The following is a 113,454-nucleotide window of genomic DNA, read 5'->3' on the forward strand; positions in this document are numbered from 1 at the left end:
GCATTCGTTCAAAACTTACCTTTCTTTGTGCAACTTCAGGTGTCGAACAAAGTTGGACGTTGTGGCAGCTCCGTCTGTAATCTTCGATCCGCATGTTTTGCAGATTGCAACTCGTTTTTTGTCGACTACCTCGTAATTTTTATAGCCAAACCAAACTATCTTCGGTATCATTTTGACAACTGGCGCGTTGTTGCTTGATGTGCTTCATTGGTTGTCTTGCAATGTGCCTGCTTAGATGCTGTCGAATCAAAACAACGTGGGACTACAGTGATTGGATAACGTGCAGGCAGCGCGCGCTCTCTGTATGCATACAGGTGGATGGTGCAAATTTTTTTCACAGATGCAGATAAACGGAGAGTGGCGCGGCCGTGTGAAAAATTTTTTCCCCAGTTTTCATGGGAAGTAGCAAGTCTTCTCGAGTCATAAGGCGCAAGTCCAAGTGAAGTCACGAGTCATTGATGTTAAAGTCCAAGTCGAGTTGCAAGTCTTTGTACATTTTGTCGAGTCGAGTCTGAAGTCATCAAATTCATGACTCGAGTCTGACTCGAGTCCAAGTCACATGACTCGAGTCCACACCTCTGACATTTGGTGTCTCATTTTACTGCAAGAAATGCTTATTCTGCAGTATTAATGTTAAGGCTATGTGAGAGGTTATAGACCTACAGTCAGTGTCCATATTTTAGTTTCCACTAACCCATCTGAACAGTAGGCTACAGTTCCATTGAATTTCAATATTTGAAGTCCCATCTTTTGACTGTCAAATTGTTATAGTGCCTCACAGTCACAATCATCACACATAGGCTTAACATAGCTGGCACTGCTATCATCCTCTTTTACCACTTCACCAAATCTTTCCCAAACATTACTTTTCTGGCCCTCCCTTCTCTTTATTTTCAACTCTCCATTTCATAGCTTTTCTCTTACTGAATTAAACCCTGATATTATCCTTTATGCCACTATGGATTTACTTAACTTTTTCTGCCCGTTCTGAAAAGCATTTGGCGATTTGAATGTAGGCTATTTGGCGCGCCTACAGTTTGGCCCTATAGCTTAGGCTTATGCACTAATGCCAGATAGCCTAAAATAATGAAAGAAAAACCTCAATGTAGCCTATAGATAGAAATTGCACAAGAATGATACATTCATGGATTTTTGAAGGTATTGTTTCTCTTTACTCAACCCGCCCGCCACCCACCAGCCCTTCATCCACACAATATTTAATGACCCTAAACCTGTCCGCTGTGCTATGCAGGGTATGAGTCAACCAGCGCATCACTAAAGTCTAGCACAAAGTTGGCCATTTTGAAAGATACATAAATCCCCTTTGACTACTTTTTGTAAATACCTGATTATGGCACTCTCCCAGATAAGTTGTTTGTAACAATAATTTTTTTTTTTTTTTTTTACTTCCATTGTCCTACCAAGGGTTGCAATGTCTTTCATCTTCAGTTTGCTCCATTGTTCTTGCATCTGCAAGCAAGGTAGCAACAGCACTTTCTAATCAACCATAATGCTAGCCCACTGGGCACACCACGTCATTTCAGCGTGGACATTTGGGTAACATTTAGTTGAGGCATTGATCAATGAGATTTCAACCTTTATTCACCAACTCAAAAAGACACCCAGAAGTTTGTTGAGTTCCCAATGTGTTATCATTATGCTTTCAACCATCTAAAAGCACAACCAAATTCCAATGGAAAACCAATGTCAGATTTTTGGTTTAGTTGTCATCTAAATGTGTAATTACAGCACTTCAACCATTTAAAAGAACAACAAAGTTCAAATGGAAATACAACGTCAGATATTTTGTATTTATACAACAATTTAATGTGTTATCACTGTGCTTCATCTAATAGCACAACCAAATCACTTGGATTGCCGTTGAGATTACATTAAAAGTACGTACTGCAAGTGATCAATGCTGTTCAAGATTCTGTGCAGATCTTTTAAGCAATTGCGAAGATTTCCACAGACCTGTGACCTTTGCATGCTATCTTGAACATGTTTGCTTTCTATGATTACATAAGAAGACATTTATAATTACAGTAGGCTAATCTCAAAATGTGGCCATGGATGTGTTACTAATTTAAAGGTTGAATAAATACTGTTACATTAGTTTGTAAGCCTTAACCTTATATCCACTTTTAAAGGATATCTAATGCTTGGATAGTTTCATTTTAGCCACTGGCTTAATCATATTCTTTAATTTTTTGGTTTAGTTGGAGATGTGAATCCAACATATAATTTGTTAACTTGTTAATTTGTTACTGTACTGCATAAGTGATATTGAATTGTGTTTGGTTGTCAACAAATTCCAGTTTGTTTACAAATGTATGATTTATATATTGGATTCACGTCTCCATCTCAACCAATAATCAAAGTTAAAGAATAAAACTAAATCAAATCAAACTTTATTTGAAGTGCATTTAAAGTTTGATGTGATTTGATTTAGTCCTATTCTTTAACTTTGATTTTTGGTTGTGATGGAGAAGTGAATCCAACATATAAATTATTAATTTGTACAAACTGGAATTAAAGCCAGACTAAGTTAGTGGCACAGATGGAACTATCCAAGCAGAAGACACGTCTCCTTCAAATGTTGATATTTGGTTGTGTTAACAACCAAACACAATTCAATATCCAGTTTGTCTGCAAATTAATAATTGATATGTTGGATTCACGTCTCCATCTCAAACCAAAAATCTAAGTTAAAGAATAGGACTAAATCTAATCAAAGTTTGATTTTATTTAGTGCTATCTTTTATTTTTTTGGGTTAAGATGGAGATGTGAATCCTGGGTTAAATAGTGTAATTTATGATATATGACTTATAAAGTATGGTTACATTTCATTTGCTCATTTGCCCTTTGGAATGACTTCAATAGCAACAGTCAATATACTTAGTTATTAAGAGGTCTCTCAATAATCACTCTCACGATAGCACATTGGTAGTAGTCAGTGACAAACATAAAAGCTGGGCTTGGTTAAAACCCTGGATGAGAGGCCAAATGAATAGCTGTAGATAGATCAACTCTCCAGTAGGTAGTGCTGCCCAGGCTATTATTTTTATTGTATTTTATAGTGTATATAACGTTAAAGATCTGATGTTTTTTCAAAGGTACAAATTCAGCAAACTTTCAACTGAACTTTATATGAATCAACAATATTGGAACAATATGCCTCAGCTTAAAGAGGGAGACATCCAAAACGAATGCATCTATAATTAACTTTAAAACACCTATTTAGCCATTTCAAAACACCTATTAAACAAAAAACAAATACTCTTGACTTTCTTGCACTTACACTCACACAAAAATGTACTGACTATGACTGTGATATGTGGTTGTCCCACCTAGCTATCTTAAGATGAATGCACTAACTGTAAGTCGCTCTGGATTAGAGCATCAGCTAAATGACTAAAATGTAAATATAATGTAAAATGTTTTATTGGGCCCAAATTCAGTCAGATAATTGTAGTTTTTATTCCACAGTGCTGAACTGACAGTGCTCAACTGGGCTTAACTCTAAGGACTTTTCAATGCTCAATTGAAAAGCCAATAGTGGCCAGCCACACTGTGTTATTAAGTATCCTTATTTTCACAAAATCTGCTAGATATGATCCAATACCTGACTTAGTCTATGAAAAATATGGTTAGCACTGGTGTAGAGAGCAGCAATGTTGGGAATGTCAGGATTAGATTTCAGGAGATCAACTGTGCATGGAGGACAAGCTGACAGCTCCATCTGCTTCCTTATCACACACACACACATAGTTGTAGGATGTCAGAGGAGTCTCTAGTAAAGTGCATCCATGTTGGGTGTATAGCCCGTGTGTGTGTAGGTACACAGACAGATTTGACAGGAGGTCAACTTGGAGGTTAACAAGATGCAAAATTATGATCAAACCTGATGTGCTTAGATGCCTGGATGCATTCTTCCAGGGCACATTCTGTGCCACTTCTTTAGCTTCAGTATTTAACTCACCTGCTGTACCTTTGGGAAATGAACCTTGAAAGATTACTTCCACTGATGTGTTTAGATGATGGCATAATCTGTAGTGCAAATGGTATGTCTTATCTGTAGTATAATCAAGGTGAAAGGTTACACCAAGTCAAGGGATAACGACCGTTATAATAACTCCTGGAACCATGATGGGTTCTAGTCAGCAACCACAGTCCATTGATGTTGTAGCATAATACCAAAGAGTCTGAGAGCAGTATACGCTGGGAAGGTGACGTCTATTTCCACCTCCACTTCCCTCTCCACTTTTTCGGTTTTTGACTGAACTTAAAGTTAGCACTGTCATGTCACTGTCCACAACCCTTTACAACTCTCCACACAGCCTCACAACCAGGATTAAGAAATAATAGGCCCCAAAAAATCTGATTTTAAAAACGCATTTCATGCAGTCTGACACTGACCAACTGAGATCAATCTGGTCTTGAATTCAAACAATCAATAGCCCAGGCCAATGAAGCAAACACAGATTGTACAACTGCTGATTTTGTACGTTTGCCCACTGACAAAGAAATTATCAGTCTATAATTTTAATGGTAGGTTTATTTGAACAGTGAGAGACAGAATAACAACAACAAAATCCAGAAAAACGCATGTCAAAAATGTTATAAATTGATTTGCATTTTAATGAGGGAAATAAGTATTTGACCCCCTCTCAATCAGAAAGATTTCTGGCTCCCAGGTGTCTTTTATACAGGTAACGAGCTGAGATTAGGAGCACACTCTTAAAGGGAGTGCTCCTAATCTCAGCTTGTTACCTGTATAAAAGACACCTGTCCACAGAAGCAATCAATCAATCAGATTCCAAACTCTCCACCATGGCCAAGACCAAAGAGCTCTCCAAGGATGTCAGGGACAAGATTGTAGACCTACACAAGACCATCGCCAAGTAGCTTGGTGAGAAGGTGACAACAGTTGGTGCGATTATTCGCAAATGGAAGAAACACAAAATAACTGTCAATCTCCCTCGGCCTGGGGCTCCATGCAAGATTTCACTTCGTGGAGTTGCAATGATCATGAGAACGGTGAGGAATCAGCCCAGAACTACATGGGAGGATCTTGTCAATGATCTCAAGGCAGCTGGGACCATAGTCACCAAGAAAACAATTGGTAACACACTACGCCGTGAAGGACTGAAATCCTGCAGCGCCCGCAAGGTCACCCTGCTCAAGAAAGCACATATACAGGACCGTCTGAAGTTTGCCAATGAACATCTGAATGATTCAGAGGAGAACTAGGTGAAAGTGTTGTGGTCAGATGAGACCAAAATCGAGCTCTTTGGCATCAACTCAACTCGTTGTGTTTGGAGGAGGAGGAATGCTGCCTAAGACCCCAAGAACACCATCCCCACCGTCAAACATGGAGGTGGAAACATTATGCTTTGGGGGTGTTTTTCTGCTAAGGGGACTTCACCGCATCAAAGGGACGATGGACGGGGCCATGTACCATCAAATCTTGGGTGAGAACCTCCTTCCCTCAGCCAGGGCATTGAAAATGGGTCGTGGATGGGTATTCCAGCATGACAATGACCCAAAACACACGGCCAAGGCAACAAAGGAGTGGCTCAAGAAGAAGCACATTAAGGTCCTGGAGTGGCCTAGCCAGTCTCCAGACCTTAATCCCATAGAAAATATGTGGAGGGAGCTGAAGGTTTGAGTTGCCAAACGTCAGCCTCGAAACCTTAATGACTTGGAGAAGATCTGCAAAGAGGAGTGGAACAAAATCCCTCCTGAGATGTGTGCAAACCTGGTGGCCAACTACAAGAAACGTCTGACCTCTGTGATTGCCAACAAGGGTTTTGCCACCAAGTACTAAGTAATGTTTTGCAGAGGGGTCAAATATTTATTTCCCTCATTAAAATGCAAATCAATTTATAACATTTTTGACATGCGTTTTTCTGGATTTTGTTGTTGTAATTCTGTCTCTCACTGTTCAAATAAACCTACCATTAAAATTATAGACTGATCATGTCTTTGTCAGTGGTCAAACATACAAAATCAGCAGGGGATCAAATACTTTTTTCCCTCACTGTTTATATAATAGGCTACAGTAGGCTACTAAATAACATGTCCAGTGGCACACTTGTCACGCTCTGGTTCCGGGACGTTGTGAATGAACCAGGGTGTGTTTGTTTTGTTGGGTATTTGTTGTGGGGTTGGTTGTAAGGGTGTATTCGGTTGGTTGTGTTTTGGGTGTGTTAATTGTGGTGTCGTGTGACTCCCAATCGGAGGTAACGAGTGTCAGCTGTCGGCTCGTTATCTCTGATTGGGAGCCATATTTATTCTGTCTGTGTTCTCATGTGGGTTGTGGGTTTTTGTTCCAAGTTTAGTCTTTGTTACTGTTGGACTTCACTTTCGTCTTTTGTTTTGTATTGACGTGCTTGTCTAATTAAAAGTCATCATGTTCACTCGCAACGCTGCGCCTTGGTCTCCTGTTATAGACGATCGTGACAGAAAAACCCACCACAAGAGGACCAAGCAGCGTAACAAGCTGACAACAGGACCTACCTACACAGGATTTATGGACGCCTCCAAAGGATTCATGGACATGGGAGGAGATACGGGCTGGAAAGGGTCCTTGGGCACAACCGGAGGAATATCACCGCCCTCGTGAAGAGCTGGAGGCAGCTAAAGCAGAGAGGAGGTGGTATGAGGAGGCAGCACGGAGGCGAGGCTGGAAGCCCGAGAGTACTACCCAAAAATGTCTTGGGGGGGGGCTAAAAGGGAGTGTGGCGAAGTCAGGTAGGAGACCTGCGCCTACTCCCTGGACTGACCGTGGAGAGCGGAGTACGGGCAGACACCGTGTTACGCAGTAGAGCGCATGGTGTCTCCTGTACGCAGGCATAGCCCGGTAAGGTACATTCCAGCTCCACGTATCGGCCGGGCTAGATTGAGCATTGAGCCGGAGGTCATGAAGCCGGTCCTACGCATCAAGCCACCAGTGCGTCTCCTCGGGCCGGCTTACATGGCACCTGCCTTACGCATGGTGTCCCCGGTTCGCCCACATAGCCCGGTGCGGGTTATTCCTCCTTCCCGTACTGGTCGGGCGACGGGGAGTATACAACCAGGTAAGGTTGGGCAGGCTCAGTGCTCAAGGGAGCCAGTACGCCTGCACGGTCCGGTATTTCCGGCGCCACCTCCCCGCTCCAGCCCAGTACCACCAGTGCCTACACCACGCACCAAGCCTCCTGTGTGTCCCCAGAGTCCTGTGCGTCCTGTTGCTGCTTCCCGCACTAGCCCTGTGATGCGTGTCCTCAGCCCGGTACCTCCAGTTCCGGCACCACGCATCAGGCCTACGGTGCGTCCCCCAGGGCCAAGCATGCCCTGTTGCTGCTTCCCGCACTAGCCCTGAGATGCGTGTCCTCAGCCCGGTACCTCCAGTTCCGGCACCACGCATCAGGCCTACGGTGCGTCCCCAGGGCCAAGCATGCCCTGTTGCTGTTTTCCGCACTAGCCCTGAGATGCGTGTCCTCAGGCCGGTACCTCCAGTTCCGGCACCACGCATCAGGCCTACGGTGCGTCCCCAGGGTCCAGCATGCCCTGTTGCTTCTCCCCGCACTAGCCCTGAGATGCGTGTCCTCAGCCCGGTACCTCCTGTTCCGGCACCACGCACCAGGCCTACGATGCGCCTCAGACGGCCAGAGTCTGCCGTCTGCCCAACGGGGCCTGAACTGTCCGTCTGCCCAACGCCGTCTGAACTGTCCGTCTGCCCAACGCCGTCTGAACTGCCCGTCTGCCCAACGGCGCCTGAACTGCCCGTCTGCCCAACGCCGTCTGAACTGTCCGTCTGCCAAGCGCCGCAGGAACTGCCCGTCTGTACTGAGCCTGCAAAGCCGCCCGTCTGCCATGAGCCTTCAGAGCCGTCCGCCAGACCGGAGCCGCTAGAGCTCTCCGCCAGACAGGAGCAGCCAGAGCCTTCCGCCAGACAGGATCAGCCAGAGCCTTCCGCCAGACAGGATCAGCCAGAGCCTTCCGCCAGACAGGATCAGCCAGAGCCTTCCGCCAGACAGGATCAGCCAGAGCCTTCTGCCAGACAGGATCAGCCAGAGCCTTCCGCCAGCCAGGATCCGCCAGAGCCGTCCAGCCAGGATCCGCCTGAGCCAGCCAGCCAGGATCTGCCCCTCAGTCCGGTGCTGCCCCTTAGTCAGGTACTGTCCCTTAGCCCGGTGCTGCCCCTTAGTCCGGTGCTGCCCCTTAGTCAGGTGCTGCCCCTTAGCCCGGTGCTGCCCCTTAGTCCGGTGCTGCCACTTAGTCCGGTGCTGCCCCTTAGTCAGGTGCTGTCCCTTAGTCCGGTTCTGCCTATTAAGCAGTTTGTGACTGTGGTGGGGTGGGGATCACGACCGGGGCCAGAGCCGCCACCGTGGACAGACGCCCACCCAGACCCTCCCCTAGTCTTTATGTTGGTGCGTCCGGGGTTCGCACCTTTAGGGGGGTACTGTCACGCTCTGGTTCCGGGACGTTGTGAATGAACCAGGGTGTGTTTGTTTTGTTGGGTATTTGTTGTGGGGTTGGTTGTAAGGGTGTATTCGGTTGGTTGTGTTTTGGGTGTGTTAATTGTGGTGTCGTGTGACTCCCAATCGGAGGTAACGAGTGTCAGCTGTCGGCTCGTTATCTCTGATTGGGAGCCATATTTATTCTGTCTGTGTTCTCATGTGGGTTGTGGGTTTTTGTTCCAAGTTTAGTCTTTGTTACTGTTGGACTTCACTTTCGTCTTTTGTTTTGTATTGACGTGCTTGTCTAATTAAAAGTCATCATGTTCACTCGCAACGCTGCGCCTTGGTCTCCTGTTATAGACGATCGTGACAACACTGACCAGTGGCGTGTATTTGACCAATAAAAAAATATATAATAATTCAACAAATCTCTTTCGTCTCTCTCTGTGTTTTCATAATTTTCCATCAATTCGTAAGTGGCTGAATCTCACCTGAGAAATAATCCAAGCGAGGGAAACAGCATGTGTCTCAGTATGTGTAGCCCATGTACCTGATGCTGTCTGGACCAAAAGAGTATGTTGTCCCGTAGCATTTTATTGATTCATGCCAGCAAGAGTTTGGCCTCCTTTAATAAAACAAATTACATAAGAATTAGCCAATCAGCCTTGAGCTGAGCTCAACTGTGGGTTGTACTGGTGCAGCAAAACGTCCCCTAAGTGAGGCCAGTTTGGATTTGGCTTCACACCAATCAAATCACATCCTAAACAAAACCTCATTTTCATTTCTGGGCTGCTTGTGTTGATGTCCTGCAGTAGCTAGCTTGCTAAATCGTCCCTTTCCTAAGCCATGGATGGAGATGGGGATTTGGACTTGTGGTTTTGACTTAATTCTCTGTACAGGCTAATGATTATGTTGGTGATTCTGATCTAACCATACATTAATATGTTGTGCCACTGTCCTGAGATGATTGAAGTTCAATATGTAGCCTAGATGTAGACTAGTAGGCTCACATTAACTAGCTAGCTAACTTAGCGGGTTCATTGTTGCCCATGCGAGGAAGTTAGGCTAGCAAGCATTTTAGCAACAAAAACTAAAAGCTTACTGTTTGACAGAGCCATAGACCGTTTTGCCAACATGAAAGAGAGGAGGATGGCATTGGCCTTCAACTAGTCTACAAAAGGGTGAGTCAGACGTTTTTTCTTTACTTGCGCATACACGCACGCATACACACACACACAAACACACACACACACAGATGCAGAAATCAGTACCATGGACAGCCACAACATATTAAGCAACATTGATTGGGCTAAATTGTTTTTGGTATCTTTAAGTTTGTTTTCAGTGTATTAAACTGAGCCTTGTTGATTTGATGACTTTAAATGTTTATGATGAAATGGTGCTGAAATAGTGGCGGCAGTGTTCCTGTTGTCATGGAGCTGACTTGCGGTAAATCTGTGGTTCTAAATCAGTAGTTTAGTAAACTGTCGAAAACATTAACTTTCTTGACCATGTTGCAGGTCATGTAACTGTTTGTTACATGAAATATTTGCTTTGTAGATTTCACCCGACAGATGTTGCTCTCCGGTTTTGGGATATAAACAAATGTATGTGTAGTTGAATTTATTCCGCCACTATGTGACTGTTGTCTTTTTGTTGTCATGGCCTTATTGTATACACTGGCATATGAACGAATGGGTTAATGAGCAAACAACGCAATTATCACAACATAGGTTGTATAATGGATGTTTTACTGGCTTGGCTTGTCTTCCTCAGTGATTTTACCTTTGCACCGATACTGACACTGACCTAATGATGAAGATGAAGCCATAGGCTACTACTCACAGTGATGGCTGATGCGCACGTCTTGGCAATAACCTATCTCAAGATGAGCTACTTTGAAAAACAGTGCAGCTGTTCGCAAAAAAAGTTACATCTATTGTTTCTACAGACATATTAGTATTTTCTATTCAGCAGTAGGCATTTGCTTTCCAAACTGTACGTTTCCCCAGCGATTGTATTTTGAACTTTCCAAAAGGCAAACGGACAGCCGCAACCAACCATAGAAATATAATCCATAGATGGCAGTTCACATTCAAGTCAGGACTGGCAGCCATGGCTAGTGTACCCATGAGTTTAATAGTCAGATTGCCAGGGTAATAGGTTCCAAAACCCTTTTATGGATTATACTCTTAGAAAAAAGGGTTCCAAAAGTGTTCTTCGGTTTTCCCCATAGGAGCACCCCTTTTGGTTCCAGGTAGAACCCTTTTTGGTTATAGGTAGAACCATTTTGGGTTCCATGAAGAACATTCTGTGGAAAGGGTTCTTCTTGGAACCCAAAAAGGTTCTACCTGGAACCAAAAAGGGTTCTTCAAAGGGTTCTAATATGGGGACAGCCGAAGAACCCTTTTAGGTTATAGATAGCACCCTTTTTTCTATGAGTGTGTGTCTATGGCCACAACGCAACAAGCTGTATATTTGGCGCGCATGCTGGCCAAATTGCGGCCTTCCGGACTGTAGACAACCGGTAAGTGCCAAAATAAAGGAAACACTTGAGTAAATGAGGGATACAAATTATATGTTATGATGTGGGGTGCATTTTCCTGGCATGGTTTAGCTCCACTTGTAGAATCTATGCCAAGGTTCATTGAAGCTGTTCTGGCAGCTCATGGTGGCCAAACACCTTTTTAAGACACTATTTTGGTGTTTCCTTAATTTTGGCAGTTACCTGTATGTGCTTGTGATAAGATTTTATCCACTGTTATTTTTTTGAAACTACTGATCCACTGTGGCTAAATTATGCTCTCTGGTCTATTTTGAACATTGAGAGCATGGTTGGATAAATAAAAATAACTCACAATTGACCAGTCACATTTATTTATTATGCAGTTGTTTTATTTATTAATCAGTTACCCAATCAAGGCAGGGCCCCCAGTTCCCTATGTGTGTCCCCTACCTCCTCTCTTCCCCCCATCTGACGATTAGCAGAGCGGCAGCAGGCAGGACCAGGCTGTCTACACTCATTAAGAGTGGGCTCCTGAATCCTCCTCTTGGGCCCCTACGGGCCTGGGCACAACTCATTAGATTACATTTAATAATCAGACTCTTACTGTGTGATTGACACTTGAGAGATTTGTTTGTTTTGGAGTCATACTATATAGGAATGGTGTACAGTTACTTCACCAGTCAGCAAACACCTGGAATCTAACATGGTAAATCTAAAACCCTCTATGGGAATGTAGGCCTAGGCCTCATTGTACTCTGATGAAGACAGCTTGGCTGTCAAAACATTGGAAATAAATTATTGCATCTGAGCTCCTACAGTGTGCGGCTTTCCTTTTATTTTTAAACTCTAGGCCTAGTAGTCAAATTATTAAGGGTGATTTTTTTTAAACTTTGAGTACCAAAACAAGCTCTGAAAACCTGTCATGAACTGACAAGCCCCCAATACAGAGACAAATGAAAGCAGTATCAGAGAAGATAGGTCTGACAATCCAGGGAATCTGTCTGAGCTCTCATTTCTGCCTCTCAATGCGTCAATAATACAGAAAAGGCCTCAACAAACATGGTACAGTGGTGAACACTTTCAAATCAAATCGAATCAAATGTTATTTGCCACATGCGCCGAATACAACAGGGAAATGCTTACTTACAGCCCTTAACCAACAATGCATTTATTTTTTAATAGAAAATTAAAATAAAACAACAACAACAAAAAAGTGTTGAGAAAAAAGCTGAAGTAAAATAAAATAACAGTAGGGAGGCTATATACAGGGGGGTACCGGTGCAGAGTCAATGTGCGGGGGCACCGGCTAGTTGAGGTAGTTGAGGTAATATGTACATGTGGGTAGAGTTAAAGTGACTATGTATAAATAATTAACAGAGAAGCAGCAGCATAAAAAGCTGGGGTGGGGGTGGGGGGGGGGCAGTGCAAATGGTCTAGGTAGCCATGATTATCTATTCAGGAGTCTTATGGCTTGGGGGTAGAAGCTGTTGAGAAGCCTTTGGACCTAGACTTAGTGCTCCGGTACCGTTTGCCGTGCGGTAGCAGAGAGAACAGTCTATGACTAGGGTGGCTGGAGTCTTTGACAAGTTTGAGAGCCTTCCTCTGACACCGCCTTGTATAGAGGTCCTGGATGGCAGGAAGCTTGGCCCCAGTGATGTACTAGGCCGTACGCACTACCCTCTGTAGTGCCTTGCGGTTGGAGGCCGAGCAGTTGCCATACCAGGCGGTGATGCAACCAGTCAGGATGCTCTCGATGGTGCAGCTGTAGAACTTTTTCAGAAAGTCTTCAGACCCCTTGACTTTTTCCACATTTTGTTATGTTACAGCCTTATTCTAAAATTGATTTACACAAAGCGAAACAGTTTTTTTTAAATGTTAGCAAATTTATAAAAAATACAAAACAGAAATACCTTATTTACATAAGTATTCAGACCCTTTGCTATGAGACTTGAAATTGAGCTCAGGTACATCCTGTTCCCATTGATCATCCTTGAGATGTTTCTACAACTTGATTGGAGTCCACCTGTGGTAAATTAAATTGATTGAACATGATTTGGAAAGGCACACACCTGTCTATATAAGGTCCCACAGTTGACAGTGCATGTCAGAGCAAAAACCAAGCCATGAGGTCGAAGGAATTGTCCTTAAAGCTCAGAGACAGGATTGTGTTGAGGCAGAGATCTGGGGAAGGGTACCACACCATTTCTGCATCATTGAAGGTCCCCAAGAACAGTGGCCTCCATCATTCTTAAATGGAAGAAGTTTGGAACCATCAGGACTTTCCTAGAGCTGGCCACCTGGCCAAACTGAGCAATCGGGGGAGAAGGGCCTTGGTCTGGGAGGTGACCAAGAACCCGATGGTCACTCTGACAGAGCTCCATAGTTCCTCTGTGGAGATGGGAGAACCTTCCAGAAGGACAACCATCTCTGCAGCACTCCACCAATCAGGCCTTTAAAGTAGAGTGGCCAAACGGAAGCTTCTCCTCAGTAAAAGGCACATGACAGCCCGCTTGGAGTTTGCCAAAAGGCACCTAAAGACTATCAGACCATGAGAAACAAGATTCTCTGGTCTGATGAAACAAGATTGAACTCTTTGGCCTGAATGCCAAGCGTCATGTCTGGAGGGAACCTGGCACCATCCCTACGGTGAAGAATGGTTGTGGTGCAATCATGCTGTGGGGATGTTTTTCAGTGGCAGGGACTGGGAGACTAGTCAGGATCGAGGGAAAGAAGAACGGAGCAAAGTACAGAGAGATCCTTGATGAAAACCTGCTCCAGAGTGCTCAGGACCTTAGAATGGGGTGAAGGTTCACCTTCCAACAGCACAACGACCCTAAGCACACAGCCAAGACAACTCAGGAGTGGCTTCGGGACAAGTCTCTGAATGTTCTTGAGTGTTCCAGCCAGAGCCCAGACTTGAACCTGATCGAACATCTCTGGAGAGACCTGAAAATAGCTGTACAGCGACGCTCCCCATCCAACCTGACAAAGCTTGAGAGGATCTGCAGAGAAGAATGGAGAAACTACCCAAATACAGGTGTGCCAAGCTTGTAGCGTCATACCCAGAAAGACTCAAGGCTATAATCGCTGCCAAAGGTGCTTCAGCAAAAGTACTGAGTAAAGGGTCTGAATACTTATGTAAATGTGATATTTCCGTTTTTTTATTTTTAATACATTTGCAAAAATTAATAGAAACCTGTTTTTGTTTTGTCATTATGGGTACTGTGTGTAGATTGATGAGGGAAAAAACTATTTAATCAATTTTAGAATAGGTCTGTAATGTAACAAAATGTGAAAAAGTAAAGGGGTCTGAATATTTTCCGAATGCACTGTAAATACTGAGCATAGTAAGAACAGTCTATTTCAAAATGTTTCAATAATACATAACTCGTTATGATCCTGTACAGCATGTGAGTCGTAGAATATTGGTAACATGTCTTCACCCAGGAAGAGTAGTGTATGTACATGGAGTAACAGACTAAAATACAATAAAATCCCAATGCTTGCCTGGCAATCATATCTAAAGCAATCCTAAACATCTGTTAACCACAATTCCTAGATTACCTTTTGTCCCTACAAAAATTACAAAAACAGAATAAAGAAGGACAAAGAACAGAACACTGCCTTGTAATTCACATCTGATAGTTCTGACAGAGCCAGCCAGATGTAAAGTCGATTCCATTCATTGCCAGGGTATGGTAGGATAGCAGCCAGAGGCATCATGCCCATAGGTGGCACAGGGGCACGTGCCCCCTCAGATTTGTCCTGTTAAATACTACTATCCACCTAGCAATTTTATGAAGTTGGCTTTCGCGAACCGACACAGGTTCACAATCTCCCAACCTCACAACTAGCTACCAAGAAGCCATTCAGGCTATAATTCAAGTTAGATTAGCTAGCTTCTTTAACTATCTTAGCTGGCATGCCTGCTGGCAAGGTTGGTAGACTTCAGAAAAGCAAGCAATAACTAAATCCCACTGGGCACAGACATCAGTTCAACGTCTAGTTTTGATTCACAGACTTCACCCTCCCTACACCTTTTTGATGACTTTCTGCAAATCCAATCAGTTTTTGACGTTGATTCAACGTCATCACATTGATTTTTTTGGTTGAAATGACAGGGAAACAACATTGATTCAACCAGTTTTTGCCTAGTGGGATGTACTGAATAAGACTCACATTCCTTTCAATCTTTTAAACAGATTTTTGCAGAGATGTAGATAAATAAAATAATAAATAAAAATGCTTAAGAACCACAAGTCAGAAGGATACAGACAGCTCAAGAGCTACACTCTAAAAAGAAAAGGTTCCTGGAGTATCCTTTAGGGGTTCTTCAAATTGAAACTGTGGGGGAACCCCTAAAAGTTATTGGAAGAACCCTTTAAAAGGGTTCTTCAAATAACCCCTTTTAATGGATCCTCAAAGAACCTTTTGAATAACCTTTTGGGGTACATTTTTTAACTAACCCCCTTATTATTATTATTATTATTAAAAATAAAAATATGCATAACAATAACAACAATAACACAATATTTTAGTTGTTAGTGTTTATTATGATTTTAGTGGCAAAGCAGAATAAAAAAATCAAAATATGCGGTAAACTCCCAGCAGAGCCCCAAGTCCAATGAGTATATCCTCTGGCGTGTTGATGTTCTCCGTATCCATAGCCAGAATGATTTTGCAGTGCATGGTGATCGAACAGGTTTACTGTTATATTCATCAGAGGTGTAGGGAGGGTGAAGTCTGTGAATCCAAAAACGAATAGTTATGCAGATGATTAACAAAACATGCACATGACAGTATTCATACCTGGGTTTTTGTGGTAAATCTGAATGAAAAAAACTGTTTTAATAATGGTTTACCTTGTCCATAATATAGAGGCCTATGGGATTTTCATTGACGAGTTAAGGCAGGAGGATAGTAAATGTGATCTGTATAACATACCAATACTAATTGACATACCTTTGTATGCCTCCTCGTCTGTATACCTGCAGACACAGACACAAAAGTGAGCAGTTCAGTCATCTGCACCCAATACAGCTAGCCTTCAACATATTCGTATAGCCTACAGTATATATTCTTACCTCTTTGTTGATTGATATCCATTGAATTGTGTCCATTTTCTGTTTTAGAAAGATTTGCACAGGCGGAGCTAGCATGTTGGAGTGAACGGCTGTGTGTGAGAGGCTCCCGCAACTTTTTTGCGAAATAATCTAACCTAACTTACTTTATTGCACTTGTTACAACAAACTTTTCTTTCTAATACAATATTGTAACTTTCTATGTGAAAATGCCTAGTAATAAGCGACCAAAAGACAATAAATCCACATCAGAGGCCTACTCCCCACCAAACAACGAGACAAACATGGCGGAAGGCACAGGTAACAACGTGACACTTACAGAACTTACCCGGGCTTTGGGAGAACTACGTGTTGCTATAGCGGAGGATCTTAAGGCTACTATTGCTGAACTTTACACTAAAATCGAGAGCACCATTCGAACGGTCGCTTCGCAGGGCCAGAGTATTGTGGACCTTGAGAAAGCTTCTGAATTCAACGATGGTAGGATCGACGAGTTAGAGAAGCTATGCACATCATTGCAGGATAATGTGCAGAGGCTTTCTGTGAAAGTGGTCGACCTGGAGGGCAAATCCAGGCGTCATAACCTTCGCGTTGTGGGTCTGGCAGAAGGGGTGGAGGCGGGCTCTCGCCCCACCGACTTCTTCGCCAAGCTACTGAAGGATGCAATGGGACCGGATGTTTTGGCGTCGGATCCCCTACTGGACCGGGCCAGCGTCCTCGCCCAGTAATCTGTAGTCTGTTGTCACAGTTTCAAGACCAAGGATCTTATCCTGCGCGAGGCTCGAATGAGGGGCAACCTGTTACATAAAGGGCACCCCTTTCGTGTCTATGAGGACTATGCGCCCGATGTGGCAAAGCACCGCGCTGGCTACAGAGATGTCATGACCAAACTCTACAAACTCCATCTTCGCCCAGCCTTGCTCTTCCCTGCAAGACTAAGAATTACCCCACCTTCCGGGGAGAAGATTTGGCTCTCCTCGGTTTTGGACGCAGAGAAGTTTATCCGGGAATATACACCAATCCCCCGTACAGGTTAGAGTGCCTTGTCATTGTGTGTTAGGGTCTGCTCATGGACTCGAATCCATACCATACCATAACGGGTGAAACCGTATTAAACGGTCTCAGCAAGGGCTACCGAACATGTAATACGATGAGCTGACCAATGGAGGGCGGTCAGAGCTCTCACTTAACGTTTAATTTCACTTTCATTCTGACTAGGTTTAGAGCGATGCCTGTTTGGGAGGCCTTCCAGGTCGGATCATTGACATCGGATGGATATACTTATATTCCCCCATTTTTGTTTTGTTTCGTTATTTATTTTTCAATTCTTACATTATTCCTATTACCATGTATTTATTGCTTGCAGGGGTCTGGGGGTGATGGTTGGGAAGGGGCAGACGCAGACACCTGGATAGCAAGTTGATGCTTTGTGCTGTTCTGCCTTTGTCATAGCCTGGCCCGCTCTCACGATTTGATTCCCACCAGCCCTCCGTGGTGCTTGTGTCTGTGTAGGTGTGCGTACATATAATTATTATTATTTGTACTTTATTATTATTTTCTCTTAGCATTTTAGTATTATGTATGTGTATATTTTAAATTAGTATAGATTATTATTCTGGGGTATGAATGTTTGTGTATGTAGATGTGTGTGTATGGATGTATGTGTGTATGCGTGTGTATGTATCTGTATATATTTAAGAATATTTATTTTATATGTATTTATTTTTGGGGGGTTTGTGTGTGTGTATGTATGTGTGTGTGTGTGTATACGTGTGTATGTGTGTGTGTGTGCGTATATATATACGCACGTGTATGTGTGTGTGTGTATGTATGTAGGTATGCACATGTATGTATGTGTGTGTGTGGATGTGTATATGTGTATGTGTGCACATATGTATATATAAATCACTATTTTTTTAAATGTTTAAAAAAAAAAAATTATTATTTTTTTTGATTGGGGGGTACGTTCAATTTATCAAAATCCTTGTCACCATCTCCTAACCCACAATATGTAACTGTACTGCTGTCTATGTCGGTTACTGATGGTTTATGTTTAGACCGGTATTGCTTAGCAATAGAATATTGTGATGATACATCTTGCTTATCTCAGGGATTGACCCAAGATGAACCTTAAGTGTGCAATATGTTTAAGTTGCAACTTATTCTGTTTAGGTTTATTATATGCTAATTGAACACTTTAAGTGCGGGAGCCTCCTCAGTTCATATGTTAGTAGAAGTTCTAGGATAGTGAGAGGTGAGCGTATAGTTGGGATTTTATTTTTGTTTTACCTCTTGTTCGAGGTCGCGCCGTGCTTTTTTGGCATCGGCCAGACAATGTGTTTGTTATTTTTATTTTCATATTTTTTTCTGTCCTATGTGTGTATGCCTGTTAAATGTGGGTTGATGGGGAGGGGTAAAGGTTGGGGAAAGTAGGGGAACAGGGTGGAGAGTAAAGGTGCTTGCGGGGGGGGAGGGGCAGGTTGGATACTGCTCGGTTGTAGGTGCTACATATGCTGATCGTGATGGTTTGGTGCGCTTTCTTACCTTTTTAGTGAGTTACATGTTATGCAGGCCACCATAGGAACTACAAATGAGAGGAGGGCGGGACTTACATTCACTTCCTGGAATGTCAAGGGTTTAAACGAACCAATTAAGAGAGGCAGGGTCCTAGCCCACTTGAAAGCACTTTCGTCTGATATTATATTTTTGCAAGAAACCCATCTGAAAAACAAATCTCATAACAGACTTAAATGTAAGTGGGTGGGGCAAGTGTATCACTCTAACTTCTCTGCCAAAATGAGAGGCACAGCGATTCTGGTACGAAAAGGAATTCCCTTTCTACATAAAACCACTATTGTGGATAAAGAGGGTCGTTATGTGATCGTAATAGGAGCGATCCATTCTACTTCTGTAACTCTACTAAATATCTATGGGCCAAACATTGATAACCCCTCTTTTTTCAAAAGAGTCCTTGCCCTGATTCCAGATATCTCCCATACTAATCTGGTCATTGGAGGGGACCTTAACTGTGTACTAGACCAATATTTGGATAGATCCTCTACCCGGCGAACCCCTACCTCCTATTCAAGCGAATTCTTGAATACCTACATAAAAAAATTCTAACTTATTTGATATATGGAGGATCTCTAATCCTACGGGTAGGGAATACTCCTTTTACTCTCATGTTCACAATGTATATACTCGAATTGACTACTTTTTGGTTGATGCTAAACTACTCCCCTATACCTGTAATGTGAGATATCATGATATTATAATCTCTGACCACAGTCCACTCACCTTCTCCCTGAGATTGGGTGACATCGTACCAAACGAGAGGGTCTGGAGGTTGAATCCTCAGCTCCTCACAGAACCAACATTCTGTGAACATCTTAAAGACCAAATTACATTTTTCTTTGATACCAACGACAACACAGAGACTTCCCCAGCATTATTGTGGGAAACGCTGAAGGCTTATTTGAGAGGCTGTATCATCTCCTTTCAGACTGCCAGGAGTAGGCAAAACAGAAAAAAATTGGTAGAACTGGAGGGACAAATTCACTTACTGGATAGGGAGAATGCTAGACATCCATCTATGGAGAAACATAAAAAAAATATGTCTTTAAAATGTAAATACAATCAGATCCTCTCGGCTAAAATTGCTAAATCTTTTCTCTATGCCAAGCAAAAATATTTTGAGTTTGGTGACAAACCACACAAATTACTCGCCAGACAACTTCGAAAAAATTTGAGTGACCGAATGATTCACAAAGTTAAATCTGCATCTGGGGAATTACTCTCCTTCCCCAAAGACATCAATGACAGATTCCGTCAGTTTTATGAGACTCTATATACATCTAAAGCGGATCCTAACCCCTTAATTATGCAAAACTTTTTGGAGGACTGTAGTCTTCCTGCCCTGAACCAGGAAGACTCTAACTTCCTGAATAAGGAAATATCTCTTGAAGAAATTAGAGAAACAATTAAATCTCTAAAGAGTGGCAAGACCCCGGGCCCAGATGGATACCCTGGTGAATTCTATAAAACATTAAGCAACATGCTCTCTCCCTACCTGCACAAAATGTTGGTTCGGGCCAATGAGGATGGAGCTCTCCCATCTACTTTGGATGAGGCGTTTATTACAGTTATACATAAGAAGGGTAAAGATCCGGAAGAGGTAGGGTCATACAGACCAATATCCCTCCTTAATACAGACCAAAAGATTTTAGCAAAAACTCTGGCTAACAGGCTTAGCACTTTAATTGGCAAATTGGTCCATTCGGACCAGACCGGCTTTATCCCTAATAGAAACTCATTCTTCAATCTCAGGCGCCTCTTCAACATGATGTATTCTCAGAGGTTACCTAACGTGGACCTTGCCGTTATATCTCTTAACGCCGAAAAGGCCTTTGACCAAGTTGAGTGGCCCTATCTATTCAAGGTCCTACAGAAATTTAATATTGGAGATGGGTTCATAAATTGGATCCAGCTTTTATATAGGAACCCCTGTGCGAGAATACTCACTAACCAATCAATGTCGCCCCGATTTAACCTTCACAGAGGGACAAGGCAGGGTTGTGCGCTGTCGCCTATGCTCTTCGCCCTAATTATTGAACCTCTCGCTCAAGCGATCAGATCTCATTCAGCAATACACGGCTATAATACTAAAGATACTCTAAATAAGATTTCCCTATACGCAGATGATATTCTCCTCTATGTAACAGAACCCCAAGCTAGTATTCCAGCTATTCTTGAGGTGATTAATTTGTTTGGTACCTTCTCGGGATACAGAATAAATTGGAACAAGAGTGAATTAATGCCCATACGGTTGCAAAACACCTCCTGGCTAGAACATCTTCCACTTAAGTTATCTTCAGAAAAATGTATCTATCTTGGAATTGTAGTTACCAAACAATACTCCTTACTATTTAAAGATAATTTCCCTTCTCTGATGCAAAATCTCAAGGCAAACATACAATTTTGGGGGAACTCTCCCAATTTCTCTGCTCTGAAGAATTAATGCCATTAAAATGGTCTTCCTCCCACAACTGCTCTACCTATACCAGAACATCCCAGTATTCATACCTAAATCCTTTCATAAACAACTGGACTCTATTATCAATCCTTTCATCTGGGATTATAAAACACACAGGATAGGTAAAAAACACCTATGTAAATCCAAGATGGAAGGAGGATTGTCTCTCCCAAATTTTATATTTTACTATTGGGCCGCTAACCTCCGCGCTGTTACGTTTTTGCTGGATGACGCACCCCCGCCATCCAGCTGGCTTAGCATGGAGCGGGAGGAGTGTCACCCCTTCTCTATTGGTGCTGTGATTTTGTCACCTGTCAATCTGGAGATGTCACTTTACCGTAACAATCCTATTATACATAGCACAGTCCGAATCTGGAAGCAAATTAAAGTACACTTTGAGCTTAGATCAATATCATTCATGCTCCCTGTTGCCAGGAATCCCTCCTTTGCCCCCTCTAACCTTGATAACACCTTTGAGCGATGGGGAGAGTTGGGAATAAGTACCATAGGGGATTTATATATAGGAGGGACCTTTGCTTCCTTTGAATCGCTGAGGGAAACTTATAACCTTCCCAGAAGTAACTTTTTCAGATTCCTACAAATTAGAGACTATGTTAGAAAACACCTCCCAACATTTGAGAATGCTAAACCTTCCATGTTTGACGGATGCAAACATATATGACGCTTTTCAATCTGTTAGCGCACCCTCTACTGATGCCATTAAGGCAAAATGGGAGGAAGAACTAGGGACTGATATTTCGGTGGCAGACTGGGAGGATAGCTTGGAGTATATCCACACCTGCTCCATTAACTCCAGACATCGTCTCATACAATTTAAGGTATTAAACAGATTACCTTATTCCAAAACTAAACTGCATAGGATATTTCCTGATACATCCCCTATGTGTGATAAATGTCAGGCTGAGCAGGGTACACTACTCCACTGCTTTGCCCTATGCTCTAGTCTGTATGGTTATTGGTGTGGAATATTTGGGGTCCTCTCTGAAGTTCTGGAGACTTCAATAGACCCAGACCCGCTTCTGATAATCCTGGGAGTGTCCGATTCCCTAAACGGATTAACCAACTCCCAAAAACAACTAATCTCTTACAGTCTCATTTCGGCAAAAAAATTAATCTTGTTGTTTTGGAAAAGGAGGGAAGCGCCCTCTACCAAATTATGTCTCAGCGAATTGGCAAACACTGTACACTTAGAAAGAATTAGATATATTCTGAACAATAAATTATCAACATTTGATCAAATCTGGCAGCCTTTCCTCTCTTACCTGGACCAGTCGGCGCTGTGAATTTGTACTTTTTAACGCACTCTCAATTGTCATATTGTAATCTACCTTTGGGCAGCGTGTGCTGGCCCCGACATTCGAGCAGTCGGGAGGGGAATAGGGTGGAATAAGGGGGGGGATAAAGGGGGGTATAAGTGGGGGGGTTACATCTACCCTTTTTCTTTCTACCTGTCCCTGTTCTGTATGTCGTGTTTTGTAATATTTGTTTTGTGTCCAGAACTCTGGGTCTTGTTGTTCATGTCTGTTCTCTTATGTCTAGATAAGAACTGTACACATGTCTTTCATACCTATACACCATTCTTGTGTGTGTTCAATAAAAAATATTTGAACAAGAAAGATTTGCACAAATATGTCATCAGAAAACAGTATCAATTTAGATCATACAAGGGACAAACCTTACCTTAAATTGAGGAGATCTTAACATTTTTCAGTTAAGTGCCTGCACCTGCTGTCCTTTCAAATCAATATCAAAATGTTTCAGTTGGGCAGTTAGGTTCCTGCAAGAACCCCCACCAACTAAGGAGGTTCCTCGATGAACCCCACCTCCTATGAGGTTCTTGGAAGAACCTTTTGGGTGCAATTTTCTGTGCCAAGAACCCCAAGGTTCTTCAAAGAACTTTGAGGATCTTAGAAGAACCCTTGTTGAACCCCTAATTCTTAGAGTGTATGATATGCAGAAAAGTATACATATTTTTTTAAACATATAATTAAGCATAATGACTATGGCTCTAGATTGCAGGAAAAAGTTGTTTCAGGTGGGGAATGGACACTACAAGGTGTGGAAAGCATTCAACAGGGATGCTGGGACATGTTGACTCCAATGCTTCCCACATTTGTGTGAAGTTGGCTGGAGTTCCTTTGGGTGATAGACCATTCTTGATACACACAGGAAGCTGTTGACCATGAAAAAGTAGGTGTCCTTAATGTTTTGTATACTCAGTATAGATTGTGTCTACAATTAATATTGAGCACACATTTTACTCTTAATTATGTGATCTATGATATAAAGGATTGATCCCCAGATTTATTCATTGGGCCTCAGAAGGGAAACGCTGCTTTAAATAATGCTAGATAATAATGCTAGCATTTATATAATCCTTAGAAAAAAAGGGTTCCAAAAGGGTTCTGAGGATGTCCCCATAGGACAACCCTTTTTTGGAATCAGGTAGAACTCTTTTGGGTTCCATGTAGAACCCTCTGTAGAAAGGGTTCTACATGTAACCCAAAAGGGTTTTACCTGGAACCAAAAGGGTTCTACCTCCCACTGGGCACATACTGGTTGGGACACTTTCCTCTCCGTGATACACCTAATTATAATCCATCATGTGTTGCTGCCATGTTGTGTTGTTGTCTTAGGTCTCTCTTTAAGTATTTCTTAATTGTTGTGGTCTCTCTCTTATCGTGATGTGTGTTTTGTCCTACATTTATTTTTAATCCCAGCCCCCATCCACGTAAAAGGAGCCCTTTTGCCTCTTGGTAGGCCTTAAAAAAAAGGTTAAATATAAAACATTTTTAATCAACGTTGTTTCCAAGTCATTTTAATAAAATGACGTTGAACCAATGTGGAATATATGTTGAATTGACGTCTGTGCCCAGTGGGCTGGAACCAAAAACGGGGTTCTTCTCCTATGGGGACAGCCGAATAACCCTTTTAGGTTCTAGATAGCACCTTTTTTTCTAAGAGTGTATGGCTTCACACATATGAGATGCCTTCATTGATTGAAAGAGTCACGAACGTTGAGAGACGGGTCAGACCAAGGTGCAGCGTGAAAAGCGTACATATTTATTCAACTCAAACATAAACAAAACAAGAAACAACGTAACGAAGATGGCGTATTGAATAGAAAGCAGTACAAAACACCTCAAGATAAAAACATAATATTCAAAATCAGTAAGTTAGACTAAATATTAGCATTTCATATATTCGCAGTTAATATAATTCAATCTGGATAATAACACAAAACAGATCATAAGGCTAGAGAAATATATAGACAAATATTACAACAACACGCAACACCCAAACATGACTGAAGATAAGCGTGGAGAGCCGATCCCCAAAAGGAAACGCGACTCATCGACTGATACAAATGATATATGCTTTTCACCACTGGGTATGGTAAGTGTGGAAAGCGACCTGTTGAAGTCGATAAATGACAAATTGGGCATACTAGAATTGGTCAGTAAAGATGTAAAAGAGTTGAAAGCGAGTCTTCAAATGAGTGACGAAAAAGCTTTGGTAATGGAGAAAGAAACCAAAAAATTAAAAGTGACAGTCTCTAAAATGGAAACGGACGTTAGGGAACTAAAAAAGGAGAACAACCTTCTGAGAGAAGCCTTACTAGACATCCAAATTAGATCGATGAGAGAAAATCTAGTACTTACGGGTATTCAGGAAAAGGAGGGAGAAATAACAGAGAATATTATGAAGGACTTCCTGCATACAGAGCTTCCCACTCGAGGCTGTCGATAAAATCCAACTCGAACGTGTACACCGTTTCGGAAAAAGAGGACAGAAATATGAGCACCCAATCGTTGCCAAATTTGCTTTTTTTAAAGATAAAGCTATGGTGAAAAGCCTAGGAAAAAGACTTGCTGGCACGAAAATAGGCATGAATGATCAGTTCCCGAGGGAGATTGTAGAAAGGCGCAAAGTTCTGTATCCAATCTTCAAGGAAAACAGATTAAAAGGGAAAAACGTGTTGCACTCGTGGTGGATAAACTATATATTGACAACCAAATGTTCAGAGACACAAAGACTACTCCATGGCTATTCTAAAAGTTGTAATAGAGGAGTCGAATATTGGAGCACCCGATACTAGCAATGATGGGGATTGTGATAATAAATAACATTTATAGTAAGTATAGTATTTTATAAAAGGATAAAACGACATAACAAGCAGAATAATACATCTTTAAATACAAATAATTAGAACATGGCTTTTTTGGCGGGAGGTTGTTGTTTTGGCGGATGGTTGTTGTGGTTGGTCCTGTGTTCTCTCTGGCGTCCTTTCCCCCTTGCGGCAGATGTGGATGCGGGTGCGTTTGCACGCTCGGCCCATTTCTTCCGCAGTCAACCATGTGGTGTGCATTTTTGTGTTTGAAAAGGTGCGGCGTTAAGTGAGTGAGAGGGGAAATGGTTGCATATTCCAGAGCCGACCGGGGGTCTATGAGCAGGGGTAGTGAGAGAGAGCTTTCAATTTTGTGTAGATGAGGGATATACATTTTTCAATATAGTATACATCTAATCTAATTTTTCATTGTCCTATCATGATGGAAAGATCCCTAACCCTATAACCTGGACACCCACCTGAGCGACCCATACACCAAAGAGAAGTTCCCATCTCTTTTATGGACCTGCTGTGAGTATGCAGCCTAAACAGAGAAATAAATGCGGTCAGAGACCTACTTGAGCAGCACCGCCCCCTCAAGATTCTGAGCCTGCCTGGCAGGGTTGGTCCTACAAAGCCAGAGCCCCCTGATGGGAGAGCATAATATACAAGGAAATTCTCAAAGCTGCTAATGAGAACCTTGACGACCTTTTACCTAGCCGGTGGGGATTCCGGTGGGGTACGCCCACCCAGGTAGTGGCAGTGCCAGCAACACTGGCTGCAGTAACCCATGGGGAGGGGGTCACACTCGGACAATCAGAGAGGGGGTTTATCATTGTGGCCCAGGTGGCACAAAATAATCAAAGGTCTGACCGCACGGAGATGCTTGGGAAAATGGTTACAACAGGGGATCAGAGTGTTTGTGTCTCAGGTGAAGAGGGTGGATCTGATCTCCATCACCTAGGACTTGACATAGATTAAGTAGATTAATCAAATCTCACATTGTTATCAATTTCTGCTCAATCTGCATGCTTTCTCAATCAGCTTTAACTGAATGTGCACTCGTAAATCAGGTTATTTCTCGAGTTGGGCTCTGGGATATAACAGCCGTTGAGTATCTGATTTTATGGTGGATTGTGGAGGAGGGGTGTTGAGTGTGTTGGAGTATGTGAGTATGTGCTTGTCTGGCATCTGTTGTGGGGGGGTGGGGATGTTGGGGGGGAGGGGGGGGGTATGTGATGGACCACGGGAATTATTTGCTAGGATAATAATTGCTTGTCAATTAATTAAATGTAATACAATGGCAATCCGGGTTATATGTTAGAATCCTACACGTGAACTGCCGACATTATTACGCATATTAATTAATAATGATGGAAAATAGGATATGCATATATTTTTTTTAATAGTTATATAGATATATATATAGAGGTGAAAGCATTGGAAATGCTTTTGGCAGTTAATCTGCTTCTGTTTTGTGGGTGGCACTGTGTGCTGTTTTCGATGGATGGGTCCTGGCCTCTCGGGGCCTTAGGGATCCGGAGGGACGTGGGTGGGATGCTGATCACTGGGATGACGGCTCAACTTGGGATGGGGAGGGGCTTTATCGGGGGAATTAGTGGAGAACAATTGAAGGGTTACTCCGTAGCAATGCAAATATCACGGTACAGCTATATGGACACTCAATCATTACGGTATTTTTTATTGGTAAATTTACAAACATATATAATGATAAATAGACTTGAAACTTGTATCACATTATGGTGTATGGTGAAATAAGTATAGCCAGTTATAATTGTAATGGCTTAGCTGATAATAACAAAAGAAGAACAATATTTACATGGCTCAAAGAGAAGGAATATAATATCTATTGTATACAGGAAACTCATTCAACAATTCGAGATGAAGTAGGGTGGAAAAACGAATGGGGGGGGGGAAATATACTTCTCCCATGGGCAAAGAAATTCAAAAGGGGTGATGATATTAATTAATAGTAATTTCGATCCGAATGTGCAAATTGTCCAAATAGATATGCAAGGTAGATAGATTATTTTAAATATGTTATTGGACCATAAACAGATGTGGCTCATTAACCTTTAAGGACCAAATAATGATGATCCACAATTCTTTGACAATATATATAATAAATTATCAACCCTGCAAGCAATTCAAGACAATATTATTATGGTGGGGGATTATAATACTGTTTTAAATAGCTCAATGGACCGTAAAGGAAATCACACCACAAACAATCACCCACATGCTCTTAAGGAAATTGTGAATGTCATGGATACATTAGAACTAGTAGATATATGGAGGCTTAAATATACTGATCTAGTGAGATATACATGGCGGAGACTGAATCAAGCTAGTCGTCTTGACTTCTTTCTTATCTCATTCTCGTTGGCACCAAAAGTAAAAAAAAGTGTTGATAGGGGACAGAATGCGGTCGGACCATCATATAATAGGCATATACATTACTCTTACTGAATTTCCACGTGGGCGAGGATATTGGAAATTTAATCAAAGCCTATTGGATGATAATTTATTTATAATTAGAACAAAGGAATTTATAACTGACTTTTTCCAACATAACATAGGTACAGCGAATCCCCTTATTGTATGGGACACATTTAAATGTGCCTTTAGAGGCCATGCAATTCAGTACTCATCTCGAAAACAAAAGCAATTTAGGTCAAAAGAGTTTATACTAAGAAAGGAAATAGAAAGTCTAACAGAACAGATAGATGGCAATAAAAACTGTAACATAGAGGCTCAGAATAAATTAGAAGAAATGGAGAAACTTATTCAAGAAAGATCAAGTGTAATATATTATAAAAATAAAGCAAACTGGATGGAATATGGGGAAAAATGCACAAAATTTTTTTTAATCTTCAACATAGGAATGTTACTAAAAATAACTTAATGAAACTGGTTACAATTGACGGAGTCACCCATAATTCACCAAATGATATTTTGAAGGAAGAAACAAAGTACTTTAAGCATATGTTTTCTTTTCAGTCGCCTCCATCTCCTCTAACTGAAGCTAATTGTAGATAATTTTTTTCTATTGATAATGTCAAATTAACAGCCACACAGAAAGACTCATGTGAAGGTTAAATTACAGAGGAGGAACTTCGGGATGCAATTAAAGACTTTAAGTCTGGGAAAACTCCAGGGTTGGATGGCATACCAGTCGAGGTATACCAAACCTTTTTTGGTTGCAATTTCAATTTAATCCTCCAGAAACGACAGAACAAATAATGCAACAAATATTGTGGTTAAATTCAAATATACTAATTGACAAAAAAAAAAACATGCTAATAACGGTCCTCTTAGTATATCAAAAAATACAATTTTTACATTACCATGTAGTTTACCAATAAAATGGTCTGATGGTGATGTGGATATACTCGGAATACATATCCCAAAGGAAATAAATGATCTCACTTCAATACATTTTAATAGAAAGTTAGCAAAAATAGATAAGATCTTACTACCATGGAAAGGAAAATACCTGTCAATTTGTGGAAAAATCACCCTGATTAACTCTTTAGTATTATCCCAGTTTACCTATTTGCTTATGGTCTTGCCTACGCCTAGCGAACAGTTTTTTAAATTATATGAGAAAAAAATATTCAATTTTATTTGGAACGGCAAGCCAGACAAAATTAAAAGGGCATATTTATATAATGAATATTTGAGGACAGAAATTGAGGACAGAAATTATTAAATATTAAAGCATTAGACCTATCACTAAAAGCTTCAGTCATACAAAAGTTATACTTAAATCCGAACTGGTTCTCAAGCAAATTAGTAAGATTGTCTCATCCAATGTTCAAGAAAGGCCTTTTTCCCTTTATTCAGATTACAACAACTCATTTACAGTTATTTGAAAAGGAAATAATCTCCCAAATATCACTATTTCTAAAACAAGCCATAGAAAGTTGGTTGCAATTTCAATTTAATCCTCCAGAAACGACAGAACAAATAATGCAACAAATATTGTGGTTAAATTCAAATATACTAATTGACAAAAAAACTTTATTTTTTGACAGAATGTTTAAAAAAGGTATAATCTTCGTAAATGATATCATCGGTAGGACTGGTGGAGTTATGTCGCACATGCAGCTAACAAAAACATATGGAAATGTCTGCTCTACCCAAAATTACAACCAAATAATTGCAGCCTTACCGCAAAAGTGGAAGAGGAAAGTGGAAGGGGGAGAAAGTAAGGAACTTGTCTGTCTGCCTTGCATTAAAGAACATAATTGGTTAAGGAAAACTGTGATAAATAAAAAAGTATATCAGTTTCACTTAAGGACCAAAGGATTGACAGCCGTCCCATATACAGTGGGGAAAAAAAGTATTTAGTCAGCCACCAATTGTGCAAGTTCTCCCACTTAAAAAGATGAGAGAGCCCTGTAATTTTCATCATAGGTACACGTCAACTATGACAGACAAAATGAGAAAAAAAATTCCAGAAAATCATATTGTAGGATTTTTAATGAATTTATTTGCAAATTATGGTGGAAAATAAGTATTTGGTCAATAACAAAAGTTTCTCAATACTTTGTTATATACCCTTTGTTGGCAATGACACAGGTCAAACGTTTTCTGTAAGTCTTTACAAGGTTTTCACACACTGTTGCTGGTATTTTGGCCCATTCCTCCATGCAGATCTCCTCTAGAGCAGTGATGTTTTGGGGCTGTCGCTGGGCAACACGGACTTTCAACTCCCTCCAAAGATTTTCTATGGGGTTGAGATCTGGAGACTGGCTAGGCCACTCCAGGACCTTGAAATGCTTCTTACGAAGCCACTCCTTCGTTGCCCGGGCGGTGTGTTTGGGATCATTGTCATGCTGAAAGACCCAGCCACGTTTCATCTTCAATGCCCTTGCTGATGGAAGGAGGTTTTCACTCAAAATCTCACGATACATGGCCCCATTCATTCTTTCCTTTACACGGATCAGTCGTCCTGGTCCCTTTGCAGAAAAACAGCCCCAAAGCATGTTTCCACCCCCATGCTTCACAGTAGGTATGGTGTTCTTTGGATGCAACTCAGCATTCTTTGTCCTCCAAACACGACAAGTTGAGTTTTTACCAAAAAGTTATATTTTGGTTTCATCTGACCATATGACATTCTCCCAATCCTCTTCTGGATCATCCAAATGCACTCTAGCAAACTTCAGACGGGCCTGGACATGTACTGGCTTAAGCAGGGAGACACGTCTGGCACTGCAGGATTTGAGTCCCTGGCAGCGTAGTGTGTTACTGATGGTAGGCTTTGTTACTTTGGTCCCAGCTCTCTGCAGGTCATTCACTAGGTCCCCCCGTGTGGTTCTGGGATTTTTGCTCACCGTTCTTGTGATCATTTTGACCCCACAGGGTGAGATCTTGCATGGAGCCCCAGATCGAGGGAGATTATCAGTGGTCTTGTATGTCTTCCATTTCCTAATAATTGCTCCCACAGTTGATTTCTTCAAACCAAGCTGCTTACCTATTGCAGATTCAGTCTTCCCAGCCTGGTGCAGGTCTACAATTTTGTTTCTGGTGTCCTTTGACAGCTCTTTGGTCTTGGCCATAGTGGAGTTTGGAGTGTGACTGTTTGAGGTTGTGGACAGGTGTCTTTTATACTGATAACAAGTTCAAACAGGTGCCATTAATACAGGTAACGAGTGGAGGACAGAGGAGCCTCTTAAAGAAGAAGTTACAGGTCTGTGAGAGCCAGAAATCTTGCTTGTTTGTAGGTGACCAAATACTTATTTTCCACCATAATTTGCAAATAAATTCATTTAAAATCCTACAATGTGATTTTCTGGATTTCTTTTTCTCAATTTGTCTGTCATAGTTGACGTGTACCTATGATGAAAATTACAGGCCTCTCTCATCTTTTTAAGTGGGAGAACTTGCACAATTGGTGGCTGACTAAATACTTTTTTTCCCCACTGTAGATTGCAAAATAGTTGGGAAGAGATTTTTGACGTACCGATCCCATGGCATAGTGTTTATGAACTGACACGCAAAACGACACCGGATTCAAAAATTAGAATCTTTCAATTTAAATTATTATATACAATTCTTGCTACCAATAGAGTGTTATTTATATGGGGGATACAATCTTCCCAGCTCTGCAGATTTTGCTGTGAAGAGACAGAATCATTTGATCATTTGTTTTGGTTTTGTCCATTTGTAGTTTGTTTTTGGACACAGGTCCAGGAATGGCTAAAGGATTGCAATATTTACCTGGAGCTAACCTTGCAGATAGCATTACTGGGTGATCTGAAAAGTCATAGTCAATCGATCAATAATATAATAATACTTTTAGCAAAAATGTTTATTTGTAATTCACAAGCTGTAGAAGCAATGAGAATAGAAAGGTTCAGAACTTTTGTATAACATCACAGTACGGTTGAAATATATATGGCAAATAGAAATCCTATATGGATGGTGTTAAGAGATAGATGGGAGGTATTGAATAGAGTTGAAGGATGGGACTAATAACAAATAACAACAAATAATAACAAAGATAGCTAATAATGTAAGCATACTGTGTCCATAATAAGTATATAGGTTGTATGTTGGGAGCTTTTGGGAAAGAGCACAGTTAGAAAGATATGGCATATAGAAGCAAACCAGATGGACATCATGAAAATGATCGGAGAGGTTGAGAGTAGAAGAAGTTCAGGAGCAAAAAAAAATATATATATATATATATATATATAATAGAATTATTGTAAAATTAACTGTGTCCATAAGGTGTAGATAGTAAGTATAGACCGGAAGTAGAGGCCTGGGCATTGTTGTTCACTAATTTACTCCAAGTAGGGAAAGGATGGCGGGGTTGAAAAGTAATAAAGGGGAGTATATATATAAAAAACATGGGGGATTGGAAGTGAAGCAGACAATTACATTGATAGAAGATACAATCTATCTGCAATATTAAGCTGATCCATCCCCCCCAAATTTTTTTTTTTTTAAAACAACGTAACGTGAAGTCCTCAGGCTATACACATACAAGCCTAGACACGGAACAAGATCCCACAACTAAGGTAGGCAAACAGGCTACTTAAGTATGATCCCCAATCAGAGACAACGAGCGACAGCTGTCTATGATTGGGTATTACACCCAGCCAAACATAGAAATACAATACCTAGAACATAAACATAGATCCGGCTCCGGGCGTGACGACCTCTCCCTCTCTGCCTCCCCGTTGCGCCCCTGGTCTGGTCTGGACCTCGGCGCGATGCTTCCCCTCTCCTTCCTCCCACGATGCACCAAGCCCTGTCTGGACCCTGGTATGGGAGACCCCGAACCTGGAGAGGGGCTGACGGCTGGGCCTGGAGTGGCGCCGCTGACTGGAGCTGAACTGGACCCCGGTGAAGCGGAGTGGATCCGCTGACCGGAGCTGGACTGGGCACCGGTGGAGCGGACTGCTCTGGCTCCGGAGTTGAGCCGCTGACCGGAGCTGGACTGGGCACCGGTGGAGCGGACTGCTCTGGCTCCGGAGTGGAGCAGCTGACCGGTCCTGGACCAGGCACCGGTGGAACGGGCACGGGCCGTGCCGGACTGGGAAACGCACCACTGGCTTGGTGCGAGGAGCAGGCACGGGCCGGGCCGGACTGGGAACACGCACCACAGGTCTGGTGCGAGGAGCAGGAACGGGCCGGGCCGGACTGGGGACACGCACCACTGGCCTGGTGCGGGGAGCAGGTACGGGGCGTACCGGGCTGGTGACACGCACCACTGGTTTGGTGCGAGGAGCAGGGACGGGCCATACTGGACTGGGAACACGCACCACTGGCTTGGTGTGGGGAGCAGGTACGGGGCGTACTAGGCTGGCGACACGCACCACTGTACACTTCTCTCAAAATACCCCTGAGAGGTAATTTCACTACTATTCTCTTATCTACACCATGTACATTAGTTAATTAATGTCCATCAAACAAAATGTCTTAATATCGCCATAGATGATTCGCCATTTATTTATATTCCTTCTGAGACTTGACTTGGGCTCACTAGTTTCCTAGCAACCACTGTAAGACAATATTTTAATACTTGCGTTACCATGACCCAGTTTTCTGGAATAATTCAAGGTGGTTAAATATCATTTGCAGGATCAATTTAAGTGTAGATGGAATATCAACTGAATTCCAAAAACTCATACAAATCTTCTGTTTGAAAGGTACCGGGAGTTGGATCAATTCTTATCCTTTACACAATCTTAAGAGTAATAAAACATACACTGAGTGTACAAAACATTATGAACACCTGCACTTTCCATGACATAGACTGACCAGGTGAAAGCTATGATCCCTTATTGATGTCACTTGTTAAATCCACTACAATCAGTGTAGATGAAGGGGAGGAGACAGGTTAATGAAGGATTTTTAAGCATTGAGACAATTGAGAGATGGATTGTGTATGTGTGCCATTCAGAGGGTGAATGGGCAAGACAAAAGATTTAAGTGCCTTTGAACAGGGTATGGTAGTAGGTGCCAGGCGCACTGGTTTGTGTCAAGAACTGCAATGCTGCTGTGTTTTTCACACTCAACAGTTTCCCATGTGTATCAAGAATGTTCCACTACCCAAAGGACATCCAGCCAACTTGTTACAATTGTGGGAAGCATTGGAGTCAACATGTGCCAGCATCCCTGTGGAACGCTTTCAACACCTTGTAGAGTCCATCCCCTGATGAATTGAGCCTGCTCTGAGGGCAAACTAAATATTAAGAAGGTGTTCTTAATGTATTGTACACTCAGTGTATATCCTCAATTAATGTGCCAGCAAAATGCTCAGGAAGTTGTTGTTAGATCACCACCTTGTGGCCAAGACTGATGTTGAGGTAAGGTTTTTATTGAACCGATCACCAATGGTAGGTAGGGTCTAATAAAACGAGGTCAGTGAATGTTCTGTATGATGTTTTAATACTCATGAAAGGAATTGATCCTATAAAAGACAAAGAGAATAAATGGCATACAAATGTCACAATGAAAATCAATTAGGGTAGGTGGAGTAATGTTTTCAATTCTTTGGACCACTCCCACTGTCGTATGCATAATTAAAGTTGATCCTGTCCTGAAACATGGGGATGGTGTCGTGTCCTGTGATTTTGCTCTTCTCAATGGACGTGTTGAAACCGTTATCTCTGAACATCCCACTTTTCAGCATGTGTTCTGAAAACTTCCGATAACTGCCATTAAAAGTTGTCTGATGGGATAGGAAAAATTAAACAAAATCAGGTTCAGACAGATCAGTGCAAATAATCATGTTGTTTTTTACATTGTAAGTTTTTTTTAAAGATTTTCATGCTGTTTATGGCATCTTTCTTACAGGCATTTCATGAACGGTTGGCCTCTTGCTTCCATATATTTGGCTTGATGTCTGGTAGAATGGGTGGTTTTTCTTCGTACTGAAATAGACATACAGTGAGCTCCATAATTCATTGGACAGTGACCATTGTTTTGTTATTTTGGTTCTGTACTCTAGCACTTTGAGTTTGAATGGATACAATGACAATGAGCGTGAAGTGCAGACTGTAAGCTTTAATTTGAGGGTATTTTCATACATATCGGATGAACCGTTTACGAATTATAGAAGCTTTTGTACATGGTCCCCCCCATTTTCGGGCATCAAAAATCATTGGACAGTTTAACATAATGTAGAATAAAGTAATCATTGTTAATATTTGGTCGCATATCCTTTGCATGCAATGACTGCTTGAAGTCTGCGATGCATCGCCATCACCAGACGCTGGGTATCTTCCCTGGTGATGCTCTGCCAGGCCTGTACTGCAGCCATCTTCAGTTCCTGCTTGTTTCGGGGACTTATTGCCTTAAGTCTCCTCTTCAGCATGTAAAATGCATGTTCAATTGGATTCAGATCTGGTGATTGACTCGGCCAGTCAAGGTTTTTCCACTTTTTGGCCATCAAAAACCCCTTTGTTGCTCTAGCAGTATGTTTAGGGTCATTGTCTTGTTGCGTGATTAAGTGCCGTCCAATGAGTTTGAGGCATTTGGTTTTATCTGAGCAGATAAAATATTTCTGTAGACTTCAGAATTCATTGTTCTACTTCTGTCTGCAGTCACATCATCGATGAAGACAAGTGAGCCTGTTCCACTGGCAGCCATACAGGCCCAAGCCATAACACCCCCTCCACCATGTTTCATGGATGAGGTGGTATGCTTTGGATCATGGGCATTTCTTTTTTTTCTCCACACTTTTGTCTTTCCATCACTCTGGTACATGTTAATCTTTGTCTCATCTGTCCACAATATTTTTTTCCAGAACTCTTGGGGTTCTTTTAGGTGCTTTTTAGCAAACTGTAATCTTGCCTTTCTGTTCTTCAGGCTTATCAGTGGTTTGCATCTTGTAGTGTACCCTCTGTAGTCCTGCTGGTGTAGTCTTCTGCGTATGGTAGACTTTGACACATCTACACCTGCATCCAGGAGAGTGTTTTTGATCTGTTGGGCTGTTATCAGGGTTTTTTCTTCACCATAGAGAGTATTCTCCGGTCATCCACTACAGTGGTCTTCCTCTGTCTACCGGGTCTTTTGACATAATTGAGTTCACCGGTTGTTTTTTTTCTTGTTAATGATGAACAAAACTGTTGACTTGGGCATGGCCAAGGGTTTTTGCAATGTTCCTGAATGATTGATTTTCATTTCTGAGCCTTTTGACGGCCAACTTCATTTGCATCGACACTGCTGTCTTCCTCATGTTGTCACACCCCAATAACAACCTCCAAAGGCAATAGCAACGTCTAGAATCATTACTATTCATCAACAGCTCTCCTGCATTCACTAACAACACAAATGAATACACCTGCCTAACGACACACATCTGTGAAGCCAATTTAACAAATACTTGTAGTACCTTAAAATGGGGGGACCATGTACAAAAGGCGCTGTCATTTCTAAACGGTTCATCCGATATGTATGAAAATACCCTCAAATTAAAGCTGCACTTCACGCTCATTGTCATTGTATCCTTTCAAACTCAAAGTGCTAGAGTACAGAACCAAAATAACAAAACAATGGTCACTGTCCAATGAATTATGGAGCTCACTGTATATTGGCTCAGTGCATTGATCATCAAAAGCAAACAACCTTTTTGGTGCATAACATTTATTAGCAAAATGGTTAAAGGACCAATGCAGCTGTTTATATCTCAATATCAAATCATTTCTGGGTAACAATTAAGTACCTGTTTTCAATTAAAACGGTAAAAAATAAAGAAAAATTGCTTCTTAGCAAAGAGCATTTTCTCAATAAATTATTTTGCTAGGACTGTCTGGGAGTGGTCTGAGTGAGGGGCCTAATTGGACGAGCCTAATGGGCACTGGTGGACTTAGCATTAGGCAGAAGAGGCAATTGCCTCAGGTTTCACATAATCAAGGGGCCTCATGAGCTGGGCATAGTAATACAACATTTCCAAATGTTTTTAAAAACTAAATAACAATGCTCTGGTCGAGGCATAATAAATAAATAAATCCCCATCAAAATCTGTCTGTTTAATTTTTAAGATAGGGATATCAGCATGGGCTGCATCTGGCCCAGGTATCCTGGATGGATATCGATCTCATTCCGTCAGTAGAGGATTCCTGGTTGTTCTTTAAAAGTGCTTTCCTCTCAATTTTAAATAAGCATGCTCATTTGCACCCCAGTATCTCTATTTGCACATCATCTCTTGCACATCTATCATTCCAGTGTTAATAGTAATTGTAATTATTTTGCACTATGGCCTATTTATTGCCTTACCTCCATAACTTGCTACATTTGCACACACTGTATATATCTTTTCTGTTGATTTTTTGTCTTTATGTTTTGTTTTACCCCATATGTAACTCTGTGTTGTTGTTTTTATTGCACTGCTTTGCTTTATCTTGGCCAGGTCGCAGTTGTAAATGAGAACTTCTTCTCAACTGGCTTACCTGGTTAAATAAAGGTGAAATAAAATAAAAAAATTAATCTCAATCTACCGCATCCGCCAATGTCGACCTTCTGCATCTGCAGTGGAAGGTGGCAGAGCTACAGTGCATTTTGAAAATATTCTGACCCCTTGACTTTTTCCACATTTTGTTACGTTACAGCCTTATTCTAAAATGGATAAAATAAAAATAAATCCTCATCAATCTGAAAATAGTTGTGCAGCAATGCTCCGGAGGGAACGGCTGACGTTTTACGGGCTCCTAACCAACTGTGCTATTTTGTTAGTTATTTCGCGTTGTTTGTAGCTTATTTTTTGTGTACATAATGTTGCTGCTACCATCTCTTATGACCAAAAATAACTTCTGGACATCAGAACAGCGATTACTCACCTCGAATTGGACGAAGATTTTTTCTTTAACGAGTCCGACGCGAAGGATATACTGCTTTCTCTGGAACGGGCCCAAATACCCGTCATTTGCGTGAAGAAAAGACGGAGAAAAAGGGGGCGGAGGTCGGGCTGCCTTCTGAGAATTCGTAGGCGAGTGAGTAAACCTCCACTACCATCCGTTCTATTGGCCAATGTGCAATCATTGGAAAATAAACTGGATGATCTACGATTAAGACTATCCTACCAATGGGACATTAAAAACTGTAATATCTTATGTTTTACCAGGATTTTCCATGCATCGGCAGGACAGAGAAGCTACGTCTGGTAAGACGAGGGGTGGGGTGTGTGTCTATTTGTCAATAACAGCTGGTGTGCGATGTCTAATATTAAAGAAGTCTCGAGGTATTGCTCGCCTGAGGTAGAGTACCTTATGATAAGCTGTAGTCCACACTATCTCCCAAGAGAGTTCTCATCTATATTATTCGTAGCCATCTATTTACAACCACAAACCGATGCTGGCACTAAGACCGCACTCAACGAGTTGTATAAGGCCATAAGCAAACAAGAAAATACTCATCCAGAAGTGGCGCTCCTAGTGGCCGGGGATTTTAATGCAGTCAAACTTAAATCCGTTTTACCTCATTTCTACCACCATGTCACATGTGCAACCAGAGGAAAAAAAACTCTAGACCACCTTTACTCCACACACAGAGACGCATACAAAGCTCTCCCTCACCCTCCATTTGGCAAATCTGACCATAATTCTATTCTCCTGATTCCTGCTTACAAGCAAAAACGAAAGCAGGAAGTACCAATGACTTGCTCAATACGGAAGTGGTCAGATGACGCGGATGCTACGCTACAGGACTGTTTTGCTAGCACAGACTGGAATATGTTCCGGGATTCATCCAATGGCATTGAGGAGTATACCACCTCAATCATCGGCTTCATCAATAAGTGCATTGACGACGTCGTCCCCACAGTGACCGTACATAAATATCCCAACCAGAAGCCATGGATTACAGGCAACATCCGCATCGAGCTAAAGGCTAGAGCTGCTGCTTTCAAGGAGTGGGACACTAATCCGGACGCTTATAAGAAATCCCGCTAAACCCTCAGACGAACCATCAAACAGGCAAAGTGTCAATACAGGATTAAGATTGAATCCTACTACACAGGCTCTGACGCTCGTCGGATGGGGCAGGGCTTGAAAACTATTACGGACTACAAAGGGAAACCCATCCGCGAGCTGCCCAGTGACGCGAGCCTACCAGACGAGCTAAATGCCTTTTATGCTCGCTTAGAGGCAAGCAACACTGAAGCATGCATGAGAGCACCAGCTGTTCTGGACGACCGTGTGATAACGCTCTTGGTAGCCGATGTGAGCAAGACCTTTAAACAGGTCAACATTCACAAAACCGCGAGGCCAGACGGATTACCAGGACGTGTACTCAAAGCATGCGGGGACCAACTGGCAAGTGTCTTCACTGACATTTTCAACCTCTCCCTGACCGAGTCTGTAATACCTACATGTTTCAAGCAGACCACCATAGTCCCTGTGCCCAAGGAAGCGAAGGTAACCTGCCTAAATGATTACGCCCCGTAGCACTCACGTTGGTAGCCATGAACTGCTTTGAAAGGCTGGTCATGGCTCACAACCACAGCATCATCCCGGATACCCTAGACCCACTCCAATTCACATACCGCCCCAACAGATCTACAGATGATGCAATCTCAATCGCACTTCACACTGCCCTTTCCCACCTGGACAAAAGGAACACCTACACTACCGGTCCAAAGTTTTAGAACTCCTCCTCGTTCAAGGTTTTTCTTTATTTTTACTATTTTCTACATTGTAGAATATAGTGAAGGCATCAACACTATGAAATAACACAAATGGAATCATGTAGTAACCAAAAAAGTGTTAAACAAATCAAAATATATGTTATATTTGAGATTCTTCAAATAGCCACCCTTTGCCTTGATGACAGCTTTGCACACTCTTGGCATTCTCTCAACCAGCTTCACCTGGAATGCTTTTCCAACAGTCTTGAAGGAGTTCCCACATATGCTGAGCACTTGTTGGCTGCTTTTCCTTCACTGTGCAGTCCAACTCATCCCAAACCATCTCAATTTGGTTGAGGTCGGGGGCTTGTGGAGGCCAGGTCATCTGATGCAGCACTCCATCACTCTCCTTCTTGGTAAAATAGCCCATACACAGCCTGGAGGTGTGTTGGGTCATTGTCCTGTTGAAAAACAAATGATAGTCCCACTAAGCCCAAACCAGATGCAGAACGCTGTGGTAGCCATGCTGGTTAAGTGTGCCTAGAATTCTAAATAAATCACAGACAGTGTCACCAGCAAAGCACCCCTACACCATAACACCTCCTCCTCCATGCTTTATGGTGGGAAATACAAATGCGGAGATCATCCGTTCACCCACACCGCATCTCACAAAGACACAGAGGTTGGAATCAAAAATCAACAATTTGGACTCCAGACCAAAGGACAGATTTCCACCAGTCTAATGTCCATTGCTCGTGTTTCTTGGCCCAAGCAAGTCTCTTCCTCTTATTGGTGTCCTTTAGTAGTGGTTTCTTTGTAGAAATTCGACCATGAAGGCCTGATTCACACAGTCTCCTCTGAACAGTTGATGTTGAGATGTGTCTGTTACTTGAACTCTGTGAAGCATTTATTTGGGCTGCAATTTCTGAGGCTGGTAACTCTAATGCAGCAGAGGTAACTCTGGGTCTTCCATTCCTGTGGACGTCGTCATGAGAGCCAGTTTCATCACAGCGCTTGATGCCATAATATGGACTTGGTCTTTTACCAAATAGGGCTATCTTCTGTATACCACCTTGTCACAATACAACTTTGGCTCAAATGCATTAAGAAGGAAAGAAATTCCACAAATTAACTTTTAAGAAGGCACACCTGTTAATTGAAATGCATTCCAGGTGATTACCTCATGAAGCTGGTTGAGAGAATGCCAAGAGTGTGCAAAGCTGTCATCAAGGCAAAGGGTGACTATTTGAAGAATCTCAAAAATAAAATCTATTTTGATTTGTTTAACACTTTTTTGGTTACTACAAGATGTGTTATTTCATAGTTTTGATGTCTTCACTATTATTCTACAATGTAGAAAATAGTTTAAAAAATAAAGAAAAACCCTTGAATGAGTAGGTGTTCTAAAACTTCTGACCGGTAGTGTATGTGAGAATGCTGTTCATTGACTACAGCTCAGCGTTCAACACCATAGTGCCCACAAAGCTCATCACTAAGCTAAGGACCCTGGGACTAAACACCTCCCTATGCAACTGGATCCTGGACTTCCTGACGGGCCGTCCCCAGTTGGTAAGGGTAGGCAACAACACATCTGCCACGCTGATCCTCAACACGGGGGCCCCTCTGGGGTGCGTGCTCAGTCCCCTCCTGTACTCCCTGTTCACCTACGACTGTGTGGCCAAACACGACTCCAACACCATCATTAAGTTTGCTGACGACACAACAGTGGTAGGCCTGATCACCGACAACGACGAGACAGCCTATAGGGAGGAGGTCAGGACCTGGTAGTGTGGTGCCAGGACAACAACCTCTCCCTCAACGTGATCAAGACAAAGGAGCTGACTGGGGTACATCACTGGGGCCAAGCTTCCTGCCATCCAGGACCTATATACTAGGCGGTGTCAGAGGAAAGCCAAATAAAATTGTCAAAGACTCTAGTCACCCAAGTCATAGACTGTTCTCTCTGCTACCGCACGGCAAGCGGTACCGGAGCGCCAATTCTAGGACCAAAAGGCTCCTTTAGGTTGTTGGGCTCCCGAGTGGCGCAGCGGTCTAAGGCACTGCATCTCAGTGCTTGAGGCGTCACTACAGACCCCGTGGTTCGATTCCAGGCTGTATCACAACCGCCATGATTGGGAGTCCCATAGGGCGGTGCACAATTGGCCCAGCGTCGTCCGGGTTTGGCCGGTGTAGGCCGTCATTGTAAATAAGAATTTGTTCTTAACTGACTTGCCTAGTTAAATAAAGGTTAAATAAATTTAAAAAATACCCCCAAGCTATAAGGCTGCTGAACAATTAATCAAATGGCCACCCGGACTATTTACATTGACCCCCCCTCCATTTGTTTTTACACTGCTGCTATCCGCTGTCTATTATCTATGTATAGTCACTTTACCCCTACCTACAATGTACAGATTACCTCGACTAACCTGTACCCCCGCACATTGACCCCAATACCGGTACCCCCTGTATATAGCCTCGTTATTGTTATTTTATTGTTACTTTTTATTTTACTTTAGTTTATTTGGTAAATATTTTCTTAACTCTTTCTTGAACTGCATTGTTGGTTAAGGGCTTGTAAATAAGTATTTCACGGGAAGGTCTACACCTGTTGTATTCTGCGCATGTGACAAATAAAGTTTGATTTGATTTGAACCTGACAGACGATCTGCAGAGAAGAAAGGGAGAAACTATCCAAATACAGGTGTTGTGACGAGGTGTGAATTAAGGAGTCAGGTGCAGGAGGTAAAACACTGAAGTCCAGAGTTTATTCCGTTTAAATAAATCCTCCGCTCGCTGAAACCAGTCATCCACCGCAGGAGCATCGGTCTGGCTCTGGTGCCATGGTGTCAGGACCGGTTGGTAACCCAAAACACATTGGAAGGGTGTAAGGTTTGTGGAGGAGTGGCGGAGAGAGTTCTGAGCGTATTCTGCCCATGTTCCTGACAGTAGGTCCGCAGGAACCTACCCACATCTTCATTCACACTTTCCCCCTGACCATTACTCTCTGGGTGAAATCCAGAGGTCAGGCTGACCGAGACCCCCAGACGTTCCATGAATGCCTTCCAGACTCTAGACGTGAACTGGGGACCTCAGTCGGACACTATATCCTCTGGTACCCCGTAGTGCCGGAAGACGTGAGTAAACAGAGCCTCTGCAGTTTGTAGGGCCATGGGGAGACCGGGCAGAGGAAGGAGGCAGCAGGACTTTGAAAAGCGATCCACAACGACCAGGATAGTGGTGTTACCTTGGGAGAGGGGAAGATCAGTAAGAAAATCAATACTAAGGTGAGACCATGGTCGTTGTGGAACTGGTAAAGGTTGTAGCTTACCCTCTGGGAGGTGCCTAGGTGCCTTACTCTGGGTGCACACTGAGCAGGAGGAAACATACACCCTCACGTCCTTAGCCAAGGTAGGCCACCAGTACTTCTCGGTCAGGCAGTGCATTGTACGACCGATACCTGGATGACCAGAGGAGGGTGACGTGTGTGCCCAGTAGATCAGACGATCACGGATAAGCGCAGGCACGTACTGCAGCCCAGCTGGACACTGCGGTAGAGATGGATCTGTGCGTAATGCCTGCTCTATATCCTCGTCCATCGCCCATACTACCGGCACCACAATGCATGAGGCTGGGAGTATGGGGCTGTCGTCTCTGGGCCTCTCCTCTGTGTCATACAGCCGAGACAGTGCGTCTGCCTTCACGTTCTTCGTACCCGGAATGTATGAGAGTGTGAAATCAAACCGGGTGAAGAATAGGGCCCACCTGGCCTGGCGAGGATTCAGCCTCCTCGCTGCCCGGATGTACTCCAGGTTATGGTGGTCTGTCCAGACGCGGAAAGGGTGTATCGCCCCTTCGAGCCAATGCCTCCACACCGTCAAAGCTCGGACAACAGCCAGCAGCTCCCGATCACCAACGCCGTAGTTCTGCTCCGCTGAGCTTCTTCGAAAATAAGGCACAGGGGCGGAGCTTGGGTGGCGTGCCCGAGCGTTGGGATAAGACAGCGCCTATCCCTACCTCGGACGCATCCACCTCCACTACGAACGGTAGTGATGGATCGGGGTGAGCCAGTACCGGGGCGGAGGTGAACAGATCCCGCAATCTACTGAAGGCCAAATCAGCCTCAGCAGACCAGTGGAGCCGGGACTGCCCACCCTTCAACAAGGAGGTAATGGGAGCTGCGACCTTGCCAAAGCCCCAAATAAACCTCTGATAGTAGTTGGCAAAGCCAAGGAAGCGTTGCACCTCCTTCACTGTGGTTGGAGTCGGCCAATTACGCACGGCTGAAATGCAATCTCCCTCCATCTCCACACCTGTGGTAGTAATGCGGTATCCGAGGAAGGAGATTGACTGCTGGGAAAACTCACACTTCTCTGCCTTGGCATAAAGATCATTTTCCAGCAGTCGGACCAGTACCTTACGAACCAGGGACACATGCTCGGCGCGCGTAGAGGAATACACCAGGATGTCATCAATGTAGACAACCACACCGTGACCAAGCATGTCCCGAAACACCTCGTTCACAAAGGAGTGGAAAACGGTTGGAGCATTCATCAAACCGTAGGGCATCACCAGGTATTCATAATGCCCCGAGGTTGTGCTGAATGCTGTTTTCCACTCATCCCCTTCCCGAATGTACACCAGGTTGTAGGCACTCCTGAGGTCTAATTTAGTGAAAAAACGGGCCCCATGCATTGACTCAATCACTGAAGGAATGAGGGGAAGAGGATAACTAAATCGTACCGTCACCTTATTCAGTGGTCGATAATCAATGCACGGGCATAAACCGCCATCTTTCTTCTTCACAAAGAAGAAACTCGAGGAAGCAGGTGAAGTGGAGGGATGTATATACCCCTGGCGCAGGGACTCGGTGACGTATGTTTCCATAGCCTCTGTTTCAGCCTGCGACAGGGGATACACATGACTCCTTGGAGGTACAGCGTCTACCCGAAGGTTTATCGCGCAATCCCCCTCCCTATGAGGTGGTAATTTAGTTGCTTGCGTCTTGGAAAACGCGAGCGCCAGATCATGGGGGGGGAATGCGCACGGTGGGAGTACCGTCTGGACTTCCACCGTGGTCGCACCAACGGAAACACCTAGACACCTACCCGGGCACTCACGCGACCACCCCGAAAGAACCTTCTGCGGCCATAAAAAATCGGGGGTTGTGAAGGGCTAACCACGGAATACCTAAGACTACAGGGTAAGCAGGAGACTCAATAATCAAAAAGCTGATCTGCTCAACATGCGTCTCCTATGTAATCTTGGTGACTGGTACAGTAACCTCCTTAACCAACCCGGACCCTAATGGTCGACTATCAAGTGCTCTGATGGGGAGTGGAATGGATAGGGGAACCAATGTAATGCCTTGACGGCGTGCAAATGCCCTGTCCATAAAGTTCCCAGCTGCGCCTCAATCGACGAGCGCCTTACACTGGGAAACTACCAGGTGATCGGGAAAGGAGATAGATAGGGTACAGTGCGCCACAAAGGGCTCTGAACAAGTTTGGGTGTTCGTTACCTGGGGTGATGCGTGATTACCCTGCCTACCGCCTCCAGACCCAAAAGAACATTGACTGCGACGTGAGGTGGATTGTCCCTTCGTGCCACCAGAGTGGCACGAAGGGACAAGAGTGTCACTGTCCTCCTGCGCTCTCTCGACCGGCGGCTCCCCCCAGCTCCATCTGCTCGGGGTCAGAGTCATCAGGAGTGGGAACGGGCAGACCCCTACCAGGACGTCCTCTGGCTGCTAGCAGATTGTCCAGCTGGATGGCCATGTCCACCAGTTGGGAGAACGATAGCATAGCATCACGGCAGGCTAGCTCCCGTCGGACGTCCTCCCTTAGGTGGCACCGGAAATGGTCGATCAGGGCCCGCTCGTTCCACCCGGACCCTGCTGCCAGCATCCGGAACTCCAGCGCGTAGTCCTGTGCGGTCCTCCTTCCCTGCCTCAGATGGACCAGTCGTTCGCCCACCTCTCGACCCTCAGGCAGGTGATCGAAAACGGCCGGAAAGAGGCGAGCAAACTCCCCGTAGTCCTCCAACGCGGCACCTCTCTCATTCCACACCGCGTAGGCCCACTCCAGGGCTCTCCCACAAAGGCAGGAAACGAGGACGGATACCTTCTCCCGCTCCAGTGGCGCCGGCCTGATGCTGGAGAAATACAGCTCGAGTTGGAGCATAAATCCCTTACATCGCGCTGCCGTCCCATCAAACGCCGGTGGCCGGGATATCTGGATCCCTCCAGGGGCTGGTGTGTAGGTCGCTGGATCCGGTTGACCAGCTGGTCTCGATAGATCAGGTCCTCTCCTCATTAGGCATTCTACTACCTGAAGAACCCGATCCATCGCTTCCCCCAAGCTGGCCAGCATCGAGGAATGCTCCTGGATCCTTGCCACAACACCAAAAGGCTCCTTAACAGCTTCTAGGTTGTTGGGCTCCCGAGTGGCGCAGCGGTCTAAGTCACTGCATCTCAGTATCACTACAGACCCCGTGGTTCGATTCCAGGCTGTATCACAACCGGCCGTGATTGGGAGTCCCATAGGGCGGCGCACAATTGGCCCAGCGTCGTCTGGGTTTGGCCGGTGTAGGCCGTCATTGTAAATAAGAATTTGTTCTTAACTGAACAAGTTAAATAAAGGTTAAATAAATAAATAAATACCCCCAAGCCATAAGACTGCTGAACAATTAATCAAATGGCCACCCGGACTATTTACATTGACCCCCCCTCCATTTGTTTTTACACTGCTGCTACCCGCTGTCTATTATCTATGTATAGTCACTTTACCCCTACCTACAATGTACAGATTACCTCGATTAACCTGTACCCCCGCACATTGACCCCGGTACCGGTACCCCCTGTATATAGCCTCGTTATTGTTATTTTATTGTGTTACTTTTTATTTTACTTTATTTTATTTGGTAAATATTTTCTTCACTCTTTCTTGAACTGCATTGTTGGTTAAGGGCTTGTAAATAAGCATTTCACGGTAAGGTCTACACCTGTTGTATTCTGCGCATGTGACAAATAAAGTATGATTTGATTTGAACCTGACAGAGGATCTGCAGAGAAGAATGGGAGAAACTCTCCAAATACAGGTGTTGTGACGAGGTGTGAATGAAGGAGTCAGGCACAGGAGGTAAAACACTGAAGTCCAGAGTTTATTCCGTTTACATAAATCAAACACTCCCAGCGTGAAAACGAAACTAATACAAGGGAAAATAATCCACCTTGGCAAGTACAAATAGAAGAGTAGCTCAACCAAGCTACTCGCTCTCACAATAAACAATCACTCACAAAGACAAGGGGAACAGAGGGAACACTTATACACATACTAATTAGGGGAATGAGCACCAGGTGTGTGTGATTGACAAGACAAGACATGACAAGTGGAGTGATGAGAATGGGATCGGCAGTAGCTAGTAAGCCGGTCGACGACGAACGCCGAAACCTGCCTGAACAAGGAGGGGAGGAAGCCTCGGCGGAAGTCGTGACAGGTGTGCCAAGCTTGTAGCGTTATACCCAAGAAGACACAAGGCTGTAATTGCTGCCAAAGGTGCTTCAACAAAGTACTGAGAAAAGGGTCTGAATACTTATGTAAATGTGATACTTTATTTATTTATTTTTTTGCAAAGAAATTCTAAAAACCTGTTTTTTCTTTGTCATTATGGGGTATTGTGTGTAGATTGATAAACATAAAAAATATATATATTTCATCCATTTTAGAACAAGGCTGTAACATAACAAAATGTGGAAAAAGTCAAGGGGTCTGAATACTTTCCGAATGCACTGTACATCGGCAAAGATCTTTATAACTAACCCAAGATAGACCACAGCCTGTCGTTTCCAATGGGAGCAAATGAATCATAGTGGGCAGAACAAGAAAGGAGGTGGGCACAGCTAGCGAAATCCTGTTGGAGCGTTCTAGCATGTGTTCACATATTTCCGTTAGGAAACGCCTACTCTGTGAAGTGCGCGTGTGCAATAATTCAATTCGCCCTTGCACTCCTTCTAAACAGCACACTTGTTCGAAACTTTGGCAAAGGGTAAAGTCCACAAAACTTAGTACACTCTGTTCGTACCATATTGTAGTTTTGGGAACAGAAAACTGTACTGAGATCAAATGTTTAATCGATGAGAAAATGTGCAGAATGTCGACCAAAATTCATCTCGCGCCATCTTCTCCCACTGCCGGCCACATGGGTTTCCTCTCAACATATTTGGTGGTGAGTGGAAATGCCAACCGGATGCTTCAGATTTATACATCCGGTGAAACATCTGGCTCATTGTTCTATCTGTGATAGCGGTGTTTGGTTTGTCAGACCAGGAGACATCCCGAAAATCGGTCTTCTCACTAAAATGTCTGTAGTGTCCGAACAGTTTGGGCTACAACAGGGTTTCTCAAACTCGGATTATCCTTAGTATGACGTCTCAAAACAATTCCATATGTTAGCTTAGTAGAAACTCAGCCCTTAGACTTTCTTTAGTAAAAATACATGTGCTGCTGATAATACTGCCATCGTCGTCAAGGAAGAGGCAGAGGACATGTATGTGTAGCCCATGTATCTGATGCAGTCTGGCCAAAAATAGTATGGCATGTCATATAAGACAGAGGGGCGCTGTTTTGCTCACTCGGATGCTTTCTCTGATGAGATAGTTTCAGCCACTTGCGAATTGAAGGAAAGTTGGCGGGTGCACAGTGCACTGTTCAGATGCTGGAATTATTTTGGATGAATGTGTGAAGGTAACCTACTTTTTGAAGTGATTTGTTTGACATCAGATGAAAACATCATGACTGGTTGTGTTCATGGCACATGACTGGCCTCTGCCTTGGGCCTCCAAATCACTAAGTCCGCCCCTGCTAATGGGAGGGATATGTAACCTGAAAACTAGCTGTTATTGGCAGAGATGTTTGAAACTCTCTTTGTTATTGGTCTATTAAAGATTGTCCTGTACTTTTCTATACTTTTTCACCAGCAGTTCTGAAAGTAGCACTCACGAGCCAAAAGTGGTCCCCGAAAATGGCATACTACATCACATATGTGCAGATATGTGCACCACTTCATTGCTCTCTCTCTCTCTCTCTCTCTCTCTCTCTCTCTCTCTCTCTCTCTCTCTCTCTCTCTCTCTCTCTCTCTCTCTCTCTCTCTCCTGCAACCTCATTGGATAATATTGGGCAGGCCTCTTGCTAGCTGTCACTCAAATGCGAGGTGCTGAAGCTCATTGGCTAGAACTCTAATTGCTAGGGGGCTGGCCCCAGTGGTGTAAAGTACTTAAGTAAAAATACTTTAAAGTACTACTTAAGTAGTTTTTGGGGGTATCTGTACTTTACTTTACTATTTATATTCTTGACAACTTTTACTTTTACTTCTCTGCATTCTTAAAGAAAAGATTGTACTTTTTACTCCATATATTTTCCCTGACAACCCAAAGTACTCGTTACATTTTTAATGCTTAGCAGGACAGGAAAATTGTGAAATTCACGCACTTATGAAGATAACACATGGTCATCCCTACTGCCTATGGTCTGGCGGACTCACTAAACACAAATGCATCTTTTGTAAATAATGTCTGAGTGTTGGAGTGTGCCCCTGGCTATCCGTAAATGTTTAAAACAATAAAATGGTGCCGTCTGCTTTGCTTAATATAAGGAATTTGAAATGATTTATACTTTTACTTCTACATTTGATACTTAAGTATATTTTAGCAATTACATGTACTTTTGATACTTAAGTATATTTAAAACCAAATACTTTTAGACTTTTACTCAAGTACTATTTTACTGGGTGACTTTCACTTTTACTTGAGTAACTTTCTATTAAGGTATCTATACTTTTACTCAAGTATGACAATTGGGTACTTTTTCCACCACTGGCTGGCCCACAAGAAAAAAATAACAGTTGCTTTCAAACTAGGGATTCCGTGGCTAATTGAGGTAAGACAGTAATTCTGCTCATAGATTATGCATGTATGAACTACACATTGACACATCCAGCCCAAAGCGGGAGGTTTAAAAAATACTTGATTTGTCGCCAAAACATATTGAAATGTCAGGCAGTCTTTTCCAAACAGCTACTACACTAAAAGGGCATTATCACCATTTTCACAATTCCACAGTATTATTCCAACCTCATAGTGTGGAAATATATGTATATAAAACATAGGAAAATCACGTTTTTGACAGCACTGGGCCTTTAAAATAAAGGGTATAGGCGACATTGGTTGGATACACTAACCTATCAGGCTATCTTATTGAAATATTAGGTTAGTCTTGTTATTGTGAATGTCTAGTTTCAGGCTACTGAATTGCTGTGAAATTACAAATGCTGCAATTCAATCGAACCTACCATGGCAATGTTGCACACACACAACACACACACACACACAGGAGGCTACCCTGTGAGTGGTGATAATGCAATGGGAGAAATAAACACAGCGTGCATAACCGCATTGCGGGTTCGATTTAAATGAGCACCTTAACATGTTGTAAGGAGGACTTACCTGTAGCCTTGAAAGCAATCGGGGTTATTAAAACGCTTAGGAAGATTTCTGTCCACTTTGTAAACGTCACTGGTTTTCATAGATTCATTGTCATCTGATGGATGAGTTTCCACATAGTTTTCAGAATCCATGATTATGAGACGAGGTATTCCGGTCCCGATGCACACGACAACAAGGAGTAGGCTACTGTTTAAGTTAGTTGCTACCAACACAACTGTAACTAAGTGACGTCGGAGGGTCGGAACCATAGAGATCCTATTAAATTACGGACCATACAATTAGGAATTACAATACTAGAATGGTTATGAACCTTCTTATGATGGTATAAAAGGTCAGCCATTTTGGTCAGGGAGTTTGCCAACCATGGTTTGCCAGTGCTGTGATAAGATATTGTGTAAAACAATGAATTTGAAGAATTTATCAGCACTGTATGTTTGTTAGCTAGCTAGCCAGTTTTAGAGGAATGATTCTGTAAATGTTTCCAATTAACTGCCAATATGCCAACATTCCATTTAAAAAATGCAGCCAATCCACAGCCATACACTGGCTTAATCGTTTGATGATCAGATTTAGACAAGTTGTAAATGCAAGAAGTACTGATATTGTATCATATAATAGCACTCACAGCTTTCCACAAAAATAAAAAATGGAGACATTTAAGGTCTGTTTACATATACTGTATTTTAGAGGCTATTTACACAGAACATTTGTATAAAACCCATATAAACTGTATTATATAACAATATTTTAGGTTGACAATACTTATATTGCACAATTTCTGATATATCCCATGCCTTACTTTTATTTTCCTCCATAAGTAAAATCAGGTAATGCATCTCCTATGCCTCTACTGCCATTCATTCCAATTGGTTTCGATTTCTCCCTGACCACAATGGCTGCCATTTTCACCCCATTCTGGAACATTGAGGGTTTATGACATAGCCCCTCTATTAATTTTATAGGATCTCTATGGTCAGAACAGACTGATTTTTAAAAAACTGGTCAATGGGTGCATCAGGGTCCCTTTGCTCAGAGACCAATTGTGTATTCAATTTCGCCTATTAGTGTAGAATTGAGTTGTCAATTGTCATGATAATTTATAAAACATAGACAATTACATGGTGCAGTGCCTATTTCAAATCATGTCCAACTAGGAGAGGTGGCTATAATGTTTCTGAACATTATTCAATTATAGGCTAATTTTACTTCTTGATATTTGAGAATACATTTTTTTGCCTACAAAAAATGAAGGCCTAATAATAGGCTATAGCCTAATATCACTGTTTTATTGTACTGAAACAAGACATATGCAGTCAACATAAATATAACAGCCACAGGGAAATGATTCTGCAGCTATAAATAACAGATGTAACATTTAGAGTTAACATTTTCAAATGTCACAAATAGGCTATTCTTGAAGTGTTATCACCATTACAAGGTAGGCCTACAGTACATTCAACAACGTATTTAAAATAAACAATTCAACAATAATATTTAAGTAAACTGGCTAGTCAATTTCTTCACTGGATATGAAAGTAGCCTAAATGATTATATTCAAATGCTGTCATCCTGACACAGGGGCTGAGTTTTCACCACATTTCCTGCTTCACAACTGGCTATACAACGATGAGATGCATAGGATTACAGAGAACTGTGGTGTTGTCCGTCTCTCGTTGGCAGTGACAGCCACAGTGCATTATTACTCACGGTACGAGTTTGAGACTGGCCGAGCGCGTACCAAAAGTAATAATGGACCGTGAAGCAGGCAAAAACTCTTATCTTCGGTTTATCTGTGGGGAAAAAATCCCAGGTTTGATCTGGCTATGAGAAGCCAACAATCATCTATATCCCATTTTACAATATTGTAAAATTCCATTGGGCCTTGAGGTTAGAGGTTGGGGTGTGAGATTGTAGCTTCCATCTATCTGAAACAAGAGAAAAAGAAAAAAGATTAGCCTGCACAACCCACTGGGCACACACTGGTTGAATCAACGTTGTTTCTACGTCATTTCAATGAAATGACATTGAACCAACGTGGAATTGGCGTTGAATTGACATCTGTGCCCAGTGGAAATTTGATGTCAAAGGTACATGAGCTTTACCAATATCTAGCCTATATTATAGGGCTGCATTTTGAATAGCAGAACAATTATCAGGCCTAGAGGGCAACATGCATAGCCTAATACAGTGGTTCCCAACCTTTTCCCGTTACTGCACTGCCAACTTAATTTTGCTCTGCCCAGAGTACCTCTGAAGTACCCCCTCATGTGCATTTTACCAGTAGGCCTATGGTCTCTTCTCAAGTACCCCCTGTGGATAGGCCAAGAACCCCCAGGGGTCCTAGTACCCCTGGTTGGAACCACTGGTCTAATAAACCAAGGAACTTGTTAGACCATTGATCAGCAGAAGATATTGAACATTTAAAGCTTAAAAGCATAAACAAATTCAGGTCATAAGCTATTCTTAGACATTACAATGATCATACATTGGCCTGTTTTGAATTGAAGAATTTAAGCCAGTGATGTAAATTACACAATTTGGACCCGACTTCTCATGCTGGGTGCATCAACCCCCACCTTGACGCAAAAAATGTTGTGATTTTACAGTGGCCTACCCTCAAATACAAATGCCCCACTACACCTGATGTCCCACTAATGACTTCACCCTATTGCAATAATTCCTTGAATTTTTAACCTAATCCCAATGACTTGGTGATTTTTTTTGTTGATTTCACGTTGAATTCACGTTAGTTGAAAACTCATCCAAATGTAACTCAAAACTAGACGAACATGGACAGTGGGTAGGCTTCATGTAGAAACATTTCATTGTTTCAAGTAATCAAGGACAAATAACAAATAGCATTTTCTGAATTAAAAACGACAGAGTACTAGTTTGAATATGTGTAACCCTATGTTACTTTTGCATATCACAACTGCATCATGATAATACTGTATCTTATGTTTTCTCTGGGAAAAATAAAGTATATTCTATAATCGTGAAATGCCTTCCTTACTTACCATAGAATGGAGAACACAATGCCAAGCCTCTTGAGACTACCTGGTTGCAGCTGCCACATCACCTCTATTCACTTGACTGACTTGTAGGGCTACTTTGCCATCGCGACCATCTCCCAATATTGGTTTCATCACAGTATAGGCTACAAATGTGTATTTCCCTTGTGTTCCGTCGCTGCGGAATGGAGAAGAATGGTATAGCCTGCGCGTTTTGGAAGTGCTTTTTATGCATACCTTCCTGTTGCGGCCGGGAACTGGACGGTCATTCCCAAGCCGGAATTCCTGTGTGTGTTTCCAACTGATAAAATAAATTGTAAAACGAAAACACCCTCCATCCTGCTGAAAATGCTTCATGAATGACAACTTCAAAGAACTACGTGCTTTCTAGCGTCCATGTGTAAAGCAGCTTGAGTTATACAATCAATTGTTTGTGTTTGTAAAAATATATTAATTAGACCAGAATTACTGTAGTTAGGAGGGCCTAATTCATCCCATTGCAAATGGCCATTAATTAGGCCTAAAGAAGTTCAGAATGAGGCAGATTATGAAGCCATATAAAGGCAATTTACTGTGTCAACTGAAATGGATTCCTCTACATTAAAATACATGTATTGTCATAGACTACTGTAGCATTTATCTAAACCAAATTAATGACCCTAATAAGGCACAACCGTTATTGTTATCACTAACATGTGGACTATTTTGCTTTTTGTCCACTAGCACATTAGGATAATAGTGTAGTAAGTAGTCTACTTGTGTTGCATAGAACATTAAGTAGTTTTGAGTTTGCAAGAAAGGCATTTCACTGTACTTGTGCATGTGACATTAAAACTTGAAACTAGTACACTATAAAGGCCTAGTAAACATATATTTAGCTGCTAACAGTAATTTGTTCTAAAGGACGTTTTTACTACAAGTCTGGGGTATAAATCTGAGTGTGTGGATGAAAACAGTGATTTATCCTGCTTCCTTAGGGTCTGTGCCGTTGGTCTTTATAAAACTCTGTCAGGCCCCCTCTTTGACGCAGATCCGTTTCCTGTGTGAGGGAGACATTGTATTGTTCTGAGGGCCCAGAGTGCAGTATCACCATCCTCCAGTCACTTCCCGCTTCCTCTCAACCAGGAAATGCTGCATTGCTATTTTCCACCAATAATCCAGATTTCAATTCAATCCTGCAAGTTGTAAAATTTTGAGAAGAGAATTTGTGAACCTATTGACCGTTAAATGGTGAAGGAGTCTCCCATTGGAAGCATTGATGTGTTAATACACCTAGGCCTGGGCCAGATTTACTAAGTGTTCAGCAAGGAATTAACACCAAAATGAAGGCTAAAACATGACACTGTTCATGTACACTCTAGCTTGACAAATATGTATATTTTTTAACCTTTACTTTACAATTTTGTCGTGTTCACATTGTTCCTATATAAAAGACAGATGCGAACTAGTCTGCGCAATGAAATCACAGCTGAGCCTTGGTATTGTTCCATACGTTGTTATTGCAAGGTATATTCAGCCTGTAATCTTAGACAACTAGTCTCTGGGAGTGGTCTTGGTCTAAATGGAAGGCTCTTGGTCATTTTAACTAACAGCACACAAGGAATGTAAAGATATTCCTTGACTGCACAGACACATCTCCAATGCATAAATCCATATGAGTCTAAATAAGTGTTCAGCGTTAAGGCTATAACTAAAGTCCATCAATTACCAAAGTCCAGCATAAATGGTTCCCACATTTTAATGATCAACAAGAACTACAGAATGTTTGAATACATTGTCTTGCATGCCTTTAATTTTGAGCAAAGATCAGCACAGTTGAAGATGTTTTTAGACACAAAGATGTGTATGAGGAGGGTGTAAATCACCCCTTTCAAATAAAGGGGGGTGGGGTCTCAATCCAGAGCTGTGACATGATTTCCAGTGCTGGGAGCCAAACAGGAATTCCTGGCTCCCCATACCAAGTCTCCGCTTCCTCTTCAGAGAACACAGAGCGACCTTGTAGGGGGGTGGCTGCAAATTCCCCAGCTCATCCAAAGCAGCAGTAACAGCACCATTGTGTAATTTGGGACTCATAATTAGGAACATAATGAGCCTAATCTGTCCATCATTTTGATCCCCAAATGACCATCAACACACACACACACACACACACACACACACACACACACACACACACACACACACACACACACACACACACAGTTCAGTCTTCAGAAGGGGGATTCTTGCCCCAGGGCTGCATCTGCTTGAGTATTTAAACTAGACAAGCTCAAATAGCACAGCTTGTGTTACGATGGCTCATTCATGCTCCGAGATCGTACATTAGTAGAACAGGCAGCCATTCTAGAAGGGTCTGCTGTCTAGTGTATGAACGATACATGTAGCCAAGGACCGAAAAAGACAGTTCATAATGGACAAGAGGGAAGGTCAAGAGCAGCACAGGATGTATGAGGGGTGTGGTGCAAAACAACCTAAATCTCACACAAACAGAACGTCAGGGCTGCTGGCTAAAGCATGAGAGAGTTACTAAACTCGTTTTGAATTCCTTTGCTCCCGGTACTTAGGCCCATTGCATTCCAAACTTGAAAATCAAATCGAGAACAAATGAAGGAAGTGATGTAAGAAGTTCCTAACTTTATCGTGGCCTAGCAGTCTTCAGCTGCTAAACTAATTACCCCCTCAGCGTTGAGGGCCCCAGGGCCTACCGCATCTCTAACACCCTTTTCATAGTACTGAGCCCAGCCAAACCAAGCCATACTGCACAGGCCTGGTTACGCATCGCCCATAGTTGTTGGAACCATGCTGGAAAGGAAATATCCAAGCCAGTACAGAGTGGTTCTTCTGGCACAATAGTGTGAAAAGGGTATCCAACAAGATAATTGACACATCATGAGGACTAATCAGTGTATCAGTCATCATAAGATACTATCCTATCTACAGTGAGCTCCAAAAGTATTGTGACAGTGACACATTTTATTTTGTTGGCAGTGTACTCCAGCACTTTGGATTTGAAATGACTAGGATGTTAAAGTGCAGACTGTCAGCTTTAATTTGAGGGTATTTGCATCCGTATCGCATGAACCATTTAGAAATTGCATCTCTTTTAGTACATAGCTCTCCCATTTTAGGGGACCAAAAGTATTGGGACAAATTCACTTAAATGTGTATTGAAGTAGTCAAAAGATTAGTATTTGGTCCATTATTCCTAGCACGCAATGATTACATGTGGTCCTCTGTAGCTCAATTGGTAGAGCATGGCGCTTGTAACGCCAGGGTAGTGGGTTCGATCCCCGGGACCACCCATACGTAAAAATGTATGCACACATGACTGTAAGTCGCTTTGGATAAAAGCGTCTGCTAAATGGCTTATTATTATTATACATAAAGCTTATGACTCTACAAACTTGTTGGATGCATTTGCTTTTGTTTTGGTTGTGTTTCAGATTATTTTGTGCCCAATAGAAATGAATGGTGAATAATGTATTGTGTCATTTTGGAGTCACTTTTATTGTAAATAAGAATATAATGGTTCTAAACACTTCTACATTAATGTGGATGCTACCATAATTATGGATAATCCTGAATGAATCGTGAATAATGATGAGTGAGAAAGTTAGAGGCCTAAATATCATACCTCCCCAAAAATGATAATCTCCCGTTATTGTGATGGTGTCTTGGGGGCATGATATTTGTGCGTCTAACTTTCTCACTCATCATTCATGATGCAAAGCAGACTGTCTGCACTTTAACCTCATAGTCATAGTATAATTTCAAATCGAAAGTGCTGGAGTACAGAATACTAAAATTGTCACTGTCACAAAACTTTTGGAGCTCACTGTATATGTGATGTGCATGTTGAGCAAATTAGATTTTTGTGGTGAAATAATCCGTCTAATTATGAAAGTAAGTATGCAAACTAGCACATGCACACACATACTCCCATAGTCCCATAGGGTGGCGCACAATTGGCCCTGCGTCGTCCGGGTTTGGCAGTCATTGTAAATAAGAATTTGTTCTTAACTGACTTGCCTAGTTAAACAAAGGTTAAATACAAAATAAAAATAAAATACAAAAATACTCACTCTGGCTCTCTCTCTGGGAAAGAACCAGCAACTCATACGGATTTGCTATGACACATATGCCATCTAGTGGGCTGAATAAGTGTTAGGACAAGTTGTCATTACAGATATATAAACGGTATGTATTCATAATTTGGCTTTTCTACAGAATATAATACATCCCTTATTTCCATTTCATAGTGTTATTTATTTCCAAACTCCAACATAGTATATTAGACTTCAGAAAACATTTCCAGGAGAAACAAATCCCAAAGTGGAACAAAGAGGTATTCTTCTTCTCAAAATAAATAAAACAGGCATGAATTTACTATAAAATAAATAACTTAAAATAAAGACATGATTCCAAGCTTTAGCATATAGTTATCACATATCACACACCAGAGTATATAATTACATCATTACTATCAACAGTCAAGAAATAAACCTTGCTTTCACACCAGTTCTGTACAGTATAAGGGACAGTACACAGTGAATTCAAAGCACAAAATACTTCCAGAATACACTGAAACTTCAGTTCGGTAATATGCATCTCTTTATCAATAGACATACAAAAACTTCCGTTTGTCAGTTTGAGTTGGTAATCAGCTAATGCAAAGAGCTGCAGCTCCCAGATTAACTTCAGTGAAAATAAGCTTTTAAAACAGAAGAGCAATATGAAACTGTCAGTGTCTCTCTGGAAGATGGCAAAACTGCATGGACATATCAATAATTCATCGAAAAAGCAAAAGTGGTCATGCTTGCATTGACAAAAAAGAAATGTCGAACTCACAAAAATGTTTTGTTAAAATTACAAAACCACAGGCACAAACACAGGGTAAGAAAGGAACAAGGTGGGATGAGTTAACGTAATAGATAGTCAGACCCTCTGTAGGACTGGCACAGGCAAGACAGGGCAAGCATGCATGCGTAGACAAACATAGCGCCAACCAAAGAGTAGCTACCGCCACCACAAGTAGTCAGAAAGAGAGAGAAAAGGGAAAACAAAGTGTGAGAGACGGAGAAAGAGAGTTGTGAGACAATCACCATAGCTACTGCCTGTGTGGCGGTGTAGCCAGAGAGAGCAGCTGTCACTCATATTGAAAGCCAATAGGGGAGAGCAAAACGAGAGAAGAGAGATCCGTCATCTCCGTTCAGATTGTATGCTTACCAGTAAACCTGCACTGAGTGCTTGAGTCAGACGATCACACAATGCAGTAATTTGTCACAGTTTCCAACTAAAACTCGAAAGTGAAATTGGTGCCAAAACAAATTTGTGCAGATATGTTGCAAGCCAACAATCAGTGTAATTTAAGTATGATCGGTATATAATCTATATACCCCAAAATAGATACATGGATGTGTACAGTAATCCTGAGGCATTACTGTGTTGAATAAGAGCTGGAATTGAATTCCCCTGGAAAATCAGCAACATTGTTCCAGTGCTAAGAAAACGTAGATTTATTCTGTTTTGTCTAATTGACATTACTGTAAACATGTTTTTTTGTGGCACAAACACAATTGCTTTTTTTCTTCGACATTGGGATTAAGCAATTGAATTCCAGCCCAAGTGTTCCATGGGTATTTTCCTACGGTGTAGTGTTTGTCGTGATGATAGCTTGAATGCAGGTTTGGAATAGTTGGAATATTCAATATGTAACAAGGCCGTCTCAGACTCCCCCCCTCCCTTTAAACAGGTACCGCCCCTGGGGACAAGGTACAGTATAATAGCAAGCAGCCACAACATGAACATACCCATCTGCAGTTAGAAAAACAACAACCAAGCTTGCAGAAACAATCAATAGGAAAATGACTAGAAATGGTGGTTGCCCCGCAATGTGTGTTGTTTTTGCTCCATTCAACAGAAGCCCACAATGGATTTCTGTACTGGGTCGCAAATTGGACTGCCTTGCAACTTGTCCCTTTAGTCTGTCGTCTCTCTGACTACAGTTTTAAGAGGAGGGCGCTTTTTGCAAGGACCTGTGCCCTGCCATCCCTGTGCGAGCCAAAGACTTTTAGGAATCTGCAATAAGAAAAAATGCAAACAAAAAAAGCAAACAAACAAAAATCACACAAGACATGTTAGAGGTGATGCATCAAGACACGAGGAAAGTCATTCCACGACATTCCTTCACATTCTGACAATTATTGTGGTAGATTACGTTTCCCTAGAGTAGAGTCTATGCTGCACCAGAGCATGTTTATGTACAGAAAACTCGAGGCTACATGTGTTAATCATTTTCAAAACAGAGGTATATCACCTGGTTCCAATACTATGTTCATTCATCTGATTTGACTTACTTTGACTTATCAATTGGTTCAAGCATGCAGAACAACTCAGTATCAAATAAAAAAGCAAAGCAGGGATACATTATTCATTATACAAAATAAATGAATCGCATGCCAATGATAGAATGGTGGTGGTTGCGTTACCATGTTTTTCAGAATGAAATGAACGTTTATCGGTCGAGAACACCACTGTAAACCTAGCAGGACATTCAGTAATTTAGGCGCTTCAATGAAGCCCCTTTGTCAGATTTTGGAGGAGTCAACAACAGTTTGTGGAAGAGAATACATTACTAGTCTGTTGTACCATCCTAATCAAGATAACATGCAAGCCGCGTTCTTTTCTAAATATCACATAGCTTTTTTTCCTTTACTGTGTAAACAGGCATGTCCTCTTTGAAACACGCCACATGCAACAACTGATTTAGTTCGCCTCTCTGCTTCGCAATCTTAAAGTAATCCCCTGCTGATGGTTGCTGCTCAAGAGCAGATATACGATGTACTGTGAATGCAATGCAGTGGAGGCTGGCAGAGCATAACGAGTCTCCCTTTAGGCATGCAATAATAGCTATTCCAAATAGGAATTGATATGTTTAGATGCAATGCTCTCTAATATGAGAAACCGTATTTTGTTGGTCAAATAAATCAAGAAATTGGTTATTATTATTAGTGCTAGAAGCAAGGCATAGCTGATATGCAGTGGAGGCGTGCAGAGCATAACGAGTCTCCCTTTAGGCATGCAATAATAGCTATTCCAAATAGGAATTGATCTGTTTAGATGCAATGCTCTCTAATATGAGAATCGGTATTTTGTTGGTCAAATAAATCAAGAAATTGACATTGGTTATTATTATTAGTGCTATAAGCAAGGTGTAGCTGATATCGACAGTGGGGTCGAACAACTTAACTTGGTTCTGACAATTTAACACATCCACACGTCTTCATACACACAAACAAAGCCTTCTCCTAAATTAGTTTGAACGGGTGCAAAATGGTAGAAGGTAAAAAGCCCAAGTACAAATGTAAATACAGTCCGTTGTTCTGAGAGTTCTGTCTCAATGATTCTGTGATATTTCTGAAACACCAGAGTTCAGGGGGGTTGAAATGTCAGGAGATATTTAATTTTTTGTCCACCCATTTCCCCTCTCTCTAACAATGACAATTATATGTATGTCATAGCACCTTTGGCATTTGTGTCGAAAAATTCCTTGATGTAAGATGTGGGCACGTATCCCTCTTCGTCCTCGTTCCTACGCACCCGCGTCCACCCGTCACCCTTATCCTCCTCTATGACATAAAGCAGCTCCCCCTCGGTCATGGAAATGGTGCCTTCGTTCTGACCTGAGAAGGAGACAGGAAAGAGAAAACGGCAAGTCATTGTTATTTTACAGCTGAGTGTGTTAAAATGTTACTTACTTCCAAAATGCCTATGCTGCACCAACGGTAGATCGTTAATGTGAAAAACTATCTCGCAGGGTGATGCGAAGCACCACGATCATTTGCAATCATCTAACAATAACCTATGTAATGACATACAGAGTTTACATTTCTGAATATGCCCCGATGAGTTATATCTTCTTTGCAGCACTTTTCTTTAACATGGCAGAAGAAGCCGATTCCATGTTATTTGACCCAGGCGAGACATCTGTTCTGAAAAATACAACAAACCCCAATCTACAACACATATTTCCAGAAGGGGCCTTGGCATACCTTCGAATAGGTAGAGTGATTTGCAGGTTCCGATAGTGGGGAGTGGGTCCTCGTAATCAAAGTCATCATCAAAGTCGGTGCTCCGAGATTTGAGGTGATGCTCTGTGCTAGGATCCTCTGTGTAGCTGCCGTCCGGGCTAACCACATAAAGAAGAGCAACAGTAAAGACCAACAACATGGATACTGTATGTGCAATTTTTCAAGTCACCAGCCTATCATATCATCCAAAATTGCACATATGGCACGGGTGAGACTTGTCAAATCCATAAACCCATACATTTAAAGCCGTGGTAATAAGCATACATTGAGTCAATAGACAGTCCTTGTCAGTTATAATTAGAGCATAATAAATAATGTGCAACAAGCCCCCAAACAAGTTTTAGTCAAAACATATGGTAATCTCTTGTGACAGACATTGTTAGCTAGCTAGAGCAAGGTTTTTATTTTTATTTTTAATTCTGTCTGCTAGTCCACTGTTTCTGAGATATAGTAAGGGGCACATTTGTTCTACCTCTCTCGGTTGACATGTGCACAGTTGTTGTTGACTGGTGTAGTAGTCTGGGAGTCGTACAATCCACTTTGTCGTTTGTGTGGGTCACTCTTCTCCGCTAACCTGGTCTCCACCTCTACCAGCCAGGCCTGCAGACAGACATCAAAAGGTTTAGACTCAACAATACTTGATTTGTACTTGATGATACATTTCAAGGTTTATTAGTCGTATGTACGGGATACACATGGTATACACCGTCCAACAAAATGCTTACTTGCAGGTTCCTTCTCGACAATGCAACATCAATAAGAAATAATAAAAGATAAGAATACGAACATAACAATACGAACATACATTAACTAGTGTGTGGAATCCCACTCCCTTTATTCGTCTTTATTTTGGATCGATATGGGAAAGATGAGGGGAAAGACGGGGGTGAAAATGGCAGACAAAGATTCCAACCCAGATCTTAGTGTGTGGTCTGGAGTCGTCAGCACCACCACTAGAACATACTCTGGCAAACATGAAATATCTAACATGCATCGACATGGATCCTTTGTAACATTTCAACTTACTTCATATTTCCTTGCATCCAGTTGTAACTTGTCAATATTTTGGCAGATCTCCTCTAATCGTGGGTCCACACTGTTGGGGTCCCCCATGTGTGGATTCTTTATGTACACGTCCTTCATTTTAGACAGAGCATCCCTACAACGCATTCATACATTCATATTGAAGAATTGTTCTGTTAGTTTAAAACTACTCATCTAGATTCACAAATTGGACAATCACACATGTACTCTACCTCTGATCCATCTCTTTTTGTATTTCCTTGTTAATGTCACTGATTTTGGCCTGGAGTTTCTTCCTCCTCTGTTCAGGAGGCAGGTGACTACAATCTTCAGGGCCAGAACCCTATGAAAAAACAAACCACCAAATAAACACCCAGACCTACACTACCAGTCAAAAGTTTGGACACATCTACTCATTCATGGGTTTTTCTTTATTTTTACTATTTTGTACATTGTAGAATAATAGTGAAGACATCAAAACTATGAAACAACAAATATGGAATCATGTAGTAACCAAAAACGTGTTAAACAAATCTAAATATATTTTATATTTGAGATTCTTCAAATAGCCACCCTTTGCCTTGATGACAGCTTTGCACTCTTGGAATTCTCTCAACCAGCTTCATGAGGTAGTCACCTGGAATGCATTTCAATTAACAGGTGTGCCTTCTTAAAAGTTAATTTGTGGAATTGTCAGTCAATACAGAACATTTCAAGAACTTTGAACGTTTCTTCAAGTGCAGTCGCAAAAACCATCAAGCGCTATGATGAAACTGGCTCTCATGAGGACTGCCACAGGAATGGAAGACCCAGAGTTACCTCTGCTGCAGAGGATACTTTCACAGAGTTTAAGTCACAGACACATCTCAACATCAACTGTTCAGAGGGGACTGTGTGAATCAGGCCTTCATGGTTAAATTGCTGCAAATAAACCACTACTAAAGGACACCAATAAGAAGAAGAGACCTGCTTGGGCCAGGAAACACAAGCAATGAACATTAGAACGGTGGAAATGTGTCCTTTGGTCTGGAGTCCAAATTGGAGGAGGAGGTGTTTTGGTGTGAGGGTGCTTTGCTGGTGACACTGTGTGATTTATTTAGAATTCAAGGTACACTTAACCAGCATGGCTACTACAGAATTCTGCAGCGATACACCATCCCATCTGGTTTGGGCTTAGTAGGACTATCATTTGTTTTTCAACAGGACAATGACCCAACACACCTCCAGGCTGTGTAAGGGCTATTTTACCAAGAAGGAGAGTGATGGAGTGCTGCATCAGATGACCTGGCCTCCACAATCCTCCGACCTCAACCCAATTGAGATGGTTTGGGATGAGTCGGACGGCAGAGTGAAGGAAAAGCAGCCAACAAGTGCTCAGCATATGTGGGAACTCCTTCAAGACTGTTGGAAAAGCATTCCAGGTGAAGCTGGTTGAGAGAATGCCAAGAGTGTGCAAAGCTGTCATCAAGGCAAAGGGTGGCTATTTGAAGTATATTTTGATTTGTTTAACACTTTTTTGGTTACGACATGATTCCATATGTGTTATTTCATACTTTTGCATATTTGTTATACTGAATGTTATCAGATCTTCAACCAAAACCTAATATTAGATAAAGGGAACCTGAGTGAACAAATAACACAACAATTACATACTTATTGAAACGAGCAGTTCATGCTTGAAAACCCACAAATGCCGCTGAGTTAAAGCAGTTCTGCATGCAAGAGTGGGCCAGAATTCCTCCACAGTGATGTGAGAGACTGATCAACAACTACAGGAAGCATTTGGTTGCAGTCATTGCAGCTAAAGGTGGCACAACCGGTTACTGAGTGTAAGGGGGCAATTATTTTTCCACACAGGGGAATTGGGTGTTGCATAACTTTGTTAATTAAATAAATAAAATAGTATACTTTTTTGTTGTTATTTGTAAACTCAGGTCCCCTTTATTTATTATTAGGTTTTGGTTGAAGATCTGATAAAATTCAGTGTCAAAAATATGCAAAAATAGAGAAAATCAGAAAGGGGCAAATACTTTTTCACAGCACTGCACTTTATATTGTTGTCAGCAACAATGAGATCTGAGATGAGCATATTCAGTTGAAAGTACACACTTTAGATTCCTCTATAGTGATGTAGATTGCACCTGTAATGTGTGCATTACAAAACCATATAGTCATCAACCATCTGAAGAGTTATGAAAACAGTCGTGCTTACCAGCTTGAGAGAAAGCTTTCCAAGTGAGGGGAGACAATGGGACGAAAAATACACAATGTCAACATACGTTTGAAACTTTGAGACAGAAGTATGAAACTGTACAAGCAACAATGAAGGGTTGTGGATATTAAGATATATGGCATGTCAGTCTGAACAGTTCATTCGCCATTGGCAGCATTTTGTCCACCTACAGTATAAACAAATCTTAAAACAATTAACATGAAACACACACACCAACCATAAATTGGAAATTTGGACACAGTGCCAGAATAAACACAACTTCCATACGATTGTCTACAGGTAGTAGGACAGGTGGTAGGCCAGGTGGTAGGCCAGGTGGTAGGCCCGGTCGGATGCCATTCAAAGGGATCGAGCAACTGTAGTAGGAACCACTATCAGTAGCCCATAGGCACTAGGTCAATGTCATAAAGCACAGAGTCAATCTTCCCGTACAAAATCAACTTACCCCACGCTTCAGACTCCTTAAGCATTGCATTTTATGTTTGGAGGTCATGAACTCGTTGAGGCGGTGGGAGAGGGGCTCACTGGGTTGCTGGGGAGACTGGGGGCCGTTTGGCACGGCACCAGGTGATGGGGAGGTAGGGGGTGGAGGGGGTGGTTGGCGTGGGGAAGCTAACAAAGACATAAGCTATGGGTAAGGGTCATGGAGTGGTATGGAACAAAACAATAACAGAAAGAAATCAGGAAAAGTAACACCACAAATAATTAAATTATGGAAGGACAACAGAAAGAATCTGGTTAACAACACTTAAGACGGCAGCGGTTAAGTAACTGTTATTGTATGACGAGTGAACACTGTGTCCAGCACAAGTTGAACATTTAGATATAGTGTTTCCAACAAGCATTTATTTCATATTTTTAAAAAATATATCCCTCTCCAGTTCAGTTGGACACCTGGTCCACGTTCAGTCGGACACCTGGTCCACGTTCAGTCAGACACCTGGGCCACCTTCAGTCAGACACCTGGGCCACCTTCAGTCAGACACCTGGGCCACCTTCAGTCAGACACCTGGGCCACCTTCAGTCAGACACCTGGGTCACCTTCAGTCAGACACCTGGGCCACCTTCAGTCAGACACCTGGGCCACCTTCAGTCAGACACCTGGGCCACCTTCAGTCAGACACCTGGGCCACCTTCAGTCAGACACCTGGGCCACCTTCAGTCAGACACCTGGGCCACGTTCAGTCAGACACCTGGGCCACGTTCAGTCAGACACCTGGGCCACGTTCAGTCAGACACCTGGGCCACCTTCAGTCAGACACCTGGGCCACCTTCAGTCAGACACCTGGGCCACCTTCAGTCAGACACCTGGGCCACGTTCAGTCAGACACCTGGGCCACGTTCAGTCAGACACCTGGGCCACGTTCAGTCAGACACCTGGGCCACGTTCAGTCAGACACCTGGGCCACGTTCAGTCAGACACCTGGGCCACCTTCAGTCAGACACCTGGGCCACGTTCAGTCAGACACCTGGGCCACGTTCAGTCAGACACCTGGGCCACGTTCAGTCAGACACCTGGGCCACGTTCAGTCAGACACCTGGGCCACGTTCAGTCAGACACCTGGGCCACATTCAGTCAGACACCTGGGCCACGTTCAGTCAGACACCTGGGCCACATTCAGTCAGACACCTGGGCCACATTCAGTTGTGGAAACGTGGAACATTTCAGATGGAAATACAATGACGAGAGTGGACAGGATTCCTTATTCTTAATGTCAGAGACGTGCGTGTGTTCGTCAACATATATTTCTGCCTGAACATTCCACAGCGTGGGGCCCTGCCGAACGCGGCCCTGGCTAGTACAGTACAGTAGGTAGAGGGCAGTCTTGTGGACTGACGGTGTTGGCCTTACCTTGTTTCTCTTGATGAAAGGCCACAGTTTTCCCCTGCTGTTGCTGCGGCTGGGCTTGCTCTCCCCTCGCGAGTTTAGATAGCTGGACTCTGACACAGTCCGCCTCATAGACAGACTATAGTCCTCAACCTCTACGTCGCCAGGTGGCTCGAAGCCAGACTTGTAGGATTCCACCACCTGCTTGGTGTCCTGTTGGGGATAGTGAGTTCATTAATGTATAACAGACAGAATATTATGAATATTCACCAAATGTATTTCAGCTTGAGGGCACCAAAATGAACCAAATTGCAGAAACTCATTTGCACTTTAAAGTGTAAGTATTCCTCTCGGAAGCCAACTTCAAAACTACAGCATTTTCAAACTCTTATCTGGCGCAGGGAGACACAATTACAGCAAAGGCATGGCTTTTCGAACACACCACAGAAAGCGTTTTAGAGTAAAAGTGCTGATCTAGGATACATTTTTATCTTCGCTATAATAAATGGATGGGGGTTGGGGGGCTGATCATAGACCAACACTGATCTCAGATACATAGTAAAACTGAGTTCACGCTACTGTATTTCTTTTTTTACCATATGTAAATGTATATGTTAACAAATGCCCCAAAACTGGATTCCTTTGAGATATAGAATAAAACTGTCACTATCGTTGATGAAACCCGTGTGCGACTTTGCCTAGCAACAATCACATCTCATTAATGTGAAAGTGGGACAGCCATTAACGAAGCGCCAAAGTCAGCGTTTTGATGGTGTAAATAATGGATCTTCTCCTCCTATATTTAGTGGGCTGCTAACCCTTCACAGCTTCAGCGAATAGAACAACGAACAACTGCAATAATATTCTCTCCGCTCTTTTATATAGAAATCCAGTCAAATGATGTCACTAAAATGTATAACAGATTTTCCTATGCACTTTCCTCACAGTTTGTCACAATGGAAAATGACTGTACATAACAAGAAACATGTTGTAAACATGCAGCAGGCCTACTAACCATTTTTGGCTGGATGGATTCTGCTGCATTGGTCATGCCATCTAAACATTTGCCAACAATAGGTAACACTTTCCGATCGACCTCTGCGTAAGTCTTCATAGACTCTCCCACTCTCTCGATCCGTTTCTCCTCCATCTCCTGTAGTTTCTGCAGCAAAGAAGACATTGTTTGATTACTATCACTTAAAATAGGATTGTGAGTTGCCAATCACATACACATCAGTTATATTGTGAATAGGGTGGATGTGAGTACTGGCAGTACTTGACTTGGACTGAAATAGGTGTCAGTACTCATTTTGGGTGCCGGTACTGTTTATATTTAGGTGCAGGAGCTAATATTCTATGAGGTGCAGGTGCTCAAGCAGTAGAAAATATGAGGAGCTCCGGTGAGCTCCTGCCCAAGTCAAGCACTGCGTACTAGTGAATGCAGTGAGTTTCTCCCTGATGCACTTCCAATCATTCGGTACTGTGAGTGAGGTGAACTACCTGAAAGATGTGAGGTATGAGGGTATAATAATGTGCATTCTGCTCCTTGTTGAACTTCTGCAGGTAGGTGAGGTATTCATTCTTGCTGTCCTCTGCCACTTGGTGTTTCATCTGGGCCTGCTGTCTGGCCTGTACACCGCGAGGGAGTTCAGAGAGCGTTTAAAGATTTGCATGCACACCAACAAGTGGGACTGTAAACCTTGCGTTGTTCCACAGAACACTGACACAGTACATTGTGTGTTAACACGCATAACATTGATCAAAGCAAAGTCAATCTTAAAAAAAGAAAAACTGAATGTGAATAATATTGAACTGAAACCCCCATACAGACAGTATAGTACGCTTGATTTAAAGCACAAAAACAACACAAATCTCAATACCACACATTATATAAGCACCACTGTCGTTATGGTCCACAGCGTGTTGTAAAAACAACGACCCAATCGCGGCCTAGCCCAGTAATACATTTTCATCAAATGATCACGAGAGAGTTGAACCAACCCACCCTCATCCTCTTATAGGGTTACATTTATGCATCTGACATACCAGGATCTTAACAGTGTCAATTACTATTTCATTGGGCTTTAAACCTCTGCCACGTCGAACAAGACAAGGAAACACGGCTAAGGGAAGTGCCTATGCCATAGATACATTAGTGGCAGGAAACTAGAATTCGGTGGCTTTCCTTTCCTCTTGGAGGGAGAGAGGAGTGTTATATATTATTGTTATATATAGTTGATATAGTAAAGCATAGTAGAGTTATACAAATGATGACCTGAGGGTTAGTATGTGTGTCAAAGCTGAGCTATGCTGTGTTACTTTGCTGGGAGTGGGTCTCCCCAATAGTGTCAAGAATGTGTATTACACCATGCCAGGACGTCAAGACTATTGGTTGGTGTATTGTGATGCAGCTCCTCAATTCACATTTAATGTTTACAATGACCAGATGACGGAAACATTGACCATAAACAAACAACAATAACAAAAGAAAACAGCAAACTTTGTTAATTTTGCATGCACTTAATCCACCTACATAGAAGATGAACACAGACAAACTGTACACTGACAGAACAAGATCTGGATGTTGTTTAGGCAGACAGTTGAGGACTGTATCCATAGCATAACAGGACTCACAGTAAACCATCAAAACATTTTGTATGCATGACATTATACTTTGCAATCTAAACGATGATGCATTTAATTTGTGCCTATATTTGTTATGTGTTTATATATGAATATGTTTATAAATGTGTCTATTCACTGTAGTGTTATTCAATTACCATTTAGGAATGCTGTTCCACTAACTGACCCCAGCAGCTTCTTACATTAAATACCCATTCCAATCCATAACTGTGTCCCTTCCAAGTCTTTGGAGATCTTATTTTGAAATGACATTCCGAGTGAAACTGGCAATAGTACACTACATATACAAAAGTATGTGGACACCCCTTCAAATTAGTGGATTCGGCTATTTCAGCCACATCCATTGCTGACAGGTGTATCAAATCGAGCACACACCCATGCAATCTCCATAGACAAACACTGGCAGTAGAATGGCCTTGCCAAAGAGCTCAGTGTCTTTCAACATGGCACCGTCATAGGATGCCAACTTTCCAAAAAGTCAGTCAGTCAAATGTGCTGCCCCGGTCAACTGTAAGTGCTGTTATTCTGAAGTGGAAACGTCTAGGCGCAACAATGGCTCAGCTGCGAAGTGGCAGACCACACAAGCTCACAGAACAGGACCGCCAAGTGCTGAAGTGCATAGCGCGTAAAAATCATCTGTCCTCGGTTGCAACACTCACTACCGACTTCCAAACTGCCTCTGGAAGCAATAACTGTTAGTTGGGAGATTCACGAAATGGGTTTCCACGGCTGAGCAGCCGCACACATGCCTAAGATCACCATCCGCAATGCCAAGCGACGGCTAGAGTGGTGTAAAGCTCGCTGCTATTGGACTCTGGAGAAGTGGAAACACGTTCTCTGGCGTGATGAATCACGCTTCACCATCTGACAGTCCGACAGATTAATCTGGGTTTGGCGGATGCCAGGAGAACGCTACCTGCCCGAATGCATAGTGCCAACTGTAAAGTTTGGTGGAGGAGGAATAATGGTCTGGGGCTGTTTTTCATGGTTCAGGCTAGGCGCCTTAGTTCCAGTGAAGGGAAATCTTAATGCTACAGCATACAATGACATTCTAGACGATTCTGTGCTTCCAACTTTGTGGCAACAGTTTGGCCCTTTCCTGTTTCAGCATGAGAATGCCCCGTGCACAAAGCAAGGTCCATACAGAAATGGTTTGTTGAGAACAGTGTGGAAGAACTTGACTGGCCTGCACAGAGCCCTGACCTCAACCCCATCGAACACCTTTGGGATGAATTGGAACGCCAACTGCGAGCCAGACCTAATCGACCAACATCAGTGCCCGACCTCACTAATGCTCTTGTGCCTGAATGGAAGCAAGTCCCTGCAGAACTGTTCCAACATCTAGTGGAAAGCTTTCCCAGAAGAGTGGAGGCTGTTATAGCAGCAAAGGGGGGACCAACTCCATATTAATGCCCATGATTTTGGAATGAGATGTTCGACAAGCATGTGTCCACATACTTTTGGCCATGTAGTGTATGTCTACGGGTGTACATTGAACCTTACAGACATACAGACACCTAGTAAACCTACCTTGAGATAGCACCGCTATAAGACATGATGGAAAACAAAAACAGAGTTAGTTTCAGAGTACTACAGACAGGTTTTAGACGTCCTAATTATGTGAAAGTTTTATTCATTTATTAGTAATGTACTGAATGAACTACAGTACTATTAATTTTTTTTTCCACCTTTATTTAACCAGGTAAGCCAGTTGAGAACAAGTTCTCATTTACAACTGCGACCTGGCCAAGATAAAGCAAAGCAGTGCGATAAAAACAACAACACAGAGTTACATATGGGGTAAAACAAAACATAAAGTCAAAAATACAACAGAAAATATATATACAGTGTGTGCAAATGTAGCAAGTTATGGAGGTAAGGCAATAAATAGGCTATAGTGCAAAATAATTACAATTAGTATTAACACTGGAATGATAGATGTGCAAGAGATGTTGTGCAAATAGAGATACTGGGGTGCAAATGAGCAAAATAAATAACAATATGGGGATGAGGTAGTTGGGTGGGCTAATTTCAGAAGGGCTGTGTACAGGTGCAGTGATCGGTAAGGTGCTCTGACAACTGATGCTTAAAGTTAGTGAGGGAGATAAGAGTCTCCAGCTTCAGAGATTTTTGCAAATTGTTCCAGTCATTGGCAGCAGAGAACTGGAAGGAATGGCGGCCAAAGGAGGTGTTGGCTTTGGGGATGACCAGTGAGATATACCTGCTGGAGCGCATACTACGGGTGTTAACGTTAGGTAGCAAGTGGCTACTGTGCTTGTAATTTAGCTAGCTTGTTGCTACCTGGATAGCTACTAGTAAACAATAGTTGGAACGACCGAGCGAACAGACGCGAACTGGCTGAGTCAATTCAGTGGCTAGCTTTGCACTTGGCTAGCTAACAGTAGCTGCTAGGGGTAAGTCATAACATACACTTGTGTTTTGTTTTTTACATATTGATAGCCCGAGTCGCTCAAGGAATTCGGGACATGGGTGACTAGTTAACGTTAGTTTGGCTCTCTCTGTGTGTTCGTGCCGTGAAAGGAGGGGTTCTTCTTTGTCTGAAAGCAATGGCTAGCTAGTTTGCTAACTATTCTAGCTAACTAACTGGCTGAATAAGTTGACGACGGACTCGCTCAAGCTGTCGGGACTAACCCACAACGTTAGACACGGACACGAACGATCTGCTTGCGTGTTGATACACTGGTGGTTGTTGTGGCTGAGTATTGGCGCTAAACTGTGTTGTTGGAGACCGGCATGCTAGCTGGCTGTGGCGTCTTATGACGAGGTGCCCGGACGTTTTTCACGGAATAATACTGCACCTAGTTAGCTAGTTGAATAAACTAAGTTAGTCTATTCCTAGAAAACATTGAACCGCTGTAGTTTACAACAATTATAGTTTCTGAGGTGGAAGTTGGGAGAGTTATATTTGGGAGTTGTGGTGAGGGAGGCCCCGCTCTCTCCTTTCCCAGATGTTTAGTTCATTTTTTTCCGATCTCCTCTGCATTATTGTAGCCATCTGCTGCAGCCTGTCAACTATGCATCTGCCTATCCCTGTTCTCTCCTCTCCGCACAGGCTACACAAACGCCTCACACCGCGTGGCTGCTGCCTCTCTAACCTGGTGGTCCCTGCACGCACGACCCACGTGGAGTTCCAGATCTCAGGCAGCCTCTGGAACTGCCGCTCTGCTGCCAACAAGGCAGAGTTCATCTCAGCCTATGCTACCCTCCAGTCCCTCGACTTCTTGGCGCTGACGGAAACATGGATTACCACTGAAAACACTGCTACTCCTGCTGCTCTCTCCTCGTCTGACCATGTGTACTCACATACCCCGAGAGCATCTGGTCAGCGGGGTGGTGGCACAGGAATCCTCATCTCTCCCAAGTGGACATTCTCAATTTTTCCCCTGACCCATCTGTCTATCTCCTCATTTGAATTCCATTCTGTCACAGTCACTATCCCATTTAAGCTTAATATCCTTGTCATCTATCGCCCTCCAGGTTCCCTTGGAGAGTTCATCAATGAGCTTGACGCCTTGATAAGTTCCTTTCCTGAGGATGGCTCACCCCTCACAGTTCTGGGGGATTTCAACCTCCCTATGTCTACATTTGACTCATTTCTCTTTGCCTCCTTCTTTCCACTCCTCTCCTCTTTTGACCTCATCCTCTCACCGTCCCCCCCTACTCACAAGGCAGGCAATACGCTTGACCTCATCTTTACTAGATGCTGTTCTTCTACTAATCTCACTGCAACTCCCCTCCAAGTCTCCGACCACTACTTTGTATCCTTTTCTCTCTCCCTCTCCTCCAACACTACTCACTCTGCCCCTACACAGATGGTAATGCGCCGTCGCAACATTCGCTCTCTCTCTCCCGCTACTCTTTCCTCTTCCATCCTATCATCTCTTCCCTCTGCTCAATCCTTCTCCCTCCAATCTCCTGATTCTGCCTCCTCAACCCTCCTCTCCTCCCTTTCTGCATCCTTTGACTCTCTATGTCCCCTATCCTCCCGGCCGGCTCGGTCCTCCCCTCCAGCTCCGTGGCTTGATGACTCATTGCGAGCTCACAGAACAGAGCTCCGGGCAGCTGAGCGGAAAGGGAAGAAAACTAGACTCCCTGCGGACCTGGCATCTTTTCACTCCCTCCTCTCTACATTTTCTTCATCTGTTTCTGCTGCTAAGGCCACTTTCTACCACTCTGAATTCCAAGCATCCGCCTCTAACCCTAGGAAGCTCTTTGCCACATTCTCCTCCCTGCTGAATCCCCCCCTCCCTCTCTGTGGATGACTTCGTCAACCATTTTGAAAAGAAGGTTGACGACATCCGATCCTCTTTTGTTAAGTCAAATGACACTGCTGGTCCTGCTCACACTGCCCTACCCTATGCTTTGACTTCTTTCTCCCCTCTCTCTCCAGATAAAATCTTGCGACTTGTGACGGCAGGCCGCCCAACAACCTGCCCGCTTGACCCTATCCCCTCCTCTCTTCTCCAGACCATCTCCGGTGACCTTCTCCCTTACCTCACCTCGCTGATCAACTCATCCTTGACCGCTGGCTATGTCCCTTCCGTCTTCAAGAGAGCGAGAGTTGCACCCCTTCTCAAAAAACCAACACTCGACCCCTCTGATGTCAACAACTACAGACCAGTATCCCTTCTTTCTTTTCTCTCCAAAACTATTGAGCGTGCCGTCTTTAGCCAACTCTCTTGCTATCTCTCTCAGAATGACCTTCTTGATCCAAACCAGTCAGGTTTCAAGACTGGTCATTCAACTGAGACTGCTCTTCTCTGTGTCACGGAGGCTCTCCGCACTGTTAAAGCTAACTCTCTCTCCTCTGCTCTTGTCCTTCTAGACCTGTCTGCTGCCTTTGATACTGTGAACCATCGGATCCTCCTCTCCACCCTCTCCGAGCTGGGCATCTCCGGCGCGGCTCACTCTTGGATTGCGTCCTACCTGACCGGTCGCTCCTACCAAGTGGCGTGGCGAGAAGCTGTCTCCGCACCACGTGCTCTCACCACTGGTGTCCCCCAGGGCTCAGTTCTAGGCCCTCTCCTATTCTTGCTATACACCAAGTCACTTGGCTCTGTCATATCCTCACATGGCCTCTCCTATCATTGCTACGCTGATGACACACAACTAATCTTCTCCTTTCCCCCTTCTGATAACCAGGTGGCGAATCGCATCTCTGCATGTCTGGCAGACATATCAGTATGGATGACGGATCACCACCTCAAGCTGAACCTCGGCAAGACGGAGCTGCTCTTCCTCCCGGGGAAGGACTGCCCGTTCCATGATCTCGCCATCACGGTTGACAACTCCGTTGTGTCCTCCTCCCAGAGTGCGAAGAGCCTTGGCGTGACCCTGGACAACACCCTGTCGTTCTCCGCTAACATCAAGGCGGTGACCCGATCCTGTAGGTTCATGCTCTACAACATTCGGAGAGTACGACCCTGCCTTACACAGGAAGCAGCACAGGTCCTAATCCAGGCACTTGTCATCTCCCGTCTGGATTACTGCAACTCGCTGTTGGCTGGGCTCCCTGCCTGTGCCATTAAACCCCTACAACTCATCCAGAATGCCGCAGCCCGTCTGGTGTTCAACCTTCCCAAGTTCTCTCACGTCACCCCGCTCCTCCGCACACTCCACTGGCTTCCAGTTGAAGCTCGCATCTGTTACAAGACCATGGTGCTTGCCTATGGAGCTGTGAGGGGAACGGCACCTCCGTACCTTCAGGCTCTGATCAGTCCCTACACCCAAACGAGGGCACTGCGTTCATCCACCTCTGGCCTGCTGGCTCCCCTACCTCTGCGGAAGCATAGTTCCCGCTCAGCCCAGTCAAAACTGTTCGCTGCTCTGGCACCCCAATGGTGGAACAAGCTCCCTCACGACGCCAGGACAGCGGAGTCACTCACCACCTTCCGGAGACATTTGAAACCCCACCTCTTTAAGCAATACCTGGGATAGGATAAAGTAATCCTTCTACCCCCCCCCAAAAATTTTTTTTTTAAAAACTTTAAAAAATATATATATATTAAATAAATAAAAATAAAACACATTGTAAAGTGGTTATCCCACTGGCTATAAGGTGAATGCACCTATTTGTAAGTCGCTCTGGATAAGAGCGTCTGCTAAATGACGTAAATGTAAATGTAAATGTACGGGTGGGTGTTGCTATGGTGACCAATGAGCTAAGATAAGGCGGGGATTTGCCTAGCAGTGATTTATAGATGACCTGGAGCCAGTGGGTTTGGCGACAAATATGTAGTGAACTATGGCATTGCTTACTAGACTGCAAAAAGGCTTGAACTATGTGGAATATACTTTTTAATACTTTGACTATGGCATTGCTTGTATGGTTTTCACCAAATTTCATAGAAAAGGTGACTTTGTACAACAGTAACTGACACGCAAAATGTATATTAACGTTTAATGATAATTTATTCTGTTTAGGTTAGTCCATGTTAGCTTTCTGAGATTCTTGACTTGTACATTAGGTGGTACATTTCACTGCGTGATGTCAATAGTGCCTGAGAAGGTTTGCAAACTGTTTGCATCTTTGTACAATTGCAGGCAACTGTGCAATGTCAAAATGTCATGGCTAAATCAACTGAAATCAACCCTTTGCCCCCATCTTTTGGTTAGTGATGGCTTATGTTAGCTGGAATTAGCAGTGGCTGTTTAAACTCTAAACCTTGGATTACAGTCTCTCCTGGCCCATAGACTCCTGTCAGGGTAAGGAATCATATAACTCTAAGGTCTAAAATAACAACATTCTAGGCATGTTCTTTCACGACTGTTGATACATTGAGCTAGCTTTAAATTGGACAGATCAGATACCTGATAAACATGGTAAACTGTTTTCTACTCAATACTGAAATAATAGCACTGTATTTTGGAATCGGCATTACACTGGTACAGTAACATGGCTTGGTTAGCATCTGAGGCATTGAGTTTAGAGGGAACAATGAGAAAAGCCCATAGCTGGAGCGCCATGAAGCACTGTACCCTTGTCTACCAGCAGTGATTCATATTTGGCTCCAACCCCACTTCCAAGAGGGCCACAGCATTCTCTTGTCAGTGAAGCTGTTGCCACGCAAACCATGTTCACAGCTTCATGAGTGGGAGTGGAGTGGCGTGGCGACTAAGAGTAGCTGCACATTCACACACACACACACACACACCCACCTACAGGCGCCAAACGCACACACGCATGCGCGTGGGCCCACACACGCACGCACACACACGTGATGAGGTCAAGTCAATTGTGGGTAGGAGTGAACATTTCTACGTCAGTCTATAACTTACTTTTTCAACGTCCGCTTTAGTCACGTTGATGTCAGCATCAATCTTGTCAAAGTACTGCTGGGCTCTGTCCGCCTCCTTGCAGTCTCTCTCAAATCTCCGTTTACTCTGAGGAGAGGCAATTCACATGTAAAGTTGGAATGGTTCAGTGGTGTATCTCTTCAATTACTCCTACCTCAGGAGGACACTTACGGATTCGAGTTGTTTCCAAGAATTCTCAATGTGTTGCTGAGCTCTGCGGCCATCATGGAAATGCTGTAAAAATAAAAATAAATGTTAATCTGTTAAAGGACGCATAAACAGCAGTAGAATCATTTGTGGTTTGAACGCTGAACAGTTTAGTATCTAGAACTAGACAGTCAAGAGACTTCTACATCTCTTATGAAATATATTATGACACTCATTATGATGAATGAAAGAGCTACACACTGTAGACTACAACATACCCAACAAAAAGACACATCTACTCCTTAGCCATTCCATAGAATCAAAACTACTGAGCCAAAACTACACTGACTAAAGTGATTTGCTGATGTGCTTATTCTTGACTAATGTAATGCTCCTCACAGCATATACAACCACCTCCAAGGGCACTTACAGAGTCTCACTGAAGACTCAAAAGGCACTTCTGTTTTTGTTGTGAGTTGAATTTAAATGATAGGAGACGTAAACCATTGGTGTGGCTTTCAAAGCTAATGTTCAATTCCTGGTATCAGGACCTCATTTAACTACACCATGTTCTGGTTGGGAATTTGATGAATGAAAAAACATACATCGGAGTGAGCTATCGATCAAAGCTACCTTTACTACAGGTTAGAAAATCTAAATAATGCAACAGGAATGGTAGGACTGAAATAAGCTGGTTTCAAAAAACAAAAAAGGACTAACTCTCTTGCTCTGAGCTGAGCCATGGTCAAAGACATGCTGTCAGACGAGGCCAAAACCTTACAAAAGTGTGTCTGTGTGTGTGTGGGGTGGGGGGCTGTTACACATTGCTCTCGTCATACACACCCCCACGTCATATTAGTTCCAGCCACCCAGCTCCAGACAGAGGCCTGGTCCACTTATCAGCAGTGGAGGCTACTATGGATGGGTGGGGGCAGTAGGGTCAACCTGCTTCCAATCCATTGACCTGGATACTTGACCCAGTTCTATCCCCGGGATTTATTGGATGGGGCGGTGTAAAATGATGATCAACATCATGACAGATTATCAGCTTGATCCCTGGCTGTGTCGGTCAGGGCAATGACAATCACAAATGACATAATAGCCTTTTTGCATCTGCTCAAGCAATGGCATTTGCACATTTGTTGATCTGATTGTTATGTTTTTCCAAAGCACCGTGCAGAGCCGCCACTGGTTGACCAGGGATTGGCTGGTTTCGTTCAGATCATGTGATATCCATAATCTCTGGATAGCCTCACCACAAAATGGTTGAGCTGCCAATGATCATGATCTGGGAGAGTTCAATTAATGTCTGAATGAGCGATGCACAGGAAAAGGGATGTTTTACCGATTTCCTCTCTGCTTTCAACTCCTGGATGTATCGCGTCAGCTCACAGATGATGTGAGTGGTGAGATCCTCAGCCATGACCTCGTGTTGTCCCGCATAGTCGTTCAGCTCGTTCAGGGTCATCAGGAAGGCCCGACAGGACGTGTACCTGGTGACGAGACGTGACCACGAAACGTGTTGAAAAACTTTTTTCACATTTAATCACGACAGCTTTATTATTATACATCCTGAGAAATATTAACGTCACACTTGTACAGAAGATCATCAGCACATTCCATTATCTGAGAGGAATATATTTGGTCATATAATATCAAAAGAAAAAAATTGATAAGTACTGTATATTATGGACTATATAATATTCAAAATTATAGAATTTACAGACCACTTCGACAGGGTCTTCGAACGACAGGACATACTTAGAATTCTATTTTTGTGATTTTGTGACTAAGTGGGGAAATAAGCCACGGATAACACCCTCATCTGGAAAAGGCTATATGGACACCCCTGATGCTTAAACCGATATTTCATTTCAGAATTGGTTAAAATTAGGTCACGGTTAGGGTAAGGATTAGGCTCAGGGTGGCTAGTCGGTTTAAGTGTCATGAGTGTCCGTATAGACCTTCCCCTCTCATCTGGCACTACTTCCTTCAAAGGCTTCCTCCCTTGCCTTAAGAAAAGTCTCTAATTTTCTTTCAAACAGTCACTATGCACATGTCTTGGAATTGTCCAACTGTTTTGCACATACAATGAAGGATAACTTCTTGATGGAAAAAAAGTATCCTTCTGGAAATAACCTTGGCTTTAGCTACACAGTAACCTCCAGGGCAGATATGGAGTGTTTCACTGCAAGCCATGAAAGTCTAGCCATGTTAATCTGAAACAGCTATGTTTACCCACTAACAGCCGGTAATGAGCGGAGATGGGAAATCAGAGAATTGATTACATGACTTTATGAATTAATCACAAAAATAATAGCCACATTAATGTGCATGGTCAACCTGATACAGTGAACATTAATCCTTGATGCGTTCACATTTCACTCACTTGTATTCGTCTTCCTCTCTTGAGTTTTTCTTGGGCTGATATTTTTTCGAGAGGTTTCTGTTAGGGAATGGGAAAATAATTCAGTACAGGTGTGGAAAACATGCAATACACTGTAAATGAGGAACTGTGGAGAGATACAGAGGGACATGTGTAAACAAAGATATTGTATATTTGTGCACTCATGGGGAAGGGGCGCCCAGTGACAGGATGTCAAAAGCACAAGCTGTTGATGTATGGACGGGCCTGATGTATGTAATGGGCAACTAGAATTTTTATCCTGACAAGTGACAGATTATCCTCGGTTTACCTCTGCATCTGGGCCTCATATGCACACATCTCTATGAACAACAGCGTGATTGGACAAGAAAGAGCAGCATGAGAGGCACTGTGTCAGGAAGTCATCCCTTAGCTTTAATGTGAAACTCAGGATGATTCATCCAACTGGGGATAGAGCCTTACTATGAAAGCACAACTGTATGTGCAAGATTCATCTTGAAATATCATCATACTATCTGTACAATGAAACAATGAAAAATGTAAGATATTTCATATCATGTAATATAATATGCATCCTCTGAGTGGACTATCGTAAGCAGATACAGAGGCAAGAATTCCGGAATGCATTTCTCCCCATAAATCACTGGTAGCCTCCACTCACTGTGCTCTGCTCCAGACCATCTATTCTGATGTGTTGCTAGGCAGATTGCCAGACGTGCCAGCCACCTCTTTGTCTGCTTGCAGCCACATGACAAATCTGGATCCTGACACCACAGCACATGGTGCAAATCCCATACGCCCAGATTCATGTTAACCCTTTGGAAATAAAATGACTAACAAGACCCTAGTCTGTCTTCTCAGGCCAGTTTAAACCCCTGCTTGTCTTTTGGGGCTTTTTGCCTAATTAAAAAGGCTTAATAACTCCATTCAGTGTCCAATCCGTGCCCTCCATATTCTGATGTGTATAGTCTATGGTTTCCTAAATCAATATACTATCAACTGTAACATCAACATATGTAAAGAATTCAAATCTATTATGGCTGGTGAAGAAAAGTCACAATTTAACAAAACACCTCATATGCAATGTAAAATGGTGCCATTGGTGATACTGGCTGGAGAACAAAACACACCCAAAGGACAATCCAGTTCAGAGCAGCACTATTGCTGAGGCACAGAAAACCCCTTAAAATGTTCTCCAGATACAAGGTTGATGTTGGTTGATTATGCATGCAGGAATTTGCTGCTGTGTATTCCTTGGTGAGTGAATGGCAGATAGCGATGCAACTCATCCACTGTCCCCGGGGACTGCTCCGTCAGTGACTATCACTGTCTGGCAAGTACTGCCATATTATACAGTGGGAAGCTCCCAAGACCATTGGAGGAAAACAAATGTGGGTCATTGCTATGGATAACCTAGTAACCATGGTAATGCGTTACATACGCGACCTACACTTCCGGTTGTACTGAGTTAAAGGCCTGTATCTGTACTAATCCATCTCACTTTGTTGATACATAAACTACCACCATTAGGTAGGCCTACATTCACCTCTGAATTTAGAACATCACTTTGAAGTGGGCTGATATTCATACATTTATTTGTGCCCTTTATTTAAGCAGGTAGGTTATTGAGAAGGCATTCTCTTTAAATTACAACAATCACCTGACCCAAGACAGTGCAGTGATAGAATAGAGCAACAGCTGGCCCACGTAATATTATTATACTGTACCACTGGACCCTCGTGTATGCATGTCAGAAATGTTGATACAAATCTGAATACCAGAGATTATTTTGTCACTCTTTGTGAGCATTACCTCATTGCACTTGATTGTGGCATGACTTAGGCGACATTGGTGATACAGGCTCTGTAGTGTTTTATCAAAGTTACTAAAATCAACGAAACATCCCAAAACATGTTTTAGTAGTCCTGTACTCAAGCAGTAGTCACACCTCTGCCATGAGAGACAGACAGTATCAAAATGGGGAGTGAAGAGGGTAATGTTTTCCCAGCCTTACCTGATTTGCTTTGCATAGCTGATTTCAATTTCAGATCTCTCTTTGACAAATTTTGTATACCTCTCCACAAACTCAATGCCCCAGTGGGTGTGCTTTTCCAAGTTGTCAAACTGGTCCTGTAAGAAAAGAGACAGAAAATTAAATAAGAATAAATTATATAAACAAAGAAATATCCCCAAGTTAATTCTCAAACTCACAACAAATAGCTTGCCCTGGCTACACTGGCTCTGAAGTGGCAGGTAGTCTAGTGGTTAAGAACGTTGGGCCAGTAACCAAAAGGTTGCCATTTCGAATCCCCAAGCCGACTGGGTGACAATACTTCCGATGGGCCCTTGAGCAAGGCACTTAACTATAATTGCTCCTGTAAGTCAGAGCATTTCAGTGGCGTTTCTTCCTAAATAACTTATTATTAGAAATGAGCTATTATGGTTAAATTAGAGAAGGATAGAGTCTACATCAGTCTTTGTTGCAACACTAGGTCTGTAACTCTGCTACTACTTTACTTTATGCTGTTGTACAGCTACTATTGTATGTAGGCCTACAACATAAGATACAGGAAGCAAATTGTGAACATAATAGGACTATTGGCATTCAGTCAGCGCCGTGGGATATTTATGATATGTTGTGCACTCAAATGAACAATGTGGTGGCGGGTTCCTTTTGCATCTATGCAATGCATTCAATAGCCTATTTGTGCATACACGTAGGCTGCCACATCTAGGCCACTTAATAAAACAAAAAAGCAATCCTATTCAACTATAGGCCTAGATTCCATTTTCAACAGGAAACAATCGTTGCAAATATTGAATTCGTTATGTTGGATGTCACCCTCTGAGATTTGCAATAGGTCATTTTGTGAGCGCAAAAACGTCGTGTCTGAGAATACGTTCAACCTGCTGGCCCTATGTTATTCGCTGTTCTAGAGTCTCAATAGCTATTTCATATATTATTATTATTATTATTATTATTATTATTATTATTATAAGGTGACATAAGACAGATAGCTGGGAAGAAACACATTCCAAAATGCGTTGCCTACAATACCGCGCTCGCTACAACGTTGCAAATTAAACATGTTGCCAGAGTCGCTCCTATGTAGCTATAGGCTACACGCTGTAGCGTAGTTACTGTGTCTGCAGAGTATAGACCAGTGGTATGGACCCCATTTGCAATGGTTTAGTGATTGTAATAGGTTAATAAGAAAGGATAGTGTAAGCAACTACAGCTTTTCACGTAGGCAACATGGGGGATAGACATTGAGGTTCATAACAAATAAGTATATCCATCACCGAGACTGTAAAACCCGATGCTGTAGCCAACCGTTCAACAGTCGACCCAGTATAGAATCGGCCACTACTAGCCTATACCTCCGATAATAAAGGCTGCATGCACGCGCAGATAAGCATCGTGGTAGCAGGAGCTTTAAGCTCGCTCGCTACCTTATTGCAAAGACATACACAAATACTTTGTACCGGAAAATATTAAAAGGTTGTCCATCAGATAAAAGCAAGAGTTAGAATAAGTTAAATTAACGAAAATATTTGCGCAGTTCTACGTACCCACAGCTCCGTCCCCCATCTGCAACTCATGGTCTCAAAGCAATTTCTTCCAAATGATCCACGATTTCTATGCATGCGTCCAATGGTATTTTTCGGGTCTATATCTGAGTACAAAGGTTTGTGTAGCTTTTCACCGACATATTCTGTCATTACAAATGGTGTTTTGCCGTCAAATCTTGGGTTGATTGCTGCTCCTACATGTGGGGCATCCACCCGCCTAGCCCGATGACAGCACGCGGCCGCGCGCTTCACTGAGGAATCTCTCCTAGCTCCTGCTCACCGGTAGTCTGGTGTGCGTGTTGTGATGGATAATGAATGGATAGACGTTGTGATACTCAAAACGGTGAATATTTGTTATTTAAACTGTGAATATTATTTAAACATTAAACTATTCAAATGTAGGCTATTTGCAGCCCGTAGCCTACTACAGTGCATTCGGAAAGTATTCAGACCCCTTCCTTTTTCCACATTTTGTTACGTTACAGCCTTATTCTAAAATTACAGATTTCCCACAATCTACACACAATATCCCATAATGACTAAGCGAAAACAGGTTTTCATAAATTTTTGATTGGGTCCACCTATGGTAAATTCAATTGATTGAACATGACTTGAAAAAGGCACACACCTGTGTATATAAGGTCCCACAGTTGATCGTGCATGTCAGAGCAAAAACCAAGCCATGAGGTCAAGGAATTGTCAGTAGAGCTCCAAGACAGGATTGTGTCGAGGTACAGATATGGGGAAGGGTACCTGATATAGAAATTAATTCTATATACGGGTTAAAAGTAATGACTAAATGTTCCACCCTTAAATATAGTTGTGAAATGTTCTTGTTTTAAGTATGATTAGTACTTTCTTAGTAGTATTAGGGATTTATTATTCTTCTAAACTGATAGGATGACTAACTTAGAAAGAATGCATTCTTGACTGGGCTAATGTAGGCTGTGACACCTGGCAAGGCTGTGATTGATGTGAAGAGAAGATAAGGATTGTGTCTTCAAATACAAGACTATAATGGTTCATTGTGATCTATGAGTCTTCCTTTGACATGGGAATGATGTCTAAGGGAGCTGGCTCTTCTCACTATGACAGGTTGTTATGATAATCTTGTGTCTGCCTGGAGTGTGTAACAAATGGCGCCGAGGAGATGAGAGCAACCACTGCATCAACGGATTGGCTGAGATAGTGTAAACCACGCTCAAGTCTTTACTCTAATTGGCCAGCGGAGAAGTGGGAAACTTCCTCTGTCAGAGTATTTGGGTATTGTTTCTAGAGCAATGAGTTAGTTGTCTGGAATGTCCTGCGAGACATATCAGAGAGCCCGTATATACGAAACATCATATTTACCATTGAAGGTTTTTGCATTAATTAAAATAACTAGTATACCTTAGAAGTCGTGTTGACCTCTTTTGTTCCTGATACCAGATTTGAATTGACGCGACTTTGACAGTAGTGACTAATTATTACACTCTGAAACTGTGTGAGATGTGTTAGAATCTACTACCTGGTAATGTGTGAGTGTAGGACCAGTAAAGATTATGACATTGTGCTACTATTTAGCAACGTGAGTAAGAGTTAGGCCAGACAACAAAGGACAAGGAGAACTGTCTACAGGTGTTACGAGAATTTCTAAGCTTGAATCATTACCAGAGGTTGTAAGGCTCTGGTTTTAATCATAAATGATTCAAGGTCCACAACCAGCAAGAATGATCTGTATTTTTATTCATGGAGAGCTCTGGCACCAAAACCCATACACTCCTGTTTTATACCCCTTGACACACAAAGGCATTTTGCTCCGCCCACCTTTAGGAGGCTTTTTGTAACCCGTTTTCTCAGTCCCCTTCACCCTGGAATGTTTAGTCCCGCCCCCCTCTGTTAGTAGGTTGACAATATATTATAATTGTAACACAGTTTACACATTTATACTGTATTTGGGGTGAAATCCTTTAGTCATTATTCTTAAAATACAAATTAATCTAACAACAGGCAACTGAGAAACCAAGATAACTGAGGAATTTAGGGAGGAGAGAGACTATGATAAGAAAATGCATGTGTGTGTATGTGTGTGTGAACTGATGGTCAGGAGAGCAATTATAAAGTGGAAAACTACAGCCTGCCTACAGAGAGGAGGGATTTTTGTATGACGTATGAGTATAAAAGATGGACTCTGAAATTGTGATGGCAGAATTCTCAATGAATAAGATCTCTGACTATGCAGATCGGGACTCTGTCCGTTACTTAAATCCCAAAAGACTTACAACCTTTTGGGAGACGCACAGAGACACTGAAATAGTTTGTTAAATAATTCACATAACAGTACCAAAACATTTCTGCAGAATTGAGGGTCCCCAAGAACACAGTGGTCCATCATTCTTAAATGGAAGAAGTTTAGAACCACCAAGACTCTTCCTAGAGCTGGCCGCCTGGCCAAACTGAGCAATCAGGAGAGAAGGGCCTTGGTCAGGGAGGAGAAGAATGGGAGAAACTCCCGAAATACAGATTTGAGGCTGTTATCGCTGCCAAAGGTACTTCAACAAAGTACTGAGTAAAGGGTCTGAATACTTATGTAAATGTACTATTTCATTTATTTTTATTTTTAATAAATGTGCAAACATTTCTAAAAACCTGTTTTTGCTTTGTCATTATGAGGTATTGTGTGTAGATTAATGGGACGGGGGGACGGGGGGACGGACGGGGGGGGTGTCATCCATTTTATAATAAGGCTGTAACTTAACAAAATGTGGAAAAAGTCAAGGGGTCTGAATACTTTCCGATTGCAATGTATATGTTCACTCACAAGGCAAATTATATTGAGGTTCCAGTAAGGCGCTCCAACAGATGTTGCAGCTGTAGGCCACATAAATACAGCAGAACATAATTACAAAATAAAACATGATACATACAGGCCTATGCAATGGTGTAAAGTATGCAAGTAAAAACACTTGAAAGTACTACTTAAGTAGTTTTTTGTGGTCTCTACTTTACTATTTATATTTGGACAACTTTTACTTCACGACAATCCTAAAGAAAAGAATGTACTTTTTACTCAATACATTTACCCTGACACCCAAAAGCACTTATTACATTTTAATGCTTAGCAGGACAGGAAAATGCTTTGTTTGTAAATGATGTCTGAGTTTTGTTGTGTGCCCCTGGCTATCCTTAAATAAAAAATGAAAATTGTGCCACCATTAATATAACGAATTTGAAATGTATACTTTTACTTTTTATACTAAAGTATAATTTAGCAATTACATTTACTTTTGATACTTAAGTATATTTAAAACCAAATACTTTTAGAATTTTACTCAAGTAGTATTTTGCTGGGTGACTTTCACATCCTTACTTTTACTCAAGTATGACATTTAGTACTTTTTCCACCACTGGGCCTATGTATTTCTATACAGTAGACCTTCAACTGGTAGAGTATGTAACAACACTGGCTAATGTAATAACTTAATCATGTAGGCTGTTTTTATTTTTATAGGATAATGTGATAGCTTAATCACCTGGATAAGGCAATAAAACTGTTGAAAGGATAAGGTGATACGTTTTTCAGGATAAGGTTAATAGCCAACAGCTTACTCTTTTGACATGTAGGCCTTTACAGTATAGCAACAAGTACAGCTAATAATAAAAACAAACGACTGAAATAACCACAATTTTGACTGTCACTATAGCAATCCATGAAATACAACGTGACACTTTGAATTATGTTGAGCTTGTCATGTTGACTCTTCCAAAGCTTGTTGTGCTGTGGCGGGCATGTTTTGCCAATTGAGCTATCTCCTGTGGGATCAGAGAGAGGTCGTTTAGAGGTTTAGCTGATCAATTACCTGGACAGAGCTGACCTATACAATAAAGCAATAAGAATCAGACGTGTAGTAGACTTACATCTGAGCCCCCAACCCCAAAATATAACTTTTGTTATATTTATGCAATAAGGCCCGAGGGGGTGTGGTATATGGCCAATATACCACGGCTAAGGGCTCTTCTTAAGCTCGACGCAATGCCGAGTGCCTGTATACAGCCATTAGCCGTGGTATATTGGCCATATACTACAAACCCCAGAGGTGCCTTATTGCTATTATAAACTGGTTACCAGCGTAATTAAAAACAGTAAAAATAAAATCACATTTTAATTTGTCACATGCGCCGAATACAACAGGCAAAAATGCTTACTTACAAGCCCTTAACCAACAATGCAGTTTTAAGAAAGAATACCAAAAAAAAAAATCACAAAAACATACAATATTAAATAATACAAAATAAAAGTTACAAATAATTAATGAGCAGCAGTAAAAATAACAATAGCGAGGCTATATACAGGGGGTACCGGTACCGAGTCAATGTGCGGGGGCACAGGTTAGTCGAGGTAATTGAGGTAATATGTACATGTAGGTAGAGTTAAAGTGACTATGCATAGATAATAAACAGAGAGTAGCAGCAGCGTAAAAGAGGGGTGGGGGGGGGCAATGCAAATAGTCTGGGTAGCCATTTGATTAGATGTTCAGGAGTCTTATGGCTTGGGGGTAGAAGCTGTTTAGAAGTCTCAAAAGGTAATGTTTTGTCGTACCCGTGGTATACAGTCTTATATACCATGGCTTTCAGCCAATCAGCATTCAGGACTCGAACCACCCAGTTTATAATGACCTTCAAATCAATCTTAGTCTACATTAAATGCATTTTAGGCACAGTCAATGACTTACCTTATTTGATGCAAACTGCCTCTCAATCTGCTCCAAGACATCTGGTATCTTCTCAGCAACTAACTCGGGTATGACATCACCTGGGAAAACCAGTCACATACATTGGCTATGGTTTTCTGAAGGGAAAATTATAGCACTACATTCAAGGTGAGGAGTGTACACTAACCATATTGGGCCATCGCACTGAGGAGGCTACAGAAGTTCCCTACGATCTCTGGGTTGTCATGGTGTTGGAGTTTTGCTTCCTTGAGAATAACTAATCCACTTCCTCCATTGGGGGCGAGGAGAAGCCTGAAAGCAGCCAACTCTAAAAGGAATGTAGGAACAGGGACAGTTCTCATATATTCTGATATGCAGTCTCAATGTTTATGTTGACTCACCTGAGCTTTTGACAAGACTGTCCAGAGCAAGAAATGCATACTTCACCACATGGCTATGCCTTAAATGTGCTTGGAGTGCGTGCATCAACAGAAGGGTGGAATCCTCAATGTCCTGGTCTTCAGATAAACCTATCAGCGGAGAATCCACCAATCAGTCAGTCAATCAATCAATCAATCGAGGTGATTAATCAATCATTTGGGTGTGTTGGTGCGCAAAGACAAGCTGTAGAAACTACATTTCTGACTGATTTATATAATATGACTTAAGGCGTTTTCACATATGAAATTCAGTACCCTGGTTCGGTTTCCTGGAGCGTTTGTGAGAATTCTATAGAATACATTTTGCTTTCACAAGACCTGAAAATAATAGTTTCATGGTGCAATTAGTAAGATGCACATTCTACATGATGTTAGCAAGCTAGTGTAGTAGTGTGATGTTGTTCCCCTAGATTATGCACCAAGTTGCACACAAGGACAGTTCAAGTAGGCCAGGTCAAGAGGGGATGTTAATAAGTTAATAATAATAATAATAATAATAATAATTCAATGTGTTTTCTTTATTTAATTACAGCTGCATAGCTAATGTTATTTTTCGGTGTACAATTTTTTTTGGATATCTATATTGTAAATACACCCGATTGTAAAAGTTTTGTATATTTTGGTTTGGTCCATCGCAACGGGCAAAACAATTCATGCAACTCGCACTGCCGTGTCACAATATCTGGTACTCTGGTCCTGGATCTTGGACCCGCTACTCAAGCAGGTCCAGGATTTGTTTCAGCCAGGGTTCGTTTGCGTTTCACACATGCTTCATAGCGTGGATCTGGGTACCAAACACTCCAGGATCCGGGCCATAAGAGGATATGTGAAAGCGTCCTTAATATTCTGAAGGTCTTAGCCTACCTTGTAGGGTCAGGGACCACAGGGCTGCACATACAAACTCCATCACCGTGCTGTCCTGCATGTGTGCCTCTGCTGCCACACATACAGCCTCCACAGCATCTTTTAAAGGTACAACTCCAAGGCAAAGTCCTGGAAAAGCACAATATGCTGTTCACACATACAACACTTGGGCTGGTGGTAGAGCTCATGGCGTGTGCAAATTATCAAGAAATTGCAGATCATTCCATTTACACAATGACAGCGCTCACTTTGTGCCAATATGCTCCATAAGCATTTGCAACAGGGCACGACGATGTTATGATCCTCTGGAAACTTCCTCAGTGTGTTCAGCACCTCTCTGATACCGTCCAGGTACAGCACTTCTCTGGCTGCCTGCTCTGATGAAAGGGAGATAAAACAACACTTGCAGGGGCAGCTCCAGGGAGGGGCTTGCCAGTGCTGAAGTACCCTCAACATTAGGATTAGCACCCCCATTTGCACTAGCCTGGGTACCAGACTGTTTAGCTAATATTTCACTCCAAGTACTCCGTGACATATGTCAAAGTCATGTTTAGCATGACAAGGAGTGGAAATGAGTGGAATGATAGCTAAACAGACTGGTACACAGACTACATTTGCACCCCCAAGTATAGAATGTATTAGCACATGTTGCCACTGTGCATTTGGAACAATCCAGGTAATCTGAATCGAAAATGGTAGATTGTTATTAAAGTACTACTGACCATCCCCGGAGATACAGAAGAGAAGCTGAAAGGCATGAGAGAGCAGCGGTGTTTGCTCAGGGTGACTGTGCACAGCGTTCAGGACACAGGTGATCACTTCCTTGGTACGCAAACAGGAGCCATCCCCAGCTTGGCCCAGAACTGCAAGGGTATTGCAGAGAGATGACAACCTTGTTGTCTATACAACCAAACCTAACACCAACATGGCAGAGGAATCTAACCCACATTGGTGCAACCCACCCCAAGTGTTGACCTACCTGCAATTAAACGCTGTTGTAGAACCTGGCAAGCATTTTGCTGAACACCTGCACATTCCATGTGACTTTGCATGGCAGTGGTGACGGCCATAACAACGTCAGTTACCCTGTAGAATACTACCATAACAATTCAAAGTTAACGTAGAGGGCATGTTTTTCTAGAGGAACAATTGTAATATCCTGGTCCCAAATCTGATTGTTTGGCATGACAAGGACCATGAGTTACCTATACAGCACAAACAGATCTGGTACTAGGTTAGGATTTGTATGAGAATTATTTTAAAGATCATATCGCCCATATGAGCAAAGTAAACAGCCTTACCGTTCTTCTCCTCAGACAGCAGGTATGACAGAGCTGACATCTGGACAGATTCCACATCTCTGTAGGTCTGCATGAACTCTGCAAATGTAAAGATAATTTCAATTACAATTTACCACTATTCGTCAGAACACAACCGCAAACTCTTAATAAAGGACAAGTAGGCTATAGGGATTAACATCTGCAGTAATTTAGACACGTACATTCATTCACAGTATTGTGCAAAAACACACATAAATACATACATAATTGTAATAAAACCATTAGGGAATGAAGGAGGACAGTAAAAGGAAATACTGACCTAGAACACTGTCAAAGCCTTGGTGGAATGGTGGCCCATGGACACCAGGGGGCAGTGTTTTCTTCATGGTGTGTAGAGGGGATCCACACAACAGCAGACACTGCTTCACCAGATCCTCATTCAACAGTTCCCTTTAGTGGAGAGATCATCTCAGTTAACCCAGAACTAAAATATTATGTAATTTTGTCAGACGGTACCATTTATGTTTACGTAGTCTGTTCACGAGACATTAGTGGAGGGAGAGCATAACACTATTCCTTTTCCCATCCTATTGCCCCCTGTACCTATAAAGTTCAAATTATATTTATTGCCATTAATAAGTACAATACATACATTGAAATGTCTCTGATGAATTTGTAAGTCGCTCTGGATAAGAGCGTCTGCTAAATGATGTAAATGTAAATAAGAGCTCAATCAGACTTCAACCTTGGAATATCTCTGTGACGAGAGCTCAACCAGACTTCAACCTTGGAATGTCTCTGTGACGAGAGCTCAACCAGACTTCAACCTTGGAATGTCTCTGTGACGAGAGCTCAACCAGACTTCAACCTTGGAATGTCTCTGTGACGAGAGCTCAACCAGACTTCAACCTTGGAATGTCTCTGTGACGAGAGCTCAACCAGACTTCAACCAAACTGTGACAGCTGACAGTCTAGGGCACATTTCTGTATCTGCGGGTTTTTCAATCCACCCTTGTACTTGATTGATGAATTAAGGTCACTAATGAGTAAGGAAATCCCCACACCTGGTTGTATAAGTCTTAATTGAAATGAGAAAAAAAAAACCTGCAGACACGCAGCCCTCCGTGGAATGAGTTTGACACCCCTGGTAAAGGGCTACTACACTACTCACCACACGCTGGTCCTGGTCTTTGGGTTGCGGTCCAACATCATAGTGAGGACTTGGTGGAGGCCCTTGAGGACAATGACGTCCAGTGGTGTCTGGTCCTCTCTGATCCTCAGCAGCTGAGAGATAGATCCCTCCGCCTGTGGATGGGAGATCAGGGTCTTATTCATTAGTCCACACATTTTTTGGGAGGAACAAGTTCCCTGTTTCAGTCCGCTTTCTTCTGTTTGGTGCCTAGTGACTACGACCATCAGTAGTGTTTCTCAAAACTCTCTTCTAGTACCCTCAGCCTTCCCACTTCTTTGATTCATTTCAGCACACCTTATTAAACTAGTCAAACCAGGTGTGCTAGTAGGTGAAGGGGATACCTAGCCAGTTGCACAACTGAATGCATTCAACCAAAATGTGTCTTCCGCATTTAACTCAACCCCTCTGAATTAGAGAGGTGCGGGGGGCTGCCTTAATTGACATCCATGTCATCGGCGCACAGGGAGCAGTTGTTGTGGGGGTTAACTGCCTTGCGCAAAGGCAGAATGGCAGATTTTCCCACCTTGCCAACGCAGAGATCTGAACAAGCAACTTTAGAGTTACTGTCCCAATGCTCTAACCGCTAGGCTACTTGCCGACCCCAGTAGTACTGGAATAGATTAAATGATTTACAGTACATAGATGGCATACTCGAGGAGAGCGGTTTGGGAAACGCTGCTCTACATATCAATCCCACCTCTATGGTAAATGAGAAGTAACTAGTCAATGATACAGACGTACATCAAGCATGTGACAGGTCAGCATGTCGAGAAGGACACACCCCAGGGACCAAATGTCGGACTTCTCAGTCGACTGATGATGGGTCAGGCTCTCTGGAGCCATCCATCGTTTGGCACCTATAGAGATACAGTAAATGGCAAACAAAGTGAATTGTACTGTTTCTAATTACAAAATAATTCAATGTAATCAAATAAAGTAAATAACTGTTCCACACATACAGTCCTTTACTCTTTTCTGTAGCTTTACTCGATCTCCTGTGATGGAGGCAGTTCCAAAATCAAATATGACAAACTTGGCCTCTTTTGTCATCAGAATATTTGATGGCTTCAAATTCCTACAAAAAAAGAGAAATTGTACTCCGAAATTATTATTTTTATAAACCACATAACACCTGAATTGTGATACCATAGGCTATTCATTCATGCAAACTATACAGGCTTGCCTGGCAGTACATTTCAATGTGAGGGGCAGGTTACCTGTGTGCAATACTCCGTTTGTGCAAGTAGGCCAAAGCATCCACCATTTGTCCCAAAAATGTCTTGATGACCTGGTTGGAAAACAACACTCATTGCCCTCAATGCTTAAGGGGTTGATAACATACAGTATGCATTTATACTTGTTCAACTAGTGATGGAAAAATCTATTGAGTTGTTGACGACCTTTTTGGTGATCTTCTTTTCCTCCTCTCTGTGATAAGTTACCACAGTGGACAGGGTGGTCATGTATGGGCAGTCCATTACCATTGAAAGAAAGACAGAAGATACCTGAGAAGGCAAAATGTTTCAGTGAGACTGACATTCATGATTTAACATTTTTAAATGTTAGTCATTTAGCAGACGCTCTCATCCAGAGCAACTTACAGGAGCAGGGTTAAGTGCCTTGCTCAAGGGCACATTGACAGATTTTTCACCTAGTCGGCTCGGGGATTTAAACCAGCAACCTTTCTGTTACTGGCCTTTCTGTTACTGCCCTATGTGTCATGTACAGGACATGTACTTATTCTGTAAATAACCAACTTACACTTTCATCCCAAAAAATGAATAACTTCTTATACGTGACGATGTTGGGATGTCTCACATTCAGCAGACAATGAGCCTGATGGAAATAACATATTACTTTGATGGACATGGTGACAGTGTGTACCAAAACGTCAACAGATAGGCCTATCAGATGGAATAGCCAGATGGTGACATATGAATCAAGTAGCTGACATATACTAGGCGTACTACTATCACACTACCGCAAGGTAGATTATTAATAAGTAACTTTGCATAGTATCAATACTAGTTTTGTGAGAGGCCAACAGAATCTCACCTCCTGGTATGCTTGGTTGGCTCTGCCTTCATCCAAACACTCAACCTGTGGGGGGCAGAATTATATCAGAATGTCAGCATCTATTCCAAAAAGAACCAATGAAAATCCTTAGAAAATGAATGAAATGTGTGCCCACTACAGTACAGTATAAAGTTACCTTCTTTAGTGTAAACTCCAGATCAGACTTTTTTTTCTTCACAAATAGAACTGTCCCAAAGCATCCGGGGCACATTGCATCCAAAATCTTAAAAACAATGTGTTTTTTTTAACATGTTAATGCAAATGAGCGAGTAAATAAATAAATAAAAACAAACTACTATGCTGTAACAAATGGGCACGTTTTTATGTTGTAACCATTGCAGGCCCCTTGATATTACGTCTGTCAGAAAACTACATTGAGGTTAATTGTTGAGGCAGAAACTTAAACCATGAAAATATACATATTTACCATGTAATCGTCCATGGTGCAGTGTGTTCAATATGTTGAAATCTGTGCGCCGCTTTAGCAGCAGTTTTCAGTGTTGTGTTTCGAGTAAGTGCCTAGAAACAAAGCTGTGACGGTTTTGAGGGGAGTGCATCTGCGCATGCTCAATTGCGCGCACGAGTCTTCAGATATGAATCAATGTATCGTCTCTGCCTGGGACATAATCCTACTCCACAAGTATGTTTAACCGTTCAGGATACATCAGATTCAGATCAGCCTCTGCCACAGACTTTCAGCTCACCTTCGGTAATGTTAATGTTGCCATTATGTTGGTAAAGATTCGAAAAAAACGTGAGCGAAGATTGGGAGCCGAGGCTACGTTGAGATAAAATTAAGGGAACGGTGGTAGTCATGTGATTGTGACTTGCCGGCTGCGAGCGTGTGATTGGTTGCAGGCACACACTGTTAATTGTAAGTATTCTGAGTACAATTTGAGTTGGTGGCTGTGTGGACTTGGAGACTGAAGAAGGCAATGTGATGCCAAAATGTTGGAGGTGTACCCAGTACATTTCTGGTATATATAAAGTGTGCGGCTCTCTTTATTGTATAGCCTTATACAGTTTAGTCTCCGTTAGTCAGCACCGCTATTATCTTTTTGGGGGTGTACACCATGCCTTTTACTGGACTTGGAGACAATAAAGGTAATTTTTGTGTATGACGTATTGGTTATTTTTTGTACATTTAAGGGCTGGCCATGCATGCCACACCTTAGTTACATTTTTAAATGTATTCCTCTGTGTTAGTCTTGCTGCCGCCAGGTGGCGCCAGATGACGGCAGGTAGCCTAGGGGTTAAGAGCGTTGAGCCAGTAACTGAAAGGCAGACTACAGCCCCGGACCGCCAGCACAATCATTTATTATTATTTTAGGCTAGAAAAACACTCCAGGCCACTCTTGAACATCTAAAATTAACCTTGAATGAACCTTGTTGTTACAAGCCTTTACATTTTCACCTGTAGATCTATATCTAAATGATGGGTTCAACAATGGGTTCTTGTAAGATCCTCAAAGTTCCTTGGTTCTTGGCAATAAGAAAATGCCTGTAAGGTTTTGTCTTATTGAACAGACCCCAATAGTTGGTAGGGTTCTTGGAGGAACCCTTCAGAAAGTATTCAAACCCCTTGACTTATTCCACATTTTGTGTTACAGCCTGAATTCAAAATTGATAAATGTATTTATTTTCTACACACAATACCCCATAATGATGGAGTGAAAACATGTTTTTATAAATGTTTGCTAATTTATTGAAAATGAAAAACATAAATATCTAATTTACATAAGTATTCACACCCCTGAGTCAATACATGTTAGAATCACCTAAGGCAGCGATTACAGCTGTGTCTTTCTGGGTAAGTCTCTGTATTGTACAATATTTGCACATTATTCTTAAAAAACTTCTTCAAGCTCTGTCAAGTCTTGCCATAGATTTTAAAGCAGATTTAAGTCAAAGCTGTAACTAGGCCTCTCAGTAACATTCAATGTCATCTTGGTAAGCTACTCCAGTGTATATTTGGCCTTGTGTTTTAGGTTATTGTCCTGCTGAAAGTTGAATTTGTCTCCCAGTGTATGTTGGAAAGCAGACTGAACCAGGTTTTCCTCATAGGATTTTGCCTGTGCTTAGCTCTATTCCATTGCTTTTTGTAAAAAAAAAAAACTCCCTAGTCCTTGCCAATGACAAGCATACCCATAAGCAGCCACCACCATGCTTGAAAATATATGAAGAAATATGAAGAGTGGTACTCAGTGGCGACCTGTCATTCAGGGCAGAGCCCCACCTGTTTTGAGCCCCACCTGTTTAGCAAAAAATATATATATAATTTTTTTTTTGGGGGGGGGGTGTTGTTGCCTGTTTTGCATGTTATTTTGGCATTAATACATGTCACATATCAGTTTGCAAACAATGTAAAAAGTTAATCATTGAGTGAATATAGCCGCATACAAACATGGTCTCTTTTCTGCTTTCTTGAGTAAGGCAGCTGTTTTAAGTGAGCACAGCACAACAAGGTGAGTCCAAAAATGTATTGTATTCTGCTGCATAAATGATGTAATATGCCAGGGAGATATGTATACTGTAGCTAAGAAAGTAATACTACGTGTATGTTGTGTAGTACGCTGTTAGTAGCCCATGTGCCTCACCCTAATAATTTTGTCCCTTTCCCCCTCATAATTTAGCCTACTGTTCTGACTTTGTGGTGCACATGTAGCCTATAGCCTGTTTTAGAGAAATGTAATCATCGAATTTGTAAGAGCTTTCATTGTCTGCTTATATGCCCCCTTGGTGTACTTGGTGTACAGGGAGAATACTGTAAGAATGGCCCATGTTATGAATTCTGTCGCTGTACATTTCAAAGTGCTGAACAAATAGTTATATTGACTACGTCCATCCTAGCTCGCTCATTAATGTCTTAATCAAAATTACGGATTGCCTCTTATCCACTCGTCGTCCCCTTATGCCATAGTTTGTACATCTCATGTTAGGCTATGGTTCAACCCAGCACTCAGAGAAACAAACACGACAAAGGGAGTGGAAGAAACAAAAATATTTAATAAAAGTTAAAATTGTCTTAGTCCAAAAACAACTGAAGTAAAGGAACAGAGTGGGCTAGTCGGCTCCGGAGGAAGGAGAGGCTGAGGCAGGCAGGCAGGCAGGCAGGCAGGAAGGCAGGCAGGTTGGGAGGTATGTCCGAAACTAAAGACAAAACAAATGACAGGTTAAGGAGAGTGGAGAGCCAGGCTGAAGACAAAGACAAAATAACTTTACTGGTGAGCCAAGTTACCGCTCTGGTAAGAACAACGATCTGGCGCCGGTGGAGAGCCATGCCCCGGAATTAGTAGTGCAGGTTGATTAGAGAATAGGATGCAGCTGCGTAGGCAGGAATCACTGGAAACAACCCGCAGCTGCACAGGAGAGGCAGATCCTGAGCACGCCCCCTGATCCACTCCAGACACACCCACATAAAGGGGACAAACACACATACAGATACAACAGACACAGAGGGGACAAAACAAGGAGGAAGGGAAACAGAAAAGGGAGAGACAAGCTGCCCACATAACAGTACCCCCCTCAATGGTCGCCACCTGGCGACCCACCAGGCCTGTCAGGGTTGTCGTGATGGAAGTCCGTGATCAACTGAGGATCCAACACAAAACGCTTAGGGACCCAAGACCTCTCCTCTGGTCCATAACCTTCCCAATCGACTAGGTATTGGAGACCCCTACCACGCCTCCGAGAGTCCAGTAGCCTACTGACGGTGTAGGCCGGATGGTCGTCAATGAGACGAACAGGTGGAGGTGGAACAGCCGGCGGACACAAAAGGCTGGAGGACACAGGTTTCAGTTGGGAGACGTGGAAAGTAGGGTGTATCTTCATGGCTGAAGGCAACTTCAAACGAACCGCAGCGGGGTTAACGATGGACTCCACCACAAACGGACCCAGGTACCGAGGAGACAGCTTGCGTGATTTGGTACGAAGAGGTACGTTCTTAGACGACAGCCAAACCTCTTGACCAGGATGAAACACAGGTGCGGGAGTCCTGCTCCTATCCGCTGTCATCTTGTTCCTGTCGGTGGTCCGAAGCAACGCTTCCCGAGCGTCGCGCCACACTCTCTGGCAGCGGCGGAGGTTCTCCTGAACCGAAGGAACAGCCAATTCCTTCTCCTGAGCAGGAAACAGAGGGGGTTGATAACCCATGGTAACTTCGAAGGGTGAAAGACCAGTGGCAGAGGTGGTGAGGGAATTGTGGGCGTACTCTATCCAAGGCAGATGTTTGGCCCAGGATGATGGATGTTGAGCAGCCACACAACGAAGGGTTGCTTCGAGGTCTTGATTGGCTCTTTCTGTTTGACCGTTGGTCTGGGGATGAAACCCTGAGGACAGACTAACGGAAGCACCCAAAGCAGAACAGAAAACCTTCCAAACACGGGGAAGTAAACTGTGGGCCTCTATCAGATACGATGTCCACAGGTATTCCATGGGGACGGAATACATGTTGGACTAGGAGGTCCGCTGTCTCACTGGCAGACGGTAATTTTGGTAATGCTATATAGTGAACAGATTTAGAGAATCTGTCCACAATGGTAAGTATAGTATCATTACCTTCAGACTTGGGTAGGCCGGTGACAAAATCCATGGCTATGTGGGACCAGGGACGGCTGGGAACTGGGAGGGGTAGCAGCAGCCCCGAAGGGGGACTGATGGGAGGCTTTGCCCCGAGCACAGGTTGAACAGGCTGCCACAAAAGCCCGAACGTCAGTTTCCATTGAAGGCCACCAAAAATGTCTCCTAAGCAGCGTCAACGTGCGTCTCATCCCAGGGTGACCAGCAAAACGGGAGGTGTGAATCCACTGCAACACCTGAGACCGGACCGTCTCGGGAACAAAGAGTAGGTTGGGAGGTCCATCACCCGGTCCCGGGTCCGTGGCAAGTGCAGTCTTCACAAGAGACTCGATCTCCCACTGAACAGCCGCCACGACGCATGAGGAAGGCAGGACTGCCTCAGGCTCGCTGGTCTCCGAAGGGTCAGCAAACTGGCGGGACAAAGCATCTGGTTTAACATTTCTTGACCCCGGTCTGTATGTAAGAATAAAGTTAAACCTACTAAAAAACAGGGCCCATCTGGCTTGGCGTGAGTTGAGTCTCTTAGTGGCTTGGATGTAAGCCAAGTTCTTGTGGTCTGTCCAGACCACAAACGGCAGTTCAGCTCCATCCAGCCAGTGCCGCCATTCTTCCAGTGCTAGCTTGACCGCCAGCAGTTCTCGGTTTCCAACGTCGTAATTCCGTTCTGTGGGTGACAATTTTTTGGAGAAAAAAGCACAGGGGTGAAGCTTTTGGTCAGTGGGGGGAGCGCTGGGAGAGGACGGCTCCCACACCTGAGTCCGACGCGTCCACCTCCACAACAAACTGCAGAGAGGTATTGGGGTGTATCAACACAGGGGAGGTGGAAAACAGTTCCTTCAAAACCCCTACCGCCTGCTCCGCCTCAGGGGACCACAGAAAAGGGACTTTTGGGGATGTGAGTCTAGTAAGGGGTGCCACCACTTTACTAAAACCCTTAATGAACCTACGGTAGAAGTTAGCAAAGCCCAAAAATCGTTGAAGTTGCTTACGGGTGGTGGGTATGGGCCATTCCGTCACTGCCCGGATCTTCTCGGGGTCCGCCTTCACCTGCCCGCTCTCAATGATGAAACCAAGGAACGATGTAGACTGTTTGTGGAACTCACACTTCTCTGCTTTGACATACAGCTTGTTTTCCAAGAGCCGTTGAAGGACTTGACGGACGTGTGACTCATGCTCCTCGGGTGACTTGGAAAAAACAAGAATATCATCCAGGTATACAAAGACAAAACGGTTCAAAAAAATCCCTAAGAACATCGTTCACCATGGCTTGGAAAACAGCAGGGGCGTTTGAGAGCCCAAAGGGCATGACCAAATACTCAAAATGTCCCAGTGGAGTGTTGAAAGCGGTTTTCCACTCATCTCCCTTACGGATCCGGACAAGGTGATAAGCGTTCCTGAGGTCGAGCTTGGAGAAAACTGTGGCGCCATGCAGAGGTTCAAAAGCAGAGTTGATGAGTGGAAGGGGATACTTGTTTTTAACAGTTATGTTGTTTAAACCCCTGAAATCGATACAGGGGCGTAACGACTTGTCCTTCTTTTCCACGAAAAAGAAACCTGCACCCAAAGGAGACGACGAGGGACGGATTATGCCCGAGACCAGAGAATCACCAATGTACTGCTCCATTGCCTCTCTTTCCGGTCGGGACAGATTGTATAAGCGACTAGAGGGCAAGGGAGCACCAGGAAGCAGTTCAATAGGGCAATCATAAGGCCTATGTGGTGGTAGAGACAGAGCCTTGTCCTTACTGAAAACCTCCGCTAAGTCATGGTATTCTTTGGGGACAGATGACAGATCAAGAGGAGCTGAGGGATGAGTTGGGTTACACTTAGTGGGGGGAACCGCTGACCTAAGGCACTCTGAATGGCAGTTAGTGCTCCAACTGAGAATGGTGTGACGTGTCCAATCAATTTGTGGGTTGTGAAGAGCCAACCAGGGGAAGCCAAGGATTAGGGAGGTAGCTGAGCCAGACATAACTCTTAGCTGAATGCTTTCACAATGATTGCCAGAAATCACTAGGGAAACGGGGGTGGTTTGATGAGTTATCTCCGCGAGGAGGCGCCCATCAAGGGCTGTGACCCGAATGGGGGTAGGTAGTGGCTCCATGGGGATACGAGCTTGTGTAACGAACTGGTGGCTAATAAAGTTGTCTTCTGCACCTGAGTCTATGAGAGCTGAGAGTGGCAGGGAATGACTCTGGAAACGTAAGGTTACAGGTACTTGTAATCGGGGAATGATGGGTTCAGGATCTAACTCTGGGCTCGCAAGTAGACCCACCGTTACGAGCGAGCCTTGTCTTTTGGCCGCTTAGGGCATGTAGCCAGAATGTGTGTGGCGTCTCCACAGTACAGGCACTCACCCGCCTGGAGGCGCCGTTGCCGTTCTGCTGGAGGTAGTCGAGCTCGACCCACTTGCATAGGTTCCTCCTCTGTGCTCGGGATGGAATCAGGAATAAGAAGCTGCCGGCTCCGGGAGGCGAGACTCGAGTGGTTGAAGGCTGGGGAACTCGTCCTCCTAGATGCGGCCGACCGCCTCTCTCCCGACGACTCTCCCGCAACCGGTTGTCCAGCTTAATGGACAGGGAAACGAGAGAATGTAAATCATGTGGCTCGTCACGAGCAGCCAGTTCATCCTTAATGGCTTCATTCAAACCGTTTAGAAATGCTCCTTGAAGTGCCACATTGTTCCACTTGGAGTCCGCTGCCAAAGTCCAGAACTCAATAGAGTACTCAGCCACACTGTTAGAACCCTGCCTCAAATTAAAAAGTATCTTGGAGGAATTACCCACATGGTCAGGATGGTCAAAAACAGTCTTCAATTTAGCAGAAAAATCAGCGAAAGTCAATCCAGTCAAAGTTTGATTTGAGCACACAGCCTCAGCCCAAACCAGAGCTCTCCCTCTTAACAGCCCCAGAACATAATGTACCTTAGAGGAATCAGTAGAAAATGACAGTGGTCTCTGCCGAAAAATCAAGTCACACTGAAGCAAAAATCCCCGGCACTTGTCCAATTCTCCATTGAACGGTTCAGGCGACGTGACAGGGGGTTCCCGATGGAACGAAGCCTGCATCATGTCCGAGGAACCAACTTGGGGTGCATCAAACTGGGGGTCAGAGAGAGATGGAGAACTGATAACAGACAATTTAGAGACTTGTGTAGTTAACTGAGTCACCTGGTTCAGCAGTTGAAGATTATTTTCCAAAAGAGTCCGAATCAGTTGGTCATGCTGTCCTAGCAACGTTCCTTGAGCCTGGATAGCTTGTTGGAAGCTGTCTTCGTTTGCCCCGTGCTGTCTCTCTGTTGGGTCCATGGCCAGATCGTTCTGTTAGGCTATGGTTCAACCCAGCACTCAGAGAAACAAACACGACAAAGGGAGTGGAAGAAACAAAAATATTTAATAAAAGTTAAAATTGTCTTAGTCCAAAAACAACTGAAGTAAAGGAACAGAGTGGGCTAGTCGGCTCCGGAGGAAGGAGAGGCTGAGGCAGGCAGGCAGGCAGGCAGGCAGGCCGACAGGCAGGAAGGCAGGCAGGTTGGGAGGTATGTCCGAAACTAAAGACAAAACAAATGACAGGTTAAGGAGAGTGGAGAGCCAGGCTGAAGACAAAGACAAAATAACTTTACTGGTGAGCCAAGTTACCGCTCTGGTAAGAACAACGATCTGGCGCCGGTGGAGAGCCATGCCCCGGAATTAGTAGTGCAGGTTGATTAGAGAATAGGATGCAGCTGCGTAGGCAGGAATCACTGGAAACAACCCGCAGCTGCACAGGAGAGGCAGATCCTGAGCACGCCCCTGATCCACTCCAGACACACCCACATAAAGGGGACAAACACACATACAGATACAACAGACACAGAGGGGACAAAACAAGGAGGAAGGGAAACAGAAAAGGGAGAGACAAGCTGCCCACATAACATCTCAATTGTCAGTAGAAACCACATTTGCTTAAGCAAGTCAGCCATATCAGCTATGTTTTTTTAAAAGGCAGTAAATGAGGCTGAATTAACTGTTTTGCTGCTATTCAAGGCTCCGCTGATAGCCAGGTGTAGCAGTGGTAAGGATTCACTCAGATGGTGCTGAAAAGAAAGCTCTGCTGTTGGGACAACTTTATGTAGACCCTAACAGTTTGTGGGCACCGTTTGGCACCGTTATAGTGCAATTAATGTATTGTTTAGTGTAGTGTTGTGTTGTGTTGTGTTGTGGCTTTGCTGGCATGCATAAAAAAAAAATTGGGGGAGTTTGCCCCACCAAGATTTACATGCTAAAATCGCCACTGGTGGTACTCAATGATGTGTTGTTTTGGATTTGCCCTAAACATAACGCTTTGTATTCAGGACCTACTGTAAGTTTTACTTTAGTGCCTTATTGCAAACAGGATGCAGGTTTTGGAATATTTTTATTCTGTACAGGCTTCCTTATTTTCACTGTCATTTAGGTTAATATTGTGGAGTAACTACAATGTTGTTGATCCATCCTCAGTTTTCTCCTATCACAACCATTAAACTCTGAAACTGTTTTCAAGTCACCATTAGCCTCATGGTGAAATCCCTGAGCTGTTTCCTTCCTCTCCGGCAATTGAGTTAGGAAGGACGCCTGTATCTTTGTAGTGACTGGGTGTATTGATACACCATCCAAAATGTAATAATGTATGCACTCACTAACTGTAAGTCGCTCTGGATAAGAGCGTCTGCTAAATGACTAAAATATAAATGTACATGTAATTAATAACTTCACTATGCTCAAAGGGATATTCAATGTCTACGTTTTTTAAATCTATCAATAGGTGCCCTTCTTTGCGAGGCATTGGAAAACCACACTGGTCTTTGTGGTGGAATCTGTGTTTAAAATTAACTGCTCGACTGAGGGACCTTACAGATAATTGTATGTTTGGGGTACAGAGATGAGGTAGTCATTCAAAAATCATGTTGAACACTATTATTGCACACAAAATCCATTTGAGTCCATGCAACTTATTATGTGAATCCATTTTGGAGAGCGTCATCTGGTTGTGTTATCACTAAGCGATTTGGGGAGATTCTTTTCAACCTCTTTTATATTTTATTTGTGACAAGGGATCCTAGTACAAAATGTCTGACACCGAGCAACAGTTTATGGAAACATCCGAAAACGGCCATGAAGGCGAGGAGGACTTTAACGGAGCCGAGCCCGCCGATGAGACCAAAGCCCTGAATGAAGGCGAGGCAGAGACCGAAGCCTGCGTAGAAGAAAGATGGCATTAGAGGGAGAAGGCAAAGGGGAGGGAGAAGATTCACAAAATGGTGCCTCGGAGGGCGAAGGCGGATAGATCAACGCCAGCAAAGGCGAGGAGGACGCAGGGACAATGTTTGCTGGAGGACATAGCTGGGACACGAGTAAGAAAGATCTTAAAGACTATTTCTCTAAATTCGGTGAAGTGACAGACTGCACCATAAAGATGGACCAGCAGACAGGCCGGTCAAGAGGCTTTGGCTTTATTCTCTTCAAAGAGGCAGCTGGTGTAGACAAGGTTCTCGAGCAGAAGGAACACAGACTAGACGGACGACAGATCGACCCCAAGAAGGCCATGGCCATGAAGAAGGAGCCTGTCAAGAAAATCTTTGTCGGTGGCCTCAACGCAGACACAGAAAAGGAAGTTATCCAGGAGTACTTTGGAACCTTTGGCGAGATCGAGATTATTGAGCTTCCACAGGACCCAAAGACGGAAAAGAGAAGGGGGTTCGTGTTCATCACGTATAAGGATTAAACTCCGGTCAAAAAAGTGCTCGAAAAGAAATTCCATAACGTCAGTGGAAGCAAGTGTGAGATTAAAATAGCCCAGCCCAAAGAGGTGTACCAGCAGCAGTATGGCGGCCGTGGAGGTGGAGGAAGAGGCAGGGGTCGTGGAGGAAGAGGAAGAGGCAGGGGTCGTGGAGGAAGAGGCAGGGGTCGTGGAGGTGGAGGAAGAGGCAGGGGTCGTGGAGGTGGAGGAAGAGGCAGGGGTTGTGGAGGAAGAGGCAGGGGTCGTGGAGGAAGAGGCAGGGGTCGTGGAGGTGGAGGAAGAGGCAGGGGTCGTGGAGGTGGAGGAAGAGGCAGGGGTCGTGGAGGTGGAGGAAGAGGCAGGGGTCGTGGAGGTCAGGGCCAGAACTGGAACCAAGGTGGTGGTGGTGGTGGTGGATACAACAACTACTGGAACCAAGGCTACGGTAACCAGGGCTACGGCTATGGTGGACAGCAAGGATACGGCGGATACAGAGGCTACGGCAACTACGACTACTCCGCTGGATACGGCTATGGGGGTGGCTATGACTACAACCAGGGCAATGCAGGCTATGGGAAAACTCCAAGACGTGGAGGCCACCAGAGTAGCTACAAGCCATACTGATCACATGTAGTGCAGGTCTAAAGTAAATAAGAAAAAAGAACCCCATGGTCCGGCCACAGCGAACATGGGCTCTGGCTTTTCTTTTGGAGTTGGCAGAAATTTGGCCTCATGCCCCATATGTACAGATGAAGTGAGGAACTGGGGAAGCAAATGCCACTTCCACTTTTTATTTGATATTGTTTTGTGTCCATTTCCATTTCCAGAGATGGAAGTGTTATTTTTACTGTACTTTTTGGTACCTTTTTTTATCTAATGTATTGTATGGTCGTAATTTACATGTCTGCTGGATTTACCAACAAACAGGAGCATAGCTTCTGCTTCAGATGTGGGGTGAGGCGAGAAGGGATTAAACTAATCAAAGGTTTCATTGTAAGCTTGTGTAGTGAATGTTGGGTAGTAGACGATGACAACCAGCACTTGTTTTTTTGGCTTTTACGGAGACCCCCCCCCCCATCTTGTCTGCATTTTTAAAGTGGCTTTACTAGTGTTACAAACCATACAATCCAACCGAGCGCAAGCCTGTTAATGTAAGAGGGTCTTCCCTCTCTCACTGGAAACTCATTCCTCTAGTGTCTTGGGCAAATTGGTAGAAATAAACGTTTGATTTATATTACACGTGGATCCTTTTGTTATTATTTATAAAACTAATGCTGTTGTGGTTACTGTTAACTGCTTTGTACTGTTAAATGGCTTGCTTGTCCTGTCTTGGGTAAGGTTAAAATCGCTTCGTACGGATGCCTCTTTGGGATGCGGTGGCAGATACTTCGTAGGCAGAGGGAATCAGTCAATGGGGGTGAAAGCCGTGCTACGTACATGTCGATTTTACTTTCCGAGCTAGCTGATCTTACCCAGCTATGGATCTGAAGTGTAACTACAGTATTTGGTATGTTATAGGTGGATAAGGTGCTAACTGTAGTCCTCTGGTAAGTGCACTCCTACCACATTGTTATTTTTTGCTTGTCATTAATAGTCCTTTGATACTTGTGTATAAAGTCACTGTTACCATGCAATGTGCAATTATCAAGATCAGCTGGAAGTGACTTCTCTTCAGTCTGCCTGGGCCAGTGTCCATTCCAAGTTGATGTCCATGACGTTCTCTTTCCTACTGTATCAGTAGCACTTCCATGTGGTGGGGGGATTGGATCTGTTTTCACAGGAAGTATAAATGTGAGAGTCAAGGTATTTTAAATGTTTTCATGTCATTATCACAAATCATAGCGAAAGTACATGGTATTCTAGTAGAAAAAATATATTGCTTGTCACTGCCTTTTCTGTCCCTCATGCAGGACCAAAAGCGGTCACTAATTCCACGTCATGAACTGTCACAAACATTCATGTGTTAGATCTAGAAGTGTAATCTTAATGATTTGGCTTTTTAGCCTTAATTGTGGTATGGATCATGAGATGGGCTACCTTTAATATGTCTGCAGTCCTTCTCTTGTCTTCCTCCACAATGGCTCCAGTTCTTGTGCTCTGTTTATGAAATGGTTAGTGTTTTATGGAATCCTTGGGACGTCCCAAGGATGCTGGATAGCAAGGACATTTATGAAATCCAAATGTCTGAAATGCACTTTAACAGTTAATCTATTAGAGTACTTGACACTATCCACACCGCTACCTTCTTACTGTGACCAATTCTTACTGTCTGATGCAATTAAATCTTTCTACAGGTTTGTACAAACCTTAGATGTCTCCATTGTCCAGTTTTTGACTGCTCTCCATGTCTGGGGAAAGAAAGTAGACTTGTCAACAGGTCCCTCCATACCTGCTTAGATGGTGTTTAGTATGGACCCGTCAAGACGGTTGGTTAAGTGTCATTGGCCTGGTCCAACCCCTATTCCCATCTATTGTGTTTGCAGGTATAAAGGCTTCAGGAAGGTGTAAGCTACCTGAAGCTTCAGGTTCCTTCAGTTCTGCGAACACTGCAGTAGGCTAAGAAGATTGACGTTAGCTGTTTTAGGATGGGACATTCCTATCACCTGTGAGTAATAAATACTATGACGTGAATGTCCTGTAATATGCAACATTCAAGGCTGCAGGGTTTGTGTTCCAATATAATTATAATTTTTTTTTTTATAAACGTATTATGTGACTTGTTAAGCACATTTTTACTCCTGAACTTATTTAGGCTTGCCATAACAAAGGGGTTGAATACTTAATGACTCAAGACATTTCAGCTTTTCATTTTTAATTAATTTCTACACATTTCAAAAAACATAATTCCACTTTGACTTTATGGGGTATTGTGTGTAGGCCAGTGACACAAAATCTCAATTTAATCCATTTTAAATTCAGGCTGTAGCACAACAAAATGTGGAAAAGGTCAAGGGGTGTGAACGACTAGGTGAAAAATCTGTCGATGTGCCCTTGAGCAAGGCACTTAACCCTAATTGCTCCTGTAAGTCGCTCTGGATAAGAGCGTCTGCTAAATAAAAAAATTATTATTATTATTATTATTAATACTTTCTGAAGGCACTGTATATGTTTGAAATGCATAGTCATAAAAAAATTGTCAAAGACTCCAGCCACGCTAGTCATAGTCTGTTCGCTCTGCTACCGCACGGCAAGTGGTACCGGAGCGCCAAGTCTAGGTCCAAAAGGCTTCTTAACAGCTTCTACCCCCAAGCCATAAGACTCCTGAACAGCTAATGAAATGGCTACCTGAACTATTTGCATTGCCCCTCCCCCCCACCCACCCCCTCTTTTACGCTGCTGCTACTCTCTGTTTATTACCTATGCATAGTCACTTTAACTCTACCTACATGTACATGTTACCTCAATTACCTTGACTAACCTGTGCCCCCGCACATTGACTCTGTACAGGTACCCACTGTATATAGCCTCGCTACTGTTATTTTACTGCTGCTCTTTAATTCATTATTATTTATTTTTTTACTTATCTATTTTTTACTTAACACTTATTTTTCTTAAAACTGCATTGTTGGTTAAGGGCTTGTAAGTAAGCATTTCACTGTAAGGTCTACACCTGTTGTATTCGGCGCATGTGACAAATAACATTTGATTTGATTTGATCATTATAATGAAAATGGATTGACTGTTTTAAATTATTTAAAAATTGGACAAAATTCAATGGTTATCAATCAACAAAAAGATAGGAATATGTTGAAGGCTGGCTAAATTGGGGGCAGATGACGTGTGTGTGTGTCTGTCACGACCATCTAAGGAGGAGGACCAATGCGCAGCGTTGAAGGTGAACATATTTATTTAGAGAGTGATCACACGATCAAAACAACAGACGATAACGTGATGTCTACGGTTGAACACAAACCAAATAAGAACAAGAAACCACACCCAATGAATGCCTAACGGCTACCTAAGTATGACTCCCAATCAGAGACAACGAGCTACAGCCCTCTCTGATTGGGAGCCACCCTGGCCAACATAGATATACAACGACTAGAACATAAACAAATGAACACCCTGGCTCAACATACGAGAGTCCCCAGAGCCAGGGCGTGACAGCACCCCCCAAAGGCGCGGACTCGACCGCGCCAACCAAACACAACAGGGGAGGGACCGGGTGGGCACTCCGCCTCGGCGGCGGATCCGGCTCGGACATGACCCCCACTCCTTCTCTAAACCCCCCAAAGTACCCCTGGTCCGGTCTGGCCCTGCTGACCGGAGCTGGACTGCACACTGGTGGAGCGGATAGCTTCAGCTCCGTAGTGGAGCAGTTGACCGGGACCTTACCAGGCACCGGTGACCCAGGCACGGGTTGTGCTGGACTGACGACGCGCACCCCTGGCTTGGTGCGTGGAGGAGGAACGGGCCTTACCAGGCTGACGACGCGCTCCCCTGGATTGGTGCGTGGAGGAGGGACAGGCCGGACTGGGCTGACGAAGCACACCACTGACTTGGTGCGGGGAGCAGGAACGGGCCGAGCCGGGCTGACGAAGCGCACCACTGTCTTGGTGCGGGGAGCAGGAACGGGCCGAGCCGGGCTGACGAGCGCACCACTGACTTGGTGCGGGAGCAGGAACGGGCCGGACCGGGCTGACGAAGCGCACCACTGACTTGGTGCGGGGAGCAGGAACGGGCCGCGCCGGGCTGACGAAACGCACCACTGACTTGGTGCGGGGAGCAGGAGCGAGCCGGACCGGGCTGACGAAGCGCACCACTGACTTGGTGAGAGTGGCAGGAACCCGTCCTGGCTGAATGCCTACCCTCACACACTCTGTGTGAGGCATCCGCACAGGACGTACAGGGCGGTGTATCCGTAACCTGGTGGCCTCCAGAATCCGCCCCTCTTTTGCCTCCGTCAGCCCCGTCGTCCATGCCGTGTGCCCCCACTAAAAATGTTCTGGGGTTGCCTCTCGACCGTCCAACGACGACCCTGATCACGCCGTTGCTCCTCTCTACGGCGCGCCTCCACCGTCTCTTCTCCCGGCGCTTCCTCCCATGTCCAGCCCAAGAGCTGCCCCTGGACACGCTGCTTGGTCGTTGCATGGTGGTTTCTTCTGTCACGATCGTCTAAGGAGGAGGACCAATGCGCAGCGTTGAAGGTGAACATATTTATTTAGAGAGTGATCACACGATCAAAACAACAGACGATAACGTGATGTCTACGGTTGAACACAAACCAAATAAGAACAAGAAACCACACCCAATGAATGCCTAACGGCTACCTAAGTATGACTCCCAATCAGAGACAACGAGCTACAGCCCTCTCTGATTGGGAGCCACCCTGGCCAACATAGATATACAACGACTAGAACATAAACAAATGAACACCCTGGCTCAACATACGAGAGTCCCCAGAGCCAGGGCGTGACAGTGTCAGTCTGAACTGGGTTCAAATACTATTTTAATTACTTTCAAAGACATTTAATAGAAAGTATTTTTTTATTTTATTTGAAAAGACAAGTAGTTGAATATACTCAAATACACTGACTCAAATACACTCCCATGCATATAAGCCAGGCATTTGAAATAAGTATTTATTAGAAAAGTGTTGATTCTGTCCACATTATATGAAAAATACTGAAAAACACAGAATAAGTATTTTAATAACAAATAATCAAATACACAAGTATGTGTGTGTTAAGGATACTGTTGAGGATGACTGGGTGTTGGGGGGGGTCTTTCTGATACCCCCTCTGAGCCATATAATAAACTGTCAATATAATTTACAAGAGTAACAGGACTCAGTCACAGCAGCCATCCTCCTCCTCCGTTACCTCTTCAATAAAGATGCCAGGGGCCTCTACATTTGTCACGATCGTTGAGAGACGGGTCAGACCAAGGTGCAGCGTGGTATGCGAACCTTAAACTGGATAAACACGTACAAAACAACAAAAGGCAACGAAACGTGACGTCGGAAGGCTATACACAAACAAGCCAAACACACCGAAACACAAACAAGATCCCACAACCCAGGCAGGAAAACTGGCTGCCTAATATGATCCCCAATCAGAGACAACGAGTGACAGCTGCCTCTGATTGGGAATCATACCCGGCCAAACAGAAATATAACAACTAGACTCTAAACATAGATATACAACAACATAGAACTAAACATGCACACCCTGACCAAACTAACTAGAGTTCTAGAGGTTAGGGCGTGACAACATTGTGGACAAGGTATGTGTATGAAAACACATTAAGCACAAAATCTAAGTTATGAATATTGTCGTGTGCACATTTAGTTAATTATCTGTATTCATATTTTTTGTTTGTATTCTCAGACTTCACCCTACCTACACATCTGCTGAAAATAACAGGAAACCTGTTTGTTCACCATGCACTGAAAAATAATTCTGGCTATGGACACGGAGGACATCAACACGGCAGAAGACTTACCCATTGGCTCTGCTGGAGCGTTGCCTCATCTGATTTTTTTTACTCTACTTTACCACTAAACTTATAACATCATTATATACAGTGCATTTGGAAAGTATTCAGACCGTTTGACTTTTTCCACATTTTGTTATGTTACAACCTTATTCTAAAATTGATTAAATAGTTTTTTTTCCTCATCAATCTACAAACAATACCCCATAATGACAAACCAAAAATAGGTTTTTAGAAATTTTTGCAAATGTATTACAAATAAAAAAACGGAAATTATACATTTACATAAGTATTCAGACCCGTTACTCAGTTCTTTGTTGAAGCACCTTTGGCAGTGTTTACAGCCTTGAGTCTTCTTGGGTATGACAATACAAGCTTGGCACACCTGTATTTGGGGAGTTTTTTCCATTCTCTGCAGATCCTCTCAAACTCTGTTAGGTTGGATGGGGAGCGTCGCTGCACAGCTATTTTCAGGTCTCTCCAGAGATGTTAGATCGGGTTCAAGTCCAGGCTCTGGCTGGGCCACTCAAGGACATTCAGAGACTTGTCCCGAAGCCACTCCTGCGTTGTCTTGGCTGTGTGCTTAGGTTCGTTGTCCTGTTGGAAGGTGAAGTCTGAGGTCCTGAGCGCTCTGGAGCAGGTTTTCATCAAGGATCTCTCTGTGCTTTGCTCCTTTCATCTTCCCCTCGATCCTGACTAGTCTCCCAGTCCCTGCTGCTGAAAAACATCCCCACAGCATGATGTTGCCACCACCATGCTTCACCGTAGGGATGGTGCCAGGTTTCCTTCAGACGTGACACTTGGCATTCAGGCCAAAGAGTTCAATCTTGGTTTCATCAGACCAGAGAATCTTGTTTCTCATGGTCTAATAGTCCTTTAGGTGCCTTTTGGCAAACTCCAAGCGGGCTGCCATGCCTTTTACTGAGGAGTGACTTCCGTCTGGCCACTCTACCATAAAGGCCTGATTGGTGGAGTGCTGCAGAAATGATTGTCCTTCTGGAAGGTTCTCCCATCGCCACAGTGGAACTCTTCTTTCATTTAAGAATGATGGAGGCCACTGTGTTCTTGGGGACCTTCAATGCTGCAGAAATGTTTTGGTATCCTTCCCCAGATCTGTGCCTCAACACAATCCTGTGTCTGAACTCTACAGACAATTCCTTCGACCTCATGGCTTGGTTTTTGCTCTGACATGCACTGTCAACTGTGGGACCTTATATTGACAGGTGTGGGCCTTTCCAAATCATGTCCAATCAATAGCATTTACCACAGGTGGACTCCAATCAAGTTGTAGAAACATCTCAAGGATGATCAATGGAAACAGAATGCACCAGAGCTTTATTTTGAGTCTTTTTTAAATTTTTAATAAATTTGCAAAAATTTCTAAAAACCTGTTTTTGCTTTGTCACTAAAACTAATTATGTGTAGATTGTTGAGGAAAAAAATGCATTTAATCAATTTTAGAATAAGGCTGTAACGTAACAAAATGTGGAAAAAGGGAAGGGGTCTGAATACTTTCCGAATGCACCAGTCAAAAGTTTGGACACACCTACTCATTCAAGTTTTTGTCTTTATTTTTACTATTTTTTACATTGTAGAATAATAGTGAAGACATCAAAACTATGAAATAACATATTTGGAATCATGTAGTAACCAAAAAAGTGTTAAATCAAATCAAAATATATTTTATATTTGAAATACTTCAAAGTAGCCTCCCTTTGCCTTGTGACAGCTTTGAACACTCTTGGTATTCTCTCAACCAGCTTAATGAGGGAGTCACCTGGAATGCATTTCAATTAACAGGTGTGCATTCTTAAAAGTTAATTTGCGGAATTTCTTTCCTTAATGCGTTTGAGCCAATCAGTTGTGTTGTGACAAGGTAGGGGGGGTATACAGAAGATAGCCCTATTTGGTAAACACCAAGTCCATATTATGGCAAGAACAGCTCAAATAAGCAAAGAGAAATGACATTCCATCATTACTTTCAGACATGAAGGTCAGTCAATACGGAAAATGTCAAGAACTTTTAACGTTTCTTCAAGTGCAGTCGCAAAAACCATCAAGCGCTCATGAGGACCGCCACAGGAATGGAAGACCCAGAGTTACCTCTGCTTCTGAGGATAAGTTCATTAGAGTTACCAGCCTCAGAAATGTCAGCCCAAATAAATGCTTCGGACACGGTGGGGGTGAACGGATTATCTCTGCATGTGTAGTTCCCACCGTAAAGCAAGGAGGAGGAGGTGTTATGGTGTGGGGGTGCCTTGCTGGTGACACTGTCTGTGATTTATTTAGAATTCAAGGCACACTTAACCAGCATGGCTACCACAGCATTCTGCAGCGATACGCCATTCTATCTGGTTTGGGCTTAGTGGGACTATCATTTGTTTTTCAACAGGACAATGACTCAACACACCTCCAGGCTGTGTAAGGGCTATTTGACCAAGAAGGAGAGTGATGGAGTGCTGTATCAGATTACCTGGCCTCCACAATCCCCCGACCTCAACCCAATTAGATGGTTTGGGATGAGTCGGATGGCAGAGTGAAGGAAAAGCAGCCAACAAGTGCTCAGCATATGTGGGAACTCCTTCAAGACTGTTGGAATATCATTCCAGGTGAAGCTGGTTGAGAGAATGCCAAGAGTGTGCAAAGCTGTCATATAGGCAAAGGGTGGCTACTTTGAAGAATCTAAAATACAGTGGGGGAAAAAAGTATTTAGTCAGCCACCAATTGTGCAAGTTCTCCCACTTAAAAAGATGAGAGAGGCCTGTAATTTTCATCATAGGTACACATCAACTATGACAGACAAATTGAGAAAAAAATTCCAGAAAATCACATTGTAGGATTTTTTATGAATTTATTTGCAAATTATGGTGGAAAATAAGTATTTGGTCACCTACAACAAGCAAGATTTCTGGCTCTCACAGACCTGTAACTTCTTCTTTAAGAGGCTCCTCTGTCCTCCACTCGTTACCTTTATTAATGGCACCTGTTTGAACTTGTTATCAGTATGAAAGACACCTGCCCACAACCTCAAACAGTCACACTCCAAACTCCACTATGGCCAAGACCAAAGAGCTGTCAAAGGACACCAGAAACAAAATTGTAGACCTGCACCAGGCTGGGAAGACTGAATCTGCAATAGCAGCTTGGTTTGAAGAAATCAACTGTGGGAGCAATTATTAGGAAATGGAAGACATACAAGACCACTGATAATCTCCCTCGATCTGGGGCTCCACGCAAGATCTCACCCCGTGGGGTCAAAATGATCACAAGAACGGTGAGCAAAAATCCCAGAACCACACGGGGGGACCTAGTGAATGACCTGCAGAGAGCTGGGACCAAAGTAACAAAGCCTACCATCAGTAACACACTACGCCGCCAGGGACTCAAATCCTGCAGTGCCAGACATGTCCCCCTGCTTAAGCCAGTACATGTCCAGGCCCGTCTGAAGTTTGCTAGAGTGCATTTGGATGATCCAGAAGAGGATTGGGAGAATGTCATATGGTCAGATGAAACCAAAATATAACTTTTTGGTAAAAACTCAACTCGTCGTGTTTGGAGGACAAAGATTGCTGAGTTGCATCCAAAGAACACCATACCTACAGTGAAGCATGGGGGTGGAAACATCATGCTTTGGGGCTGTTTTTCTGCAAAGGGACCAGGATGACTGATCCGTGTAAAGGAAAGAATGAATGGGGCCATGTATCGTGAGATTTTGAGTGAAAACCTCCTTCCATCAACAAGGGCATTGAAGATGAAACGTGGCTAAGTCTTTCAGCATGACAATGATCCCAAACACACCGCCCGGGCAACGAAGGAGTGGCTTCGTAAGAAGCATTTCAAGGTCCTGGAGTGGCCTAGCCAGTCTCCAGATCTCAACCCCATAGAAAATCTTTGGAGGGAGTTGAAAGTCAGTGTTGCCCAGCGACAGCCCCAACACATCACTGCTCTAGATGAGATCTGCATGGAGGAATGGGCCAAAATACCAGCAACAGTGTGTGAAAACCTTGTGAAGACTTACAGAAAACGTTTGACTTGTGTCATTGCCAACAAAGGGTATATAACAAAGTATTGAGAAACTTTTGTTATTGACCAAATACTTATTTTCCACCA

General features: G+C 43.1%; 3 protein-coding genes, 1 long non-coding RNA gene and 1 pseudogene across 10 annotated transcripts; 1 reads left to right on the top strand and 4 right to left on the bottom strand.

The window, feature by feature from the left end:
- Positions 1–34,101: 34,101 nt before the first annotated feature.
- On the bottom strand, positions 34,102–50,010 carry LOC121584057 (UPF0691 protein C9orf116 homolog). Its single transcript, XM_041899886.1, has 3 exons — positions 49,802–50,010; positions 34,531–34,609; positions 34,102–34,407 (listed from the first exon to the last, which is right to left on the bottom strand). Exons 1-3 carry the CDS (start codon positions 49,930–49,932, stop codon positions 34,222–34,224), a joined length of 396 nt encoding a protein of 131 aa, XP_041755820.1. The 5' UTR covers positions 49,933–50,010; the 3' UTR covers positions 34,102–34,221.
- A 1,048-nt stretch (positions 50,011–51,058) lies between these two features.
- LOC121584058 lies at positions 51,059–52,994 on the bottom strand. Its single transcript, XR_006003643.2, has 2 exons — positions 52,819–52,994; positions 51,059–51,726 (listed from the first exon to the last, which is right to left on the bottom strand). It is a non-coding gene; the product is annotated as an uncharacterized LOC121584058 (long non-coding RNA).
- Positions 52,995–56,844: 3,850 nt separating this feature from the next.
- On the bottom strand, positions 56,845–82,321 carry LOC121584496 (formin-binding protein 1). 5 transcript variants are annotated; one of them, XM_041900396.2, is made up of 18 exons: positions 82,053–82,320; positions 80,494–80,609; positions 78,483–78,539; positions 77,439–77,586; positions 76,118–76,180; positions 75,929–76,033; positions 70,160–70,174; positions 67,487–67,615; positions 67,002–67,148; positions 66,011–66,199; positions 64,604–64,786; positions 64,138–64,152; positions 62,159–62,268; positions 61,929–62,061; positions 61,375–61,502; positions 60,864–61,000; positions 60,336–60,494; positions 56,847–58,890 (listed from the first exon to the last, which is right to left on the bottom strand). In XM_041900396.2, exons 1-18 carry the CDS (start codon positions 82,200–82,202, stop codon positions 58,883–58,885), a joined length of 1,992 nt encoding a protein of 663 aa, XP_041756330.1. In that variant the 5' UTR covers positions 82,203–82,320; the 3' UTR covers positions 56,847–58,882. The 5 variants fall into 5 exon arrangements, with proteins under 5 accessions (XP_041756329.1, XP_041756331.1, XP_041756333.1 ...); XM_041900395.2 differs by having other exon boundaries at positions 56,845–60,494; XM_041900397.2 differs by lacking the exon at positions 70,160–70,174 and having other exon boundaries at positions 56,845–60,494; positions 82,053–82,321.
- Positions 82,322–85,640: 3,319 nt separating this feature from the next.
- Positions 85,641–93,374, bottom strand: LOC121584497 (serine/threonine kinase-like domain-containing protein STKLD1). 3 transcript variants are annotated; one of them, XM_041900401.2, is made up of 19 exons: positions 93,023–93,374; positions 92,732–92,818; positions 92,575–92,619; positions 92,281–92,355; positions 91,920–92,024; positions 91,737–91,807; positions 91,479–91,594; positions 91,261–91,376; positions 90,499–90,632; positions 89,647–89,777; positions 89,349–89,426; positions 89,027–89,143; positions 88,770–88,910; positions 88,296–88,424; positions 88,048–88,176; positions 87,145–87,273; positions 86,931–87,071; positions 86,765–86,844; positions 85,641–85,844 (listed from the first exon to the last, which is right to left on the bottom strand). In XM_041900401.2, exons 1-19 carry the CDS (start codon positions 93,035–93,037, stop codon positions 85,767–85,769), a joined length of 1,917 nt encoding a protein of 638 aa, XP_041756335.1. In that variant the 5' UTR covers positions 93,038–93,374; the 3' UTR covers positions 85,641–85,766. The 3 variants fall into 3 exon arrangements, 2 of the variants coding, with proteins under 2 accessions (XP_041756335.1, XP_041756336.1); XM_041900402.2 differs by lacking the exon at positions 92,281–92,355; XR_006003727.2 differs by lacking the exon at positions 85,641–85,844 and having other exon boundaries at positions 87,186–87,273.
- Positions 93,375–102,224: 8,850 nt separating this feature from the next.
- On the top strand, positions 102,225–103,563 carry LOC121584498 (annotated as a pseudogene).
- The last annotated feature ends 9,891 nt before the right edge of the window (positions 103,564–113,454 follow it).

Source organism: Coregonus clupeaformis, chromosome 16, assembly GCF_020615455.1.
Source record: "Coregonus clupeaformis isolate EN_2021a chromosome 16, ASM2061545v1, whole genome shotgun sequence".
NCBI classification, from domain to species: Eukaryota; Metazoa; Chordata; class Actinopteri; order Salmoniformes; family Salmonidae; genus Coregonus; species Coregonus clupeaformis.

Coding starts and splice junctions, on each gene's coding strand:
- LOC121584496 (XM_041900395.2), bottom strand. CDS start 82,202: ATGACAGAATATGTCGGTGAAAAGCTACACAAACCTTTGTACTCAGAT. Junction 78,540..80,493: donor AGCTATGCAAAGCAAATCAG/GTAAGGCTGGGA, acceptor ATTCCCTAACAG/AAACCTCTCGAAAAAATATC. Junction 67,149..67,486: donor TCATACCTCACATCTTTCAG/GTAGTTCACCTC, acceptor TCTTTGCTGCAG/AAACTACAGGAGATGGAGGA.
- LOC121584497 (XM_041900401.2), bottom strand. Junction 88,425..88,769: donor CTTCTGTATCTCCGGGGATG/GTCAGTAGTACT, acceptor CCCTTTCATCAG/AGCAGGCAGCCAGAGAAGTG. Junction 85,845..86,764: donor GGCAGTTTGCATCAAATAAG/GTAAGTCATTGA, acceptor CTGATCCCACAG/GAGATAGCTCAATTGGCAAA.
- LOC121584057 (XM_041899886.1), bottom strand. CDS start 49,932: ATGGATTCTGAAAACTATGTGGAAACTCATCCATCAGATGACAATGAA. Junction 34,610..49,801: donor GATTGCTTTCAAGGCTACAG/GTAAGTCCTCCT, acceptor TGTCTATTTCAG/TACGAAGAAAAACCACCCAT. Junction 34,408..34,530: donor CAACCGTTCATGAAATGCCT/GTAAGAAAGATG, acceptor CTATCCCATCAG/ACAACTTTTAATGGCAGTTA.